The sequence below is a fragment of the Canis lupus genome, chromosome 2 (assembly GCF_048164855.1).
Source record: "Canis lupus baileyi chromosome 2, mCanLup2.hap1, whole genome shotgun sequence".
NCBI classification, from domain to species: Eukaryota; Metazoa; Chordata; class Mammalia; order Carnivora; family Canidae; genus Canis; species Canis lupus.
In genome coordinates, this window is record NC_132839.1 from 77028770 (window position 1) to 77156403 (window position 127634).

Sequence of the window (127634 nt, forward strand, 5' to 3'; positions counted from 1 at the left end):
TGGAGTAATGTCAGTTTGAGTGTTTTGTAATAGGAGAGTTATTATAGGAAGTAGACCTTAGACAATTGTTGGAAAATACAGGTCCTGAAGAGGGGTTGGATCAGAGATTGAGTCACCAACCAGTCAATCAGAGAAGCCATGTACTACCAGCTATAGATTAGAACCATGAAAGGTGGGCTTGTGGAGAAGCTTATGAGAAGCCATTGCTTCTAAGTACCTATTGAATCAATGATTCCCCAGCCAAGTGTCTGGGGAGAGCCTGAGGTGACTGTTGATCCTGGCCTGAGGAGTCCAGAGTCATAAATGGATAAAGAACAAGGACCTAGGTGAATGCCTGTCACCATATATGATTGGGAAAAGGCCTTCAGAGAATAATGGATGCTGCTTTACTTCTGGATTCCAGGTATACACAAGTCCTTTTGACCATGCTAATTTGGAAGAATACGGGGAAATATAGCTCCTAGCTAATCAACGTGACTACAGTAAATGTCATATGCATTCTCTGTCCTTATAAAAATCAGATAAAAAATCAGATAAAGCTATTAAATGTGTCTGTGCTTAAAATCTTGGTCTACTTATATGCAGGATATTAGAAAACATCTTTGGCCTTTTTATAAGTTTTTATTTTAGTTCCACTTAGTTAACATACAGTGTTCTATTAGTTTCAGGTATACAATATAGTAAATCAACAATTGCATATATCACCATGCTCACCATGACAAGTGCCCTCCTCAATCTCTATCACCTGTTTAACCTATTCCCCTCCCCCTTCCCTCTGGTAAACCATCAGTTTGTTCTCTATAATTAAGAGTTTGTTTCTTGATTTGTCTCTCTTTCTCTCTGCCTCTTATTTTTTTCCCTTTACTTGCTTGTTTTGTTTCTTAAATTTCAGTTATGAATGGAATCACGTGGTATTTATATTTTTTGACCGAGTTATTTCACTTAGTATTATACTCTCCATCTCCATCCATATCATTGCAAATGGCAAAGTTTTATTCTTTTTTATGGTTGAGTAATATTCCATTGTGTGTGTGTGTGTGTGTGTGTGTGTGTGTGTGTGTGTATGTCCTCTGTCCTACCACCATTTATCTATCAATGGACACTTGAGCTGCTTCCTTACCTTGGCTATTATAAATAATGCTGTGATAAACATAGGGGTGTATGCATCCCTTTGAATTAGTGTTCTTGTATTCTTTCAGTAAATGCCCAGTAATGTGATCGCTGGATCATAATGTAGTTCTATTTCTCATGTTCTGAGCAACCTCCTTACTGTTTTTCAGAGTGGCTGCACTAGTTCGCATTCCCACCAACAGTGCAAGAGGGTTCCCCTTTCACCACATCCTCACTAACTCCTGTTGTTTCTTGTGTTGTTGATTTTAGTCATTCTGACAGGTCTGGTGAAGTGATATTGTGGTTTTGATTTGCATTTCCTTGATGATAAGTGATGATGAGCATCTTTTCATCTATCTGTTGGCCATCTGGATGTCTTCTTTGGATAAGGATGACACAAAGAACTGGAAAGACATTCATGCTTATGGATTAGAAGAAGAAATATTGTTAAAACGTCTATACCACCCAAAGCAGTCTACACATTCAGTGCAGTTCCTATCAAAATACCAATATCATTTTTCATAGAACTACAACAAACAACCCTAAAATTTGTATGGAACTACAAAAGACACCAAATAGCCGCAGCAATCTTGAAAACTAAAAGCAAAGCTGGAGACATCACAATTAGAAACTTAAAATTATATTACTAAGCTGTAGTAATCAAAACAGAATGGTACTGGCACAAAAATAGATCAATGGAACAGAACAGAAAATGCAGAAATAAACCCACAATTATGTGGTCAATTAATTTTTGACAAAGTAGGAAGGAGTATCCAAGGACAAAAAGTCTCTTCAACAAATGGTGTTGGGAAAACTGGACAGCAACACACAAAAGAATGAAATTGGGCTACTTTCTTACACCATCCACAAAAATAAACTCAAAATGTATGAAAGACCTAACTATGAGACCTGCATAAAAATTCTAGCAGGGAATACAGGTTTTATCTTCCTTGACATTGGCGATAGGAACTATTTTCTAGATATGCTTCCTGAGACAAAGGAAACAAAGGCAAAGATAAACTACTACAGCAAAATCAAAAGCTTCTGCACAGCAAAGGAAACAATCAGCAAAACTAAAAGAAAATCAGTGGAATGTCACTTGCAAATGACATAAGGGTTAGAATCCAAAATATATAAAGAACTTATAAAACTCAACACTCAAAAACAAATAATCCAATTTAAAAATGGCCAGAAGACATGAAGAAACATTTTGGCTTTTTAAGTCCCCAGAATACATCTTTTATGAGGCAACTGAATGGACTTAGATAATGTTATGGTTAGTGAGGATCCTACAGGTTGAGATCTCACAATAATGCAGCTTCATGAATGCTCTCCTCAGGGAAGAAAGAAAATAAGAAAAATAAGCAGTGCTGCTATGATTGTATGTATGTCTGGGTGAAATCAATAAATGCATTATACCTGTAGATGAAAATCTATTATGTAGTAGAAATATCTATAGCTAGAGCAGAGGACACAAAGGCAGATTGGTAGCCTCAAGTTAGCAGTAGAAATTCCAGGGATTCACAGAACACAAAACAATAGGGGATCCCTGGGTGGGTCAGCAGTTTAGCACCTGCCTTAGGCCCAGGGCATGATCATGGAGTCCCAGGATCGAGTCCCACGTCAGGCTCCCTGCATGGAGCCTGCTTCTCCCTCTGCCTATGTCTCTACCTCTCTCTGTGTGTGTCTCATGAATAAAAAAATAAAATCTTTAAAAATAAAAAATAAAAAAAAATAAAAACTTAGCACACAACATCTAGCACACAGTAAGTACTCCATAAACATAATCTCCATGCAGGCAGGGATTTTTATCTGCTTTATTCATTACTAAACCCTCAGCTCCTGGCACTTAGTAAACTTTTATGTAATTAAATGATTAATGGCAGCTGCTTATAGTACTGTTTTTGTATTTGTTGTTAATGTAAGGTCATGAAGTGTAAAATATTCATAAGGAGAGAAAGCACCTTTTTAAAAATCTTCAACTCACCTAGGTGTGTACTGTCTCAAAAATTTTAGGGGAGATAGATTTGCTGTTAGGTTTCCAACATAACAGGGTCTCTATACTCTGAGCGTAGCCATGAAAGTTAGTCTTTTTTAACATCCCCATTGCTCAAGAGCAAGCATTATTCCCCCAAAACACACTTCACATGGATGCTCTCTTAAAGGTTTGTGATGGTTGCTTTAGATTTTTACTTCTGGCCTCCAGCACTGTAGTATCTCTTTGCAGAACAAAATGCTGTTACTTCCCAGCTCTCAGAAGCTATTTCGTAACACTTAAAATCATGTGTCAAGTTGCCTTCTTTTTGTCCTGTTAGCTCCTAGGAGTAGCAAATGCCATCGTTGTTTCTTGTTACCCTTGCAGTGTCTTGCATATAAAGTGGGGACAAAGTGTGCCATTTTAAAGGCTACAGCCATTTCTGAAGTCTGGGGTGAAAGTCAACATTTCCCTTTGCTCTTAAAGGGAGTGGAGAGCTAAAAGTGCACATGCTTCAGATCAAGCTGTTGTTATATATTTAATCATGTAAAAGGCTCTGCTTATTTTGAGTTAAGTTAATCTTTGCAGAGATTATTCTGTTTTTAAGGTATATTGATTTTCTCTAAGGACAGGTAATGAAGGTGAATAAAAAGCTGAGAAAAAAAATGAATTCATCCCAAAGAAAGAGAGTCAAGCCCGAAGTTATTCCAAATAATATGGAGATAAACCAGTAGCTGAGAAAGAAGTGCGAATCAAAGAGAATGGCCAATATATTATTAGAAGAACATTATCAGAAAGTCAGGTTTATTTGTTTATTTGAGAGAGAACAAAGGGAGAGCAAGAGGGAGAAGCAGACTCCCTGTTAAGCAGAGAGCCTGGTGCGGGGCTTGATCCCAAGACCCTGAGATCATGACCCAAGCCAAAGGCAAACACTTAAGCAACTGAGCCACCCAGGCACCCCAGGTAGCCAGTTTTTAACCTTTCCTTTTCTACCTTACAATTTCCTTCCGTTTTTTTTTTTTTCTTCCATTTAAGACAATGGGGCCCATGGTCAAACTGCCTGAGACTAGAACCTGAGTGAATCACTATTAGTTACTATCTTTGGGAAATTCATATACCCTCTCAGAGCTTTAGTGTTTTATCTCAAAAATGGGGATAATAATAGCTATGATATAGGATTCGTGGAATAATTGACTAGACCCATGCACATGCCCTCCCCACACACACATGCAAGTGTCTTGTTCTAGAAAGTGCCAGATATGAGATTGTTATTATTACCAGCATTGTGATTATCCCCAAGGATTAATAAAATCTTAAACATGAGAGAGCATTTCTTTAGCTGTGTTTAGACACCTTTGTCCATGGTTTGGGATGGAGTATGCTTGAGAATGAGAAAGTAGTGAGAGAGCTAGAGGTAATCTATAAAGGGGGTAAAAGAAGTGACAAGCAAGACAGGGTGGATTTCTAGGACAAATAAGGAGTGATCTCAGAAAAACTTGGTAAGAGAATTAGACTACCTGAAATTATATACAAAATGAGTTCAAATTATTATTATATGCATATTAAAAGTAATAAGCACCATAGAGGTCTAAAGAACTTTGGGACCCTAAGGTTTTAAGTATCATTTTAATAAAGATTTATTTAAAATGTAATGTATTGATCACTTGTGTGAGCCTGACACTTTACTAGGTGTGGGAGATATAGCTAGAATTTACATTTTTTGGTGAGGAGAAAGATAATGATACAAGATACTGATACAAAGATAATTATACAAGATAATTACAAATCTTGAAAAGGTCAAAAAAAGAGGGCATATTGATAGAGAGTAATTTCTGAGCATATATTAACATAAGGTTATCAGGAAAAGATTCTCTGAAAAAAGAAATATTTAGCTAAAATCTGAAATATGTGAAAGAGGAAATCAGTAAAAAGCTGAGAAAATTATTTACTAGGCAACAGGAATAGTGAGTGCTAAGTTCCTAAAGCACAGAAAAGCTCAATGTATACAGAAAAAAAAAAAAAAAAAAAGAGGAATCCAGTCTGGCTGGATGAGTTTTTTGCAAATAACATATCTGATAAAAGGTTAGTATCCAAAATATATTTTTAAAAAACTTACATAATGCAATACCAGAAAAACAAATAACCCCATTAAAATATGGGCAGAAAACATGAACAGGCATTTCTCTAAAGAAAACATAGAGATGGCCAACAGACACATGAAAAGATGCTCAGCATCACTCATCATCAGGGAAATGCAAATAAAAACCACAATGAGCGGGCACCTGGGTAGCTCAGTCAGTTAAGTTTTTGCCTTGGGCTCAGGTCATGATCTCAGGGTCCTGGGATCGAGCCCTGCATCTGGCTCTTGGCAAAGCGGGGAGCCTGCTTCTCCCTTTCCCCCTACCACTCCCCTGGCTTGTACTCACTCCCATTCTCTCTGTCAAATACATAAATAAAATCTTTTTTTAAAAAAAGAACCACAATGAGATATCAACTCACACCTATCAGAATGGCTAAAATCAAAAACATAAGAAACAGATGTTGGCAAGGATATGGAAAAGAAGGAACCCCCTTGTGCTTTTGGTGGGAATACAAACTGGTGCAGTCACTCTGGAAAACAGTAGGGAGTTTCTTCACAAAGTTAAAAATATAAATACCATATGATTCAATAATTCCACTACTGAGTATTTGCACAAAGAATATGAGTATTTACCCGAATATGAAGACACTGATTATCCAAAGAATATGAAAACACTGATTTGAGAATATACATGCACCCCTATGTTTATAGCAGCATTATTTACAATAGCCAAATTATGGAAGCAACTCAAGAGTCCACTGATAGATGAATAATAAGGAAGAAATGGTGTGTGTGCATGTATAATGCATTATATATATATGTATAAATATATATAATTACTCGTCATAAAAAAGAATGGAATCTTTCCATTTGCAACATCATGGATGAATCTAGAGGATATAATGCTAGACAAAATAAGTCAGTTAGAGAAGATTTATACCATGTGATTTCACTCATATGTGGAATTTAAGAAACAAAACAAATGAACAAAGAAAGAAGAGACAAACCAAAAAACAGACTCTTAACTATAGAGAACTAACTGACGGTTACCAGAAGGCAGGTGGGTGGGAGCAAAATAGGTGATAGGGATTAAGAATGCCTTTGTCGGGACGCCCGGTGGCTCAGTGGTTGAGCGTCTGCCTTCGGCTCAGGGTGTGATCCCAGGATCTGGGATCGAGTCCCACGTCGGGCTCCCTGCATGGAGCCTGCTTCTTTCTCTGCCTGTTTCTCTGCCTCTCTTTCTCTGTGTCTTTCATGAATAAATAAACAAATCTTTAAAAAAAAAATGCCTTTGTCATAATGAGCACTGAGTGATGAACAGAATTGCTGAATCACTATATTGTATACCTGGAAGTAATAGAAAAGAAAGAAAATGATTTGAAAAAGTTGTCTGTATTGTCTGATTACAGTTTATTTCCATTCTCTTTCTCTCTTTTTAAAATTGAATCATGGTTGACACACAATGTTATATTAGTTTCAGGTGTTTAATATCGTGATCTAACAATTCTATACATTACTCAGCACTCACCATGTTAAGTATAGTCACCATACATTGAGAGTATTGACTCTACATTTCTGCTGTACTTTCCATCACTGTGACTTATTTATAACTGGAAGTTTATACCTCTTAACTCCCTTTACTCATTCTCTCTTAATCTCACCCTGAATACACTCTCAACCGCACCACTCTACAGAACTTGCTTGGTATCATGGTCGTCAATGACATCACCGAAACCAGTTGGTCTGTTCTCAGTCCTCATCTCAGTGGATCTATCAGCACCCTTTGCCACTGTTTATGCCATCTCCCTCTGGAAACCTCTTCATCATTAGCTACCAGGACACCACATTCTCCTGGTACCCCTCCTCCTTTTCTGGATCTTCAGTCACTTTAGATGGTTGCTTCTCATTCTCTAAATGTTGGCATCTCCCTCTCCTCTTCTCTGTTCTATTCGTATTCTCTTATTTGATCCATTTTCATGGCTTTTAAATATCACATGTATTCTGAGGTCTCACATTTCTATCTCCATCTTAGACTTCTAACCGTGAATTTCAGAGCCACATATTCAACTGTGTACTTCATATCTCTGATGTCTATTAGGCATCTCAAAGTTAACCTGTTAAACACATAACTCCTACTGTCCATCCCCATACCTCCCACCCCCAGCTAAGAGCAATGGTTTCATTTCTATCAGTGTTAGCTTCATTATTTCAGTTGCATGGGCCAAAACCTTGAGGTAATTTTTGATGCCTTTTCTCTTTCTTCATTTTTTTTTTTTTTGAGAGAGAGCATGCATGTACACAGTTGCAGGGTTGGAGGGAAGGGTGAGTGGGCAGAGGGAGAGAGAGAGAGAGAAAACCTTAAGCAAGCTCCACATCTAGCATGTAGCCTGTCACAGGGCTTGGTCTCATATCCCTGAGATCATGACCTGAGCCAAAATCAAGAGTCAGATACTTAGCCAAGTGAGCTACCCAGGTGCCTCTCTTCATCCAATTTATCAGCAAAATATATTCACAGTCTCACTAGTTATTTTACCTCCTCTGCTACTACTCTAAAAAAACCCACCATCATCTCTTGCTTGCATGCTTATAATTGGCTCCTAGTCAATATCTCTGGTTTTGTGTCATCCAAAATATATTCCAAATACAGCAGTCACAATGGTACTTTTCATGCAATTCTTATATTTCAATCCTCAACTTGGAGAAGAGAGGCTTTAGTGCCTTTATTTTTTTTTCTTTAGTGCCTTTAGTGGCTTCCTTTAGCACTCAAAAGCTAATGCTTTTTGTTGTTTTTGTTTTGTTTTTGTTTTTCTAGAAGCTAGAATGCCATGCGTTGTCTTAGCCCTTTTAGAAATCTCTAAATACTTGTTTCTCATTCACTTTTCTCCAACCATAATGGCATAATGGATTCCTTGCTATTTTTTCAAATATTCCAGGCATGTTTCCACCTTAAGGGCTTTGTACCTGCTCTTTGCTCTGACCAGACAGTTCTCCACATAAGACATTCACATGGATAGTTCACTAGTTTGCAGCAGATAATTATCAGGCAGGAAGCATTAAGAGTATTAAATGAAATGTCTTGATGAAAAACATTAAGTCTTTCCACAGAAGAGATTTGACGTGGAATTGTGAAGCAGGTGTTGAAGGACAGGAACAGACAAAGGCAACAAACTCAAAGGTTAAGACTAGATATAAAGGCAAGAGGCATCTAATATCTCTAAACTAGGAAAAACGAGTGGAAGGGTTCAGAGGTATCAGACTAACAGCTTAGTGGAGTGGCCATGGAGTCCAAGCTCAAATATCTAAACACAGTGCACTGATCATCTGGTGTTGGGACCTTAGCTCAGATGTGGAGTCCTGCAAGATTTGGTCTTATATCTCAGAGGAAGGATCATTGCCCAACTGCACTGATGCCTCAGAGGATCAATCCAATGAGGTACCTGGAGAACTACAACCTGGATCTCTGAGATGGGAGCTTTCAGGGGCCAGAATGAGATTGATTCTGAAAGTACCAACAGAAATTGAAGACTGGAATCAATTCTTTCTTTCAGGTGGAAGGGTCATTTCTAGAGTGATGATAACAAGAACGGAAAGCAGATAGTGGAAAAAAACCCCTCCCTTCCTCTTGCCACATTCCAGTCTCCTTCTAGTAAACTCTAGTGGAAGAAATGGTAAGAAGCCAGCTGACAATGGAGAAATGTAGCTTGCTGAGTCCCAAACATCAAAAGGCAGAATATAGAATCAGAATCACTTCATATCTGCACTCTGTTTATAGAATGTCTGACTCAGTGAATCTCAAGTTAAGCATCAAAAGTCTGTATTTCTAAAATATTCAATAAATTCTGAAGTTGAGCTACATTTGAAGACCACTGATGGAGAACAGACTCTTCATCCTGTAGTGAGAAAACTGAGCAAGAGAAGTGAAAGCTCTTATGGTCTATGATCGTTCTTTTTATGTGTCAACCTGACTGGACTGTTGGGTTCCCAGATCTTTCTGGGTGTTTCTGTGAGGATATTTTGGCATGAGTTTAATATTGAAATGGCAGACTGAGTAAAGCAGATTGCCCTCAATGATATGAGTGTGCCACTCTAATCAATTGTTCTATACGGGCCTAAATACAACAGAAAGGCTTACCTCCCCTCAAATAAGAGGAAACTCTGCATTCCTGACTGCTGTTTGAGCTGGGACATTGCATTTTTGTACCTTTAACTGGAGCTGAAACATCAGCTGTTCCTGAGTCTCAAACCTGAAGCATTTGGGACTAAATCTACACCATTGACACTCCTGGATGTCAGTTTTCTATACTTGGCCTGGAACTATATACCATCAGCTTTCCTGTATCTTCAACTTTGCTACATGCAGATATTGGGACATGTCAGCCTCCATAAATGCATGATCTAATTCTTATAGTAAATCTCTATATTGGTTCTGTTTCCCTGGAGAATCTTGACTAACACATGGTCTGTAAATCTGAAGTTCTGGCTAGATATAAATAAATAAATAGGTAAATAAATAAATAAATAAATAAATAAATAAATAACTGACTTAATAAGGATAATATCCTCAAAATTTGCCATCAACAATCACTATCTGCTTTGCATGGAGCATTTATTCTATAATTGGTTTATTGACTCACTGAGTATAAACTCTCTGTTTCACATTAGCTTGAATTAAAACATAATCACATGTATTAGATTACAGTGATGCATTGTATTTTTTCCAAATAATTAGGAGATGGCCAATAAGGTACCACAAAAGCTAGTACTTAACCCAGTGATGTCTTTTGAATTGCTAGAGTTCTGAAGGAGAAAGATAATAATGAATTGAGAAACTATGGGAACAATATAAGGCTCATAAATAATGCAGCTGATGGCAAAGTGGAAAATGGGCTAAATATATATGCGGGGTGTTTATTTATTCCAGAATCAACAAAGTAGGATTCAGTTTGAAAAATCTCCACATCTATGTAGTATGAAATGAAAAAATATATATATCCAGCAAGATATGAGCAGCCTTACACCAGGATGTGACCATCTTTTTCTATGTGACTATGGAAAAGCTACTCTTCCTATGGTTAATAAGCAGATTTGGTGGGGAATAATAGCATTCCATCAGTATAAAGCACTGTCATAAATCTATATGGTTTGGTTTTTTAAAAATAACTCAGACCATTGATCAAATGAATAAAATCAATGCCAATGAAAGGCACTCTAAATTTACCCTATCCTCCATACATAGAACCATTACTAAATTATGAGGGCTAGAATACCAATGGAGAATAATTAGAATAATTGTATTTTAAGATTAAGTTATAAATCTGGGAATATATGATTCCTTCTCTTCCTGATTGCTTCTCTTCTTGCAAATGTATCAAATATCTGGTTCCTTCTCTTTTCCTCAAATATATTAAATATAAACTATTTTTATTAAACTTGCTATTTTTTCCCATAGGTAGTTCTTGGTGTTACAAGCCTTTGAGAATTTTTCCTTCAAATTCATACACTATTGTTATTCTACTGACAACAGTAAGCAGAAAAACACATGCATAGGACTTTGCATGACATCTGCTGGTTAAGGGTGTGCATGATGCAAAAGCTCATTTTTCTTTTTTCCAAATACATCAGTGGATAACTTCCTCAAGGCTACCTATGTAAGGAAAATGCCCACAGGGCTGGTAGGCTCCCTTTCACCGAAAGTGTCCCATAGATCCATTCTTTAAATCCCAGGGTTTTATTTTACACAAACATTAATAAATTAGAAGAGAAAAGCAGTCTGATTGGGACTTCCTAATCTCACCTCTTATTATTTCATTATTTTTGTGAGTAACACAGGAGGTCAGGGAAGGTTGACAACTTGTAAGAGATCAATAGTGATCTAAAGGTTGAAGGGTAACCTTCATTGACCCAAAATATTTAACATTACCTTAAATTTTACTATTAGAAGATTGTATCTTCCCTCTATTGGAATGTAAATAATATAATTTATACATTAGCAACATAATTTTAATTACTTCTGTGCTAATAACTTTCCATTTGCCTCAGATCCAGTCTATGAAGTCTGCAACCCCAGGTAATAACTACAACAGGCTGCATCTTTCAAGTTCCCTTGCTGGCTGGCTTCTTAATTGGTTTGGCCAATGAAAGGCACCAGCATAAGAACAAGTATCAAAAAGAAGTACATACTCATGATATTTTTCCTTACTTCCTTCCTGCTCTGATGCTGTGCCTTTTGGCAGGAGCTGTGTTTCTCCATGAGCATAGCTCCTATCCCAAGTTTAGACCTTCAAGGTTTAGAAATTTGTCATTATTAGTTCTGAGTCCCCCCACCATCCTTTGGTATTCCCATACCTTTAGTCATGCCTCTTGAAATAGTGGCTTTAATAAAGGCTTTTATTTAAACTCTATCTTTAATGATATCTTTCTCTTTTTTAAAAGATTTTATTTATTTATTTGTGAGAGAAAGCATGAGTGGAGGGAGGAGCAGAGAAAGAGAGAGGGAGAGAGAGAGAGAGAGAAGCAGGCTCCCTGATCGGCAGGGCCTCCATTCTAGGACCCTGAGATCATGACCTGAGCTGAAGGCAGATGCTTAACCAACTGAGCCAGGTGCCCCAATGATCTCTTCCTAAATGAGACCCCCCTTATATAAAAGGGAAGAAGCAAAAGAAGGGGAGGAGGAGCAAAAGAAGGAAGAAGGGCAATGAAAGGTCAAGAGGCTACAAGGGTGGACACCATACTGGTTTATTTGGCCCTGGGCTTTCTCAAAATGACAACTTCTGGTTATGTGAAAGTTTCCTACCCTTGAAGTCAATATTCTATGCCTGGGGTAATTTTTGTGTATTGCTCCATTAGAACTTAAGCTTTATGAGAGCCTGGTAGTTATGGAGTTTTTTGTTGTTGTTGCTTTTTGACTGTTTCATCCACTAATAACCAAATATCTAGAACTGACCACATTGTAACTGAGTTATTATTTAAATGCATCAATTAATAGATGGATGGATGGATGGGTGGATGAATACTTATTGAGTGATTCTCTATTTTCTTCAAATGGCCTGTACATCCTTAGATCCTATCCTGCCTCTTGAGGACACAGTGGTATGCACTAAGGTTGTACTCTGAAGAAATGTGCTGTACTAGGGAAGGATTCTACTTAAATGCATTTAACCTAAATACATTGTACAGCAATAAAGAAAGGAATTAAGCTCCCTGGTAATTGCAAAGATTAAAAACATGTTTATATATTCATTACAACAAACATTTTTATGAAGACAATTGAATCTCTATTCTTTTGAATAAGTTACTTCTCTGTTTCTATTTCTTCATGTATTTAATAGGACACAGCAGAATATGATGGTTATAAGCAGTGATGTGCTAATAAGTATTTAAAACTATCCTTCCAGAAACAAAACACAAAAGCCAAGTTAAACCATTTGCTGATTTCTGTGTTGTACTCCCACTAAACCCACAGTTTTTTTATATTGCTGCCATAGCAATTTCCTTTTCATGTTGCATCTCATTGACCTTACTTCTGTTTTTTTTTTTAAGATTTTATTTATTTATTCATGATAGACACAGAGAGAGAGAGAGGCAGAGACACAGGCAGAGGGAGAAGCAGGCTCCATGCAGGGAGCCTGATGCAGGACTCAATCCGGGGACTCCAGGATCACACCCTGGGCCAAAGGCAGGCGCTGGACTGCTGAACCACCCAGGGATCCCCCTTCCTTCTGTTTTTATGTCTCTCTCTGACTACAGTGGAAAAGATTATTTACTTTTTAGGATTCATGTGAGTAGCTTGATCCACCTGTATAAAGTATTTTTTGACATGTAATGTATTTACAAGTTTCAGGGATTAGAATATAAACAAATTTGGGAGACCATTATTCTGTCTACAACACCCACCACAGTCAGTTTCAAGGTGCCAATATGACATCAATTGGTGCACAAAATCCTGAAATTTTAACAAATCAGCTTATGAGCCAGAAGGAACTGGTTTTTGCTAGCAGAGCATGAGTCCACAGTCAAATGCAGGATTCAAATATTGACCCTGCAGTAGACCAACTATGTAACTGAGCAAGTTACTTCTACATATCTCAATCCTTATCTGTATAATCACAGTGAAAAAAAATACTATTTCATTGCATACTTGTGAGAATTTACAGCAATAGAGACAATATGTTATTAGTAAATACAAATACTTGATATATGTAAACAATTATTTTTATATTTGTATCATTTTTCATTTCATCATTGAGATTAGGAGAATAAATGTTCCTTATCACAGTAAACTAAAATATTATAGCCCTTTGTATATAGTGATCAAGTAAATAGAAGGCTCAATGCACTTCTTTTCTTCCCAAGGCACGTGTAATTTATGTTCCTAATCATTATTCTAAAATGCATCAAGAGGCTCATGGGCCTTCTGAAATTTTGAAGAAAGATGCAATCAAGTTGGCAGTGTTTGAGTTACTTCTATTTTGTAATAGCCAAGTTCTGGGATACACTGCTATTAGAATTTTCTAATAACTACCATATCAAAATGTAAAAACAAAGGACCCTAAAGTAGACAGTAAAGTTGGAATAAAATGGTAGTGCAGTATAACCTTGGAAGAGAGAAAAAACTAGCGCATTTGAAGGCTGCTCCTCTCAGTTTAGACATTGTGAAACAGCAGGAAGGGGCTGAAGGTGTCAGGAGAGAAATCTCTTCAAGATTCTACAAAGCATTATCCTGAGCAAAGGCTAAGTTACATTTTGCATATTTGACAAGAGGTCAGGGAAATCACCCTACGTTTTTCTCAAGCCTTCTGACCAAATAGAGTTCTTAACGATTTCTCTCAAATATCCAAATTATTCCATATCTTTTGGAGTCATCACGGGACGGCCAGATGAAACAAAATTCACTCATTCATTTATTTAATTGTTCAACAAATATTTATTATGAAGATGCAGAAATTATTCATAAAAGAAGCCAGAATAGGACAAAGCATGTACGAGGCCCAGATGGGATAAGCAAGTTTGCTTGCTACTCCAGCTGGCTCCTAAACCCATTTGATCCAATTGCAGAGAGTAGATCCAAATGCTGTGTGTGATGTGTTTGTAGGACAGCAAGGAGAACAATTGGATGACCTCTCCTTTTATTAAGAATTTTCCACTTCTAACCCAAGATAATAGACTTTCATTTCAAATGTCTCAACCACACTTTCCAGCTTTGCTGATGAAAAAAAAAAATCAGAAATTTAAAAAAAAAAATCAGAAATAGTCATAAAAACAGCCACAGTTTTTTTATTTTTCTCATGTCAATTTCTCATGTCACAAAATCTATTATTATTATTATTATTTTAATTTCTATTCTCTACTAATCTATTATTATTACTATTATTATTATTTTAATTTCTATTCTCTACTAATCTATTATTATTATTATTTTAATTTCTTTTCTCTACTAATCTATTATTATTACTATTATTATAATTTTAATTTCTATTCTCTACTAATCTATTATTATTATTACTATTATTATTAGTTTAATTTCTATTCTCTCCTAATCTATTATTATTACTATTATTATTATTTTAATTTCTATTCTCTACTAACAGTATAAGAATAAGGAACCCTGGATTCTAACTTCTTGCCCAGATTTTTAGGAATGCCAGATGTCAGAGAACAAGACGGTCAGCTGGCAGGAGGTTTCCATATCAAAAAACCTAGCTGTGTCATTATTTTATTTCCTTTTAGCCTCTTTGTACTGTTTCGTGTCATTTCAGTGTAGAAAACAAAGTATCTTAAAAACAATATACAGATAAAGAGGATTTAAAATATTTTTACCATTTTTTTCCTGTTTTATATCTATAATTATACTTCCCAGAATTCATTCTGCATTGAACCTAATATATGTTTCAGCATAACATAGAGATAACGATACACATCTCCCAGATTAATCAGTGTACCTAACAACCTTCATTTCCAAGGCAAAGTGTGATTCTTCTCCCATGTAGTAAGAGTCTTCTTTCTTCTCTCCCTGATTCTTTGTTGTTGTTATTTGAGTATGGTTGATACACAATATAGCATTAATTTTAAGTGTACAGTATTAGACAAGTCCATACATTATGTTCTGCTCCCACAAGTGGAGCTCCCCTCTGTCGCCAGACTATGCTAGCACAATACCATTGACGATATTCCTCATATGGTGCCCTTTATTCTTATGACGTTCATTCCATAATCGGAAGCTTAGACCTCTCACTCCCTTTCATCCATTTGTTTCCCATCCTCTTACTTTCCTCTGGCAACTCTCGGTTTGTTCTCTGTATTTGTAGGTCTGATTCTGCTTTTTATTTGCTTGTTTATTGATTCTTTTTAGATTTCACCAATTAGTGAAATCATATGGTATTTGTCTTTCTCAGTCTGACTTATTTCACTGACCATAATACCCTTTAGGTCCATCCATAATGTTGCAAATGGCAAGATCTCATCCTTTTTTGTGTGTGACTGCATAATATTCGTGTGTGTGTGTGTGTGTATAATAGCTTCCTTTTCCATTTTTCTATCAGTGCACACGCATTGCTTCCATATCTCAGCTATTGTAAATAATATTATAATAAACAAGAGATGCATCTATCTTTTCGAATTAGTGTTTTTGTTTTTTTTTGGATAACTACCATAATTAGTGAAATAACTGGATCACATGGTGTGTATATTATTAATTTTTTGAGGAAACTCCATACTCTTTTCCACAGTGGCTCTGCCAATTTACATTATAATAGTGTACAAGGGTTTCTTTTTCTCCATATTCTCACTAACACTTGTTATTTCTTGTCTTTTTTATTTTAGCCATTGTGACAGGTGTGAGATGGTATCTCATTGTGGTTTTGATTTGCATTTCCCTGATGATGAATGGTATGGAACATCTTTTCATGTGTCTGTTGGCAATCTGTATGTATTATTTGGAGAAATGTCTGTTCAGATTCTTTGCCCATTTTTTAATCAGATTGTTTGGGAGGTGCCTGAGTGCCTCAGTGATTGAGCATCTGCCTTTGGCTCAGATCGTGATCCCGGAGTCCTGGGATCAAGTCCCACATCAGGCTCCCTACATGGAGCCTGCTTCTCTCTCTGCCTACATCTCTGCCTCTCTCTGTCTTTCATGAATAAATAAAATACTTTTGAAAATTGTTTGAGGATTTTTAGGTGTTAAGTTGTATAAGTTCTTAGTATTTTTTGATTATTGACCCCTTATCAGATATATCATTTCCAAATATCTTCTACCATTCAGTCGATTGCCTTTTTTTTCCTGTGGTTGATGGTTTCCTTTGCTGTGCAAAAATTTATTTTGATGTAGTCCTAGTAGTTTATTTCTACTTTTGTTTCCCTTGCCTTAGGAGACACATTTGAAAAAGGTTACTCTAGCCAAATTCAGAGAAATTACTACCTGTTCTCTCTTCTAGGATTTTTATGGTTTCAGGTTTCACATTTGGGTAATCCATTTTGAGTTTATTATTGTGTACTGTAAGAAAATGGTCAAGCTTCAGTCTTTTCCATGTAGCTGTGCAGTTTTCCCAATATCATTTACTGAAAGGACTATCTTTCCCTGATTCTTTAGTTCTTCTAAAAATGAAAGCTACTTTGCTGGGAACAACTAGCCTGCTCCCCAACCCAGAAGCCATAGGCAGAGAATCTGATAGATTTTATTAGTATTCTCAGTGAAATATTAAAAGAAAACTCCAAAAAATAAAATTAAATTAAAATTAAAATTAAAATTAAAAAACAAAAAATATAGAAGAAAACTCCAAAATAATGAGGGCAAAGGTCTGGTCATGTCTGTTTTTGTTTTTTTTTTGTTTGTTTGTTTTTTAATATTCTATTCTTGGGACCTAGCATAGTATATGCCTTATAGTAGACATTGAAATCATATGTACTAAATGAAAGAATTAATGAATGAAACTTCTTGAGAAAAGAACCTTTTTCAAATTGTTGAAGTCACAGCATCTACCACTATATCTGACTCTGAGCTCATTGTTTTTTGTTGTTTTGTTTTGTTTGTTTGTTTGTTTTAAATCCACCTTTTACTTATATGATTCTGTGAGTCTTGACAGATCCATAGAGCTTTGTAGCTAGCATCACAATCAGGATACAGAACAAATTATCATAACCTTAAAAATTTTCCTCATATTGTCCCTTTGTAGCCAAATCCTCCCCAAACCTGAATCCTTGGCAACCACTGATCTGCTCATCTCTGTAGTTTTGCCTTTCCAGGAAGTCATTGGAATGGAATGATATAATAACCTTTTTTTTTTTTTAATTTTTATTTATTTATGATAGTCACACAGAGACAGAGAGAGAGAGGCAGAGACACAGGCAGAGGTGAGAAGCAGGCTCCATGCACCAGGAGCCCGATGTGGGATTCGATCCCAGGTCTCTAGGATCGCGCCCTGGGCCAAAGGCAGGCGCTAAACCGCTGCGCCACCCAGGGATCCCTAATAACCTTTTTGACTCTAACTTCTTTCACTCCTCATAATGCATATAAGATTCATTCATATTGCTGAGTGTAACATTCTTTTTCAGTGCTGAGAGTATTTCTTTTTTTTTTAATATTCATTTTTATTTAAGTTATATTTGCCAACATATAGTATAACAACACCTGGTGCTCATCCCATCAAGTGCCCTCCTCTGTGCTCATGGTTATTCAATGATGAATTTAATGAAAAAACAATTATGATTGGCTGACTAAATGAATGAATAAAATTATGTCCACTGAAAAAATGCACAGCTGTTCAAAAAGGATGGATACTACCTCTATTTTTTACTGATATTTTGTCTAAGAAAAAAAGATATCCCCCAATTTTAATCTATCTGTGGACTATATATATATCCAAATGACTACGTTCTCATTTTGCCTGGTGATCAGAGTACTATGGAAGTCCCAGGCTGCAAACTGATGAATGACAGGTACTTCCCATTGACACTTGAAACCTGTGCAGGGCAAGATGGGCTTTACATCTGTCACTGTTGCTCATGGTGCCAGTGTCACCCCAGGTACACTTACTGACTTCCCAGCTGTCAGGGAAAGTATGTTTGCAGATCCCAGGGAGAGATGGATGAGTTTTCAAACATGTCTTTGGTATTCAATTGTTAGATTAATGAATAGAGCAGAAAAGTCTCCTAAGAAAGAAAAAAAATACAGAGTGGGTGTCCTTCTCCGAAGCAAGGACCACATGCATCAATCTCATGCTTCTGCCAGAGCCCAGGGCAAGGAGAACTCCTGTTCCTACCTGCTGGGCCTCAACATTGGTCCAAGTGCTTCCTATTGGATTGAAATCATCATTCAATTGTAGTGCCCTTCATAGTTAGTCATAAGTTTTCCATATTTTGGCTCGAAATTTCTAGGAAGTTCTTGTCCAGAACTGATGTCTTTTATAAAAAGCTTTGACATTTAGATTTTATACTACTTAAAAACATTTTTCCTTGACCCCTGGGCAGATACTAATTGCACTCTTCTATTTGCAGAAAACTGAAGTAGAGTGGCTGCACCAGTTGCATTCCCACCAACAGTGTATGAGGGTTCCCCTCTCTCCCATACTAGAATGTCTTCTTCTTGAGGACGAAAACTGATGTATTCATCTCTTTGTGCCTGAAAATAGTAGATGCTCAGTAAATATTTGTTAGTGTGATGGATAGAGAGACAGATGGACAGATGAGAGGGACCTGCAAATACCAGAGCTAAGTAGCCCTCCATATGAAGAGTGTAGGGATATATCTCATTTATTTGCCCTAGGTCCCAGAGTTGTTGTAAATAAAACATCTCTCCAATTCTCAAAGAGCTTACAATCTAGCTGATAGCCGATGCAATGGGGATTTTGCTCACTTATTAACTTTCCACAAATACTTCCTATAAATGGAAATTCTAAAAATCTTTTGGAGAAGTTGTACCTGGTTGATGATCACAGGACCATCTTTCTCAGCCAGGAATAAGCAAGGTGGCAGGTGAGGTGAGATAGAGAGGTTATTGATTGCCTTTGGCCTCAGTTAGGATGGACTATACTTACATTGGCATATATGGTGAGTCAGAGGTGATTCAAAGCTTTCCCAGAAATCAGGTCTGGGATCATTGCCAGGCTAACTGGAAAATGTTTTGTAAATTTGAAAGATTGACATTTGGTCTCTCTTTTTCCAATAAAAAGTATCCTATACTGTACAATGGAAATTTTTATCATTTTTATCTAATTTTTTGTCTTTTTCTATCAGCAAAGATAATGGTAATATGTTTTCACTCAAAATTTTATATCTAGAAATCGAGTTTTGTGTATGTTTCATAAAAGATCTTGGTGAACTATGGTCAACTAATATTTGGTAAAGCAGGAAAGAATATCCAATGGGAAAAGAGTCTCTTCAACAAATGGTGCTGAGAAAATTAGACAGCCACATGCAGAAGAATGAAACTAGACTACTTTCTTACACCATACACAAAAATAAACTCAAAATGAATGAAAGACCTAAATTGAGAAAGGAATCCATCAAAATCATAGAGGAGAACACATACAGCAACTTGTTTGACCTCAGCCACAGCAACTTCTTGCTAGACACATCTCCAAAGGCCAGGAAAACAAAAGCAAAAATGAACTCTTGGGACTTCATCAGGATAAAAAGCTTTTGCGCAGCAAAGAAAGCAATAAACAAAATTAAAAGGCAACCTATGGAATGGGAGAAAAATACTCAAAATAACGTATCAGATAAAGGGCTAGTATACAAAAATCTATAAAGAACTTATCAGACTCAACACCCAAAAAAACCAGTTAAGGAATAAGAAGATGCAAACAGACATTTCTCCAAAGAAGCCATCCAAAGCCTAACAGATACATGAGAAGATGCTCAGCATCACTCATCTTCAGGGAAATGCAAATCAAACCCATGATGAGTGAGATACCTCCTCACACTGGTCAGAATGGGTAAAATTAAGGACTCAGAAAATGACAGATGTGGGCCAGGATGTGGAGAGAGGGGAACCCTCATACACTGTTGGTGGGAATGCAAACTGGTGCAGCCACTCTGGAAAAGAGTACGAAGTTTCCTCAATATTTAAAAATAGAGCTACCCTATGACCCTGCCATGTGGCCCCTTCTGATGAGAGATGAAATGATTACTCAGAGTCCAATATCTTGGAAGAAAGAGAGGCCTGAAGGGGCTACACCGTCAGGTACCGCCAAGAAGTGCAGGTGCCGAGGTGAAGCCCTGCATTTGAGTTGGCTCTCGGTTTTATTATTGTAGAATGTAAAGTATGTGAAAACAAGGAAGGAAAAACAACTCAGGAAACCAATCATGTGAGGGGCAGCAGAGAACTGTGTACGTGACTATCTTCCCAGGGCTCAGAGGAGTATTAACTAGAGGGCTGAAGGGACAGAAGAATTGACCTCAGCAGACCTGGCTATCTTCTCCACCATCATTGCTGCTTTCAGAACATACTGTTTTCAGGATGGACCCGTGGTAGGGATATTTGGCTTTTGCTACAGGCATAAAGCTGTTGCCATTTATGCATGTCCCTGTTATGGTTTCTTTTACCTGCTGAGGTCTTCTCTCTCACATGACCCAGCAATTGCACACTAGACATTTATCCAAAGGATACAAAAATAGTTTTCTAAAGGGGCACCCCAATGTTTATAGCAGCAATGTCCACAATAGCCAAAATATGGAAAGAGCCCAGATATCCACAGGCAGGTGAATGAATAAGGAAGCTGTGGTATATATATGTGCAATGGAATATTACCCAGCCATCAAAAAGAATGAAATCTTGCCATTTGCAACAACGTAGATGGAACTAGGGGGTATTATGCTAAGCAAAATAAGTCAGTCAGAGACAAACACCAAATGATTTCACTCATATGCAGAATTTAAGAAACAAAGCATGCACATAGGGAAAGGGAAGGAAACATAAAATAAGATAAACAGAGAGAGGTAAATCATAAGAGATTCTTAGCTGTAGGAAACAAACTGAGGGTTGCTGGAGGAGAGATGAAGGTGGCGTAATTGGGTGATGGGCATTAAGGAGGACACTTAGTATAACGAGCACTGCGTGTTATATGCAACTGATAAATCACCAAATTTTATCCCTGAAATTAGTAATATGCCATATGCTAACTAAAATGAATTTAAATTAATTTTTTTTAAGATTTTGGTGGAAATATGTGAAAACCATCAAAAGGGGCAGCCCTACCACCTGCCCCCTGCCAACATGTCTGAATTTGACCATAGAAAACTACATATGTTAATATTTAAGTTTTTCTTTTTCCTTTTTTTTTTTTAATATTTAAGTTTTTCATGCTTTCAGAGGCACCTTGTGAAAGTGGTAACATTTATTAGTGTCAAATACTCTTCCAATTGAATTTGCCAGGTATGTGACACATGAGCCATCATGGCATTATCGTTCTCTGCCCTTTACCCTTAAACCTATCACAGCTCGAATGGCCTCAGATTCCTCAGGACATATTTCTAGGCAACCATCACAAAGAGATTGGAATTGGCCTGCAAAATGATACCTATTCGCTCTCTGCTCTAAGCAGATTTAGTAAGAGCTTGCAATGTTCAAGATATTTACCTGCTTTGGGGACCCCTGGGTGGCTCAGTGGTTGAGGGTCTGCCTTTGGCTCAGGGCATGTTCCCGGAATTCCGAGATCGAGTCCCACATCAGGCTTCCTGCATGGAGCCTGCTTATCCCTCTCCCTATGTCTCTGCCTCTCTCTCTCTCTCTCTGTATCTCTCATGAATAATTAAATAAAATCTTAAAAAAAAGATATTCACCTGCTTTGACCTCCATATAAGCCAATGCAAGTAATCATAGGAAAAAAATCCCTATGACAATTTTAGCATTTTTAATGCTCAAACTCCTAAAGTCACTCTAAAGAAAAATATAGCCCTAATATGGGCTTCTTGCCATTTGAGAGAAACTAGTGGTATAAAATTAAAGAAAAACACAAAGAAGCATTCTTCTTCATATGAATTGATTTTGTGAATAAATGCTTCATGTCCATTTTAAACATTGTCCTACAGGATCCCAAGGGAATTAAGAAAGACATATGCTCTTTCCGAATGAAGCTTCCAATGATAAAGTTCTGCTGTTGAGCTGTGGAACCAGAAAACGCCATTAAGGAACTCCTAGGACAGAGAAATTCAGAATTTTTTCAAGTAAATTGGCAAATAGCAAGGCATAGTATAGACACTTAACTGTTTTAATGAAGTGTTTCCCACACTTCATTTATTCCCATACTGCCTTCACAATGCTTTTATCACTTATGCATACTACGAATATAATTAGTTGAGGTTTAAAATAAAATTGTTTGTTTTAAAATATTTTGTTTTAGAATAGTTTTAGATCTATAAGAGAATTGTAAAGGCGGTAAGAGTTCCCATATACCTCATACCCAATGTCCCCTATTATTGACATCTTTTATTAGTACGATGCATTGTCACAACTCACGAATTATTACTCATATATTACTACTAACTAAAGGCTTTAGTTTATTTGGAAATAGTTTTTATTTAATGTTCTTTTTTATGTTACAGTATCCCATCTACAATCCCACAGTATGTTTAGTCATCATATTCCCCTAAGCTGCTCCTCTTGGTTACTGCAGTTTCTCAGACTTTCTTTGTTTTCAAGAACATTGACATTTGGGGAAAGTATGCGTCAGGCATTTGGTAGAGTGTCTCTCAAATGGAATTTGTGTGGTGTTTTTCTCACGATTAGACTGCGGTTATAGGGTTTTGTGAGTAAAACCACAGAGGTAAAGTGCCCATTCTCATCACATTGTATTATTATACACTATCACTATGAATTCTATGTTGATATTATCTTCTATATTTTTCACAAAACTTTATGTAACTTTAACTAGTAGAATTCAGATCACACATTTGGTTGGATGTTTATGTTTTTCTAATTCACTTTTTACTCTATTTCGGTGTTTCAATTTGGGCAATTTCTGTTGACCTATTTTCCGGTTCACTGATTTTTTTTTTCTCATTTGTGTCAGGTCTACTGATGAGCCCATGGAAGGTATTCTTGTCTTTGCTACTGTAATTTATTTCTAGCATTTCCATTTGACTTTTTCCTCCACTTTTCATCTCTCTGCTGAAATTCTCCATTCATTCATCCTTATTGACGGGCCTTTCCACCAGAGCCTTTCACATATTAATCATGGTAATTTAAAATTGCTGTCTTTATAGGGGGCACCTGGGTGGCTCAGTCTGTTAAGCATCCAACTCTTGATGTCAGCTCAGGTCATGATCTCAGGGTCTTGAGATCAAGCCTCATGCTGGGCATGGATCCTGCTTAAGATTCTCTCTCTCTCTCTCTCTCTCTCCTGCTGCCCCCTCCCCAAAAAACAAAAAAAATGCTGTCTGGTAGTTCCAACATCGAGTTTATATGTGAATATGATTTTATATATTGCTTTATCCATAAACAGTGTGCTGCTTGTTGTTTACTTCTTTGTGTGTCTTGTAGATTTTGTTGAAAATTTACCAGTTGTAGAACAGGAGAGGCTGAAGTAAATAGTTTTTATTTCTATAAGTGGAGCGCACCTCTTCTTCTGCCAGTCTTCTAGTGAGTAGAGGCAGGGTAAGGATTTTATTATTGCAGTGGTGCACTTGCAGGACATTGCTGGCTTCAGTTTCCTGTCCTGTTACCTTGTGTTTGTGGTGTGGGCTGGCTTGCTAAAGGGGCTTTCACAATGTTCCTGTTCTACCTGCAGCTACAGCCCTTCCCTGTAAACCTATATTTCAGAGGGGCTCTCTCTTCAAACTTTTGTCCTTCCCCCAGCAGAAGATTGCTAGTGCTGATTACTAAATGCTTGCCAGTCCAATGGGCGAGGGAAGCTGAGTTCACCCTTCCCTTGATTCAGCCTCAGTCTTAGGCAGGCTACGTATCACTGCATCTCAGTGATCTTATCCACCCCTCATGGAGAAGAGATTTCTTACGATCTAGGGCCAGGAGATTTTTTGCCCCTACCAAGATGTAGAGAGTGTTTTTCTTTTTCTGTTTTCTAAGCCATGAGGAATCTTGACCCATGTGATAGGATTCACGGCCCTTCCCTCAATAATATAGGGAATTTTGTTCACAAGAAGTAACATCTAGGTGGATTTTCTGCCTTTCCTGTAGTAGTAACTCCTCCCCTTATCCAGACTGGACCATGAGGAATGCTTGCTCTCTTTTTCCCACTTGCCCCTAATCTAATCTTTCTTCTGAGCACCCAGTGCAGAGCTATGGAGAAGAACCTCTGAGTGGGGGCAAATGCCCCCAGCATCTTTAGTTTCTGGGAGTACTATACTCCCACACTTGCCTACACTAAAGATATTTAGCAACTTTTAATTAAAATTTATTTTATTTATGGCTTAATTCTTCCTGCCAACTGGCATGGAAGCCCCATCTGCCACCTGTAATGTTTCACCTAGGTCAGTGCATAGAACCTATATCTCCTTGAAGGTACCAGTTATTCCTTTAACTTCAAAGTAGTTTGCAGACCTGCAACCTCATTTCTCTGATGGATTCAAGAAAGTTTATGATTTAGTAGACTCTCATGCTTCTTCTTATTCTTGGGTTATAAGCAATTCCTTTCCCAGATTTTTATATCCTAAGCAGAAGCCAGATATCGCCAATACATTTGAAAGTGAACGCACAACAATTTTGAAATTTCCATCCATATCCACCTGCAATCATCTACTTTGCCACCAGCATTAAAAGAATCAGACTTTGGGGCAGCCCGCGTGGCTCAGCGGTTTAGCGCCACTTTCAGCCTAGGGCATGATCCTGGAGACCAGTGACCGAGTCCCATGTCGGGCTCCCTGCATGAAGCCTGCTTCTCCCTCTGCCTGTGTCTCTGCCTCTCTCTGTGTTTCTTATGAATTAAAAAAATTTTTTAAAATTAAAAAAAAAAAAGAATCAGACTTTGAAAAACGCTACTGTACTGAAAGATAAATGAACTGATATCAAGAAACCTGGGTTTTACCCCTGCCTTGTCAATAATTAGATGCACAGGCTATGGAGAGTTATTTAAATATTTTGAACTATAGTCTTCTAGTTTTCTCGTATGGAAAATAAAAGTATCATATCACATTGATCTCTAAAAGTCTTTCCAGCTCCAACTTCCATTATATTTCATATTTTTGGTAGGGAAATATATTTTTTCACTTGCTTAATTTGCATTGTTTACTGAATAGGGAGTTAAAGTCAGAAAGTCAGAACTCAGAAAAGACACATTTTCCCTATACGAATCTTCTCCTGGAAGCAAGTTAGGTACTTGATAAATTGCACTGAATGCTAAGTATTACTTTACAAAGTGAAGATATTAAGCAGACCACAAAAAGTGCCTGTGCTTTATTGGCTGAGGAGTCCATTAATTTCAGCAACTGATTATATTATTGGCAAAATGTAGACAACAGTAACTCCACAAATTATAAAAAAGTAAGTTTTCCCTGAATGCTACCCATAGAATTGTACCTCAGATTTTCAACAGGAAGGTGAGTTTATAATTCACGTGAAAGATCAAATTATCCAGAATCTGAATATTTTCATAAAATACATGTATTTATGTGCTCCCTTCATTATTCATTTTTATACCAAAAGGAATATCCGAATAAAACTACACTTATTTAGGTGGTACTAATAACCTTTCAAGATTTCAATTTGTCTTGAGCTAAAGCATAAATAAAAACTATTTGTTCATGTTTTACTAAAATAAGAAAACACATGATTTAATACAATTTATAGCAGAAAGTATGTGCTAGAGTATTTATTCCTTGGCTTGCTATCTCACTGGCTGTCTCCAGAAGGAATATCTAATTTTAAATCTATATTGAATATCTTCTTATTCTCTAATTTTATTAGATAAATGCTGATATAGAATTTATGTGAGTATCAAATATTATATATTAGAAATATTTTCATTTATGCAGGTAAAATACAAGTTTTTAACCTGCCATACCATTGACCCATCATGCTAAACATTCCTTAATTATTTTAAAGAGTAGTGCTCCTGATTGATCTACAGGGTGGTTTCTAAATGAAATGTGAGGCAGGATTCCTCAGTTTCCAAAAGCCAGACTTGGGCCTTCCAGATGTGCTGGTCTTAAACCCCCACCCCTCTCCTTTATGATGTTGTGTCAAACTCAATCAAATTTGTCCAGTGCACACTATTCACAAAATATCAAGTATGAGGATACAAGGAGATGTATACAAATAGGTGAAACAGTTTTTGCTTTTAATATGCTAACAATTTCAGGGAAAGCAAAGATAAGCTGGTACCCGGTGTTACAAGGATGACTGCCAAACAGAATACAAACAAGCTCTGTAGTTTCAAATATTTTACCATACGTTTTTGCAGTGCATTTTAGCAATGATTCTGAAACCTGACTGATTATCAGTTACATGAGGAGCTAACGAAATCATAATCACCAGCTCTGGGCCTAGGAATCTGAATTTTTAGAAAACTCAACAATGATTCTGATGATCACAGCCAAAAGTCTAACAAGGTGGAAAATGAGCCTGCATGGCTCAGCAGTTTAGCGCCTGCCTTTAGCCCAGGGTGTGATCCTGGAGTCCCGGGATCAAGTCCCACATCAGGCTCCCTGCATGCAGCCTGCTTCTTCTCCCTCTGCCTGTGTCTCTGCCTCTCTCTCGCTCTCACTCGCTCTCTCTCTCTCTGTGTCTCTCATGAGTAAATAAATAAAATCTTTTTTAAAAAAGTGGAAAATGTTTTGTTTAAGCTGTTCTTTACTTCTGTTAAATAACCATAACAGTGTGGAGGGAAATCATTAATGCTAAAGTGTAGAAGAAAGGTGACTGTCTCTCCCAAGGCTGGGGCTTGATGTTACTAGAACTCTAAAGGAAAAGAGATGATGTTCATCATTAGTGTGGATGCATATGTTGATTGCTTTGTTCCTTGTTCTCATGAGTGTCCCAGCACCTGGCACTCTCCTGGTCATGAAGATATGTTCAAGATCCAAACACTGCGAGATGAAGGCTCTTGATCACTACTTTTGCATGAGATTCCTTCCTTTCAGACACATGTGAAAGAAGCTAGTATGCTACAATCATGGGTAAAGAGAGCGTGTGGACAAAGACAACTCATTAATAAAAGTAGTTTTGAAAGAATCATTGAGAATTAGTATAAGAACTCTAAAGCTCCCCTTTATAGGAGAGGCTGCTCTAAATCTCTCCCAATCTATGCACTTATCAGTGTGAGAACTACTAAATTCACTGTTATCTAATCTAGTTTGAGTTAAATTTTGTCTTACTTGCAACTAAGCTGAATTAATAGATTTATTCATTAAATATTTATTGAACACCAATTATCAGTTATGTGCTGCTTTCAGCATTTGGGAAATATAAATAAACAAAAGAGAGAATCTCTATGTGTTTTGATAACCAATTGCCCACAGCTGGACCACAAGTTACTAATAACTGGAAATAATTATCTAGTTGCTTCTTTGAGGATGGGACTGCTATAGTGTTTGCACCTGGCCAATAAGTCTTGTCATTGGATTAATGTGATCCTCCATTCAATAATGATTTATGGGGGCCTAATGAACCAATCATATTAATCAGTCCATATTAATGTAATTTTCAAGTAATGTGCTCCTTTTTCCAGATAATAGATTATTGTAACACAATTCAAATACCTCTGCCTCTGGGGCACCTGGGTGGCTCAGTGGTTGAGCATCTGCCTTTGGCTCAAGTTGTGATCCCAGGGTCTTAGGATCGAGTCCCACATCAGGCTTCCCTCAGGGAGCCTGCTTCTCCTTCTGCCTATGTCTCTCTCTCTCTCTCTCTCTCTCTCTCTGTGCGTCAATCATGAATAAATAAGTAAAATCTTTTAAAAACAAACAAACAAATACCTCTGCTTCCAGGAGGAATTTCAAATGAGAATGAAAAGCATTTCAACTTCCTACAGAAGATGTCCTGCTATGTATATATATAACAGGGCTGATATTACTTTCACTCTTAGTCATGACTTTAGATTTGCCAGTGTTTACAGAATATATTATTTTGAAGTAGATAAAGGTTGTATTAGATTCTGCTCTTTCCCATTGGTTGGCATGTCCTTCAAGCTCCCATGTAGGTCATCTTCCACTCAATTCTATCAAAACTTCCTCTCAGGGAAGGATTGTAAAGCTGTATTACCCCGTGGGAAGACTGTACCCAGGGCCCTTTTGGTTTGAGCAGCATCTGAATAAAGTCCAATCCAGCTCAAATTCCTGTATTGTCCAACACCACAGGGGTTTGCACTTCTGTATTCCCTGCCAGGCTCCTCCAGTGTGTGGCTTTCTGCTGCCCAAGACAATGATTTAATGACAATGATTCATACGTTAGTGAGAATTTTGTTCAATGTGTTACCTGTCTGGAATATTTGTGCTTTGTCTTATTTCATCTTGCAACAATAATAGCAAGCGGTTAAAAGAGACTCACAGGACAGGAAAGCATCCTGGCATGCTAGCACATGCCACAGGTGTGGCCACCAACTCAACCTGAATGTTCCACCCAGCTTCCATTTAACCCTGTTGCCTGCTAAAGATACTGGATCTTTTTAAAAACTTCTTTTAAATCATTTATGTTCACTGTTTGGTGTTTTTCCTTTGTTTTTTTCTATTAGTTCCTGTCAATGCAGATGCTCTTAAGAAATTCCAAAGGCAATGACAACATAGTTGCTAATAGGCTTTTTGGTATTTTTTTTTACTTTTATTTTTTTGGTATTTTAATAATTATGTTCTTTGGGCTATACATTTTCTACAGAAAAATATTTTGGTTTAAGACCAGTTTCCACTCTTAAAAATGAAAGATCTCAAGGTGTTTTTTTCAATTTTGGTTTTATCTAGCTATATTTACCATATTATAAATTAAAACAAATTTCTGATAAATATATTAATTCATTTAAAGCACAGTTATAAATCCATATTTTATAAACTCTCTGAATCCTATGTATTGATGCCATTGAGATCTATGAACTCTAAGTTAAGGAATGTTCTAAGAACAGTGTTTTTCAAGTATGATCCTAAGACCAGGAACATCACAATCACCTGGAAACATGTTAGAAATGCAAATTCTTGGGTTGTACCCAGACCTGCTGAATCAGTACTGGGGAAGGGCTCCAGTAATCTGTGTTTTGACAGATACTGCTACACACCAATGTTCTGGAAAACCATCTACCTTGGAGCAACGCTTAATGTGCATTAAGGAAAGCAGGGGCAAGTAAAGTACATAGTCAATGCCTGGAACAAAATGGATCCTTGTTTTAAGAGTGACCGATTGATTGATTTGAGAGAAACAGAGAGAGCCCTCTGGAAGGGAAGAGGAGAGAGAAGGAGAAGCAGACTCTCCATTAAATAAGGGGTCCAATGTGGGGCTCGATCTCAGGACCCTGGGATCCTGACCTGAGCAAAAGACAAACACCTCACCAACGAAGCTACCCAGGCACCCAAAAATGGAACCTTTCTTATGATCATGCAAAATTCCTTGCTCAGAAAGATCCATGCAGGACTCGTGGAATGCTAATAAAATAGAAGAGGACTTGGAGACGCTCTGTTCCAGCAGTGGTATCATTTCATGTGAAGTGGTAATTTCACTGTGTTAATAAGTATGTTGAAAACTGCTGAGTTTAAGCATGAGGATTTTGTTTGAATGTGAATAAATGAATGAATGGACAGTGACACAATCAACTACCTGTTATGGATATAGGGAAGGGAGGAAAATAGCAACCCTCAAGCAGTATATATCCCAAATACATCCAATCTTTTCAGTCATAAAGTGAAAAAAAAATTATGAGAGAAATATTAATGAACTTGCCAAAAGTCAACAGTGAATTAGTTTCCGAGTCTGAACGAGGAGCTCAGGATATCTGATCTATTGTCTAATATGATGGTCTCATATGTCTTACGGCAGTAGCTTCACAGCCTCTACTATACCATTTTTATATAGTCTAATCAAGACTTTTCTCCCAAAGGCAGAGTTGTTCCTCAGCAAATGTTAGTTTGCTACCTCTGGATCTTCCCAGGTGAAATCTGAAACCAGAATCCTCTTCCATATCAAGAGCAGGGAGACTGCAAAAAGAAGTAGGCCATACCAGATGGTGGCAGTCTTAAAAAGCATGGCAACTTACTTAGGCTTGTCTTGGGAGGCGAGGTGAGTAGACCTCTGCACATGCCCACCAAATCTGAAAAGTTGACAGGGGCTTTAATTGGGCTCAGTCATGTAGACCATCCAGATGGTCTCAACCATACATCTCTAACTTAAGGCTCATCCTTGGGCAGCTTCTAGCGAGGACAAGATAAACAGAGCCTAAGTTCTAAACACAGGGGAAGGGGCGAGGAACCTCCAGTTGCTGGGTCCACGTCACAAGTCTACTGGCAGTCACACCCACTCAGTGACCTCCTCTAGCAGCAAAATTTTATAAACTAGGTAAATAACTTCTTTGGAGCAGTATTCTACTCACTAACTTAGGACTGGTGATTTTAATTCTGTATATGTTAGTCTAAAGAGTGCAAACCCCAAACAGACAAGGCATGAGCAATTCTCTTCTAGAAAGACAAGTTGGGACATTAATTGAAACAATGTTACTGAATCCAAAGATAATTACATTCCCAAATCTATAGGAAGAAAGGAGATTGTTTTCTTGAACAGAGATATATAATGCAATGCAACAAGTTATAATGAAAGAAAAAGGAAGTGAACCTGGGTGGAGGGCCTCCTGGCAGTAAATACTAATGAATAATGGAGCACTCTTCAAGGAAGACACTAGAAGATCCATTACCTAGGAAGCTGAGAATAATTTCTCATGGCAAGATTTCATTTCACAAAGCTGTAGGTTGGATGACCTGTTTGCAGCTTTTGTGCCTTACTTGTGAACTTAGTATATTTTTAAGATCGTGTTGCTTAAACCCTTTTATATAATATATTGTTCAAACCCCTCAAATAATACCAAGTAACTTTTAGCATAGATCTTGAAATAGGGAAAGAATTCTCTTAGAGGTCATTTATTTTCCATGTACTTTATTTAAATGATATTTTCTTACAGATACATGAGTAGGGAAAATTAAAATTATTCATGAAGCCTTTGCTACAGAATACTAAGGTTAAATTAAAAAAAAGGATCTTGCACAGAAATTATGGGGATTGTCAAAAATATCTCAAATGGTCAAAGAATATTTAACCTATGCTATATAAATAAGAATAGAGGAAAAGCATAGTGAGGAGAGGTCAAGGTTAGCGTAGGAAATACGTGCATTGAAATAAAAGACTATAACAATGAAAGTGCCCTTATATTTGTTCATATTATTCTCATAAGAAAAGCTTTTGAATAGACTTTTGAATCTCACATAAAGGAAAGAATGAAGAGGTCTCATCCAGCCACTACAGAACTTGGGCAGTCATAACAAATTTTTTAAAAATGGAAAAATCTACATTCAATGACTCATGACCCTGAAAAATATCTCATGTTCAAAGTCATTATATTTTGGGTGGACCACAACTGCCACGTTCACTCAGACAACAAATAACTCAATTAGCGTATCTGGCAAAATTAATAAAACCCGTAATATAATTTTGAAAAAAAAAGGACTTGAGAGGTCACAAAGTCATAGGAAATACAGTCATAAGCTCTGGATTTAGAAAGGAGTTTAGTGATCCTGTATTACAATCATTTCTTATCTTTTTTTTCTTTTTTTTTTTTCTTTTTTTGTCTTACCCTCTACTGACTGAGTGTATTTCTAAACTCTACCATCATGCTTGCCTACCTTCCCAGGCAGATCATTCTGAACATAAATTCTACTTTTATTAATGACTCTAAGTTATCAATCTATAGAAGAGTGCATTGGTTTTCTTTTGTTCTGTAACAAATGATCACACACTTGATGACTTGAAAAACATCTATTTAGGGATGCCTGGGTGGCTCAGCGGTTGAACGCCTGCCTTCAGCCCAGGGCCTGATCCTGGAGTCCCGGGATCAAGTCCCACATCAGGCTCCCTGCATGGAGCTTGCTTCTCCCTCTGCCTGTGTCTCTGCCTCTCTCCCTTTCTCTCTCTCTCTCTCTCTCTCTGTGTGTGTGTCTCTCGTGAATAAATAAATAAAATCTTAAAAAAAAAAAGAAAAACATCTATTTATATCCTTAGTTTCCATGGGTCAGGAGTCTATCACATTTTATCTAAGTCCTTTGTACAACCTTGGTTTCAGAACCCCAAATTCGAAGGGTTGGCTGACTATATTCTCATCTGGAGGTGTGAGTAGGGACACTCTTCCAAGCTCCAACAGGCTATAGGCAGAATTCATTTCCTTGTGGTATAGGAGTGATGTCCCTAATGTCTTGCTGGCTGTCATCACAGACTGCTTCCTTCTCCAGAGACTACACTTAGATCCTTGCCGTGTGGTCCCCTCTATTTCAGGAATTGAGAAGCTTTGTCATCTCAACTCTCTCATGCTTTGTTTCTCTCTAACTTCTCCCTGCAAGACCAGTTCATGAGATTAGGTCAGGCCCACTTGAATGATTTTATTTTAAAGTCAACTGTGCCATGAGGCATAACCTCTCCTGGGAGTTAAATCCATTGTATTCATTATTTTCATAGAGTGTTTTTGACAGGAGAGTGGGAAATCTTGGGGGTCATCTTAAAATTCTGCCTGCCACTGAGTTCTATGGAATGGTGAGAACACAGACTTTGAAATCAGACAGGAAGGGGTTTAAAAACCTAACTTCACGACCTGGTATATAATATGTGCTTCGCAAATACTTGTTGATTGAATTATGATTGAGTGAATAAATGAACAAATAAACGAGGAAACGCGTAAATGAATGAACCTAACTTTCCAGACTTGTTTTGTCACCCAGGAAAGAAAAATTATGGCATCTAATTGAAGAATACTTATAAAAATGAAGTTATACATAAAAAGTTCTTGGTGGGCGCCCAGGTGGCTCATTTAGTAAGCATCCAATTCTCAATTTTGTCTTAGGTCATGATCTCATGATCTTGGGGTAGTGGGATCAAGGCCTGCATCAGGCTCCATACTCAGTGGGGAGTCTGCTTGGGATTCTCTCTCCCCCTCTCTCCACCCTTCCTGCTTTCATACTTTCTCTCTCTCTAATAAATAAATAAAATCTTATAAAAGTTCTTAGTACTTAGTTGGCACTCAATAAATCGGTATCTATTTTTAATCTTTCTACAGTGGCATAATATCTAGGTTTATCATTTCTGTAATGACTTCTAATTTTCCCCATTTGCTAGGGCAGTCTGTTGTTAGTACCCACAGGGATTCCAATATTTGAAGTTTTGCTGATCTTCTAATCACTTTTTCTTCTTTTGCTTTGTGTATAGAGCCTATGGCTCAACTCCTTTTATTAAAGCCTCATAGCATGGATAGCCAATCATATTGTTTTCTTCCTTATGTGGTAAATTAATTACATCAAGCAGATAATAGGGAGTCACACCAACAAAAATATATGTTTCACGCTATGTGTTGCAAGTAGGCTCTGGATCTCTTCCATGTACCAAGATCCAGGCTGATGGAAGAGCTTTCACTGGTACAATGCTGATCTCAACGCAGAGAGAGAAGAAACATGATGGAACCATTTAATGGCTTTTAAAAGTTTCTGCTCAAACATGGTACTCATTTCCTTGGGCACAGCTAAAGCATATCATCAAGAGTAACATTAATGGGTTGAGAATGTATCATTCTCCCACAAAAAGCAGCAGCAAATATTTTAGTATACCCAATCCCATTTCAGTGGTCATTTTTGTATATTTGACTATGTCACTTGTGTTGCTTATTTTTGCTTTATATTCAGGGACTGTTCTATTGCCATGATAACATTTGGTTTGTGTGTTTATAACGCTTTGTAGAAGAAGTAAATTTGGTTTATTTTAGAATTTATCTAAGGAAATATTTTAATAAAATCACAACTAAAACTAATATTCTGAAAAATAACACTTATTTTTAAATCTTAATTTAGAGATTTATTTTTAATGCATGTTAACCACTTTTATTCATGACAAATCAAAGCAACACTCCATTGAAAACCTTTCAAAAATTAGAAGACAATTCTTCAGAAATCACATCCATCAATAGTATTTACTGGAAAATGAAGTGAATCAAAAGAACATTTATTCCATGGTACTACCAATTGTTTGTACTTTCAATTTCTATTCCCAGACAATTTCAACAAAATTACACACCTCAGTTCCAATGGCCAATAATAGATTGCATTGTTATTTATATTGTATTGATTGAAGAAACAGAATGTATAATGAAACATAAAGACCAGGACAAATGCAGAAATTACTATATACTTCATTTCTTTTTTTTTTTTTTTTTTTTTTAGACTTTATTTATTCATGAGAGACACAGAGAGAGAGAGAGGCACAGACACAGACAGAGGGAAAAAACAGGCTCCATGAAGCAAGCCCGACATGTGACTTGATCCCGGGAATCAATCCCAGGACTCCAGGATCACACCCTAGGCCAAAGGGGGCACTAAACCGCTGAGCCACCCGGCTACCCTCTATACTTCATTTCTTCACATCAAAAGGGAATTGGGTATTTCTGAATATTAGATCAGAAATTAGCCACAAAATGATGTACTATTAGGTTGATGATACATTGACTATACATCAAATTATGCCCTCTACCCCAAAACAACTTTATTTCTTTAAATCATGCAAAACACTTATTTGACAATATAAAGGAATTTTCTCTGTAGTCTTAAATGATTCCTTAATTTTATCTGAGACACAGAGGCCCTCTTGTGGCAGCCTCTAGGCATTTGCACTGACTATTTCTAAAGACCAGTTTCAACTTGTAGGACACAGGGCCATTCAGGTGGAGCTAGGCCTGGGCCACTTTGTGACACACTAGGCCCTCAGTGTCTGTGAAAATGACCCAAAAAAAGTCTTAATATAATCTAACAGTGTATTTTAAATTCTTTAGCACACAAGAAAATGTAACAGAATATAGTTTTACTCTTTAAAATGAGAGATTAAGAAATATCAATTCACAGTGTGAGATTTACGTGCAGTCTATTAATGGGATCAGATTTAAAAGTGTACAAGAATCAGCTTCCAGGGAAGTAAGTCCATCTTTGTGACTGTGTCATAGCTATTTTCATTAGAGAGACTTTTAGAATTCTGTATTTAAATTCCTCTGTTACTGTGAGGTCTGAGTCCAGGGCTCCTCCTTCCCAACTATCCCATCTCCCTGCCTCAACTCCCAGCCCCACCCTGCTTAGTCTTGTGAACAGATAAATTGTCTCAAAATACGACCATAAACTGAGAGAAAAGTTCTTGTATATTCAGCACAGAACAGAGCCCTCTCTGTTTCTTTCTCTTTCCCTCCTATGCTACTCTCTGTTCTGTGCTAATCATGAAAAATAAAAATAAAACTGAGAGTGCTTTGGACAGGAAGTAAATAGTAGGCAATGTCCTTAAACTTCCATGTGCATAAACATCCTTGAGGTATTCACTAAGAATACAGATTCCTCAGTTCTATAGCCAAAGACACTGATTTAGGGGGCTGACTCGTGCTTCGTGAAACTGGATTTTAATGCCCCTTCCAAATGTTTCTGGGGCCATTTGGCAAGGAAAAATGATTCTTTTTCTGGCAACAGGATCAACTGGAGAGCTTTGAAATTCTGATTCCCAGGGCCTACCCCAGACTTTAATCAGAATTTCTCAGGGGGCCCAGGCACTCCCTACTGATTCTAATGTGCAGCCAGTTAGAAAACTACTGGGCATGAGCACAGAAGCATAGATGTCAGAGCCCAATCATCCAAACGCTACCAGAGACACACCTTAAGTTCAACAGTCAGGGTTTAACTGACTCATTGCACTAAAGAAGATTGCATGCCTAAGGAACAGTGGTGTCTCACTAAACAAAAGCAAAGATAGAGTCATTTTAAGATATAGAAATAGGGTGGAGTTGAGTATTGTAATGGGCTCACAGCAAAGCAAAGCTTGTGTAAATGGACCAACATCGGGTCTGCACTGCAAGGTGGATCCGGGTCCTGCTCCCTTGAAAACACGAATGCCGAGATACATATGCAGTGTATATCCAGAAACCCTCTCTCTGAAACCCTGCACCTAGATTGTCTGTGAAAACTGCATTTTTGTGTCAAAGTTCTTAGATCCTCTAGACAAGAGAGGGATATTCCTTTCTTACTGATAATGATTCCAAACAGCAAAGTTTGTAATAGTCTGTGATTTTGAAAAACAAAGTGTTTCAGTGTATAAAAAGAAGCGGCAGTTAACTCAAAGAAAGGGACACTTTACAGCTGCAGTATGTTCTTGGGAGAAATATTGAATCCTGTTAATTTTGTAGATGGCTTCATCTCTGTTTGCTAGTCTCGCCTGATCAATGGCAGGGCAGATGTTTACAGTTCAAGCTCACTTTTATCTTTCTAAACATGACATCTGCCCCAGAGGGCTGCTTCCAGAAGGAAAAGGGAACAAGAGAAGAGTCATAGCATGTCAGCATGTAGATGTCACCCATGCATTAATTCAACAAGACTTATTGAATGCCTACTGTGTGCTGGGACCTCTGCAGGGTATCAGAAATTCAGTGATGAACAAAACTCAGTCCCTGCTTTCAAGATTCTTACAAACTGGTTGGAGAAAAACACAGATAATTAGGCAATTACAACAAGTATGGAAGAGCTGTAACAAGACTTCAAAATAGCCATGACCAATTAACCCAGGCTAGGGTATTTAGGGAACTGGAAAAATGTTACTTGAAGTTATAGAAAATAGAGGACTATAGGGGTGGGGATGGAGGGTGGAACCAGGGGCAGAAAGTGGTATAGAGGAAAAAAAAGACTTTGAATACAGAATAGTCTGGGCTCTAATCCAGGCTCTACCACTGACTGGGTATCACTGTAACTCTGAGTTACGATTTCTCATCTGGAAAGTAAGGATAACAAAACAAACATTCATGGAGTGCCAGACAGTTCTAAGTAATAGGATTACATAGATGAACAACAGACAAGCTCTTTGACCCTTACAAAGCATGCACAAAGGTGGGAGTTTACCAGAAGTAAATAATAACCATAATTGAAGTGTAAATCATTTAGCATGTTAGGTCATAAAAGCAGAGTGAAGGAAATTGGACATACCAGCTGAGAAAGGCTGGGAGAAGGGGCAAGTTGACATGTCTGTCACAATGCCTCGGCGTAGCACAGAGGCATTCTCATGACGTTGAGTCACAGAAGCCATGCTTGGCTCAGCTAAAGGGGAAACCAGCACCTGCATGGCAACCACTACTTTGACCTCACTCAGCGTTTCCCTTTTCTTCTGAACTACCACTATTCTAACTTTGGGGAGCCTAAATTTGTACCTTGGGCAAACTTCTCATTCTATAGCACAACTCTGGATTAGAACTCAGGAGAGATTCCTCACTGAGAATATTTCTGGACAAGTCATCAGACAGCAGTTGACATTTCTCAAAAACACTGATACCAGCTGGAGAATTTGAAGGTGGACCCTCTTTTGCTTATAGTGCTCTAAATTTCCCTTGGCTTATTCTGCTCCTTTTCTTTTATGCCCTGCTCCAAGCCAAAAGCTGATTGAATCATGGTTCTTTACACTCTCCCTTAAGGTCTATGGCACCCTATTCGTAAGTCCAGTTATAGCATTTCTGTACTCTCCCAACACCTGCCTCCTGACTGGAACTGTATGGAAGGAATTTTGCTTCTCATATTTACCGGGCTAAGGGTTGCTTTGTGCATTTGGTGGGCAGAGATCAGGGGTGCCAAGTGGTCTTTAGTGCATGATCCGATTCAGGTTACTTAAAAAATATATTCCATTCAAAATGCCAGTAACATCTCCCTTGACAAACACTGAGTAGGAAAACAGAGCTTTCCCCACAAAATTTAGATATTTTGAAAATTGGATAATGAAGCCCTCAAAGTCTACTTAACTTAACCTATTATGATGTTTCTGTTTTACTCTAAAATACTTCAGAATACACAACGTATTATTGTGTATGTGTTTATTTAAGCTACATTTTTTAGTAATAATCAGTTGCTGTAATCATGAATTTATGGTACAGATATAGTATGTATATGATTAATATAACTGGTTTAACGTCATAAGTTTTGTTAATTAGAATGATGAAAGTTAGAAGTTTTTATTTGAAATATTTAGTGCTTAATAATTAGCAAAATGATGGTTGTAATGGATTTTCATTAGTGAAATAGATGTTATTCAAGATATATCATTTGGTCTGAATAGTAGAGACATTCATACTACTCTGTAGTATAATATTATTATTATATTATTAAATATTATCAAATTATTAATTAATTAATTATTAAATTATTGTTGCTAAATAAATGTCCTGTTTTGCAGCCACTACTTTGAAGGGTTCTTGATGTGCCTGAGGAGACAAATTGTAGCAAAGTAGCTCAAATCATTGGTGACTACTCATATCAGCCGCAAATCACCCAATATTTATGCATCACCAATTTGTGTTTGGCCAATTTGCAATATTATCCTAAACTGTCAGTCTCTTAAACAAGCCTAAGAGAACATTTAACTAATTGAACTGGGACAAATATCAATGATGTCAACATCACACTTCGCTCTCACCTCCTGCTCTTTTCCCTATCCTCAAAATGGTATTTGTACCACTGACATGAATTTAAAATGTTGTTTGGCAAAATAAGAAGTAGAATAATGAAGAAACAGATATGTTCATTCCCTTTCTTTCTTCTCCTTAGCGTGGTGGCAGCATGGTATGGTGGGAACCAAGCCAACATTCTACATTTGAATCCTGGTTATGTCACTCACTTATGACCTTAGGCAAGGCGCTCAATCTTTTGAAACTCCTGCTTCCTCTCATAAACTGAAGGCTATGTGCCTGCCCCACAGGGTAGTGGGAGTATTAAATCAGCCAGTGCTTGTAAAGGGCTAAGCATGAAGAGTCTGGTTCACTACAGGAGATAAATGAGGTGTTGATCTCATTCATTTACTCTTTATGCAGAAAACAACCTGAGGGAACTCTTACTCATTTTTGTGCTTGTAGCATTGGACAGATTGCCAGGCCCAGAGTTTTTGTTCAATATATATCTATTGAATAAATGAATGTAACATTTCTTTCATAGAATTTGGCTATACTTTGACACTATAGGCTCTCTGACATCCTAGAATCTGTCCACATGTCTGATGTATTATTTCTCGTTCCTATGCTTTTTAAAATAACAATTTCAATGGAATATACTGTATTAGTAGAGGAACCACTGTAAAAAATTTAAGCCATTTTTTTTTTCAGTAGAGAAACTGAAGACAATCCAGGCTTACCCAGTTCGTAGAATTTCATGTTATGTGCCTCAAGTTAATTCTTTTTATGAATTCTTAAAAATACTATTTTCCCAAGAATCTTCATGACCTGGTGATTAGAATATAAAATGTAATGTATATAATGAATATAAAATAGCAATGTTTATCAAGGGCCTTTAAAATGCTTTTAGCAAAAAAAAAAAAAAAGTAAATAAATAAATAAAATGCTTTTAGCAAGTAATCCCCTTTCTAAAAATTTATCCTGTTGAAGTAATAATCCACATACATGTGTAGAAAAATGGCCATTGCAGTATTATTTGTATGAAAAGAAGGAAGTAACCTGAATTACAACAAAAGGGGAAAGTTTAAATTAATTATGGTAAACAATCATTGTACTCTCAGGTTTATACCAGGAAGAAATAAATATATACGTTCACTAAAAGGCATGCACAGAATGTTCATAAAACACTGTCCATGATAGCTCCAAATTAGAATCTACTAAAATGTTCATCTGTTGTGGAACAGATATGTAATTTTTAGTATGTGTGTATAATGGACTAGTATACATGAAGGAAGCACTTAGAAGGAACAAAGTATTCCACATGAACAACATGGATGGATTTTAACAACATAAAACTAAATACAGGAAAGCCAGACATAAAAGGATGTATGCTGCATCATTTTTTTTAATTTTCAAAAATTGCTAATGCTAAAATGGCATGACTCTGAAATTGGTTATTATGCAGCTATTAAAACATTTAAATATATTAGAAAATGTTCATAATTTAATAAAGGACAGTATTATTTAAAGCTGTATGTATAATACATGACCCTCATTCTGAAAAAAATAAACCTTATTTATGCATAAGCTGCTATGAGAAGTATCAGAGTCTTGATACAAAGCATATGATAATACTCAAAATAATTAAAAGAGGCTTTATCCTAAAAGGATGGGTAGGGTGTGGTGGAGCTACACCGATAGGACTGTTTCTTCCCCTAGACCTGAAGGGATAAGAGGAGGATCAGATCCCCAAATCCAGGAGATGGTTGCCCAGAGAGGAAAGGAGTGGCGGCCTTTGGGTAAAGGAAACAACCTGGTCTTGGTGAATTTGATGGGAGGAAGACAGGATAGTCTAACTCACTGTCTTCTCTTCTCCCAATCTCCTGCTGGGGCTTCCATTACCCAAACCCAACAAGAAGCCAGAGACACCGCTGATGTGGACCACACAGGTCAGCTGACAGAGAGCAGGGTGCCTAGGGGTGGGGTGCGGATGAGTCACACTGACCACACGAGGCACATGCTACATATGGGACTGATTCCTTTGACAACCTAGGTGAGAGGCAATCCCCAAGAGCTGAGCCATTTTTTTCTATATATACCTTTATATCATTTTACTATTGCAATAATATATGCCTTTTTTTTAATTCTGAAAAGATGTGTGTGTGTGTGTGTGTGTGTGTGTGTGTGTGTGTGTGTGAAGAGATGGGCGCCTGTGAGGGTATATATATGAAGTATGTGAGTGAAAGTGTGTGAGAAGAACAGGTGTTTGTGAGTGTATACATGTGTATGAGTGAAAGTATACAGGTAATAGGAGATGCGTGTGCATGTCTGTGGAGTATGTATGTTAGTGAGCATAAGTAGGAGGAGTTGTATGGGAATAAGTGTGTGAGAGGTGGGAAGGGGCTGTGTGCTGAGATGTGTGTTTGTGAACCATGTATGCAATCATGTGAGGAGGTACAGATGGATGTAAGGCTGTGAACATGGTAGGGATAAGTAGATGTGTTCAACGGCATTTGTGAGAGGTGTGTGGGAGGGTGTGTGTATGTACAGGTGGTAGTACCCGGGTGTGGGGGAGATGAGGACATGGAAGGGGATGTGAGAAGATGTGAGTAAGGAGGTGGATGAGTGTGGCAGTATGTGTGTGGGGAGATGGTATGTGTGTCCATGCGGGCACATAGGCGATTGTATTTCTATACATCTATATACACAGGAATAGAAATATTTCCTTCTAGGAAAAAAAGAAAAACTGGAAGAAAATACTCCAAAATGTTCAGGATAGTAATCTCTAGTGTTGGGACAAGAATCCTGACTATGTCACTCCCTTAAGACCTTAGGCAAGGCACTCAATATTTTGAATCTTGTTTCCTCTCTTGTAAATTGGGGCAGGGTACCTACTTCATAGAGCAGTTGGGAGGATTAAATAAGTCAGTGCTTGTAAAGGGTAAGCATAAAGAGCCCGGCTCACCACAGGCAATAAACAACTCTATTTCTGCTACTTTATAGTCAGAAAAACCATGAACCTTTCAGTCTGTTTTCTTCATTCCTAGAACACGTGGAAAATGGTGTACCTTTCTGGAAACATGTGAAATTAATCCAAATCTTGACTAACAAAATGTGTCTTAATAGGAATGTATTGGAAAATTGGAATCCTCTTTTTCAATATGTAGCCAAATAGATATCTAAGTCCTTGGTTAATTTGTAGAAGGAAATCTTGCCTTAAAAATTCAGAGCCATACGAGTGTTTAATTTTTCATGCGATTTCATTAATTTTCTGGTATTCAATAATCAAAACTAATCACTAGTGATGCTGACAAGCCAAGGCCGTGATGGTTTTGCATTGATGAAATGGTAATATAAACGTAATGCCCCGCATATCATATTGCTTTAGCTAAAACTAAAGTCTCAAAGCTCACGCACTAGATGTTAGCAGGGATTGTCAATGATGGAGCAGCTTTGGTCATTATTAGTTTAGTTTAGTTTAGTTTTCTGGGTTTTTTTATAGTCTTTTTAATGATGAGCACCTAGGGCTTATCTAATAAGGTTTCTGTGAAAAGTGATTTAAGAGTAGATTGTTTTCCTAGGTTAAAAAGGCCCTGAAGGGGATTCCCTGGGTGGCTCAGTGGTTTAGTGCCTGCCTTTGGCCCAGAGTGTGATCTTGGAGTCTCAGGATCGAGTCCCACATTGGGCTCCCTGCATGGAGCCTGCTTCTCCTTCTGCCTGTGTCTCTGCCTCTCTCTTGCTCTCTCTGTGTCTCTCATGAATAAATAAATAAAATCTTTAAAAAAAAAATTAAAAGGCCCTGAATTCTTTCACTGATACTTCACTTTCTCTGCACTGCCTCATTTCACTAATAATACAATGTGAGAGTTTTCTCTGTTCCCAGATACTTTTATAATAGAAGAAAAGTTTGCAGCAGTAAATGGCCAGTGCTTTCCTGTTTTAAATTTATTTCAAGCTTGTCTAGCTTTCTTACTGATTTACTATCATCAGCATCAGGTCTCTGCAACCCAATTTATTCTGTATTGTTAGCTGCAGGCTCCACGGTGGGTGCAGTAGGTGAATCAGTTGCTTGGAGTCCTGCACAACTAGTTTACTTTTATGTAGATAACAATAAAAAAAGGGGATTCTGTATATCTTATCTTTCCTTTCCACTTAGAAAACCACCTCAGTTATTAAAATGTAAACACAGCAAACTCTATTACAAATGCTATTAGATTTGGCTGAACCCAAGACCATAATTCTTGAAGAACGTGTATCCCTGAGCTGTGAAGAAGCCCTCAAACCCAGGAAGGCTTTTTATAATCTGATTAGAGCTTCTCCCCCTGTCTCAGCACATCTATCAAGAAGACTCGGTCCACCCCTAGTTCGTTTCCCAGAGTTAGGAGTCTTCCATGTTCTGTCTCCCTTTCTGATATTTCCTACCCTGGACTGGGTGGCAGGCACTGAAGGGGGCACTTGACGGGATGAGCACTGGGGGTTATTCTGTGTGTTGGCAAATTGAACACCAATAAAAAATAAATTTATTATTAAAAAATAAAAATAAAAATTATCCGACTAAAGTGTTTTTGGAGATTGCAGTAACTGGATTACAATTTATGAGCTACATTTCTCATAAATACGTGAGAGCACCTTGTAAGGTATGCCCGTGTCTTTTTTGTTTTTTTTCCTGTGTAGCAAGCCCAAAACGTTCAACCCAGTTCTAGATTAGGTTAGTGGGTACATGCTTATCCACCTGGTTGTATCTTAGGAGAAACCAGATTGCTGTGGAACCATCAGATAACACACACTTCTAAAAAGAAATGGAATGTATTTTTATTGGCACAGCCAAGATGAAGCATGTCTAGAAATCTGTTTTACAAATAAACTTGCACATAAATTGTCAAAAAAAAAAGGGGGGGGGGGGAGGCTTGGCCCAAACAGCCTTACTTGGAAACTTCTAGTGGCATGTTGAGGGAAGCAACCTGAGCACCTGCTGTGACCCTTCTGGGGGCAACAGAAAGAGCAGCCTGGCTTTACCCTGCTGAGTGGAACCGGTGCGGTGGCTCAGTGGACACCTTCCCCTCCCACTTGAGCTTGAGCTCCTCGGAGAGATCGCTCCTGCCGATCCTGCGCAGGTGACGGGCCAGAAGGCGCACTTTATCGGTGGAACTGGGGAGTGAGTTTTTCCAGAAGCACAGAAGCTCGTGGATCTGTTCCGTGGGCTCCGCAGGGTTCTTCAGCCTGATGAGCTCGATGGTGCTGCGGCGCAGGGGGAGGGATGAGGACAGGCGCCTGGCACTTTCCTGGGAGAGCTCCTGGGCCAGCCAGCGCAGCAGCTGGTCCTGCAGGGCTTCTGTGGGGCACACGGGGACGGACAGGGTTAGGACTTTGGGGGGAGAGGGGGGCCTGTGCTGATCTGACCCTCTGCACCTGCTCGCAGGAAATCCAAGGCCTCTCTGGCTTGGCCTCTGAACCTTGGGAAGATTTGGACACCCACCCCCACCCAGGGGACAGTGGGAAACCTTGGGATCCCTGCCATGTCTGGGGGCTTCCCCCTGAGGGATCCCTTATTGCCAAGGACTAGAAATGCCCCTCGGGTTTTAACTCCCCTGAGATCCAGGAGGGCTTGTTAAAAAGGATTTTAGGCCCTGCCCCAGATAGTCTAATTAAGTAAAAAGAGGGTAGGGACCAAACTGGGCATTTTTAACAAGCTGATGCTGACACTGGAGTCCCCAGCCATACGTTGAGCAGCATTATGTTCAAGGATACTTCTAGATTCAAGACTATTTCTCGTAATCAGTACTAACCTGATACAGAGTATGCCAGCAGCTATGCAATCCTCCCCCAGCCAGCCCCAACTATACACACACAAGCTCACCAAGATCCAATCCAAAGAGCAGTTCTGTGGAAGGTCCTTTACACCATTTCCCCTGGTTTAGAACCACAGACATCTTCTTTAAATATATTCTGTATTTCGTCATACCCCTTCCCTTATCCTGTGACTCATGTCAACCACCTAAACCCATGATTCTATTTTTCTGTTGTTTGGTTGCTTTTTTTTTTTTTTTTCATTGTGTCACTCCGGGCCATGACTCCTATTAAAGCCCCTGAGCCCTCTGTGCCCCTGCTTCTGTGCCCCCAGCCTGCACCACTCTCCGGCTAACTCTTGCCTTGGTCTGATGTGAGGCAAGAATCCTGCATCTGCCACCTTGAACTCCACGATTCCTTCCACCTACCTATTCACAGAAATTGCACATAAATTTAAATTATGAATCATGCCCCTCTTCTGAGAAGGCTACTCAGAAAATGGGAGTCAGCACATCCTCGCTCTCCATTCTTACTTTCAAATCAACATTCTGCTTCCATGGTGCAATACGCTCATGTAGTACGGGTGGGCCTTCCTCTCTCCATCCCCATCATCTACCTCCAGCCATTGGCTGCCAGCATCGTCAGTAACCCTGCTGATAATCAGTCACACCTCTGACCACATGGTTCCTTAATCTTGTCAACATCAGTGACCTGTACTGTGATTCTACCTAAGAAACTGACTTTCATGGCCAGTCCTCATGTTTCATCCCCCTCCAAGGCATCAGCTCTTCAATATCACTGGTGACCACTACTTCCTAAACTTCCACAGCTCTGTTCCGTTGCTCCTGCTTAATACACTTCTTGCCTCTGTCACTGATACAATGAGTCCTTTGATGCCCGACACTGGTCTCTACCGGTCTCACATACCTCCATACTATTAGAAGCACATGCTGCTCCTCATGATCAGCTATGTACGTCAGCAATGGCCTTGCATCCACCTTAGAATCTGTGATCCTTTGTAGCCTTCATCATTCACAATTTATCAATTGCCAATCCTGCTGTACTCGCCCTACACCCAACCGCTGAGATGTCCAGGGTTATAAAACTATGCTGCATGTCATCCACTAACTCTGGGCTCTGAACACCATTCAAGCCTTTATACCAGTTAATAAACCAGTAAAAATATTTTTTCCTGAATGCAATTTAAACTATTCCCAGCAATGACCTAAAACTTTTCTAGCCTCCTTAAGCCCCAATCTCACTCACCTTCTGTTTCACTCAGCCGATGTGTTTCTCCTAATTTTCCCAAAGCCATTTGACCTGAATTCCCATAAACCTCCTTTTCAAAAAAAAAAAAAAAAAAAAAAAACCTCCTTTTCATTAAAAATCACTTTCTTGGGCACCTGAGTGGCTCAGTGGTTAACCATCTGCCTTCGGCTCAGGGTGTGATCCCAGGGTCCTGGGATCGACTCCTGCATCAGGATCCCCACAGGGAGCCTGCTTCTTCCTCTGCCTCTCTCTGTGTGTTTCTCATGAATAAATAAAATCTTTAAAAAAATAAAAATCAGGGATCCCTGGGTGGCGCAGCGGCTTGGCGCCTGCCTTTGGCCCAGGGCGCGATCCTGGAGACCCGGAATCAAATCCCACGTCGGGCTCCCGGTGCATGGGGCCTGCTTCTCCCTCTGCCTATGTCTCTGCCTCTCTCTCTCTCTCTGTGTGACTATCATAAATAAATAAAAATTAAAAAAAAAACTATTCATAAAAATAAAAATCACCTTCTTACACAATCTCATTCTTCCATGTTTGCCAGATTCCATTCCCCACAGTGTTTCCCATCAAGTCATTTCCCTTCACACTTGTTCCTTTCATCTCCTCCTCACCACACATGCTTCCCATGCTTCACGTCTCCTCTTTAACTTGCTTCTGCTACTGTTTCAAGCAACCAGGCTTTCTCTTCTTCCTTTTAACCATAAAATACTTTTATGCCTAATGTAAACATGATGTCACAAGTTCATCACTCTGGTTCATTCCTCAAGCCCTTGTTTTAGGGCTTATATGCTGTCTGTTAACATTCTGTGCAATCCTCTTTCTGATCTTCCTAGCATCCTCTTAATTATGACTCAGAGCAAACAATTCTCAGTCTGCATCTTCTCTGATTTCCAGAGAAAAAAAGCATTTTACTCCTTCCACCCTGGTTCTTCTCTTCCCTCTCTCTCCCCTTCGTTAGCTTTCTTCCTCTTGATTCTGCTGAATTACTTCTTCCTTTTTCAGGCCCCTTCTTTTCCTGCCCTCTCCTCCAATGAACTCATCAACTTTTACTCTCCTAACCATCTCTTTTATTCAAAACATTCCAGCTCTGCTTAATCTTCATCTTTGGCTTTGTCTCCCTAATTCCTGGTACAGCGTTTGCAATATTCACCTCCTGATTATCTTTTCTAGTATACATCACAGCCAACAGGAGCTACCTCATACTAAAGTCAAAATCAACTTTGGCCTTTTTCCACCTACTCCTAATCCTTCCTTCACTCTGTGGGCTTCCTAGAGAATGTGACCACTCGGTGGAGTAAGCTGAAACATGTAACATTATTCAAATTTCTCATTGCTTATTTCCTATCCTCTGCACCCATGTCTCAACTCTAAACATACCTCAGATACTTCCTCTACTTGCCAGCCTTACTGACAATCTCAGTCATGCTCCCCCTCTCTTCTCTGGAGTATTGCAGGAACCAGGAGTCTAACTTATATCCCCGCTACCAGTTTTTATCCACTTTAGTCCTCCACACAACTAATAGTTTTCGTAGTCTTATCCGTTTTACCCATTCCATGCTAATAAGTGTCATGTAGGCTCCTCCTATTGTTTGAACTTTCTACCTTGGCATTTAAAACTTCTCATAGTTTTATCCTGTTCTAACCTCATCTACCACCATCCTTCCTGCAGCAGCTTGGTTTTGAGAGACCACACGCCGTCACAACCCAGGACTTCCTAGTACACACAGGAAAGATCATTATACTCTTGTGCTCTCTGGTGGTTGTTAACAATGGCAGAGAGAATACTTTTCTTTAGACATCAAATTCTTCAAAAGTTAACACCACTATTAAACTCACCAGGCTTTCATCTACTACTACTGTTTTTTTTTTTTTTTTCTTTTTTAATTTGTTTTGTTGGGTTTTCTTGGTTTCGGCTTTCGTATTTTTAATTTGGTTTTTCTACATCAACTGCTCTTTCTTTGAAAATGGTTTTTATTGCCTCTGAGATAGTGTATAACACTAAGGTGTACGCCTATCCTCACTTTTAATGTAATTCAGTAAAGCCTGCACATTTTCTGAACAATCTGTAAAGGTAATCCCTGAATGAAATGCTATGCCATCAGTGGTGGGTCTGACACATTAATCAAAATAGACTCATTGATATACTTTGAAGACCAAGATCAAATTGAAGACCCGTAAATTATTTAGTGACCTATAACATTATAAAGTGGATTGTTTCAAAGGCTAAAACAGAATAAAAATGTCAAATTCTACCCTGAAGTCTTCATCACTGTTATGTAATTGAATTATGTATAACCACAATCAACTATTAGATATTTCTTTTTTCTAGTTTCATACTAACATATCTCTATTTAAAATCCATTGGCCTCAAATGTAGAGTTAAAGTGGCCACACTTTGATTCACAATTTAATTGTCAACATTTCAGAACAAACTGTAGTTTTTTATTTACCAAACTAAGCAGTTACTAGTTATCTTAGTAAAATAATACGTAGCAGGGTTCATATTTCTTGTAGATTTTAGCAATTTTAATTCCACCCATATTTAAGAATGTTTTGGTTTATACGTGCATGACTTTCAAAGGAAAGTTGATTTATTAAGCTGATAAATATAATGACTATCTAATTGCAAAGTCACTTTCTCTATCCTTTTTTATACAATGATTCACATACATATAAAATACAAGAGGAAAAATAGTGCCGCTGTAAGGCAGACAGAGCAAATATTTCTTACCTACAGGATCGGTAGAAATTCTTTTGGTACTCTGTGGACGGTTGATTAATTTTTTATGCTATTGGAGCAAAAGGACACAGAATAAGCAGAAGAAATCATTAATTTGTGAGCAATCTACAAATAAAAATCCATTTGAACCTCACCCCTATTTAAAAGAAGTACTGAATTGCACACCTTGCAAAAGTAGATTGTGTATTTGTGCATGCATGCTCAGCAATTTCTTTGATAAGGTAAAATATATTAACCCAAATCTTTCAGCAAATTTAGATTTAAGACTACACATTGAAATATTAGTATGGCAGTCATGTTAACTTTGAATATGTTCCAACAAAATTTAAAACTGTTAAAACCAACAAACATAGGTCAAGCTAACCTCTATGCAACAAATGCAACATTTTGTAAAAGCCCTGTTGGGGAAGGCACCTCTCTGCCCCAGCACTCAGCATGAGGCCTGAGTTCTCTAACAATAATTTTTGTGAATGAGTGAATGAATCAATGTGCATACATGATGCCAAAAATAATCATATTTTTGAGCAGATAAAACCAATATTTTATCATTAATCTTCAAATATATAATCATTACTTTTCTCCACTATCTGCAGAACAATTTGTCCTCAGTTAATATGGGATCATGGAAACAGCAAGGAGATAAAGTAGCAACATCTGGGTTTGGAAAACTGTTAAGTGCTCTAGACAATGTATTTACCTTGCTGGTCTCAGCTCTGAAATGTGATTTATTTAAAAAAAAAATCTCAAAATCCTGCATACAGATGTTCACAGAAGCTTTGTTTGTAACAGCCCCAAACTGGAAACAATTAAAATTTCCTGCAGTAGTAAATGGTTAAACAAATTATGGGACATCCACACTATAGGGTGCTATTCAGTTAAAAAAAGGACAGATCCTTGATACGAGCAACAATTTTGGACCTCAGCCTGATGGCTGAGTGAAAAACTCCAGTCTTAAAAGGTCGCATATTCTATGATTCCATCTATATTACATTCTTGAAATTACAAAATTATAAAGATACAGAATAGATTAGAAATTGCCAGGAGTTACAGATGGTGGGAGATGACCATAAAGGAGTAACACAAGGGAGATCTTTGTGATGTTAAAATTGTTCTGTAACTTGAATGCAGTGGTTGCACAATCTACAGGTATGAATAAATGGCCTAGAACTGTATACACACGTTGTATCAATGTCAACTTCTTGGTTTTGATATTGCCCGTGTAGTTATTATGTAAAATGTAACCACTGAGAAGAATGGGGTAAAGAATACTCCAGACCTCTCTGTAGTCTATTTTCCAACTTCCTATGAATTCATAATCATTTCAATAAAACCCCCTTTTTTTTTTCAGAGAGCAAGTTTAAATACCTTTTAATTATCTGGAAAATTTTGGGAAATACAGATAATACTGAAGGAAAAAATACCTTCTACAAATAATTCCCCAAGTTTCATGTAAGGTTTTAGAAGGTTGTCTATAAAACCTGATATAGATTTATGTATATATACACATGCACTCATGACAGAAAATACTACAGTAGTAATTTATGATGGAAACACATTTTGCATACATTCACCCTAAAGAATATTTCAGTGATCCTACATAAGGTACTGATATGAATAATAAAGTTGTTGAAAATCTAGTATTTCTCATTAATACTGTCCAAATGGTCAAAATAATATACATATAAAGACATATGAACCAATATATTGACAGCCATACAAGATTTCAGAAAATGAAGACTGGTAGTCAATGGTAATTTTTTAAAGATTTTATTTATTTATTTGAGAGAGAGAGAGAGAGAGAGAGAAGCAGACTGCCCACAGAGCAAGGAGCCTGACATGGGGCTCAATCCAGGACCCCGAGATGATGACCTGAGCCAAAGGCAGCAGCTTAACCAACTGAGACACCCAGGTGTCCCTCAAAGTTAATTTTTAATGACCATGTATTCGTATAACATTTAGTGGCACCAATATTAATTGTGAAAATGTCACTAGCTATAAACACCTCACCCCTGTAAGAATGCTCTCAAAGACTCTACCACCATTTAAGATAAAAGGTGAAAATTTTCTTAAATTTGAATATTGTCTGCTCTAAACTACTGAATGGCCAAGTGCCTGATGAAAGGCAATTCTTACATATGTTTCAACACTTTTCAAAATAATTTTTAAAAAATGCTTACTTTGAAGCAATAATACAAGGATAATCCAAGTGTGAACTGCTGGTTCAAAGGGTGATTTCAATATAAGTGGCTGAATCTGAAAGTCATACTTTGTAGGTATTCGTGTCACAGACATCACATAAACATGTATATAAAATTTCCATTAAGAAGTTTTAATGGAAGCGGGACACTTGGGTAGCTCAGTGGTTGAGCATCTGTCTTCGGCTCAGGGGTGATTCCTGGGTCTTGGGATCGAGTCCCACATTGGGCTTCCTGCAGGGAGCCTGCTTCTCCCTCTGCCTGTGTCTCTGCCTCTCTCAGAGGCACACTCTCTGTGTGTCTCTCATGAATAAATAAATAAAATATTTTTTAAAAAAAGTTTTGATGGAAGAAAATTAGGAAATAACATAGAACAACAAAAGTTCAAGCATATTAATACTGTGAAACTGCAAACTGCACATAATCTTTGAAACATCAACTACTTGCTTAAACCTTCCAAAAGAGAGAGAGAGAGATCAATTTAAGCAGTAAAGCAGATTCTATATTTCCCATCAAAGGGCATATGGCCTGAATTTCATCTGAGACAAGAGACACTGTGTTTTTTCTTTGTATAAATAATTGTCCCCCTTGGTCATTCTTTCTTCAGAAAAAGTCTCATAGCATCTTGGTGTACCAAGAATGATTCTAGTGTTTAAATTATGTATTTTTTCACATCCATGAAAATTCCAGCCTATCCTTCTTCCGGCATCCAACCGTAGAAGCAGTAGGTCGTAGCAGCACAAAACTCTCGGACTCTTTAGACTTGAATGCACTATGCTGGTCTCCTACTCTGCCTCTTTGTCAGGGACTTTCAGTGCCCCTTCCCTTCCTTTTTCTTCCCTTTCCCTTGTTTTTTTTTTTTTTTTTTTTTTTTTTTTGTTGTTGTTTTTGTTTTTGTTTCTTTCTTGTTTGTTTTTTGTTTTTTGCATGACTTTTGTCTGTGCACTATTTTTGCCTTGCACCCCACCTTTCAAATCTCACTAGTGCTCAGGCTCAGCTCCAGGCAGAACAGGGAAGCCTCTGCACGTCCTGTGTCATGTGCCCTCTCACAGACTCCCAGGATCGACATGTGGCTCCCTGGATGCCTTCCTGATTGGTACAGACTCTATTTTTTTTTCCCTAATTTCCTTTCCTCCTTGTTGTAAGCCAAAGGTATCATTCTGTTACATCTTCTCAGCTTCTACCGTTTGGCAAAGGAGGATGGACTATTCTTCTAATGCTACCTGCTTTTATCTTAATACTATGTATTTTATTCTGCTAAATATAACTTCTTAAATGCCATGTTGTTCAGCATGCCGTATCCAGGGAGATTGTTGGCAAAAATCTAACCCGGGCTACCAAGCTCTCCATAATACACACCTACCTTGTAAAAGAGTATAGTGGGGTGTAAATAGCAGTTTTCCCTTCACTATTAGCCTCTCAAAGGCATCCGTATAAAATTGTAAGTAATTCTGATATAGACAGATGTGTCTTATTTATACTGCTAAGTGCAGTGCAGGCTTCATTAATTTAAAAACAGCTAAAAAGCAATGGAACCGAAGAAAGTCATTCGCACCTGAAATGGGTATTTTTGTCTTCAACTTTACAGGCCATTGTTAAGACTCCATTAATTACTGACTACTCGTTCCATGTTGCCTAAATACAACCCTTTTACTGAATTCTTAAAAGCAAGCAAACCATTTTTTAGTCGAGTTCATATATGTGCCATTCTTGATCTTTTTTGTGGATCAAACTTGTTGAGCACATTTATTATTTTACCTAATATTATTTCCTGTGGCAACTTCACAAGTTTCCCTTCGTTGTGCTTTTCACCACTCCAAGAACCTTCTATGATCAGCCTTGGTTCTATTTGTTAGACTGGAATGTCTTTGAGAACCAATAAGGTATCTTGTCCCCATATGAATTCCTCATAGCATTGGAAATGGTATTGTATGCTTGAGTAGTATAAACCATTTATGGGATGATATCTTCTCTCGATTTGAACGATCTGCTCCTACAAAACCTACCATATTTTTAAGGCACCAAATTCCACCTCCTTCATCAACTACTCTAGTCCCTGGTTTCGTATTTGGTATTTTTTGTACTATCACTCAATTTATCATAATAAATTTATCATAATAAAATTTAACATAATATTATCTTGTGTTGTTAATGCCATTCATATATGCCTGTTTTCTCTTGCCAATTAGGCTTTCAGTACTTTATTGTATCCTTTTATTTTTTCAAGCAAATGAATAGTTTTATTAACATGGCAACTTTTTCCACCCTCATCATACCATTTTGACTCCAAATCTTATCAGTTCTGCAACATAAATGAACTTAAGGCTGGACTGCTTATGGAACCTTGAAGAAACCTGTTCTCTGTCCAGTGTAGGATCCAATGTAAAGAGTCCTCACTTTTCTTCCTCAGACCCTTGAGAGCCTTTGTAAATATCTCTTTCATTTTTTGAAGAAATGAAATGCATCAGAGTATTCCGTCAACTTGTATAGAATACTAAGATCTTGTTTTCTGTTCTAGGTTCCATGTCTATTAGAGCTGAGGTAAGCTGTGCGAACAAGCTGACCTAACAGTTATGTCAGTGTGTCACATGAAATTTAAATGTTGAACAAAACACACCTCACCTTCTTTGGTCTCACATAAAAATTAAAGTTTCAAAATACAGGCAATACCATCCTCTGCCTCTTCTTCTGATTCATCAGTCCTAGCCATAGCAACCCCATCCACATCCCCAACTGAAGTCTGGTCTCCTGTGCAGCTTCTTTAGCACTTGCTGAATGAAGTTGTCTTCTGCAGTAATGTAGCTCCTGCAGCACCTCCAGAGCTGGAGAAATTCAATTCTAAGCCTCATGTGTCGCATGAAGACCCAAAGTTCCAGGCAGCTGTCTAGTGATATAAGAAAGAGCAAAGCACCTCAACATTTAGGAAAACCAAAGCCCAGGAACAAATACAACTCTCGTAAGAGTTTACAACATAGGCCTTAATTCTCTTATATGAGAGCATTTAAAAAAAAAAGTTACTTCCCCACACAAAACATTTAACAATCCAAATTCATATTGAAGTCATCAACCACAGACCAACCATAACAGACACATGGTATAAGTGACGACAGCATGTAAAGAGAGAGGGAAAAAGAGAGAGAGAGAGAGAGGAAAAAAAAAAAAAAAAAAGAATCACGCGTTTCAACTTCTCCATGGTGTCAATCTCCATCAGTTGACCAGAAGCCACTGGCCATAAACTGCTGATCCTCCGAGATGATTTATTTGCTTTTCTGTATCTCCCAGACTAGTTCATCAATACCTCACTGCCGTCTTTGGAATCTCTTTGGCCTTCTCTTTGGCCTTCTTTGCCTTGTTTGGTCACTCCTCAACTCTATCATTTGGATTCTAAAGATGATCCAGAGTGCTCTCCTCTGAGGCCTTCACATGGGTTTTTATTTGGATGAGCAGACTGTCCACTTTCCACAGCTTGCTTCTATTCTGCATATAAATTCTCCTCTGCACTTGAGTGCAAGATGTAACGTCCTCCTGCATCTTCCTGATAACTGGAAGCAGGAATTGCTTGAAATCTTCCTTAGACGCCAGTGCTTCCACTTTCTCCAATTCTGACTGTTTGGTGATGACCAGGGGCTGCATTTTTCCTGCTACTCTAGAATTGCAGTATCAATGTGAGCAGAGAAGCAGCAACAAAATGGAGACCCAGCTGTCAACCAAAGCTCTGCATGTGGAGGCCCCTTTCATAACATGACTGTGCCTCTGTTTAAATAAATTTTTAGGTCCATGATGGAGGTCTTATCCCCAGGGTACAATATCAGAAAACCAAAACTTAGATAATTCTTGTGTTCATGTAAATGCTCTGCTTGGCCAGAAATGGTAATATATCTAGCTAGTCAATCCCCAAAGCCCAAGCTAACTCTGGGCCTCTCCCCTCAAACAGGATTTACTCTGTGGCCCCAGCCAATAAGAGATTTTCCATTTGTCTCTTCCTTGTTCTTTAGTTGTCCTACAAAAGCTTCTTGCCTTCCACCTCATTTTATTGTTCTCTGACACTGTCTACTTCATGGAGTATTAAATAAAGTTTGTATCAACTCAACTGTCTTCTTTAATCATCTTTAACACCTCTTTGTGGACACACTGATCATAGAAACTATTATATCCTTTTCTATATCTTCTTCTATTTCAGTACTTCTATTTACTATGTGGTTGCCACACAATACCCTCAATAAATACATCATAGCCACGAGGACCCTCCATGGACAGTCATGAGGATTATTATCATCATAAATTTTAAGCCTGCTATTTTAGCAGGGACCAGGGCTGCTTAGCAATATTTTTATGTATCCCTGAAGAGTCTCCCACCATTCCCTACAGAGGATATTTCAGACTTTTACTACTCTTAGTGAGACCTCTACTCTGTCCCAAACTGCTACTCTCACAGCAGTTTTATCTTCTATTCACTGAGAAAATAAAGCAGCAGTTCTCAAACCTTAATGTTCATGAAAGTTAATCTAAAGAAAAAGGCAAAATAAGCTCACAGCTCAACTCAATTAATGTCAGATAAAGCATATTTATAGCAAGCCTACTGGATGACTCTGATACTGAAGCATGGTGGCTGCGCTTAGAAAAACACTACCAAGTAGAACCTGTATCAGTTCTCTACTTGTACCCCAAATGTATCCTACAGAATACACAGAAGAATGGAAGAAGTATCTTTTTCCAAAAAAATGCTGAAGATCTCTAATACAAGGACCAAAGTGAAATTCTGCTTGTTTCTTCCATACCTAATACTATGGGGATATAGTATTAATAATTTCTAATTCCTAAATTATCTGACAGGTGTCACACAGATGACTGAGGTCTGGTGCCCACCTCCTCCTCCAGAAACTCTAGCTTCTGGCACAGTCCTCTCCCAGTGTTTCAGGCGATCTCATAGGCTTTATTCTCTTGGCAGCCACACTGTTCCACTAGATACCCCTCAATGTTCAGCCAGGTAACGCAACCACCCATGCTTCTTTTGTGGGCACAACAGTTTCCCTTGCTGGCTCTACCTTGTGCACTACCGTATAGTGTGCCATGATGGTGTCTACCCAAACTACACTTTTGCTCCAGAGGTGTCACATAGGCACAATTGTTGCACACCAGTGGTTAGCATAGGTTTGTTCTCCTGCTGCCCTGCCATTGTTCTCCCAGAACCTGACTTGCTCCATATGGAGCTCATAGTTTATCGTAGGTTTTTCCTACACAAAGCAATTCTCCACTAGTGGCCACCCTAAACCCTCTTGGTGTGTATGCCATGTAGTAAAACATGATAGAATGAAGAAAGTAGCTCCCTACCCATCGTGTGACATAACAGTAGCGTAATGTTGATAGTGCCCTGTTGTGTCACAAAGTTTAATGAAAGAGGTCTTCTGTGTTTTTAATTAAAAGCTTTCTATTTAGGACACAATCATGTACCCAAGGGCCTGAGAAATAGATATCACTAATAACTATAGCACTCTATTCTGACAGCTTCAGATGCTTTAAATATATATTAAGACGTATTAATATGCTATGTATTTAGCATAGAATATTTAACATACATATGTATTTAATAAAGTATATTTATATACTTAATATACAGCTGATCCTTGAACAATACAGGTTTGAACTGTATGGATCCATTTATACATGGATTTTTTCCGATAAATACAATAGAGCATAGTAAATTTATTTTATTTTCCTACTGATTTTCTTAATAACATTTGCCTTTCTCTAGCTCCCTTTATTGTGAGAGTACAATATATGATTCACATACAAATTATGTGTTAACCAACTGTTTATGTTATGAGTAAGGCATCTGGTCAATAGTACGGTGTTAGTAGTTAAGTTTTGAGGGAGTCAAAAGTTACATGTGGATTCTCATCTGTGCAGGGGCCGGCACCCCTAATCCCCATGTCGTTCAAGAGTTGTATGTAGATATGTATGTGTGCTTTTAGGCAAATCTACCTGAACCCTGCAAATGGAACTCTATCAGGTCATATCACATTTACTCAGTTATTTCAGATCCAGGGAACACAGGTTAATTTCTTACCTAGAAAGTACCTCAACTTTCATATAAATAATCTCCTAGGCTGGTAAACTCTTAAGCCCTATTTATCAGGCAACTCTGAAACTCTCAGAACTGAGCCTACTTCAGAGTTATTTGCAAATTCTTTTTCTTCTTGGTTATCTAATCTATCTTTGCCAAAAATACTGTGAGGAAAATGAAGGCGCTCTTACTGTTTTCCTCTCAGATCAGTGAGGATAGAAAGGCTCACGAGTGGTTGAGGTGTCATGACTGGGACCTCAGAGAGAGTGAGTGAACTCTACTGTGATTAACCTTAAAGCTAATGCTTTCTTTCCCAAATACAAGGCTGCTTGAGCATTCAGGCTCTGGGGTAAGTCTGAACTTACAGCCCACTCTGTCAATTGTTGGTTCCTGGGAATCAATACATGCCTCAGTTTCCTAAACCTTTAATTCACTATCACTATCTTATCTACTTCTTAGGTTTGTAGTGAGCTTTAAGTGAAATAAAATAATGTACTTTGGTTGAAGTAAAATGGAAGAGCTCAGTTGAGTGCTTGCATATCGTGGGTACTCAACAAAAGTCACTTGTTTTTGTCACACCTGTCTTAGAGAGCTAGAGTCTCATTTTGTATGCAGAGAGGCTTTATACACTTGCCATATTCTAATACATGGGCGATTGTCCAAAGATCCATTTGTAACTAAAGCTAATCCTGTAAGTATAGCTGTATGTAGTATAGCAAGATGTAACCTGAGTGTTACCATTATATAAAAATGCTGGAGGGCAGCCCGGGTGGCTCAGTGGTTTAGCTCCACCTTTGGCCCAGGTTGTGATCTGGAGACCTGGGATCAAGTCGCACGTCGGGCTCCCTGCATGGAGCCTGCTTCTCTCTCTGCCTGTGTCTCTGCTTCTCTCTCTCTCTCTCTCTCTCTCTCTCTCTCTCTCTCTCTCTCCCTGTGTCTCTCATGAATAAATAAAATATTTTTAAAAATTAAAAAAAAAAAAAACTCTGGAGACCCTCCCTTTCCCTGTGGTCTCACAGCCAACCTGGGCTCAGCCACTGCTGACCATCTGGTCTCTGATAGGGCTTAGAAAGAAACATAATGTTTCCACCTTGGCCAGGATTCACCCTCATTATATTGTGCTTTCAGGATGCTTAGGACAGTGCTGGTGTTGACCAAGTTAACCTCACCCTGGAAACACGCACATGAGAACAAGAATGAGGAATAACATGATGCAAACAACTGCCATGATGGTTGCCTTTAGGGCTGATTTGTTTGATAACATAAGTCATCACTGTTCACCCGTCTTCCAGCTTAGGACAAACTTGCATTGAATGACGGAGTTCAGCAAGAATGATGGGATGAAATTCCTACAGAGATCACCAAAATAATACACAAAATTTAGTATAAAAGTAAGAATTTTTTTAAAGAAGGAAGGGAAAATCAGACCAACTACAAATCCTTGTCACTATTTCACATATATTTTGAAGTGATGAGTGGAAACAATAACATAATAGGATGGTATCTTTGAATCCTATAGGAATTTTCTATTTGGGGGTGCCTGGGTGGCTCAGTTGGCTGAGTGTCTGACTCTTGGTTTCAGCTCAGGTCATGATCTCAGGTTCGTGAGATAGAGCCCTGCAACAGGCTCTGTGCTCAGCACAGTCTGCTTGTGTCTCTCCCCCTGCTCCTCCCCATTTCCTCTCCCTCTCTCTCTTTCTCAAATAAATAAATAAAATCTTTTTTTTTTAAAGAAGGAATTTTTCTATTTTAAATTGTAACAGGTGCTAATTCTAAGAGCACCAACAATAATACTATTACTATGAGCAGATATAGAAATAACAAGTAGTAGATGTTTCCTCTTTAATTTCTACCTGACTGCTAGTTAAGGGGGTCTCTACTAAAGAACCAGTTTTTATGTAAAGTAACATGAAAACTTTCTGACACTTGAAGCACCATCTAACATGGATACCACCCGGCATTGCAGATCAATATCAGTAAAATATAACAAGCAAAAATGCCATGCTGATGTTACTTTCTTTATCTACCCTGTGGCACTTTTGCATGAAGAGGTTTTCACTGGTTAATTATTATAATATTTTGTGGCAACAACTCCTCCATCCAGTTTTAATTCTCACACTCTTCCTATCTCCACACACCTACTGCAAATGTCTCTGGTCAATAGACCATTTATTTTGTAGTTAGAAGATACCAAGTGAAAGTGTATGAATAATAATAGATCAAAGAAGTGTATATAATTAGAATGTTTCTGTGTATCTTTAGCATGGATTTTACCAGAAGCCTTTAAGATACCATAATTAAATACTGGTTTTCACTCCTTATTCTTATTGTTTTTAGCCTACATAGAGGTCTCTGCAACTAAGTAATTACTGCCATTTGCTTAACTTGAGTTCATTTATTGCATCATAATAGTAGATTGTATATTCTCCATCTTTCTAATATACAACTTTTATAGAATTCTTAATGGCTTTGCATTGTAAATAAGTTAGATAAAATATTGATCAAAGGAGTAATCTGGTACCAAGGATTAATGTTAGCAGAAAACTTTGTGCTGCAGTTACGAGTACAGCATGACTACAAATCAAATTTGAGCTAGTATCAACGTTGAGCAAGGAGGTACTGGTGTAAAGAATTGGACTAGACTTCTAGTATCCAATCAGGCATGTAAGAAGCTGGAAGCTGCCACTGTGTCTTAACAATTAAAAAAGCTGAACAACCTGAAAAATCAACAACTCTTTTTAGATCCATCAGACAAGTGAGGTCACAGGGCGAATCTCTGTTCCCAAATTGAAGAGACTGACAGACAAATACAGAGAATCACAATTTACCAGAGCAGAAACTCATGAGCAGAAGCTGCCTCCAGATCCAGTGCCAGGTAAATAAACTTGAACTGTAAATGATGAATTTGTGGAGGCTTAATGTGAACAAATCTAGGTTAAAAACTTCAGAGAGATCCAGCCAAGGGGGACTCACACACTTCTGTGAATTTTATCTCCATTAACCTCAACCGGGTTCTCATAGTGAAAGCTAAGAAAAATCCCCCCTACTTCCATCAGGAAAAGGGGGAAGAGAACCATTTTTAAGTATTTAAACAGAGAGTTCTGTTCCTCTTAACAAGGTCTGTCCTTAGTAGAAACTATATAACCAGAACCTAATCTGCTGGGATTTATTAAAGTCTAACTGATGAGAGTAGGGAGGGAATGCCCAGCTCCAGATCTCTCTAACTTTCTACACAGGGGAAGGGAAATACCCAACTCCAGCCCACTCTAACCATCTTGTTCCCCAGAATGGGGAGGCTAGGAGGGAGACCAAGGGACACATGTGAAGTCCCTGGTCCAGAGGGACAGGCTCACTTAACACTGAGACCTCATCATAGGACTACAGAACACCTCCCCTCACCCAAACCTCTCTACCATGTTACTTAAGGCCTATGTGCAGTAGTTCCTTTTACCCAATACATCGTGTTCAGTTATCAAGAAAAAAAATGACAAGATATAGTAAAAGGAAAAAAAAAACAATTTGAGGAAACAGAGCAAGCATCAGAACAAGACTCAGATATGGCAAGGATGTTAGAACTATTAGGCCAAAAATTTTTAGAAAACTGGGATTACTATGCTAAGGGCTCTAATGGAAAAAGTGGACAGCATGTAAGAGCAGATGGGCAAAGTAAGCAGAGAGGTGGAAATTTTGAGGAAGAACTAAAAAGGATTGCTAAAGATCAAAAACACTATGACCAAGAAGAATGCCTTTGATAGGCATAAGAGTAAATGGTCATGTCTGAGGAAGGAATTCCTGAGCTGAGAATCTCTTAATAGAAATCACAAAGTTAGGGCACAGTCGTTGGGTGGCTCAATGGTTGAGTGTTTGCCTTTGGCTTAGGTCCTGATCCCAGGGTCCTAGGATCAAGTTCTGCATCAAAAAGAGAATAACTCCCTCACCATGTGAATCCATTTTATTTAAAGCTAGTGTGTCCTGCTTTTCCCTCTGCCTGTGTCTCTGCCTCTGTGTGTGTGTCTTTCATGGATAAATAAATAAAATATTTTTTAAAAAATCACAAAGTTAAAAATGAAAGTGAAAAAAAGAGATAAAGAGAACATCCAAGAACTGTGGAAAAACACACAAACACAGACAAAAAAAAAAAAAAAAAGTATGTGTAATAGAACTTCCAGAAGGAGAAGAAATATATAAAGGAACTGAAGAAATATTTGAAATAATAATCAGCGAGAATTTCCACAAATGAATGTCAGGCATGAAACCACAGAATTAAAAAGAAGCTTAGAGAATACCAGACAGGACAAATGCCAAGAAGTGGGCTAAACACGGAATTATTATTTCATTCCAAACCCACCACAATAGTTGAAATAACTGTCATCCCCATTTTACAGCTGTAAATTCTCCAACATAACATGGTCTTGAAACCTAGGTTTGTCTAAAGCCCTAACTTAAACAGTGAATAGTATTGCCTCCAGATAATATCAGCTACTATTTTTTGTTATTTACCATGTACAGATAATTACTCTAACTCTTCAAAGTATATCATATAATGTCAGTATAGTCTACTGTATCTACAACCTTGTGAGATAGTTGTTATTATGTCTACTTTACAAATAAGGAAACTGAGGTTTAGAGGGGTAAAATAATTTGACCCAAAATACTTAAACTAACATTTGTAAGAATACAGATCCTTTATTTTTAACCTGTAAGTTAAGACTTGTATTTAAACTGAAGGTTGTAAGGCAAGATGTTCACTCAACCGTTCTAGTATTTCTTGAGTTCTGCTTACCATTTACATAGATCAGCTTTACTGCTCGGGATTGGGAGCCAGTATTAGGAGAAGGGAAAGAGCTCAGCTCCTATATTAATCTTGTGATCTTAAAGTATTCTCTTTGTGCCTTGTTTTCCTCGTTTACAGAATGGGCATGATACTAGTAACCTGTTTCGAAGTGCCATTGAAGGGAACATTGAGTTCTTTGTTAGAAAAATGTACTTATTTAAGTCATCTCTACACCCAAGGTGGGGCTCAAAATCACAATTCCGAGATCAAGAGGCATATGCTCTACCCACTGAGGCTGCCAGGCATCCCAGAAACACTGAGTTCTATCATGTAACTTGAAGCAGGGCATTACATGTATTAAGTGCTCAAAATAATAGCTGTCATGACTCAATATTTTTCTCCTTAAAATTATTTTTTTAACCCACACAAACACATTTTAGAAAGTAATTGATATTTCAGTCATAAGTGGGAAAACAATTTCACTTATATAACCACATGGAAACCTGAAAAATAAATACAAGTAAAACAATATTACTGAATTCTGTTGCCACCCAAGATTTCTGAGCCTAAGAATTGTTCTGTGCTTGTTAACAGGGGAGCTTTTGTGTTAGAGAGGTGAAAATATGCTAACACTAACCTGAGACCTGCTCAGAGGTACTCAGAAGGTCAGGGAAAGGATTAGAAAGAGAGTAACTCTCTCACCATGTGAATCTATTTTATTTAAAGCTGGCATGTTACCATCCTTTAAAAACAAAACAAAACAAAAGTTCTTGCAATTCCAAAATTTGGAAAAAGAGCAGTATAACTGAACATCCCCTTTTTTTGCTGGAAATCATACCTTTTACTATAAACATATATGGAAAGTATTTTTGTTCTTTTAAAACCATAGCGAATATTTTGAGGGAATCTGAATTATAAATCATCAACAAAAAGTAAGGAATGTGAACTCATAACCTAAGCCAGACAAAGCTGGAGCCTTCATCATGTGAAAGGAATAGCAATGATCTCTGCTCTGAAAATGAGGTGTTATGAACTGATGTCACCACGTGAATTAAAGAGAGGACCTTGTCAAGCTGTTCAGAAGTGACTGTGCATTTAACACCAAGATGATAAAGTCTGCTTCTGCCTCAGAAGCAGAAAAATTCCAAATAACAGAGGAAACCACCATCAGAGGTTATTCCAAAGCTTAGTTTCAACAAAAGGTCCAACCAGTCTGGCTTTGAAAGGCCTAGAATTGCCAAACACCCTGATGGGGCAAAGTATATTAGGAGCAACATGAATATGTAATAAAAGTGGCAGATGTGAAATAAGCAATGATCTGGCTTGCTCAAGGAATAAGGGGACATGGAACAGCAAAACAGGAATGACTTTGAGGTCTGATCCTTGTGCAGCCTCTGGCCCTGGGAGGGAGTACAAGTCCGGACAAGTCAGTGTACTCTCTTACTAAACTCCCTGAGACAGAGACTACAGATCCTACCTCCAAAGTCTGCTGTGAGGGTAGATGGAAATAAAGTCTGTAAAGGACATGACCTACACTGACAATTCAAGTAGTTGTGGAAGAGACACAAATGCAATGTGTGGACATTTTTTGAATCTTGTTTTTGAACAAATTGACTACAGAAATAGAAAATTGAGTTAGTAGATAAGTATAAAACATGGACTGGGTAGTAGATGCTATTAGGTAATAATTGCTAATATCATTAGCAATGGTATTGATTTTTTAAAGTCCTTACCCTCTTTGAAAACAGAGTTATTTACAAGTAAAGTGATAGGGTCACTGTGATTTGCTTTAGAAGACTCAAACAAAAAACCCAGTGGTATTAGATGAAACAAGAATGGCAGGGGCACTTGGGTGGCTCAGTAGGCTAAGTATTTGCCTCCACCTCAGGTTATGATCCCAGGGTCCTGGGATGGAGCCCTGCTCATTGGGGAGCCTGCTTCTCCTTCTCCCTCCACCCCCACCCCTATTCATGTTCACATTCTCTCTTCCTCTCAAATAAATAAATAAAATATATTTTTTTAAATGGCAGAAGAGGATGGGTCCATGTAAATTCATTACGTATTTTCTCTATCTTTGTGTGCCTTTGAAAATCCCCATCCCCTACAGAAAATTTTAAAATAAATAAGAGACACCAACATCAGTCAATACATATCCTTTTGTTTTCACTGTGAATATTATTGTCATCGCACAGTCAGTGGAGAACTTCCTGAAGGCTTAGGCAGAAATGCTTGGCCTACACAATAAAAGGAAGTGCTTCTACACAGAGAAATCTGAAGACCATCAGAAACCCACAGAGAAGGAAGATTAACGTAAGAGAGATGGGGGAGAAACAACAATAAAAACGAGGTTTAGAGCAAGAAGAGCTGACTGAGAGTGGTCTAGCTTGGAGATAAAGGTAGAAATTAATTTTTTTGGAAATGGAATCAGACTGCTGCCAATCCCAGAAGAAATCCCAAACCATATCTTGGTTTAAACTCGGGTCTTTCTTAGTCCTAAACCTGTGCACATTTTACTGCAGCCGAGCTTATGTTTTGTTTTTTTCATTATTCTTTTCAATTGCTTCTTAGAGAATAGCTCTTTTTAGGGCTTTATCTGATTATGGCTTTGTCAAGAGGAAGGGATCAAATATTTCCTAACCTTTGAAGAAGTCAATCACTAAGAAGACAGCTTTAGGACCCTGGTAACCAGATAGATGGATTCAAGAAATCCCCAACTGATCTAAGGAGCGAGGACAGATAAGAAGGAAAGGGTTTTCAGGGATGGCTGCAGATAGAAAGCGAGCAAGGTTCTGGATTACTCAGGAAATATATATAGGATAAACATGGAGTCACAAAGAAAAGCTGTCAAAGTCAGTCTGGAATAGATAAATATAAATTTGAAATTAATGTCTCCATTTTTTTTTAATCAAAGGGCAAAGCAGTACATATACCACAGTTGCAGTCAGGCTCAAATGATATAAAATATGCACAGCACTTCCAACAGGCCCAGCACACCAGCAAACACTGGGTAAGTTTAACAATTGCTAATATGCTTAAAGCTTGGTTCACTATTCCAAGCAATTCGGGCAAAAACAGATGCCTTTGATCCATAAATGCAGCTATGGGGGAGACACTATCGATTTTAAAAGCAGCTCAACAAATCAAAGGTACATCGTTCAAATTTATATAAAACGACCTCCTCTTTATTGTCAACTGTTAAATTATAATCTCAATGACTTTTTGTCAATCCTGAAGACCTGTCAAAGGACCCGTTCAACTCAGCATTATTTTTTCTAGCGTATTCTAATTTCTAGGGTCTAGAATTCGATTCGAAAATGTAATTTCACTATTCTTTTGTAGAATTTTTTTCTAGTTTCCTGATTTTTTTGCTTTGTTTTGTTTAGTGCTTTTGGCTTATAGATAGGAGTAGCCTTTCCAACAGAAAGAGTGATATGAATGTTACCGGGAAAGGTCTGGATAGCCACAAACATCTTCTTTCCAGGTCTGGCCACAACCATAAAATCCCCACATTAGTCATCCCTTTGAAGGCATGACAGGCTTCTGCTAAATGTAACTATTAGCTGGGAAAGCAAACACGTAAAGGCTCCTCCTTCAATTGCTTTACCAATTTCCCCAGCATGCATTCACTGATTCATTAGAGAGTTCAACAAAAATATTACTGAATGGCTGCCGGGAGATGGGATTACAAAATTGAATGAGCTACGCATCCAGCCCTGAGGAGCTCATTTACCAAAGGACTCGCTAGGTATCAGGGTTAGGAGCGCCACCCCCGGAATCAGACAAACTGGATTCCAGCAGCAGCTATGTCATTCTCCAGCTATTTTCCCTTGAGTGAACTCCTCTGTGCCTCAGTTTCTTCAATGGCCTATGCTTTCAGTAAATGAGTTAGTATGCGTAAATGCTTTATCAAGTTACTCATAGTGAATGAGTAATGAATATTAGTTATTATCAGTACTGTTATGATTATACAAAGATGATGAGAGACCATTCCTTACTACATATGCCAAGTACTAGGGTTACGGATCCGGGCAGTGCCTAATTGTGCCGGGGAAATGTAAAGACGTCTTCCAAAGAGATGAAAATAAATAAAAAAATAAAATAAAAAAAAAAAAACAAAAAAAAACAAAGAGATGAAAATAGAGCTAAGTGTGGAGTCAGGGCTTCCTCAAGGGCAGTGGGGGGAAGAGCCTCTGAGGTAGTTTAAGACCATAATGTGTAAAAGAAATAGGATCTTCAGTGCCACTGGAGAAAAAAAAGATATTAGGTAAATATGAAAGGGCTGAAGGGAAAATTGTAGGGGTTTGTGAAGGGCTTTATGCACCAGGGTAAGTGGCTTGGACCTGGATCCACAGATACAGAGTGTCATTTGATAAGTTTTAGAAGACTGATAAAATCATATTTCATTTTTGAGAAAAATCACCCTGTCAGTTGTATGGTGTAGAGTAGTGAAAGGAGTAAGTCATGACCATCTATCATTTCGAGCCATGTGCAGGGCAGTAGAGATAAAATGCAAGTTTGAACACAATTCCAAACTCAAGTCGGTAAAACACTATGTTGTATCACAGGGCCGTCACTCATACCAGTGTCCTGGGAGCCACGGTAGGAAGTGCCCCTCCATGACTGCCTCCCTCTCGGTGTCCTGCCAACCCCCACACAAATTCACTCTGTCACTAAGTCCAATTGGTTTCCAATCCTAAGTCTCCCTCTGACTTTGCTCTCTGCTTGCCATCTGAAGCCATGGGCTTCACAACATCAGGCCATCACCCTCTCTCCCATGGACTACTGCATTAGTCCTTTCTTGTACTCTTGCTAAGCTCACCTAAATTATCCTTACAGACTGCCACAATGATATGCTAACAAAATTTGATCATGTCACCCTCCCGGTTAGCATTTTCCAGTGGCTTGCCATTACTTATAGGATAAAGGATAAGCTTAATTATAAACCAATTAGATACCTCCTTCTCCGTCCTCATTACAGCCACACATCTCAAGAATACCAGTGGCTGAGAGATTTTGTTTGTTTGTTTTGCTCATATGCTAAGGATCTCTGGTTTACTCTCTGCTTCACATATGTTCTCTGCATCATGAAATCAATCATATCCTTTTGACAGAAGGCCCTAAGCTATAACAACTACACAGAGATATTTGGTTGATGTAACAAGGCTTTCAAAGCCCTCTATAATCTTTCCCCAATTTATTTCCACTCAATTTATTTCTTCCACTCAAATCACACAGATCTACACATTGTCCTTTTGTGAAACATATCTTACGCTTTGCCAGTTCAAAGCTTCCGCTCATGCCATCCCTCTTGTGTGGAACCCACTGCCTCTTCCTCTATTCCTTTCCAGAACATAAACATTCTCTACATGTGTCCTGCTCTGTGAAGTGTCTGGGTCACCTCAGCCACAGGAATCACTCCCTTCTCTGAAATGACCTAGCACTTACTATCTTGGTCATTCATTTGTAGCAAATCATCAGTTCCTGTCCTGTGATATTCCTAGGTTATTGTACTCAACTATTATTTATCTCCAGCATTGTTTTGTAACTTTTAGAGTATTTATGCTTTCTTCCCTGAACTGGATTGTAATTTCCTAAAGCTAGGACTTTGAGTCCAATATCACTATCATCTTTTAGGCCCTACATAATACCTCACATATAGTTAGCATTTAGTTAGTATTTGTTCATTGACAGGTTGGCTGATATTTCTACAGGAAAACATTACAGTTGGAGTTCACCAAATAGAAATTGATTGAATTAGCAAACGTAATTTTTTATGTACTAAATGTTTGGATTTTAGGAGAACTGAACATATCAATTAGTTCTTTTATTAAAATTTTCTGAGAGAGCGAAGAATTTATCTGCTTTCTTTGTAAAAGAATTCCTGAAAGCCATAGGAGATAGTATGGGACACAATTCCTGGTTGTTATACCACCTGCTGAGCAGAGAAAACTTTCCCTTGGATGAAGAGAGAAGGAGGGGGAGTGAAGAGGAGAGGTGAGAAGGAAGAAGAGATGGGGAAGAGTCAGGGAGAAGGAAAAGGGTGAGGAGAAAAAAGGGTGGGGTAGTTAAAGAGGAAGGAGAGCAGCCAGAGAAGGGAAAGTTTCTCTTCTGATTTAATTAGTGGGCAAAGCTCCTTCCAAAAAAGGATCTCTTTTCTAACTAAATCAGTTTTGATCGCTTTCTTCCTTAAATGTCTCACGTGAAATATAAAGTAGATTTTTCAGTGGCCTGGTCAAGGCTATCTTTGAAGGTCATTCTGATGGCTTAGAAGAAGGTAAGATTGCAGGCATGGAAGGCATGTCAAGGAAGAGCCAAGGGGAGCCAGAACTGCTGCATTGGAAAGAGGGAGAAGGCTTTGTAAAAATTTCACAGGTTAAAAAAAAAAAATTGACACAATATCTCTACTTATCAAGATTTTAGTGACTTTCTTCCATAATTGATAGAGGTGGAGCATAAGGCTACATGCATGTTATTATAATTAATTCTAGTGTACGGCTAGAATTAATTCTAAGCTACGGAAAATTCCAAAATCACCATGAGGTTCATGATGCCTCCCCTTCCCCTCCCCACCCCCTGCCAAACACACACACACAAGCCAACAAAATTGATTTCTCATGTCCAGTTTTATTTAAGAAGCATACACCTGGTAAAATGCTTTCTTCATAGCTAGCAATGGTATATGAAGTTCCATGTCATTCTTGAACCTTAAAATAACTTTGCAAATTATTACAACTAAAAAACCTAAGTAGAATTAAAGAGCCCGTGAACACAAACATTTCCCATCACTTCTGATCTTCTCATGTATGTAGTTGAGATTATTATTTAGTATTTCATACACTTAGGGGAAAAATCATATTAAAAAAAGAAAACATTCCTGACAGGGCAGGGGGATGGTCGTGGAAGTCCAAAGGGTTGAGAAGGTGGGGATTGGGGAGTAAATGGCCCCGCCACCCTGGGCCCGCTTCCTCCCTTTGACAAAGCAAGTTATTTAATGTGGTAAGAGAGTAAGTGTTGAAGCAGTATCATTATTTACTAGAAATCACATGTCATGAGTTCAGTTTAAAAAAAAGAGGAAGTTCAGGCTAAAGCAAAACTTGGGTCAACAGATGGCTTACATAAATATGTAGGGTAGATATGACTGGGAAAAGAGGGCCCCTGACCGACTTCCACAGAAGCAGCCGCCAGACCCAGGGCCTTTCTCTCCTTCAAAGCAAAACCTCTACGCAGACAGGAAGAATAAAAGGCAGTCACAACTCAACCTAGCGCAAATAACCAAATGGCACAATCACCTATGTGACGCAATTTCAGAAGCACACTAAGACGCACACACCACTTCCTTCCACCTAAAAAAAAAAATCTTTGAGAGTTTTATGAAACTTGCCTTGCTGCTGCCAAAGTACAAATAGATATGGTGTGAGCTGAATTCACTTGAATATTTTGTAAAAGCAGGAAATTTGAAGCACAACTTAGGAAAGACTTAGAGATAAATCAAGGTTCTTTTCCACCATACATATTCACATGTACTGATTTTGTGACCATTTTCACAAGATCACCTGTGAAATGTGAATTATCACAAGGACCTTTTTTTTTTTCCATTCAAAACTAAACTAATCGCCTATCTCTGCCCCTCCCCTAAGCATTTGCCAAGGAGTCCCTTTTCTAAAAATTTTTAAAAATTTATTCATGAGAAACGCAGAGGCAGAGACACAGGCAGATAGAGAATGCAGGACTTGATCCCAGGACTCCGGGATCATGCTAAACAGAAGGCAGATGTGCAACCACTGAGTTACCCAAGTGCCCCCAGGGAGTCTTTGATTAAACTTCATGCCCATGGCAGTCTGGGTACTTGCTTTTTGCCTCATCAGTGCTCTCTTGGCCACACTGGCAGGGTGAATTTCCTGTCAGTTACCCTTCAGCCCGGAAGGCACTCCACAGTGAATCCTGTGCTGGCTATCACATCCGTAAGCATACACTGCAAATTTGTCAGTCCTCTGATGCTAATTTATTTTCCTTCTTGACACTTCTCATTTTGCACTTCACACTTTGAGTATTTAAACTACAAGCTCTAAGTGTGGCTCAGTCAGTTAAGCATCTACCTTCGGTTCACTTGAAGGTAGGACATCTACCCAGTGTCCTGGGATCGAGCCCATCAGGCTCCCTGAGCAGCAGGGAGTCTGCTTCTCCCTCTCCCTCTGTCCTCTGCCTCCCCTCCTTGTACTCTCTCTCTCTGACAAATAAATAAATCTTTTTAAAAATGAAATAAGATAAAAGTTCTATTTATGAATTCATTCGTTCAACAAACACTATTTGACCACCAAACCCATGGCAGGCACTCTTCTAGGGCCTTGTAATTCAGCAATGAACAACAGATAAAGGTTCTTGCCATCAAGGAGCTTGTGTTGTAGTTGTGAAGTAGTAGTGTTCCTATGATAAACGTAATAAACAAAGAAATAAATGTTAGATGGTACCGATGCTTCAGAGGAAAGGAAAAAAGCAGAGGAAGTTAAGGAGGATTAGGAGTGTCCGGTAGTATGTGTAGGAGTAGATTGCAACACGAAATAGAATCAGAGTAGGTCTCAAAGAGAAGGTGAAATTTCATCAAAGAATTGAAGGAAATGAGGGTGTTGGTCTTGTTGGCATCTGATGGATGGAAGAACATGCCAGGCAAGAGGAACCACTAACCTAAGGACCTGAAGCAGAAGCACGTGTGGCAAGTCCCTAGAACAGCAAGAGGGTCATTGTGGCTAGAGTTGAGTAAGTGAAACGTATAGGAGAGAAGGTCCTAGAGTCAATGAGAATCGAGTTCATACACAGTCTTTAACTCTGAGTGAAATGAGGAGCTGTGGCAGGTTTGGAGCAGAGTCAGGAAATGATCTGACTGATGGTTTAGAGGCTCATTCTGCCCTCTGAGTTGACAATAGTCTGTGGAGAGGTATGGGGAAAATAAACCGAACATAAAGGAACGCCACAGTATGTCTGGCCCATGGGATGCAAAAAGCGTTTGTTGAATGGATTAACACATGAATGAATGGAATATGTAGGCTGAGGAATGAGACACACAAGCATGAAGTAATGGATGATATGTTCTCACATCTCTGGAAATCAGACAGGACATTAAGGTCAAACATTATCATTACGTGTATGTGAATGCATATGTTTCTGTCTATATACATGTATATAAATATTTACTGCTTGTCTTCGGTGTGAAAAGCACTTTTAATTTTGACAAATGCCTTCACCTAATTTATGTTACATGGACAAATGTGTGCATACCATAGTGTTCATTAATGCTAAGCTCCATATTACAGGGCTACTTTCATTTCCTGAAAAATAACATACTCTAATACTATGAAGCTGAGGTCAAATATTTTTTTTTTAATTCTTAACTTTATGAAAGGAATCTGTTTTTACAGACTAAAGGTTATGGTTTCAATTCCCATTTAGATATATTAGTTTGAAAAGAGGGAAAATTTTCTATAGCCACAGATTTTTTTCTCAACCCAAAAAACTAATAAACGCTTAGGCATGATAAAGCACCAAAAGGGTGAATCTGGAAAGCCCTAAACAAATGTATCTGGAAGAAAAAAAAGAAAGGCCCAATGGCTGTGAACAATAGATTGATAAAGCCAACAGATGTGTAAAATGTACTATGTTTAAACATGCCAATATAATTTCAAGATTATCAGTATCAAGACTAAACAATCTTAAGATTTGAAGAAATTGTCTCATTCATCTAATTATTCACAAATGATTATCGAGCATGTGCTATATGCCTGGCACTAGCAATGTAAGTTGAATAGGACAATATATGTGCCTGGATAAACAATTGCATGGATTTCCAACCAGGGTAACATCACCCTCACAGAGTGAAAATTCACTCTTGGGCAAGTTGAAAAGACTTTACACTTTTAAAATATAAAATACAAATATACCTATTGTATATCTGTGATATTAAAATTTAATGGGGAGGGTTGACTAGAGGGAAAATGTCTAAAAAGACTTGTTAGGAGGGCAAAAACAAATGAAAAGATTGAGAAATATTTGACTACTGGGAAACATGTAATTATAATAAATAATTATAATAAAATCCGGTAACAGCAGTGATAGGGAGAGTACAGGGTGTTGTGGGAACACACGCCAAACACACTGAAATTGATATGAAAGAGGAAGTCAAGGAAGGCTTCCTGGGAGAAGTCCACCTCAGCAGAGCTGTAAGGGATGACCAGTAAGATTTGTTCAGGCAAGCAGAAGAGGAATGGTTTGCTAGAATCAAGTCCGAGGAAGAGCTTATGCAAAAGCCCTGGACAATCATGCATACAGACTTTTATTGAGCAAAACCTATATAAAATCCTAAACCGTCTAGTTTGGCTAATTTGGCTCATTGATTCATGAAGTCAAATTGGCCAAAGAGAAAACACTGAAAGCTGAATGCTAAATTTGTGTCACATTTTGGACCTCAAGTCTATCCTCTCTTACATAAGGGGCTTTCTTTCCATTGTTTGCCATCATCACAGTGCAGCCCTGACTACCTCCTGCTGGAGAATTCCAACAGCCCACTTACTTCTCTCCCACCAGTGTCTCTAGAGCAACAGAACAACAGGATGAGCTTAGGAAGTAATGTGATAAATTGAGCTACCTGAAGAACGCTCCCAATGTTCCCTTCCTCTGCTCTCAAATTTTCATGTAGATCCAAATCAACTCCTCCAGCTAAGTGTTTGTAAATTGTAAATAAGGCTGCAAACCACTGGCCCAAAAGAATTTGAGTATTCCATTAGGCCTATAGTTCTTAAACTTAAGTTTTTAGATTCTTTTTTTTTTAAGATTTTATTTATTTATTCATGAGAGAGAGAGAGAGAGAGAGAGAGAGAGAGAGATGCAGAGACATAGGCAGAGGGAGAAGGAATTTCCATGTAGGGAGCTTGATGTGGGACTCAATCCTGGGATTCCAGGATCCTACCCTGAGCCAAAGGCAGACGATTAACCACTGAGCCACCCAGGTGTCCCTAAATCTTTAGATTCTAATGAATGCTACAGACCTTCCCTCAGTCATCTAGTCACAAATATTTAAAGAACCTATGATGTGCCAGGCACTGTTCTAATCACTGACAGTACAGCCCTAACAAAGTGACAAAGTCCTTGGAGCTTGTTTTGTCAAGAGGCAAAGAAAGGCAAATGGAAAATATATGAACAAATAAATAAATCTAATATTTTAAATTAACGGTGAGAGTTACAAGGTAAATTTTAAAAGGCTAATGGGTTAAAGAGATGGGGGAATAACAACAGGAGGTGATACGTGAGCTGAAACTAGAATGACAAAGACCAGCTACATGATGATCTGAGGGAAGAGAGCCTCAAGTGTAGTGAGCAACAGGTGCAAAGGCCCTAAGATGGAAACGAAAATGCACAGAGGAAAAACTGATAGTGGGTATACACTTCTACAGCTAGCTATACTGTTCTCAAATATAATTTTAAGTATAAGTGGTTTAATAGACTCTGCTACCCTACATATGCCTTCCAGGAACCCTAGAATCTCCACCAAACCAGCAAGTAAAAAATTAGTGTCTCTACAGCCCAGCACCTCAACTGTCATGGCTACTTTCAGTTTGACCAGAACCTATGTCATATCATTTGTTATATAATTTTCCCATCACCTTTACAGTCACAAATAATACTCATGAAATTATTACACAGCTTCGGGGTGAACACGGAAGTCCTAAAATCCATCTTATATCCTTGAGTTTACCTAAATCGTGGTTTTATCTGCTACAGAGACAACAGCAGACATGTGGGAAGCTGATCCTCTGTGTTTGCATCCTAGCTCAGAGACTTATTTAGCTACGGGACAGGGAGCAAGCTGAGTAAAATTTCTACACCTCAGTTTCCTATAAAATAAGAACAGTAATAATGTCTCATGTGAGGATTTAATAATATAAGGCATGTAAAACACTTGAGAGACATTAGAAATTAGAAATTACTATAATGGTCACTATAAGAATTATGAATCCTTGCTAATCTATGCTTACTACTTCCAGTCCAATTTATTCCAATTTGTCATAACATATTTTTTCTTCATTTCCATTGACCAAATTCCTACCAACTACAAAGCTCAGATAAAATGCTCTACCTACCATGAAATCTCTACCAGCACCAGCTTCCAGAAGAGCTATTTTCCTCCTCTGAACAACTGTTAGTACAGTTTATCCCATTTGTCTAATCATTTGTTGTCTTACAAGGTGATTTTTGTATACAGTCAACTCTTGAAGAACACAGGTTTGAAATGCATGGGTCAACCTGTACACTAATTTTTTAAAAATAAATACAGTACATTAGTATACATTTATTTTCTTACGATGTTCTTAATAATGTACTTTTCTCATTTGTGATAAGAATACAATATATTAAACACGTAGCATACAATATGGGTCAATCATCTGTTTATGTCATCAGTAAAGATTCTGGTCAAGAGCTGGCTATTAAGAGTCAGTTTTGTGGGAGTCCAATGTTATACTCAGACTTTTGACTATGCAGCGGTTGGTGCCCCTAACTCTTGAGTTGTTCAAGGATTCACTGTACATGTTTTACATACTCTGCTACATTATAAATCACTTAGAGAAACATTGGCCTATAAAAATATACTTTGAGACTGATAGGTAATCTGAAATTTTCTAGTTAGACAAATAAAACAAATTTTTTAAATAGGTGAAATTAATTTTATGGGGTTAAGTAATAATGTATTCTATTATTTCTATATATTATTATTATATATTTTCTTTAACCTCATAACCAAGATAATATAATTTACCATAAAATCAATATAAACAAATGATCAACAACTTATTTTATGCTTTTCCTACTGACTCTTTCAAATCTAGTGTGTACTTTACACTTACAGCACATCTCAGTTGGGACTAGCCATGTTTCAAGTGCTCCATAGACACATAATGGGTAGTGGCTATCATTTGGGACAACACAGTTTTAGGGCATGTATTATCCTCTGTGTCTCTGTATTTTTCATAATGCTCTGAAAAGCAGATACTCTTCTTCAGAATTTCATTAACTAATTAACTTAAAATCAGTATAAAATTGGGATCCCTGGGTGGTTCAGTGGTTTGGCACCTGCCTTCGGCTCAGGGCGTGATCCTGGAATCCCGGGATCAAGTCCCACATTGGGCTCCCTGCATGGAGCCTGCTCCTCCTTTGCCTGTGTCTCTTCCTCTCTCTGTCTCTCTCTCATAAATAAATAAAATCTTTAAAAAATCAGTACAAAATCTAACAATATGGAAAAGATATTTCTGGTATTCATAACACAAAAAGCAAAGACACAAAAAATAATTCTAGCATCTTTAAAGAATAAGTTCACTCATGGGATGCCTGGGTGGCTCAGCAGTTGAGGGTCTGCCTTTGGCTCAGGGCGTGATCCCAGGATCTGGGATAAAGTACCACATCGGGCTTCCTGTGTGGAGTTTGCTTCTCCCTCTGCCTGTGTCTCTACCTCTCTCTCTGTGTGTCTCTCATGAGTAAATAAATAAAATATTTTTTAAAAAGAATAAATTCACTCTTTGGAGTGATAAAATGAATTTTTCAATTATATTTCTCATTAAGACTATAGTTTAGAAAGTACTATGTCCTGGATCATTAAAGAAAAGAGTATGTACAGTAATAAGATTATTTGGCCTATTTGGAGAGACAATTCAATCCTACCTTCTTTATAATAATAATAATAATTATTAATTTTAATTGGAGTTCAATTTGCCAACATATAGCATATTACCCAGTGCTCATCCCGTCAGGTGCCCCCTCAGTGCCCGTCACCCAGTCACCCCAACCCCCGCCCACCTCCCTTTCCCCTACCCCTTGTTGGTTTCCCAGAGGTAGGAGTCTCTTATGTTCCCTCATCCTCACTGATTCAATCCTACCTTCTGATAAGAATAGGAATTTTAGGCAAGAGTAATTTACTTTTTAAAAAAAGTGTGCAGCACGGCTGGGTGGCTCAGTGGTTGAGCATTTGCCTTTAGCTCAGGGCATGATCCCGGGGTTCTGGGATTGAGTCCCACATTGGGCTCCCTGCGGGGAGCCTACTTCTCCCTCTGCCTGTGTCTCTACCTCTCTCCCTCTCTGTGTCTCTCCTGAATAAATAAACAAAATCTTAAAAAATAAATAAATAAAAACAAATGTGCAGGATTTGATAAGTCTGGATGAAAATGTTAAGTTGTTTTCCTGATCACCACGTGACTTTTACTAAACACTTCAGTGTGGTGCACTGAAGCGTATTCAGTATTTTCATAAATGATTTTCCATTCATTCCGATGCAGTTAGAGAAAATAAAAGACATCATTTCCATAATTATTAAGAACACACTATCAGGACCAGATCAACTTGAATTGTTCCTGTTAGAAAGTCTATATGAAAGTAAGTGAAAATCCTGATATGTATTTTATCACTCTGAAATTGCAGCCACCCACTCTTTCCTTCTCGATTTTAGACCTGCCTTTCTTTTTAACCTTAAGTATCCCTGTGCCTGAAGTGTAGATTGTGGTAGAGAATTATGAAGAATTAACAAAGTACGGTAATTAGGGAAGTAAAATTACCTACCTTTGGCAATTTCAGTGGTAATTTGCAAATTGGCATCTGATCATGGTTTTCATCAGGTAAAAGAGATTGATCCAAGTTGTGGACTACCTTTTCTTTAGGTATTTTATAAACTACTATGGCGCCCTTATAATGAGGGGAGCTATAGTTTCCAAATTCATCCACCTCTTTGATTTGGAGTTCCAGCCTGGGTTTTCTTTGTAAATGAAAAATAAGCTTGTAATCCTTTCCATAATCCTTCCCATTGCCTAAAAAGAAGTAAAATACATTTGTTACTATGAAAATATGCCACTTGGACTTATTTACTTCTTTAAAATCCAAATAATAATTTCACTTTTTAATACAATTTAAGCTTTTTTGGTAGCATTGCCTTTTGCCAAAAGATAAGAGAATGAGAATGCAGACAGATTACTAAAAAGATCTCTTACCTGTAATGGGCCTGTTGCTCTCTGGTTGCTCCTAGAACTAATACTTTTTGATTTTCATTTTCCCTTACAGTTTGCTATAACAAAAAACTATTGGAAATATTCAGTTCTTCCTGTATTTGGAAAATTATCTTTACCTTTCGATAATTGTCTTTTTCCTCTCCCCTAACTACTCATAGCATATGGTACACTATCATGACCTCACAACAGGCATTCTAGGTGTATGGTAGCTACCAGCAACATGTGGCTTTTAAAATTAAAGGTGAAATTAATTAAAATCAAATAAAAATAAAAATAAATTCCTCAGTCACTCAGTTACATTTCAAATATTCAATAGCAACGTTTGTCCAGTAGCTACCTTATTTGGCAGTGCAGATGCAAAACATTTCCGCTATCACAGAAATAGAAATGTTTTAGCAAAATTTCAAAATGAAACAGCAACTAGATTCCTATTAATGACATTTCTACTGAAATCTGATTAATTCCCCCAAATAAGGGTATATCTTCTCAACTGCTCATTGAAAATCTAGAGCTTTAATGAAGATAACTTTTTACTCATGGGGGTTTTACCGTGACAATTTACCCTGTCATTGCAATGGCAAACAGACACTGCCCCTTTATGTCTGCATTACCCTTAGCAAAATTTAAAGGTAAACTATTCTAGCAGTTAAGATAGTATGTTTCAAATTTAAAGAGCCAGATCCAAGGCCTGCCCAACTATTTTATCTACACTGTAATATTTATCCAGTCCTTTCACATCTCTGACCTTCTTCAAGGCCTCACTTTCTTATCTTTAAAACAAGAGAGATAAAACTTACCTCCTAGGATTGTTCTGGGAATGAAAAGAAATAATATGGATAAATTGATCAGCACAAGGGCCTAGTACATAATCAGTGCTTGATAGAGGATAGTAGTAACAGCAAATGATAAGAAAGAAGCAGAATTTTTCAACTGGTTTAAATTTGTATGATAAAAAACAACCCACTTATTTTTTTTTTAAATATCAACCAAAAGCCTTTATATCAAAACTGCAACTACCTCCTATTCCTAGACACCTGAAGATTGGCTACTCAGAGCTCTCTCTCATGGAAAACCTTCCCATGAATAAGGATTCAGTGAAAGATGTAGATGACACCAATATTTTTCCTCCTGTTGGACTGCTAGAGGTCATTTTGGTGAATCTCTAAAGAACAGTTAAATCTAGGATTTAAGTGACTCCAAGTTATGAAAGGTGTTGGAGTATGTCTCTTCACATAAGTTAATATTTTAGAGGCATCTTGGCTCCCTGAACAGAATTATTCCTAGGACATCATAGGAAAGGAATGACAAGCCAGGGCTTGTTTTCTTAAAAGAATTTCACTCTGGTAAAAAAAAAACAAAAAAACAAAAACAGAGAGAGAGAGAAAGAGAGAGAGAAAGAAAAAGAAAGAGAAGAAAAGTGTTTGGAATCACTGAAATGTCATAGTAAATTAGGTAAATTAGAGTCTCTAGATCACTGGAATCGTATCTGGCAGTTCCACTCCATGCTAAAAGAGTTGCTACTTTGGTCCCAATAGAATACAACCTAATAAATTTCTCCTTCTATCCTCTGAAAATACTCCTTGCTAAATACACAATTACTCATAAGGAATAATTTAGATGCAGGATATAAAGACTGAGGGTGAGGCATAGCTACATTGGTTCAAATTAGATCTTAAATTTATCTGCCTCTTATTGCCAGTTAATTTTTTAAAATAGAGATCTATAACGTAAATCTCCAACAGTCATGTTTATATATGAATAAAGATGAAATTGTTGAGGATTCACTAGTAATAAATAGCATGATCTTAGTCTTATAAATAGCATAATTCTTTTTAAGTTGGAAGTTCATTGTTGCCAAGATATAGCACTATAATTGGAATATCCCTTGCCACAGAAAAAAATTTTTTAAAAAGAACAGAGAGCACAAAGAAATTTCACTACTCTACTTTTTCCTCTCTCACGTTGGCATTAGAGAAATAAAAGTAAAATTCATTTATTGCATACCAAATTATGAAATCTACCATCAGTTGACCTTTTGAGAACCTCTTTGTCCTCAACATATTATGTAATATAGTTCCTAGAAGACCTTGAAATAGTAGCTGTTCCATAAGTATTTCTCATATGAAGAAATACAGAGTTTACTTTCATAAGTTACTGGATGCACCTTCTGACAGTGTATTTCCTTCTCAATGAGGAGAATTGGAATATTTTTCAAAGATGACATAGAAAGTACAAATGTGGAAATATTTACTTTTGCTTAGAAAAGTCAGATGAGTAAGTGAAAGGCTAGCAAAATGGGGAACCAGAAGAATTTTATAAGAACCACTGGCTCAGGGTATTTCTGTAGTCTAACACATCTCCACCACCTCTACCTGTAAGCCAGCATCATCCCTTGCTTGGTTTATTACAATGGCTCCTTAACTCATCTCCCCAATTATTCTTTTGCCTCTGAGATTATAACTGTGCTGAGAATCTATTCTATACTCTAACCCAGATCATGTGACTCTTCTGTTAACAATCTGGCTCCCCATTTTCCTTGGAATAAAAAGCAAACTCCTTGCTATGACCATCAAGGAACGGTCAGTACTCACCTCCTCCCCCCCAACAGTCCTCTCACTCCCGTGCTTCCACCCATTTCAGCCCTCTTGCAGTTCCTCAGACAGGTCAGTCACACATCTGCCTCTGTTCGGTGGCATTTGTAATCCGTCATCCTGGGACAAACTCCCCTGAGATAGGATTTTGGCTTCCTTTCTCACCTTCTTTGAGTCTCTGTTTAAATGTCACTTTCACAAAAAGGTCCTCCTTCATGGGTCTATTTAAAATTGCAACTCTGTGGGGCACCTGGCAATCTTTAAAAAAAAATTTCAACCTTGCCACTCCCTCTAAGACTCTTGATATCCTGCCCTTTCTTTATTCATCCATGAGGCACTTTTCCCCCATCACACTGTACATCTTATGTACGTATTTGCTTCTCTGTCTCCCTCCAATAGAAAAGTACACACAAGGGCACAGAATTTCTGTTGAATGACTAAAAGGGTGGTCTTTTATATATATATAGATAGGTTTTATTTATTTATTCATAAGAGACGAGAGAGAGAGACAGAGACACAGGCAGAAGGAGAAGCAGGTTCCCTGTAGGGAGCCCAATGTAGGACTTGATCCCAGATCCTGATATCACACCCTGGGCCAAAGGCAGACGCTCAACCGCTGAGCCATCCAGGCATCCCAAGGGTGGTCATTCTAACATCCTACACATGTTTCTGGGAAAGTCACTTCCCTGGGTCAAAGGGCACTCAAGGCAACTTTGACTAGATGTTATGTGTCTTGCTAAAGTCTCATTATATCAAATTTTTTCTGCCTATTTCCTGGCACTTTCTGGATTTTGTGAGCACTGAGGGTTTAGATGACATGCACTAGGAAATTTAAGTGCTAAATTAACTAACAGCTCTACCCTGGAGAATGAAAGCATACTCTAGCTTATGTTGAGAAGGATACCAAAGGTTAAAATAAAAAACCCAGGGGAGCAGCTATCTTATTTTCTCTTAGAAGGAGAAATAAAGTACATGGCCCATGACCTCACTCAAAAGAATCATCCCTATTCTATACAAATAGATACTAAAATGTTGACATTGCTCAAAGGGCAGTCATTAAATCCATTAATGGAAGTTTTAAATACTTTTAATTGCATCATTCTATACTGTTAAGTTCTTTCCCAAGTTTTTGTCTTCCATTCTTCCAACAAATATTTTACCTTCTAAGTGTCAGGCACTGTACTAGATGCTGGGGGTTGAATGGTGCCCACCAACAGGACAGGACCTGCTCTCAAGGGATGGTAGTCAGAGAAATGGACGCTGATCAAATAATTAAGTGAATAAATAAAATTGTATCTATGGTCATGTACACAAAAGAGAACTACCTTAAGATCTGAAAAAGTAAGATAAGAACTGACATAATCAGGAAAGATGGGAACACTATTCTAAACATGATCATCAAGGTGAGATATGAAAATACAGGAGGAGGTAACTGGAGGTGGGTGGGGTAGATGGGAGGGGAGGAGAACCCTCAGGGCAGACATTATCTGGTTGTATGACTTTGAGACTCACAGAGACTATCACAGGCTCTAAAGAAAGGATGAGGTATCAGTGCTTTCCTGACAATCTTGCTCTTTAAATGGAGAAAAATCCAGGGAGGCCACAGATCTGAGCAGAAAGGCAAAGCAGAAACAAGCCTGGCACCCCGCCTGATTCGTTTCCCTCTGGTGGAGACGAGCTCTTCTCCATTCCTTACGTGGAGGAACTGCACAGAGGCTCGCTAGCCTCAGGCACTCTTCTTTCAGCCTATGCTCCCCCTTCCCCATTACAGGCAATAATGACTTGGTACCATTGCTTCCGGGAAGCACAGTAACTCACTCCCATTTAGGGCACTTGGTAAACACAGCTGCTGTCCCAAGTATTACAGGAAAATCACTGGCATCATTAGTTCGGGTGGGACACTTCCAGTTTTGGAGTCTCTTCTTAGAGAGATTGTCCCGGGTTGGACACTGTGGTTTCCGCTTTGGAAGCCAAGTAGAAAGGGGTCTCGTCTACCTTCCTTCCCCTCCCCCACCCTTCCCTTTCCCTTTTTCTGATACCCTTGTCACTGACTAAGTCCTGCCAGCTGACTCAGATGGCTGGGATGCTGAATGGGGAAGTGGAAAAGACAGTTCACGTTGGGACACTTTGGGTCTCATTTCTGAGATGCCAGAAAATGATGGCAGCCTCAGCTTCAAGCTGCATCATTTTTGTGACAACAAAGAGCCAGTGGAGCTTGGCTTAATTTCCAGAATCAGAGAGAAAATAGGCATCATTCAAAATCAATGAGATCTGTATCAATTTATAAGTGAACAGAAAATATTTCTTCTAGGCAAGTCTGTCACAAGATTCCTGGGCCAGAAATCCCCACAAAACCCATGCCTGAATTCTCCCCTCCACCTCACTTTTACATGCATACCTGTCAGAGTCTATTCCACCTCAAGGAAAGAAGTTACAGAGGCGAGTGGTTGAATTCATAAAATAGAAATTGCTGGGATGGCAACTTCTCCAAAAATCTTTTTTAATCTCTTCTCTCACACAGCTGCTTTCTCTCTGTGTTCTGCTTTTTCTTCCTTTTCTCTTTCTCTTCATCTCCTTTGACCTCTTTGACTTATCTATTCTCTCACTTTTCCTCCCTTATCCTACAACCTTTCATATGCATTCATGCTGTTTGTTTTTCTTAGTATTGCCATATACTTGCCCATTCACTGTGTACCTACTGAAAGCTCTTGATGTACCGGGCACTATTCTAGGCTCAGGGGTACACAGCAAGAGGGACATAGTCATCCTCCTTGTGAAATTTGCATTCCAGGGAAGAACATAAGTATATGATTGAAAAGTAAGCTAATGAATATATAAAATAATTCCAGTTTGTTGTAAGATTTAGAGGGGAAGCAAAAAAAAAAAAAAAAAAAAAAAACACCAGATAAATATGAAGATGAGAGGCAAGCAGGATATGTCATCTAGGTCAGAAGTTCTTAATCATTTTTGTGCTATGGACTCTTTGGGAGTTTGGTGAAATCTGTCCCTTGCTTCTCAGAGTAGTCTTTTAAATACACAAAATAAAGTAAGTGGAAGTATAGGTAAAATAATCTTACTGGAATGTTCTATGCACACATCTCTTGGGAGTCCACTGATCCCAGGTTAGATTCTTCGTAGGACATCAGAAAGAGTTTGGATATGATTTTAGTAGAATAAGAGAAAATTGCAAGATTTTAATGACAGGGTAATAAAGTATGATCTATAATTTTAAAAAATCACTATTGTTGCTGTGTGGAATTAGATTTCACATGGCTAATAGTGGAAGCAGGGGACTCTTTAGGAGACAACAGCACTGGTATGTGAGAGAGATGATTCTAGCTTGGACTCAGTAATCATGGAGAAGACTATTTCTAGCAGAATGTCACTTAGAGTTTGCCTGTAAGGGACCATGCATCCCCTAATAAGAGAAGAAAGATACTGGAAAGGAAGAAGAAAATAAGTGTTTTCCTCTTCCTACGTTTTAAATGCCTCCGCTCAGTTTTCTGGAAGTTTCCTTGTAAAAAAAAGTTTAACAAATTCTTTCTGAAGTTTGTGGCTGTTAGCCCATAGAGTATACAACAAGGTGTCTTCCTACTTACTTGAAGCAAAGATATTTCCAGTAAATCTTAAAAGAAGTTGCTCTCCTTCTTTTACTTGGAAGCGGCGTGATGGCTCTGGAGAACCACTGAAGGCTTCTAAGCGCAAGTTCCGAAGCACCTGGTTTAAATCTTTAGAAGGCACCACTAGAATAACTACTCTATGTGGATTGTCTTTCTGGTGACACAGCACAACACAGGCAGTGGTGCTGAGCATGGCCTCCTCTAGAGCTTTCACAAAAGAAACTAAATGACTATTTTCCACATTGGAAGAAAGATGAAGCACAATAAACCTGCATGGGAGCAAAGAGGCGCAACGTAAGTGAAACATACCATCTCAAAAATATCACTGGTAACAAATAACACCCAAGAAAAGAGCCATTATCATCCAAGCTTTCTTCAAAATCAAGCATTCTGATAATCAGTTAGATTCATGAATGACTTTAATGAAACTTTTGGCAGTCAGGAAACCAAGTTCTAAATAGATGTTCATAGACAAAAAAATTCAGCCAGGCTCAGATCAGCTCTAAATATAGCAACATATTTTAAATTATATTTTAACTAGCATTACCAAAGAGTATTACTTCAGACTATAGGAGAGAAATATAATCAGGATAATCCATTTACTATCAAGAGGACAAAGAATATATGTCATAATTAAGTGGGGATTAAAATTATTTGTCTTTGTCACGAGGGGGTAAGGATTGTTATGAGTTGAATTTTGTCCCCTCTACCCAAATTCATATGTTGGAGGCCTAACCCCCAATACCTCAGAGTGGGACCTTACTTGGCAATAGGGTCTTGACAATGGTAATCTAGTTAATATGAAGTCATTAGATATATCCTAATCCAATATGACTGGTGTCATAAAAAGGGAAAATCTGGGCATAGAAATATGCAGACACAGGGAAATATATTAAAAGCAGAGGTTTTCCAATCTTTATTCCCTTGTTCTATTTGTTTCTTTCATTCCCTTATAGGATTCAGCTAAGAGTTCTCCCTCAATAAATCAATAAATCCTCATCTTACTCTTAGATGTAAGATCTTCCACTTAAAAATAAAAACTATCTTTAAACATATGATTGCCTTCTCTTTATGAGTGTCTGCTCCTCATGAGCCTTAAAACTGTCTAAAACTCTCTCCATAATGAACAGTCTAGGAAACATGGAAATGAGAAAGCAAATGAGGACACAGAAATAACAAATTCAGTTTACATATACATAGTTATGAGATGAGCATGGTATGGGCAGTAAATTACTGTCTTTATGGAATTTCATAACTAAAGGTGATATTTTAAAACTATTTAGAAGTTAAAAGAAATCTTAAACAATACATCTAAGTTATGAGTGGTTTCCAAAAGCACTTTTTAAACTCTCATGAGTTTAAATATCAGTTCTGGTTTACATTTTAAGCACACCCTAAAGAACTATTGATACTCTTATTTGAGGAATAAAATTTAATCCTGTAATTCCATTTCTGTAAACACCAATTATAAATCATCAGAATATAATATCATCAACTTTTATTGTTTGCTATTGCATTACCTCTCTAAATGTTCACATAATTCAAATGATATCAAGCCACTCTGCATGTTTCTCACCACAACATCATCAAGCCCAAACCAACCACTCTCTTGGCTTCTGAATCCCAGTAATTTCAAAGATTCACTGGCATTGTTCCCAGGGTTTCTTATGGTCGTGCTTTTTGTCCTATATAATGGTAGCAAAAGAGAAAATGGTAAAATTTGTGTGGCATAAATCTTATTTAATGCATTTATTCTTTCATTAAGTAAATAATCCAATAACAATACATTAAGTGTATTCTATGTGCTTACGCCATGCACCAGGAATACAAAGATAAGAAATACATAGCCCTTGCTCTGCAGAAGCTCACAGTATTACTGTGTATCCAAATACAGGACAAGGTGATTGGTGTGGCAGGTAATTCAGGAAATGTGCAGGATGGTTTAGTGGCAGAAAGAAAGTGCTCAGGGAAGCTTGCAAAGTGAAAAGTGTTAATATGTGATATGAGCTTTGGAGAATGAGAAGCATTTTATTACTGGAAAAAAGAGTTAAGGGGAAACCCCAAAACATTAATAAACTCCCTGGTGTAAATCAAGATGCTTCAGGAGAGCTACGAGTAGTGGAGGAACCTAATGGGTAAAACCACAGACTCTGGAGGAAGACTGCCAACTTTCAAGTCCTGGGTGGGTCTGCATCTTATTAACTATACAACTATGGGCAAGTTATTTGATCTCTCTGTATCACCATTTCCTTGTTTATAGTATGAGAGTCATAACAATATCTATATCATAGAGCTAAATTAGTATTTGTAAAGCACTTATAATTGTAGTAAGCATTAATGGCATTAATATTCTCATCCTACTTCCTACTGTAGACATCACCGATTAGCTTTCTTGCCCAGTTCTTCCTTTTTAACCTGCTCCACTCAAATCCCCTGACAGGGGCGGTTGTATGTACCACATGCTACCTTCCACCAGCCAGAGCTGAACTGACTCACCACAGACCAGTTTTCAACACCCAGAAAATTTTATCCATTTTGTTTAGAATTTGACTAAGAGGCTCAGAAATTATAACTTGTCACTGTTGTCCTTTAGCCCCGGATTAGGAAAACAATATGCAGAGAGATTATTAAGAAAGGGAAGATAGAAGAGATGCTAAAAGAGAAAAGGGAAAACATCAAGATGAAAGAATATCAGAAAGGGAGACAGAACATGAAAGACTCCTAACTCTGGGAAACGAACTAGGGGTGGTGGAAGGGAGGTGGGCAGGGGATGGGGGTGACTGGGTGATGGGCACTGAGGGGGGCACTTGATGGGATGAGCACTGGGTGTTATTCTATATGTCGGCAAACTGAACATCAATAATAAAAATAAATTTATATATAAAAAAGAAAGAATCCATGTAGTCCCAGAGTTGGAACAGCCTTACAATAAGCTCCTCTTTTCTTGAATTCATTTAAATGGATATCTGTTCCTCACAAAGGAAGAAAAGTCCTGATACTGAACATCTTAGAGGAAAAAAAAATGCTCTCAAGAAGCTACTACCCACAAGGGTTTCAGAACCATTTTAGCTAGCTACTCAGAGTAAAACGTACGTGTGAATCCCACATCTTTATTTGTGAATAGAATTAGTTATGGTTTCAAAACCACCTTAGTTTTTACAGATTGAGCTGTCCTATGACTCATAAATTAGGAGCTAAACTAGATTTAAAATGTCCACTGAAAACATTTAGTTTTTGGCTTTTGTTTTAAAACCACAAATACTGTAAATTTTGTAACCTTTGGAATTGAATTTATTAACACAGGAAGATATGCTCAACTAAATTCAAACTTTGATCATTTACTAGAAACTTACTTAATCACATGTATTATTGATTTTTTTTCTGATGACAATTCTTATTTTTTTTTTCTACCGATTGCTTAAAGTTTTGTGGGGAACTATCAGTTCTCAGCTGTAGTGGAACTGACCGTACTCCCAGGTCCAAGTGGCTGTAAAACTTGAAGCAGATAGTGCATTCGGCATTCATTAATACAGACAGCCAAAAAAAAAATCCAATTTTCCTCCAGTCTGAGCACATGTTAGGATTGCACTTCCTGTCCCTAAGGTTGAGTGGGGCCATAACTAGTTCTGGTTAATGAATGATGAATGTCACTTGGAGCTCAAACATTTAATTGCGTATGTGGATCTACCCAAAGGTTTTTCTTCTGCTGCCATGATAGTAGCCAGAAAGTGATTGCCTTTCAGCCTGAGTCCTGGGATGAGGACAAGCAAGAAGCAGCCTGCCTCTGATGGCAACAAAGCATGTGTGACATGTAAAGATTGTTGTCAACAGGCTTTAGGAATTCAAGTTTGTTGCTATCCCATAACTTAGCCTAGCCTGCCCCGTATAGGGCATCTTCCTTCTGGTCCCAGTGATCTGTTCAATGATGGGTTTGATCTAGAGTGAGAATAACTTTCACTACCCTTATGCATATCCATGGGGAATCTTCTACTTTTCCACTGAACTTGGAGTTCTCAAGATGTAGTTATCTCACCAGCATGAGGGACAAGACAGTGAGAGAATGAAATTGGCACAGAGGAAGGCAGAAGAAAAAGAGAGAGACTAGGTTCTTTCTGGTTTAAGAGGAAGGTAAAGATAAATACATCCCCAGACTTTATTTACCTGACCAAAGAATTCCTTTTTCCTTAAAGTTTCGAGTTTGCTTTTCTGAAACTTGAACTCAGAAGAATCCTTATTGATATATGGACCAAAATTAGATTTCATTTTTTCCAACTTTATTGAGATGTAATTGACATATAGCATTGTATAAGTTTAAGGTGTACAACACGATGGTTTAATAGATATATATATAGTAAAACGATTATTATAGTAAAGCTAGTTAACACATTCATTAGCTCAAATTTGGACTTTGTTGTGATAATAGTTCTACTTCATCCTGAAATTAAATGATTTGGCAGTAACTTTATTTATCCTAGCTGTTCTTAACAACTTTGCAAATAAACTCTTCCTTCTCCATATGCTATTAGCAGGCTTTCACTAGTATTATAGTATTATCTAAAGTGAATAGCCCTTGATCACACTCCACAGGACATCCTGATGTACTAAGAGTTCCATAACACATAATCAACATTTATTAAATCAATTTGTTTATTCAAGAATAATTGACCATGCTATTTCTTGAGTTCAAGACTTTTTCCATATCAAGATTCCAGGCATTAAGGGAATTATAATTGCCCCATTTGTGTCAAGTGTTCAGTTATAATTAACAGGGACATTGAAAAACATGAGAACTCCCATTATATCCACATAGATGGAAAGAACAATTTCCAGAATTTGTGATACAGTTCCCAAAAAATAAAGTGGCTGGTGCGACAACACAACAGATGTCCACTCCAGACTGCCTTTCTCAGGTCCAGTAGTGCCCCGACACGTTATTCTGAGATAAATGCCTTAATGCCACACAGCTAAAGGTACTCAGGTTTTTCTGAAGATAATAAAATATCTGTTCCAAGGTTCCACAAGTAGAAATAGACATCGCTGGGAACTTTTTGAAGATAGTTCCTTTTTAAATTTTTTTTTTCTATAGAAGTTTTTAGGCTTACAGCAAAATTGAGAGGGAGATATAGAGATTTCCTATTTATCTCCTACCCACACATATGTATAGACTCTGCATTATCAATATCCCCCATCAAAGTGGTACTTTTCTTAAAATTGGTGGACTTATATTGACACATCATAATCACCCAAAGTCCATAGTTTACATTAGGAATCACTCTTCATGTTGTACATTCTATAGGTTAGAACAAATACAGAACAACCTGTACCCATCATAATATCATGTAGAGTGTTTTCACCACCCTAAGAATCTTCTCTATTTTTTTTTAAAGATTTTATATATTCATGAGAGACACAGGGAGAGAGAGGCAGACACACAGGCAGAGGGAGAAGCAGGCTCCATGCAGGGAGCCCGACGCAGGACTCAATCCCGGGTCTCCAGGATCACACCCTGAGCCAAAGGCAGACGCTAAACCGCTGTGCCACCAGGGATCCCAGAATCTTCTGTACTCTGCCCATTTGTTCCTCCTGCATTCCAACCTCTGGCAACCACTTATCTTTTTACTTTCTCCATAGTTTAGCCGTTTCCAAAATGTCATACAGTATGTACCATATGGTGTGTAGCCTTCTCAGATTGGCCTGTTCACTCAGCAATGCACATTTAAGATCCCTCCTTGTTTTTTTTGGCTTGAGACTTCATTTATTTTTGGTACTGAGTGATTTCCTATTGTATGGATGTTATTTATCCATTCACCCACTGAAGGACATCTTGTTTGCTTCCAAGTTTTGACAACTATAAATAAATCTACTATAATATCTATATGCAGGTGTTAGTGTCGACATGGTTTGAACTCCTTTGGATAAATACCAAGAAGTGCTTATGAAAAGAGTGTGTTTAGTTTTGTAAGAAACCAACGGTTTTCCCAAGTATACGTACCATTTTGCATTCCCACCAGCAATGAATAAGAATTCTCACTGCTGCACATCCTCACCAGCATTTTAGGTTGTCAGTATTCTGGATTCGGGCCATCCTAATAGATGTGTATCGACGTGTCATTTTGTTTTAATTTGCATCTCAGTGATGACATACGTGGAGCATCTTGTCAGATCCTTATTTGCCAACCATAGATCTTCTTTGGTGTCTGGTAAGGTCTTTGGACCATTTTTAAATCAGGTTTTTTGTTTCTTATTGTTAAGTGTTCTTTGTATATTTTGGAAAGCAGTCCTTTATCAGATGTGTCTTTTGAAAATATTTTTCTCCCAGTCTGTGGTTCATCCTATTTTCTCGATATTGTCTTTCTCAGAGCAGAATTTTTTTTTTTTATTTTATGAAGTCCAGCATATCAATTATTTCTTTCATGTGTTATGCCTTTGGTGTTGTATCTAAAAGTCATTGCCATACCCAAGGTCATCTAGATTTTCACTTATATTATCTTCTAGGAGTTTTATAATTTTGCATTTTACATTTATGTCTATAATCCATTTTGAGTTAATTTATGTGAAGATTATAAGGTCTGTGTCTAGACTTTTTCGGAGGGGAGGAAGGGGGCATATGGACATCCACTTGTTCCAGTACCATTTGTTCAAAAGACTGTCTTTATTCCATTGCACTGCCTTATCTCCTTTGTCAAAAATCAGTTGACTATGTATATGCAGATCTATTTCTGGGATCTCTATTCTGCTCTATTGATCTATTTGCCTAGTCTTTCACCAATACCACACTGCGTTGATTACTTTAGCTTTATAGTGAGTCCTGAAGTCAGGTAGTGCCCCCTTTCCAACTCTGTTCTTCTGTGTTGGCTATTCTGGGGAATAGTTTCTTTTCAATTTCTTAAGTTACATAGTAGTTTTACCAACTTGTCTATTTTATTCTTATGTGATATGACACATCAACTTTACAAATATTCTTTTTTTAAAGATTTTATTTATTCATTCATGACACAGAAAAAGGCAGAGACATCGGCTGGGGGACAAGCAGACTCCCTACACTGAGCCCAATGTGGGACTCAATCCGAAGACCCTGGGATCATGACCTTAGCCAAAGGCAGACGTTCAACCACTGAGCCACCCAGGTGCCTCTACAAATATTCTTGTGTATGACTCACATATTATATTTGAACAAGATAATCTTAAAACCAATAGCATTATGCAGACATGGCATTTTGCAAAAGCAAAATGTTTTCCCATCTAACTCTCTAAAATATTTCTTACATAATACAGAATAAGTTTTTATTTAATAAATTAATTTCACCTTTCATTAGTGTCAAGAAATCTTTCCTGGCTTATAATGAAACGACTCTCGTCTTTTTCCAGGAATCATTCAGACATAAAGGAATGTGATGGACTAAAGACCTCTAATTCTTAATATTTAGACTATGTTTTGGATCAGCTAGTTTTTGTCTTTTTTATTTTATGAGGCATAGAATGCTTCAGTATGTTCCATTTCCATAGAAAATGTTCAACTTTTTTCACCCTATGGTAAAAGTATGTTAAATAAACAGCTAATAGAGGGTCTCATTTTACTGGCTTATGTTCCACTGGATAGAGAAAATGCATCTACCATATCTAGCACTAATAACAACAGAGCGTATTATAAAATACTAACTTAACGTTGTTAAAAAGTACAGAAGGATTACTAATACTATTTACATTTCCAAAAATTTATTCATTAATTTATTTAATTCATGCAACGTTTTTTGAGCACCTACTATGTTGTACTTGTGCTGAGTGATGCTAAATGGAAAAGAGAATTTAATAATACTATAGTATGATATGGGATGTACACAAAGAATAGGACTGATGCAAAGAGAGAAAAAATCAATCCCTCCTGGAGATCTTAGAATGTCTTGATAGATAAGGAACGGGTTGAGCTACCACTTACAGAATAAACCAGAGTTCTTCACCTAATCATGATAGAAAAAGGATTTTCTAACAGAGAGAGCATATATAGCAAAGAAACGGAGAAGAAAAAAGAAATTGGTACTTTGGCCAATTGAACTGATGACAAATGGCCATCTTCCCACTACATAGGAATGCTGGACAAAAGTCTCTCTCACACACATAGACACACAGGGAGTAAGGTAGAGGAACTCAAAAGCTAAAAGAAACAAACAAAACAATCTCAAAAAGTTGGAAACAAACAAAAATCTCAAAAAGCTAAGAGTGCCTGTGGTGCTCAGACGGTTAAGTGTCTGCGTTGAGTACAGGTCATGATCTCCAGGTTCTGGGATGCAGCCCCAGAGGGCGCTCTGCTCAGTGGGGTGTCGGCTTCTCCCTCTTCCTCTGCCCCTCCCCCCAATTCGTGTTCATGCTCTCTCTCAAATAAATAAATCAAATCTTAAAAAAAAATAATCTCAGAAAGCTAGAATTCTCTTCTCTCCCTAAGGAACATGAGCAACTGATTCTATGGATACTCCTATCCTCATCAGCCTCCTCCACACACATACCCTGCCCCACCAACCATGCATACACACCAGGTGTGTGGGAGCTACAGCTTAACATATTATCAGGTACATTAGATACAGCCTCTAGCTTATAGCTGGAACTTAGTCATAAAACTGGAATCCCAGAAGGGCAGCACTGGCCATGAAATGAGTAAAAACAAAACCAACCAAACTTTCTTCAAACATTGGCTCAAGAAATCGACATAAACACATAGCAGCTCTTGGCAGGAGGGAAGAGAAGAAAAGTTGATCTCACTAAAAATCATTATCAATATCTGGAAATGAATTTCTAAGGATAGAACCAGCATTATAGACAATGTACTAGATTACACCATGCTAATAGATAATAGTAAACATCATGTCAATAGGTAGGTGATAGAATAATCTTAATGAAACCATAAAATGAGTATGTTTACAATGATTAAAGGGATAAAGAAAGAAATAGCATAATGAAAAACAGATCACCTTGGGGAAAATAAGATTTCTAAAATATGCCAATAGCTTTTTATTTATTTTTTTAAAGATTTTATTTATTCATAAGTGACACACAGAGAGAGACAAGAGACATAGGCAGAGAGAAGCAGGCTCCCTCCTGGGAGCCTGATGGGGGACTAGATCCTAACGCAGGATCATGCTCTGAGCCCAAGGCAGATGCTCAACCACTGAGCTGCCCAGGCATCCCCCAATAGTCTTTTAGAAATGAGGATTACAACGAGTGAACTGAACAGTTGAAACAACTGATAATATATATATATATATATATATATATATATATATATATATGACAAATCTAAGAAAATCACCTCGAATATAACATAGGAGGTGTTAAAAATATTAAAGACTTATGTAAGATGAACAAAGGAGATGTTAAAATATTAAAGATTTACGCAAGATGAACAACAGTGTAGATTATGTTTAAGCCATTTAAACTTCTTTGAAGATACCTGAAGATTTTACTTCTATCACCTTTTCTTTTTAACACCACCATGCTGTTTTCTTGTTTTTTTTTCTGTTATCCTTTGACATATAAACTTTTCCTTTCTGCTCTTATGCTTTTATGAATGAGACTGAGGCAAGATTGATTTTATTCCTTTTCACTTAACCTGTTTCTGCCGAATGGATTGTTATAGAATTATGTTTTATTTAAATGAACATTTCAATTTTCTGTGTTATGCTTATGTATGTGTTGGGTTTTTTTTCATAATTGTATCTAGTAATCAATCAGCACTTTCTAAGTCAAGGCTTTAATCAACATCAGGAAATTAAATTCAACTATGCCTTTGATTATTGCTTCTTTTATGGTTGTTTTTGTTGCTCCTTTGATGGCACCCATAATTATTAGGTGACATCACTTCAAATGATTTCTTATCATACCTTGGTCCCTTTTCATCTCTGCTTGTTATCTTTGTATCTCATCCTGTTGTCCTCTTGTGTTTTTCTGATCTATCCTGATGGCTTTCTGCTTCTCAGAAATTTTGCTTACTGGATACTACTAAATTTCCAAAATAGATTTCCACAATACTCTCCAGGTAACTGTGATTCTCATTATTCAAGTTACTGTGAAACATCAGGATGATGTCCTTTATCCTTATTTCTATAGTTTGTTTTTTGATGTTTTTGTTTTGCTTTTGAAATCTTTCTTTTTGATTAGCATTAATTTTTTTTTCCCTTGAGAAACCATGTAGGATTGGAGTTGGGTTTTTTTTCCCCTTACTCTTGAATGAAAATTTATCGATGTATTTCCAGTTTGATAGCCACCTGAATCTCTTTTAGATCTGGAGAGCAGATCCATGTGCATAATTTATAAATCAATTTTCAGTGTCTAATTATTTTTACTGAGTATAATTTATCTGGATTGTCATGTGTAATCTTCTACTACCTGGGATAGCTAGGATTGAAATGTTTTGAATCGATTAAATGTATTAAAATATGCCTCCCTCAGCATGATTTCTACTAGGGCTCTTATTGTCTTTACACTTATCCCTATACTTGTAGGAATTTCATTTTTGACAATGAAAAATCATGCCTCCAATTTCTTTCTGCATTCTACTCTGTCACTTCTGAGGGATATGGAAATATAGCAAAAGAGGGGCAAAGGAACACTGATCTAATCAGTTTCAAAAAATGATATCCGTGCATTGCAGAGATAAATTTATATTTTTCAGACTATGGGAAGAGACAATAAGGGATGGACAAATTATTTTTCTATCATCTTTCTTGCAAATGGAGCTGCTTTGTTTTATGATGTTGAGTACATATCAGTCACAAATTATTTTTATTTATCCTTTGCCATCCATCCTCTATATACAGTAGAAATACCAGTTTCTAGCAACAGGTTACTGGTAAAAATCCATTTTAAAGATTAAGTTCTTGTCTTAAAAAATATATGTATATTATATATATATGTATATATATTATATATATATAAATATATGTAGTATGTATTTCAGGGAATATTTTAAAAAGAATGTCTTACTCTATTAGACTGGGTACATTTTAAATTGGAAGCTCCAGAATATCTCTGGTTTTAAATCTTACTTTACCATGATACACAGGGATGTGGATTAACTAAATTGCCACTGATAGATGATAGATAGATAGATGATAGATAGATAGATAGATAGATAGATAGATAGATAGATAGCTCAATCTCCAAGTAGTAGAAGTATATATAACTGGATCACATATATATTTGTATGTTTTTTCTCACTTTTCTAACGCAAGGGAAAACTTAATTTCTTCTCCCAGCCACAGCCTAATATTCTACTATTGCTCTAAATTGCAAACATAATGGGAAAGAACAAATAATCTACTTCTCAATTTCTAGCCTTGCAACTTCAAACTAAATAATTGATGGCTACACAGAGTCACGAGTAGATCTAGAGACATGTGGGTGCATCCAAGATTGTACCACTTGGTAGATATAAGTGTTTGTACAAATTCTTAATCTCATTGGGTTTCAGTCTTCTTACTAATAAAATGCAGATAAGGTGGTGGGGAGATTAGATAAGACAATATACACAGGAAGCTTGGCATACAGTAGCTTCTCAATTAACAGTAGTTTTTCACTTCAATGTCTGAAGTTGTTTCTCTCCCAGTTTTTCAGAGGGGAAAAAAAAATCCTTTGAAGAATAACAAAGTTCCTTTCTACCTTTTTCATTAGGAAAAGAAAACAAATATTAAATGAAACAACAGTAATTAAGATCAAGATTGTTTTGTGTATCCTTTTTGTTACTATGTCCTTTAGAATTTCATTTCTGGCTAGTAATTTAATATGTATATTTATCTTATTGGTGGGAATTTTATTTAATCATAAAAATTAGGAAAGAATCCACCTATATGGCAAATCCAGGCTAAAATTTAATTTGTTTCAGAAAAGTTAGATTAATCCTTTTCCTACATTAACAGAACACTCTTAAATATGAAATTAAAATCACCACACCACATCTTTATAATCAACCATATCATAATTTCTTTGAAACCAAGGATTACTTTTTACCTCTTCTGTATCAACCTCATCATAAAGTATATATTTGGGACCATTGCAGCTAAAATCATTACCTTTTGTGGATCTACAATATTTTATTTCTAAATTAAAACGTTTCATAGCGTTTTAATACTGATATTTAAGTATGTGACATCGAATTACATTTTTCAATTATTTACATTTCTTTCTTTATCATCAAGTCAGTCAGAAATATTAGGATTTAACTCACCGGTTGAGGTATAAAGGTATGATCCTGTTTGTTGTGGCACTGGCCGTTCTTTTAGGGTCTATCTCAGAACCAAGAGTCTTTTTATCAGGGTGTGGAGAACAAGGTAGGAATACAGTGACTGGCTTCTGGAAAGGATGTATTGATGGGTGTTTAACATGGATCACAGGGCTTGTGGATACTATCGGGTAGGAAGTATCTTGCTGTGTTTTTAAATATGTCACCAAAGATGGATCAACTGGTTGGACCTAAATAAAGAGAAAATACATATATTCATATACTTTAATAGCAAAGATGCAAAGTATCAGCATATATCTAAGCGAATTTTCTGAAAATTTGATAGAACTTAATTTTAAATATTTCTCTATGCATTGTTGACTAGAATCAATACTGCATTAATTTATTTTAAAAGCACAGCATTTGGTCCCCCTTATACAAAGTCTTCCTGAAATCTAGGTTTCCTATCCTGTGTTATAAATAACTGAGAAGCACTCTTAATTGTAGGCAACAAAATGACCTAGAAAACAAATTAGACATTTTACATAATTTCTAATTAGAACTGTTGTTAGACCAAGTGATCTTTAAAAACTAGAAAAACAAGACTGTATTTATTTGTTTCCTCTCACATAAGAATGTCTAATAAAAATAGCATGATTCTAAAATTTCAAAGTTTATGGAAAATACTTATGAATACATTGCCCATAATATGTTTCTTCCCTAATTTTTCTTCTTTGCTAACAACTTACAATAACAGAAAAACAAGAGAACATGGGGAAGAATCAAAGCTGCAAAGACAGAAAACATTGAGAATGTGTATCTTCTAAAATGTACAATTATGTTCCAGTATATTTTGTGTATACCTTGCAAATAGTGTTTGTATATATTAAGTCCTCATTCCAGAAAAGGGCTGTTTTATCATTAAATATAACCAAATATTCATAGTCATAAATATTTTAATTGTTAGCTTCCTGTTTGCCTCCTCTCAGATGTAAATCGTGACTCCTATGAATGTCCCAACGTCTGGCATCAGTTCTATCATAGATATTCAAAATATGTTTTTGTCAATAAATATCATTAAGAAACACACACACATACACAAACGTGGCTGAGAAAGCTTTCAAATAAAGCAGGGATTTATTTTGGAATGAGATTCACTATGCTCCAAATCATCACTTTATCACTGATGACACTGGATATTAGGTCACTTAAAGTATAAGAGAATTTACTTACGAGTATACTAAATAGTTGTACCTTCTTTATCCCTTTTGGACCATGTTTGATGACTCACAAAATCTATGAGAAGAAACTCACCGGTTTTTAATATTTACCTTTAATTGTACCAGCACTGGCAAGCCAAAAACTCCTGGAGGGTAATTTAAGGACACTCGGGAATCCATGCTTGGCTTAAGAGTAAGGCCCTTCTTTGTTACTGTGAAGGACTCTTTCTTTAAACAAGACACAACAGAAAAGATACCCAACGTGTACACTTTCACTTCAGCACAGGCCCCCTGTATGGATTGAGAACATGAAAGGACATTAACCCAGCACTGTTCTAGGAGTATCTGCTGTACGTACACTACCTGCTGTTCCTGTAATCTCCCACAGTTGAAAGGTTTCATTAACCCCAAAGGGATGGTCATTTCATGAAATGAAATGAAGTAGAAGTAAATATGAATTTCTCAAATTGGAACTACACAACAGAAAAGAGAGAAATAAATATATTTGTAAATTTAAATTAAATTCCCCCAAAAATGTATAGTGAATGGACACTCACATTTCATGTTTTCACAAATATTAACTGTTTTTGGAATCCTATCTTCCTTTACCAGGATAAACTTTAAATATTGGCCTTTAGCCAGAAAATTCAATACTGTTTTAGGGAATTCCAAATTTCATTATTTGGGTAGTTTATCCAAAGCTAGAACACCTGTTCTGTCAGCAATTTCTTCCTTCTGAAACAACTCACAATCTCTTAGTAAAGTCATTTTCTCTATTTGTCTCCTTCGTGCAGTGGGAGCAAATGACTCCCAAATGAAAAGAGACATTTGTGTTTCATTTTTATGTAGTGACATTTAAATTTGTAATGCATATTTGCAGGCATGTATTCAAGCTTTGTTATCACACAAAAAGGAACTAGGTACATAAAGGAAAACAAAATTATCTACTGGTGTAATCACCAAAGCTTAAAATGAAGAGGAAGACTTAAAAGTCATTTGATCTATTCATGTTTCCCCAAACACCAGCCGGGCTCCACCCCAGCATGAGTGGATAATCATGTAGACACACACATAAACATTTCAGGGACAATCACAATGGAAAATAATCTATCATTTGAAAACTGACTAAGGAAGACATTTCACAATATCACTTCGTGAATCTGCTGTTGGGAAAATTCAGGGTGTGATGAATGTTATTCATTGGCTGAAGGGAAAATGTTGAGAGGTAAGAAAGAAATGTCCTCCCGGAACTGAGAGTGGATTGTGCATTTAGAGCACATTTGGCAGATGCTGGGAACCGGAAGTGTTTTTAAGCAGGGGAGTGTCATGAACAGAACTCTGATGATGGTTTGTTTATCTGACTCCAGAATTAGAATGCTTAAATGTCGTATGAACTGCATAAAATTTTGGAAGGAATCCAGAGTTTAAAATTTTTTGAGCTAAAAATAGAGATAACTACCATTAGAAAACTATAAAAAGTATATGCTCTTATATTTTCCAGTAGACAATGGTCCTCTTATTTTGTTTTCCATTTTGCTCTGATGATCCATTTACAAAATATCTTGCCTGCTCACTTTGTGAAAGTCACATGCACTATCAACAGTGACAATCACACAGACTGATCAAGATTTAAAAAACCACAGTCAAGGGCAATGCTGACCAGACATACAGGCTTTCTAGACTAAATATAAAATATGTTAGTGACATGAATTGGAATAAGTAATTAGAATAGGCTTAGCTTTCATAGTCTACCGTATAACCTTGTCTCCTTGTCTGTAACTCAAAAAAAGAAAAAGAAGAGATATAGAGAATTTCTTCTTTAGTGGAATTTTAAAATATTTATTCCTTGCCTTTGACTTCAAATAATGACGACTTACATAAAACTAAAAAGACAAATATTTTGTTTATAAATAAATTCAGTGTCCCACGGAAGAACCTTAGTTCCCATCAACTGTATGCTAAGTTTAATAACTGTTATAACTGTCATCAAAACATGAATTTGTGACCATAGAGAAACCCTGAGTTATTATGATAGTTTACCATGAAAAATGGTAATGTATTAACTGCTAACACATGTTTATAGGTTTCATTTTATTTTTGTAAGTGAATTTACTCATTTAATCCCTATGACCCTATCAGGTAGACACTAATATTGTGTTCATTTTTCAAGATAACGACATTGAGTCATGGAAAGGTTACATAATTTACCCACACTAACAGCAGGGAAGTGCAGGAACCAGATTTCAAGCCCAGCTAATCTTCCTCCACAACCCACATCCTAACTACCACATATACTGTCTTCTGTGTATGAATCAGGCACAATCTATAGACTTAAAAACTATAAGGAGGCAAGGCACACACATACAATTGTTCATATTTTTTTGCATATTTTTCCAACTGATGAATGATAAAAATATAGCTAGTATCACCCGAGGATTCTAATGTTCTTAAACTTAGGCAGAGTCTATCACATTACAAATGTTAGTCTAATGCTAGTTTAAGGCATGACATTCATTAAGCCATGATTTAAATTTTGTTTCCCGGGAGAAAATACAACATTTACTGGGTCCTGGACCCACATTCTTCATTCCTAAGTTTGGCCAATAATTTCTATTCTTTGATCATAAAGATCAAAAGATAGCAAAAACTCTGTGAGTTCACTAGCATTAATCTAATCAACCCTTCCATTTGCTACTGATGAGCAATTACATCTATCCACAATCTGGTAGTCTAAGTAATATTTAGTAGAGGAGTCAAATAGCAAATGTAGATGTAGCCAAGGATTTACCAACCTTATAACTTCCTCTCATTCCTTCCAGTGAATTTGGGGTTAGGTAACTTGATTGAAGGTTTATGTCAGACATTTTTACCATGATGTCTCTGTAATTTCCCCTGTAACGTGCAGTAAATGGAATTGCAATGCATATTGGAAATGGAATTTTCTTTTCCGTATCTGAGCACTCAACAGTGATGACATTACTGACCAACTCTTCATTATCACTCACTATTAAAGAACTCATGCTGTTAATTATCCGGCATTCTAGATATTGTAGAATATATGATGGTGCTGTAATATAACAAGACACTTGGGGGCTGCTATCACTCAGCATATCAAAATACCTGCAGGGAAAAAAAGACATAATTTTTCCAATTATTTGGTTTATGTACTAAATGGCTAAATGCAAAAGAAAGGGAAGCAAACCATAAAATACTCTTAACTATAGAGAACAAACAGGGTTGATGGAGGGAGGCGAGCAGGGGATGGGCTAAATGGGTGATGGGTGTTAAAGAGGGCACTTGTTATGAGCTCTGGGTGCTGTACCTAAGTGATGAATTATTAAATTCTACTCCTGAAACCAGTATTACGCTATATGTTAACTAACTAGAATTCAAATAAAAATTTGAAAAAATATAAAATAATTGAAAAAAATATAATATAAAACAAATATAAATAAATAAATAAGCACAAACTCTAGAGCCACATTGTCTTGGTGTGAATCGCAATTCTTCCACTTATTAACCCTGTATCCTTTGGCAGGATACTCAGCCTCTCTGTGCCTCAGTTTGTTCACTGTGAAATTATAATAAAATGATATCTGTCTCATAAGAAGGTTGTGAGAATTAAATGAACTAGTATATGCTAACTCTGGGAAACGAACTAGGGGTGGTAGAAGGGGAGGAGGGCGGGGGGTGGGAGTGAATGGGTGACGGGCACTGGGGGTTATTCTGTATGTTAGTAAATAGAACACCAATAAAAAATAAATTAAAAAATAATTAATTAATTAATTAATTAATTAAAAAGCTGTGCTTGAAAAAAAAACAAAACAAAAAGCTGTGCTTGGCATATAGTAGGTATTCTATACATGAGTTATTATTACTATTGTTACTATTGAAGTTGCTATTATTATTTATGTGGTTGATGTCTGTTTTGTTCACTTTACAATATGAATCTAAATATTACTAATGCTTCTTGATAAACCACATACTAATTCCTGAATCATTTACTAAATTTTGAGGAAAGGGGATAAATATATATCTGGTATTGGAATTATCCAAACACATTATATCAAATGATGATACTTACCATGTTTTTTAGAAAACCTGAGAAAGGTACAAAAGTACTATGAACCTATGCTTAATAAGGATAATTAGAAGCAAAATATTCACAATCTTTGAAGAATCAATACAAAAGCCTCTTTTGACCATTTGTCATACTCTTGCTTTTTATAACTATCACCTTTGCCAAAGCTTTTAGAATCTTAAACATTTGAATTCAAATTTGAGATCAATCATTATTTGTTTGACCTTAAACATCAATAATAATTATTAAAATAGCCAATATTTTAGCTCTCTCTATGGGCTAGATTTTAGGTTATACATTGTTTCATTTAAAAAAAATACTATTTTCAGTTATCTCTCTATCTGACATGGGGGGCTGGAATTTGCAACCCCTAGATCAAGGGTCACATGTTTTACTGACTGAGCCAGCCAGGTGCTCAGGTTTTAGGTTACAAGTTGTTTCATTTAATCCTCTTTAGGGAGTTAGGCAGGTATTATTGTCATCACCTTTTAAAATAGAGAAACTGAGGCTTAGAAAATTTTACTTGTTGAAACTCATACCAATGGTAAGTCACAGAATCAATAATCAAATCCATCTGTATTTAGTACAAAAGCCCAAACTCTGACATAATATACTCAAATCATTCCAGGGGATCCCTGGGTGGCGCAGTGGTTTGGCGCCTGCCTTTGGCCCAGGGCGTGATCCTGGAGACCCGGGATCGAATCCCACATCGGGCTCCCGGTGCATGGAGCCTGCTTCTCCCTCTGCCTGTGTCTCTGCCTCTCTCTCTCTCTCTCTGTGACTATCATAAATAAATAAAAATTTTAAAAAATATTAAAAAAAATCATTCCAAAGCACTGGCTTCTTCATCTATTACAAACTAAAACTAATACCTAATCCATAATACTATGAAGATGGAATGAGATGAAATATTTAAACTTCTTATAATAGGGGGTTAGCATAAAATGCATGCTCCATAAGGTAGGTCTTTACATTAAAATTATCAGCTTGAGTTTCTCCTCTTCTCAATATTTCTCATTTCTTATTAGTGAAATGATTGAAGTATTGGGAATGTCAAAGATAAATGAGAGCATCAATAAAAATTTAGCATGAATACCCCGTTCGAGAATAATCAGGTTTTAACTATTTTTCAACTCTTAGTAAATTGAATTTTACAATGCCCTTTAACATAGATATCTTTTAAAAATGTTGAAATTATAGAGGAGTTTATTTATTTATATTTATAATTTTGAACCTGTCAAGTTAGAAGGAAAGCTACCCAGTACATTGATCTGTTTGTATATTCTCTGATGATGGTGATAATGGTACTACAGAAAGTGTGAAACAATTTCTGAATTGTTTAATAGAGAATACAGTGGCCCAGCCTTGTATTAACTTCAAAAATTATTTTCTTCTGTGCCCTGGAAACTATCTGCATACACTCTTCTAAAAGACAGATAGATGGACTGAGTAAAGAGACCTGTAAATGCTTCCACTTCTCTAGCCTTAGTCAAATAGATCTAGTCCAGCAGCTAAAGTAATCAGATTGGTTTATGTTACTCTTGTTTCCCTTTGAGTCTATACACACTGGGACAAGGACACTAGGAGAGATAGGTTTCTCACAGAAAGCTCTCCAGGGAAGAATCACAACAGATTGCTAGTGAGGTCTTGTTGATGACACACATATTTTAAGTAGCCTGATGGCTTTCTGGCTCAAAGGACTGAAAGGAGTAGTCATCTGTATACTTATGCAAGCCAAGCACAATTGGTTTGGATGCTAAGAAGAGGAAATCACAAACTGGGGAACACCTAAGGGAGGTAGTAGAGGGAGTGGTTCAGCAGTGACTCATTAGCTGATGCTTTGAGTCATTTCTGAATGTGCGAATATGAAATGTTAATGTTTTTCTCAAATAAAATGGACAACTTCACATTAACTAACTTAATGCTTATTTCGCAGAGGCAGTAATTCTTTGGAACTATGGGGTCTTTCATGCACTGAATGTACGTCGATGACATCCATAAAAGTCATTAGATTCTCAGCCCTGTAGGGACCTCACAGCTAACCCCACTCAACCTCTTCATTTTATTGATGAGATAACTAAGGTCAAAATAGCAAAACGAGCTGCTTGAGATTGAAGACTCAGTTGTGGTGTGCAAATGGTATTTTACACCTGAAAAGAACATCACGGCAGAAAGGGGTTACATGAAGGCTGGAAGCATGTGGGAGGTAGAGAAAGTGAGGGTTGTTGAGAGTGAAATCAAATACAAACATTCAGCGCAGCTCGAACATCTGAACATCTGCAGAGTGGTGTGGTACAAGGCCCTTTACGTGATTTTCTCATTTGATCTTACCAAATAATCCCAGGAAGTATATATTATTTCTACAAAGAAGAAAATAGGCTAAGAAATGAAGCAAGCTGCCCAAGGGTTACAACACTAGTATGTAAAAAAAAAACAGGAGATAAAATTTAAGGTAGTCTGATTCCCAAAGCAATGATTTTTATCATTATTCCTCATTGCCTTCTAAGGGCGTGATCTTTGTAGGAAAACTATGGCTGTGAATATTTTATTTTATTTTATGTTTTATTTGGACAAATAGAGATTATTATCCCCTTGTATAAGGGAGATAATTCATGAAGTGTATCTGTCAATTTCAACATTTTCTTTTTTTGAAGTCATGGGCTCTTTGAGAATCTGGTAAAAGCGCTGGACCATCCCCAAGGAAATAAAATAGGTGTGAAAATATACACTCAGTTTTAAAAACTGCTTAAAGCTTACCCTGCCCCCCAGAGTCTACAGACACAGGTTAAGAATTTATGATCATTTATAAATAAATAAATGTGAGAATTCATTTGAGGATATAGCTAAAATAAATCTAAGGCTAGAAAATGCTTTTCTAGTATTCGAACTCTCCATAGCCTCCCATTTTTTTCTTATTATAATTGAAAACGTTGTGATTTAGAGGAGTGTTCACGTTCTGGACAATTGTTCACTTAAACCACTTTCTCCTATAGTCAATTCCTCTTTCTTTAAAGAAACAAAGTTTGTTTCCTAAAATTATAAAAAAAAATATTAGTAATAGCAGTCATTTAAATTTTACTGGGACTAATTTAAGCTAAATTATTGATTCACAATTTCTTTTGGAGATCTGAAGTGAAATATAAAATTCTAGTCATATATAAATACTATGTATAATAACTACAGAAATACACCTATCAGTAGACATATACAAGCACCTGTCACATTGCATTTACTTACTCTTTTTCCATTATGTTATTCTTTTGCTTTAGACTCTCTGAATCATTGGAAAGAAGACTATTCAGATATTTGCCGGAGATATCACATGTTATTGAGGATGTGGTAATCTCTTCTCTTGGGCCTTCTGAGGTCTCTTGAATTTCTCTTTCTGTTGTCTGGATTATGTCATGCATCTCTTCCCTGTTGCCATTTATGTTCTCAACAGTCATGTGTTCTGTTTGTTTATCATCTTCATTTTCTGCATTATCTGGGAACATTTTGTTCTGTGACTCCCCTTGCTCTGTTACATCTCTATTCAATGATGTATTGTTTTTTTCCCCCACTGATTCTGAACTCATATGTGCTTTATTTTTTTTTAATTGGACCTGGTTTGTATAAGGACTTTGCTCTCCATTTGTGGGAGAAACAGTAGCTGTTTCTATGACATTTTGTTCTCCTCTTGCAGCAATGTCTGCTGCTTTGATATTGTGAATGGTGGACATTGTCTGCAGTGGAGTACATTCATCATGCATGCCGCATAAATTACACATCTCTTTTTCTTCTTTCTTTAGAAGTGTAGCAGTGCTCCCCAAATATCCATTTATTTTCATGAGGCAGTCTATGAAAGTAGAGATTTCTGCACATAGATACATAAAAAAATAAAATACGAAACTGAATCAAATTATATTTCTCCACTGACATCAAAGGAGGTACAGCAAGATAGAAACCTACCAAGACCCTTACCAGGCATTTAAGCCTATCTTCCTCCTGAAGGAGAAGTCCTTGGTACAACTGTTACTCTTTAAATACATTCAGGAATTGGGGACAAATTGCTCTTTACTGCAGTGTCAGGATAAGTCTAGTTTCTCCTGCTCATGAAAATGCTTTGATTATTTGAAGGCAGATACCATGGTCCCCTCACATTCATAAAATTCTTCAATTGAAGTCAACATCTCCTTCAATCATTCCTTGATGATTTTGAGAATTGTTCCTTCTCTTTTGTACTATATTGTTTATCAGTGATCCACTTATACTTATTTGTCTGAAATTCAGCAAAAACCCTTCAGATGAGACTTGGGGAGCTGGCATACCATAGCTACATTATTTCTACTGTTGCAGATGCTATATTTTATTAGGTACTTGGTTGGCTGCTATGAGAATTAAGTTAAGTTTACACTATTCCTCCTGCTGAGCTTATTCATTTACAATTTTCAAATTAGTCTTCCAAAAAATAACTCTAATTGTAACACGTCTTGATTCTCTGATTAGAATGTGCACTGACTACTCAAAGGCTGCTATACCAAGTCAAACCTCTTCACTCTGGTGTAAACCTTTCCATGATCTGATCTGATATAATCTCTTACTCCATCCTCATGTTCTATCATTCTCTTCTTTGCCCATCCTTCCTCTGAGTTACAGCTCACAGCTGAGGTCATCTGATCACTTCTTGAAGGTTTAGCAACTCTCCAATGTTTAGAATTTAATTCTGAACTAAGGAATATGTAATTTATAGCCCTATAGGTCAGGATTTTCAGAATCATCATTAAACCACCCGTTTATGAGCTGAGTTTATCTTTGGGCTACGATTCTGACTTGCGTTTTTGTCTTGTACCTAAGAGCATCTTTATTTTGATCTCCTGCTCTGGTAGTTGTGTCCTTATCACTTTCCATGAATAAATATTTATCTCAATATGTTGCCTAGGACTATATTCAATTCTTTCCAGAGACTAGAGATCTGCCTATAAGCTCCAGCTGATATGGTCTGGGTCATGCTGTCTTTGGGCAGATTTCCCTGATGTCTACCAACTGTCCTCTAGATAATTTCTTAACATTATCCCCTGGATCCCTGATCAATGAGACCTGCCCACTTGCCTTGGCATTCTATTTTTTAGAGTTGGATTTCATGACACCCCCATTTTTTCATCTAGAGTAACTCTTGTCTGAGATCATATTCATCAGATACAATGTTCTTCCTGCCATACTTCTCAGCATCCATAAGTGGGATTGTTCCCAAGAATCTGCTCCCCTCTTAGTGTGTGTGGGAGGGGGGTCCAATTCAATAGCCCAGCCCACCCCAGTTTTTCTAATGTTTTTGCAATAATGAGTTTAAGCTCAAATAATTCTACAAATAGAATACCTTATTGCAATATAGAAAAACTGCTTGTTCTAGCTCAAACTAGGGATAATTTCCTACCTTTAATCTTGGGTCCTGCTGATAATACCCTTGCCTGGAATGCTCCTTCAAGATTCCTAATTTCCAGGGACGCCTGGGTGGCTCAGGGGTTGACTGTCTGCCTTTGGCTCAGGGCAGTAACCCCGGGGTCCTGAGATCAAGTTCCACATCAGGCTCCCTGCAGGGAGCTTGATTCTTCCTCTGCCTTTGTCTCTGCCTCTGTCTTTGTGTCTCTCATGAATAAATAAATTTTAAAAATATAAAAAATAAAATACTAATTTCCAGCTGTATAAATCCAATTCTTTCCTCAACCTTCAGTTTAAATACAGCATTTGATCTAGCATAATTCCCTATTTCCCACTCTAAAAATGGAATCTTGCCTGCTTGTGAAGTCTTAATGAACTTTCTAAGTTTTTAGTGGAATTGGCCTTAATGTCCCTGGCATTATTTTGCATTTGTCTTACCTTATTTCCTGTACTCTGATGTTAGTCCTTTGTGGTTAAGACTCTATCTTAGCCTTCCTTGTACACTCCTTCATACATCTCAAAATGACTACTCAATCAACATTTCTCAGAGAGAGAATAAATAAAAGAAATACTTGCCTTGTCTCCAGATACACTGATTCTCCTTGTCAAGCAGTACATACAGCTGCTGGCAGGTAGAGTGCAGAGTCCCTGCAGTGTGCTCCAAGAGTTGGTGAAGGGCCCCACTGAGCTCTTGACCCAGAAAGACCACTGTGGCTATCCAAGTGGCCCCACCAGACCCTTCCCAAGGGTTATCACCCAGGAGGGCCTGCTTTAGCATCAGATTTTGTCTCCAAATCTGCTTCAGTATTTGGCCTAGTCTACCTGAGCCCATGTCCTCTGAATCCATTTGTGCTCCAAGAGTGGAATGCTTCTTTTCTGCCAGCAAAGCCTAAAGGTTCAGTAAATTCAAACTTGGCGATGATACTTCTCTTAAAATCTAGGAGATGATCCAAGTGAGCCAGCCAAGCACTTTCTCACATTATAATGGTTTATTCAGCTTCTTGTTGACCAGTGAAAAGTTACTAGGTGACCAAAGGAGGGGCGTTCCAGCACCCTGGCTGCCATTGTGTACAGAATAGATTAATCACAGAGATAGAACTAGCTCACACAATCCCACTCGCCATGTAAGTTTTACATATTCAATATGCATATGGGAAGCCCTGTATGCTTTTCAAGTTTTGAGGCAACAAAATATAGATTCAATAGTTGGATGAGAACTTTACTAATCAGAGGTAAACTATTTAACAATATTGCCAATGAGATTCCCATGTGATACTTAAAAATACTTATGAATGAAATAATATAATGTTTGAATTGCTGCAGAAAAATCTTGGAGTGTGGGAGTGGTGTACAGATGAATGAAGATGGGCTGTTACTTAATTGTTGAAGCTGGGTATGGTTACATGCTGGTCTTTACAATTTTCTCTATTTAGCATATATTTATACATACGTCAAGTCTGTAGTGAGATTGAGATATGTGCTTGGCTTCTTTATTCTGTGATAATTTTTCTCTAATTAGATAAATTAGATTTTCTCCCTTCACTAAATAAAGCAAACCTGAAGAGCGACTTTCTCTTCACCATGTATAATTAAAGTTCAAATGCAACAAGTTCTCGTCAATACTGGCCCTTCAGTTGGCATATTGTGTACGAGGCCACTGCAACACAGAGCTTGATCCACGAGAACATGGGGATGTGTGGAAAAACCCAAGACAACTTGCTTCCTCCCCTCCAAACCCTCTCCTGATACCCTGATATGTCACCAAGGGAGAGGGCAATGTCTTCTAGACCAACTCATGTTCTCTCAGAGGTACCAGATGAGGTGAAAGCTTCACATTATCTCATCTAACACTGGGATTCTTAGAGTCACATTCAAGATGCCTGGAAGACAAGATAAGGAAATAAAATCCAGTGAATAAAGAATAATGGATGAATACCACAAGCCTAAATACCACTCTAGCTGCATATGGTTTGAAGAGTCTACAGGAAAAAGAAAGAAACTGTGGAAGGAAGCAAGGTGCCCGGTAGTTGGCAGAAGTAGGGGCTCAGTAAACCTCTGTTCACCAAAAAGGCAATTTTTTTTTAGATATGAGTTTATACCACATCATGGACCATATGTTTAAATATTTTTCACCTTCTCAATACTAAACATTTTTTGACTCAATTTTCTTTTCTTTTTTTTTTCTTTAACTCCTGAAATATGTATTTAATTTTTGTTAATAGTGTATATAATGGCTTTAATTCAGTATCATTTCTAAAGACTCTCTATAGTATTTACTGTGGGTTCGGCAGTAAGTGCTGGGACTAGAACCTTTTAGGACTTGGAAGAGAGGCAGGCACATAACAGAATATGAAAATGCAGCTCAGCCGGTGATGAGAGATAAAGCAAAAGTAGAAAAAAAAGATCATGCAAGGTTTGAAGAGTAGAAAAATCATTCCAATTAGAGGCCAAGGAAGTGTTTGGATTAGGGGCTAAAGGAGGTTCTGGATTTGAGCAGGCTAGACAATAGAGAAAAGGCACATTCCAGCATAGGAAGTAATTCCAGCATAGGAAGTAATCACATGATCCAGCATAGGAAATAATCACAAAAGCATGAAGCTATGAAACAGCCCCAGTGTGATAAAAAATAGGAAAGCATGGCTTTTTAGAGGAGGATTCAGTAAGGAGTCAGAGGAGCACCAAAGCTTTGATGCAGTAAGCACAGACTGAATTTGCCCCCACTTGAAAAGAGGAAGTGACAAGAGAAGAGTCTAATAATTGAGGAGAGTCAGGAAGAGAAGTTGGAATTCTGTTTGGCATGCAAAAGAGAGAAATTAAATATTTTTAAACCAAGTTAAAAGATGACCAAAGCTGTGCTGCAGATGATTTAGATGGTAGAAATCTGAGAGGGAGGAGGCTTGAGGGCCCATATTAGAGTGTTAACACTACAGGAAATGGAAGGGGATGCCTTGAGAGGCAGTTTGCTGTCAAGTGACTGGAATTTATTAAATCATTAATTAGAGGGAAGAGAATCAAAAAAATTGAAAATCCACTCATTCATTTGTTTGAGAAACATTTATTGGCCATTAATGAAAGAACTGTGGTTGGTAGCAGAATGTGACAAAGATTTTTAGTTTGGATGACTGAATAGATAGTAAAAAAAAAGTCTTTGGATTAAGGAATTTAGGGAAAAAATTAGACTTGATGGATGGATATTTGGATTAATTTAGGAGTTTCAGAGTTTAAGATAGCTGAGGACAATTCTTTGAATTGAACTAGAAATTAAGAAGAAAAGTCAGAATAATATTGGCATATTTTAATGTCATCAGCAAACAGCTGATGGATGAAGTAGAAGAGATCGATGGAGATTTACACCATGCACATTTTAAGTGTTGAATATCACTGATAGTGAAATGCTGAACATTGGACCAATATACATTTTTTCCCTTCTAGATACATGGGAAAATTCTTTCTCAGGGTAGGGGGGAAAAACCCAAAACATACTCCAGCCTCGTTGACATTTGCTACCCTCAAGTTCAAACTTGTTCTCTGTCTGGCTTCCCAAGAACATGTAATATTTGCAAAGTCAGACCTACCACAGGCCATGCTACACTTACTTGTTAAAACAAGCATCTGCATGTTCCTGCCTCTTGCTTTAAATGAATTGATATCTCTAACCATGGAAAGAACTGACATTTGCGATCAAGATTTGTAACACCCACAGACGTTAACTGCAAAAATTCATCTTAATGGGTTTGACATCTGATTATCATCTTCATTGTGGCTACTAGTTATTATCACTACAAAGACTTTCTTTTACTTTCTTTACTGAGAACTCTGGGCTTCCACTGACATGAAAGAAACTAGCATGCAGTCGAGAATTCATACGAAACATTATGTGGTTGAAAATCAACAGTTCTTCACATTAAAAGCAGCACAGTGAGTAGAGATGCAATTTAAGTTAAGTAGGATCGTCACTTGTTTACTACCTGAGAAAGAAAACTCTCAAGAGATTGAATAACCTGTTGATGCTAGTCAGGAGATGAGGACAACACAGTTTGAAGCATGGCAAGGTATGCCACTTTCCATGGAATTTATAGTGAGTAATGGTTGATAAATCAGATATAAGCAAAAGAGTTACATATGCTTGAGATACTATGAGTCAATGTGATGAGTCCTGTTATCTGATTTTGTTATTTTCTTTGAGTGCCTGCAGTTGCCTACATCAGAGCTTTTGGTACAGTAAGCACAGACTGAATTTGCCCCACTTGAAAACTCTTGTTGAATTTCTGTTGATCTTTTAACTGTTTTGGACAAATTCGTACAACTCTATGACGTGTGGAAGAAGTAGGAAAAGTAGTTGTTTTGTTTTTGCCCCCCCCCCCCAATAATTTGTTACAGGATTCTCAGTGTGCTCATCAATTTTTAAAAGTTTTTTAAGAAGAAGTGGTAAAAATTGAAGCTAAGACTTCTGGTTAAACAATACAGGTTAGATCTATATTCTATCTATGCTTCTTCCCAAAATGCCACTGAAGAGGATAAATAATATATAAATACCAAAGACAAAGAAGACAGGTGATACTACAATACACAAAAGATGTCTACAACAAATCTGTATTTGTTGATCTTTTGGAAGATCAAAAGCAGATGGACAAGTTATATGACTTAACCAAACTAAGAGAGCACCCATAGAGTAGAAAACAGGCCAGTTCTTGCCATGGAATCTCAGAAGGTAGCAGGAATTAGAGACGACCAGCACCACTGACAGTGAGAATAAAGTGAGGAATAGAAGCAAGTTATTGAAACTGAGTTTTGGGTGTAGGCAGATTCCTAAATCTGTTCCTCTGCCCCAAATAGCCAGACAACTCTCTCTGCCATGCAGGGGAAGCTAGAGCTTTTCTCTATGAAGAAGCTGCAGCAGGAAGGTAGGAGGCCTAGGCTGAGCCAAGAAATGGAAGGAAGTGCTATAATGATGAGAAAGGTTAAGTAAAATGTGACAATGTTAATTACTGAGGTCCCACTCTACAGTTCTGCTCAGTTCTAAGAACAGGTGCCAGTAAGCATAACCTCTCAGGCAGAAGATGAGATGTTTCCTCTCTAGAGTAACTGAACACCTCAAGAGAAAAATCTATCAATAGTGGAACTTTTAGCACATCCCCCCACCTCCTCAACCTCCCCAACCCCCCCCCTTACTCCCTGTTCCCAGAAGTTTGCCCTGCCCCCACCAGGTCATCAACAATGAAGTATCTGGTTGGTCAGTCATAAGCCCCATCTATGCATATAAAGTTTTCTAACAATGCTCCTAATGCCTCACCTTTAAGAAAAGAATAACAGACAAGGAAGTCAAGCATTGGAAAAAGCCTCTAATATAATGTTAGACACTTAAGCAAACATGAAACTTGAAAAAAATAGAACAAACACAGGCAAGAGGAGAAAATATCAAACAAAGCTATAATTAACATCTTTAGAGCCTGAGATACGAGAAAATAATGCATCCACAAAACAAAGCAAAAAAAAAAAAAAAAAAAAAAGATTTTCCAAAAAAGGGAACATTTGGACAATGAGAAAGAACACACAGAAATGAAAATAGTATAACAGAAAATTTTCAAGCTGGTATATGGGTAGGCGTAAATAGTTGAGGAAATCTCCCAGAAGGTCAAACAAAAAGACAAAGAAACAATAGGGAAAAAAGGAAGTTAAGAGAAATTAACTGTTCAATGCTGGTAGCCCAACCAATATGAGCCCCAGAGAGAAAAAATTAAAGGAAATAACTTATCAAAGGAGTAATATAAGAACATTTCCCAGAACTGATAGATAGAAAGGTCTGAGAACAATACATGCAAAAAGAAAAAAATCATAACTGGTTATGTCATAGCGAATAGTCAAAACACCAAGGACAAAGATCTTAATAGCCTCTGAAGAGGGAAAGCACTGAACTTCTCGGCGGCAACACCGACACATAGAAAATAACAGAGTTGTGACTTTAATATTCAGAGGGAAACCTCTTTCTAACTTAGAATTCTGTTTCCCCCAAACTGCCTTGCAAGTGTGCAGGGACACAAAAGAGAAAAAGTGATGTGATGCAGTAAAAGGATCGGCTAACACTACGGTGATAATCTCCTTGCAATATTGTGACAATGTGATTTACTTTTTTTAAATTTTTTTGACAATGTGATTTATAATAAAAAATAAGATATTTGGTTTTATTTTTATTTATTTATTTTTTTAAGATATTTGGTTTTAGAGCCCATTTCTGGAACAGGCCTTCTAAAACTCTTAGAACTTCATTAGCAGTGAGAGCCATAAAGGTGTTCTTTGTTATATTAATTAAGTGGCTTTTGGAAAACCCCCTGGATGCCCGCTGCTTGTCAAACTCTTCTCTAGGGAGGTGGGGAGACCAGAGGGGCTGGAGGCTGAATCAATTGCTAATGGCCAATGATTTCACCAATTATGCCTACACAATGAAGCCTTTTGTCGATTCTATTTCAATAGAAGTGGAAAAAACTAAGAAAATATTTTGTAAACTGTGCGGAGTAGGGAGGGAGGGCATTTTCAGGTATGCACATATCAAAAAATTTGCCTCCTATGTAAACTTTCTTGGAAGCTACTAGGGGGTGTACCCATCAAAAGCAACAGAGTTAACAGAAGAAAAAAAAAAAGCTTGGCAATCAGGAAGAAATAGAAAAGCCAGCAAAGAGAGGGATGGATGAGTTAAATGCTTAAAATGAAGTCCAGGGTGGCCAGGGCCTCAAGAGCTCCTAGTCCTGGGTACAGCAGTCATCTGAGGGTCCAGGAGGGCTGTCTACAAGGGGGAAATGGAACTATGGAACTATCTGATGTTTTAGCCATTCAAAAAGAAGTTTTGCAATTCTACTCGAGAATTTTGGGGAAGAATTATTGGTAACTGGGCAAATGAAATAAAATGAGACAATTAATAAAATAAAATTCTAAAAGAAAGGATATATAATAACAGTATATTATATAGCCCTGCTATGCATAGTATTTACATAGCCATAATAACAAAAATAACTGTAATTACTTTTAAGTGATACCGGTGATAATTAGTACATTACCAGAATGAGTTTAGTAGGCGTGCATGTGGAGAATGAGTATAATGTGATGGCTATGAGAGCAAAAGCCTTATTTCGATAGCAGGAAGTCAAATATTTAAAAACAAATCAAATATTTAAGAATAAGCAGAAACTAATATTTAGGAATCTGGAGGTAAGTGCCAGAAGAAACTGCTAAAAAAAAATTGAATGCCATTGCCCCTGGTGAAAGATGTGGGAAGGAGGAAAGCAACTCCTGACCTCTGAGGGCAAGTCCACTGCTACCTGCTAGGCCCTGGTGGTGTTAGGGACTGACCTGACATTCACAGCTAGTCTCTAATATTCTGTTGAACGCAAAAAATATCACAGAACATCAATATCATATAAGGACACTCTGTGACTATAATGGATCAAGGCGAAATGAAGACCCCTCTATAATCATGTCTAAACACAAACAATATACGAGCATTATTCTAGCCACAAAAGACCAATTATCTCCCTATTTCAGCTTTTATGACAGAGGGCTACTTCTTACCAACTTTAGTATCAGTACATGTACTCTTAGTATACATAGTTCTAGTATTTCTTTAGTCTTCCCTCCCTATAGATAAGATTTACAGAAATATCCAATCATAGAATTGTTCCCATTTCTAAACAGCTTCTTATCCAGAGCAAGAAACTTCCCCCAAATCACACAACCAAAGTCCAATTCTTTATTAAATCTCTTTAACTGAGACACCCCATGGCTCCCCTCAACGGTAGGAGTTCTCCTGTACTGAAATGAGTCATAAGCTCCGTCTATTCAGTGACAGATGTGTTCCTGGTGGCCTTTGAAAGATAATTGGGCATTTCAGTTAGGATGAGGGAAAGGGGCAAGTACTGCAGCTTTTCTTTACAGTTGCCATGCTAGGGATTCTTTAAGAACTATGTACACATATTACTTTTTGTTTTTTTTACTTTTTTTTCACGTATTACTTTGGTATATATGAAGTTTATATATTAAAAAAGAATTAAGGCCAAATGTTGCATTCACTACAGGTCCTTTGGTGATGATATTAAAGTTGCATAACATATTCACATCAAGTGGGTTACTTCAGAACAATGAACCCATATTCTTGTTGACTTTATAAAGAGTATTTTGTCATTCAAAAATGCTTGGAATTCAGTGGCAGGTGTTCAAGAACGAACTTAAATTAAAAGTAGTCAGTTGCACTTGGCATGATCCTCAAACAGAGGTGGAATAATTACCACCTGGTAATGGCCCATTATCAAATACTTCATCAGGGGCACAGCACTCTTGATGCAAGCAGAAGGTAAACAAATGTTTGATGATTAAGACAATGATGAAATGTAATAAACAATCTACACATCCTTTAAAAAATCATCATACCATTCTCCTTAAAAAGTAATTTTAAAAATCCCTTAATATTATCAAATACTTCCTCGGGGTTCAAGCTTCCAATTGTCTCATAAAAGTCAAAACCAATTTATTTTTCACACAAGTTTTAAGACTGGACTCCACATGAGGTCCAAATAGACAATTAACTCCTTGTTAATGATTTTCATATGAATTTTTAAAACTGGGAAACTCATTAAAAATATGCCAATAAAATAGTGATCGAGCAATTTAATTATAAGTTTGAAGCTTATCTTTCATTTTTGACATTTTTATGTGTGATGTGAAGTAGGAGTTGATTTAAATGAAATCACCATATTTGCTAAACTACAGCAGACATATTTGTAGAGATAGTTGCATTCCTTTATATGTAAATACTCAATCTTTACCTTTCAATTACAGTAATTATTGAATTTGAGATGTCTTGTCATACCTGGAAGTTTAATACTGACAAGTTGGCAAGTTCTATAATCATTATGTAAAGAAAATGGTCTGTTCAGGCTGTAAGGGACTATATTTGAATTGAAAAGTAATTAAGGGTATTCCATTATTTGGTTAGCAAAATCTCCTTTTTTTTAACAGCATTAATGGCCTCCAAAATTAATACCAAGGTTTGGATTACAGTTTTGCAACACTTCTCTGTTGAGTCATTGATGTGTTTGTAAGGATTCTGACTGTACGTATTCACGGGCCGATGACATGAGACCAATGAAATAAATTTTTATGTGAAATAAAAACTGTATAGTTTCTTCTCTGCCAGAGTTTCCCGAGACAGATTTTCAAATAAGAGTCTGCCAGATGCGTTGCCACTGTGTAGTTTGTGGCATCCCAGTATTTAGAATGTATTTCTGTATCTTCCTCATGGCTTGACTCCTTCCAAGGTGTGATTAGAGTTTTGAAGGTAGTTTTAGCAAAGAGAAAGAAAAAAATAAATAATTGAAAGAAGGAGAAGTCTAGAAAGGAGAAAAAATAAGGGCGTAATATAAACTATGTATTCCTCCAAGTTCACCTCCAGGTCCCCTCCTTTCCTCTGGACAGTCATAATATAATCTACCAATGGAATATGACTGTAGTATTCTAGATCTCAACTCCACAAAGTGACCCTTCACCTATACTCTATGGCATCTCTTACAGACCTTATTCCTAAGTGGGATTGCCATCTTATTCCTCACACCGTAAAAATACATTTGCAAAAAACAAATTCTTCAGCATGAACTATGCTCTGAACATGATGGAAACTCGTTTTTGAAGCAAGGATAGGATGCTGAGGGATGTGTAATTTGCTGTTTTCAGAAATAATAGGACTCTTCCAGTGAAATATGGTTAGGCTAACACTGCCTCAGTACCCCACGGTATCATCATTACCAGGAGAACCATATGATACACATTGAATCCTCAAGTATCTTTGTTGCTCAGAAACAAAATTCATTATACAGAGAAAGTATTAAATTCCTCATAACTACAACTTTCTCCCTTCTTAGACCACTGTTATCTTGACATGTTGATCCAATGCATCCAATTGCTGTCTTAAATTATGTACATTCATTACAGATATTAACCACATCCAATATCAGAAAAAAACACAGTATCGTTTTTTTTTTTCCTATCACTTCCCTTCTCATTGCTCTGATCTTCAGGTTCTGGGCCATGCTAGGATCCCAGTGAGTGGCAACACAGGTGAAGAAGACAGCCATGACTGGCCCTAGGCAAGCATTTATATTATGAATTATCACCGGCATCTCCTTCGTGGAACTATTCCCTCTTGCCCCGCCCTTTCAGCATATCTTCCTTCTTTCTATCTTGCTGCCTTGAATCAAATGCCAAGAACCAGTTGGTTAAACCAATTCGGACTAGAGTCTTGGCAGGTCTGTGAGTTTCCTTACCTGCTTGCTTGCTTGCTTGCTTGCTTGCTTGCTTTATTTATTTATTTATTTATTTATTTATTTATTTATTTATTTATTTATTGAGTGAATCTGCAGTAGTACCTCTCAGCCCATGTGTTCTGCATCATGAAGTGATATCATCAGGAACATTTTTTTTCTGTCATTTTGAGCACTGTTAGCAATGTATGATTTTTTTTTTTTATTGTTTCAGGTCTTAATTCAGAATTAAGCTATATAATAAGGGAACTTTATTTGTTTTTAAAAACTAAGAACAAGAGTAAATTAGTTCCTGTTCTCATGAAGGATTCATCTTTGTTAGGACACAGACGATCCAAGATTGTGCTATGGTTCCTGATAGACCCAGATAACGGCTCCACTGTAATCCCAGGTTCCCATAGTGAATTAAATCTGCTTTGGGTTATTTAGGTCACATACTGTATAAGTGCCCTCTCTGTGTCATTTCTCTGTAAATAGTGAGTATGCTTCAGTTTTCTCTATAATATACATTTATTTTTGGACCTCATTAAACAGGTTAGGGAAATTTAAATAGGTCTAGCCAGTAGACAGCAGCTAAAGCTGAAGTTAGAAGTACTCTCTGTGGTATTATCTAACACAAGATGAGGGGCGTTTTTAACTCTTGGCTGTTACCTACAAAGGAACAGAAACCGCTTTTTGAAAATCAGGTCTGAAAATCAGGTCTATGCTTTTCTAAATATGCTTATTGCTTAAGAATATTAATTTTGTTTTAAAAGCAATAGATGGTGATTGCTATAAGCCATCCTTGTTCAGGTGGGGGTGGGAGTAAGAAAATTCTAGTTTAAATAGTATAGTCCAATTTGTCTTCTCCACCATCCCTTTGCTGCAAATGCATGGTTTTAATCCCTCCTTAACCTTAAACTGGTTTGTATTTTTCCAAAGTCTAAGATCATTCTTGGAAAAGAATAAACTAGGTGCTTAGGGATTAATTAGTTAACTGCATTTAAGTAAAGGTACCATATGAATTCATTTGATTACACAGGACAGTATAGTAAGTGAACGCCTCTATAAGGGAAGCTTCCTTATGTTCTGAAAGAGTTAGCCCCTCTGTGCCTCACTTATATCCTAGATGGGACTGATGATAAGAGGAGAAATATGCCAGTATGTTCAACACTATCAGACTTTTCTTATTTCAAATGTACAAGAGAAATAATGTGTTTGTCTGTGGGAAGAGCAGACTCCTCTGTTTGGGTACTTGTGAAAACCACAGGTTCGTTAATTAATCTTCACAATTCTAATGATAGCTTAGAAGAGTAAAAGGGAACAATTTCTAAAGAATTGATCATTATTAATTCAATAATTGGAAGTAAAAGGAGTTTTCAGCTTTACCTTGTAGGATAAGCAATATGATTTTTTAAAAGATTTATTTATTTATTCATTCTTTCATTCATTCATTCATTCATTCATTCATGAGAGACAGACAGAGAGAGGAAGAGACATAGGCAGAGGAAGAAGCAGGTTCCCCGCAAAGAGCCCGATGCAGGACTCAATCCCAGGACCCCGGGATCAGGACCTGAGCCAAAGGCAGACGTTCAACCACTGAGCCACACAGGCACCCCTATAAGATTTTAAATATGCATCTTAACACATTCAAAATATTCTCATTAAGAAAGTCTACATTTTTTAAAAGTACCAGACTCCCAAATATTTTATTGTACTTCATACGTTCTCACTTCAGTAACAAGCTCTAAGCTTAATAACTGCGAAACAATCTCAACATTCTTAAGAACCCAAAAATGAGAGCACTTCAAGGGCAGATAGCAGGGAACATGTTAGGAATTAAACACACGAACACACACACACGCGCGTGCAAAAATACTTTCAGTATGCTTTTTAAGAAGAGGTGATCCTTGGGAGGGCTATTCATGTGAGTGTATACGTGTGTTTTGAGGATTTTTGTAGCAGTTGACATCCTTATCCTTGTTCAAAGGAAGAAACAGCAGTGTGTTTGCATGACCTTGTAGACTGATATTTTGAGCCATTACTTAATCCAGCAGCTGTGGCTAATGCCCTTTTGTGTGTTACAAAATAAACAAAGAAGCAGAATATAATAAGGCAAATGAATCCTTGAGCAAGTCAGCTTTGTGCATACAGCTTCGGCTTCCATAGAATGTTAACTGTTCCAATGTGATAGTGGTGACATCCTCTCCACAGTTTAGCTGTGAGATTTGGGCCAATAATAGACATTGCAACCTATTTGGGGACAATTTTAATCATTACCCATGAGCCATGACTAGCACAAACAGCAAGACGAGATCATGAGCAATAATCCACTTGAGAGAAGCTAGGTGTTTATCACCAAATCTCTGCTGGATAAAAGTGAGGACAAGTGACCTGTACATTATTACAGACATATTATAGACAACAGGAGTCCTGAAGTGAGATATTTGCCTGCCAGTCGATACTTATTGTGTGCAGAGCATTCTCCTGATTCTATACATGGCTGAAAAGAAATAGTTCTTGTCCTTGTGGATCTTAAAAATCTAGTAGAAATGGCTAAACATTGTGTTTAATAAGAATCAAAGGAAACCAAAAATTTATATCAAAAGGGCAAATCAGCTGTGTGTTACACGGGGTTTTAGAAGAATGAATGCTACAGACTAGACAAGGAAAGTAAAGGGGAAGAAACAGCAAAGAGCACAGGCAGGCAAGTGAGGTGGGAGTTGCTGAATATAAATCAATTTAGACAACCTCAGATGCAGCTACAAACCTGTGGTGATGTCCGTGACTTTGAGAATGAGCAGTGGAACCACTAGTGAAGCAAGAGTGCAGCAAGCAGGAGAACCTCATGGTGAAACCATCCCCAGGGATGTAGCCGAGCAACCACGATGTTGTTCCACTCATCATCTAGGTAGACCAAGTACATCCTGTTTCTGTGGGAACAAGAACTGCGCCACAGCTGACATCTTGAACTTAAAAAAAAAAAAAAAATCCTCTAGGCTATATACTACTTTTTTTTTTTTTTTTTTTTACGAAGAGTTTCTTCGGCTCAGTCCTCAAATCTTTTCTTTGGTTGGGCCAAAGAAAACTCCGTGGGTTTGAGTTTGAATAAAAATGTAAGCATGATAGGTTTTTGGTTTTGGGGGGCAGGGTTGGTTTTTGTGTTTGTTTTTTTTTTTTTTTTCTGACCTACAATGTGGAAAGCACTGGGAGAAACAGTTTTACACCTGCTACATCTCTAGAGGATTCCTGGGATTTCTACTATTCCTCTATGTTAATTGCCAACATGACTTTTTTTCCCCTATGTTTACTCTCAAATGGTTTTCTACGATACAAAAATGGTAAACCAATGGAAGTAAACCATATAATTCCTTCGGGCCTCTTTCAGTTGAATCTTGAGATTCAAAGCCATTGGATCTCTCAGAAGCCTTCAGAAAAGTGCTGTTTTTGTCCTGTGGCTGATTGCATGTGCTACATAAAATATAGCTTCCTCTGAGGTTTTGAATGATATATTCTTTAGAGAGCCTCAAAACCAAGATAAAATAGAGTTTTATAACACTTTGCAAGTTTAGACTCAAGGGATTTGCCACAAATAGGGAGTTCCTTTTCAATATTTATAAGAAAACAAGAGCAACCACTTTCAAACAACTGTATACTATATCAGAAATACAACTGGAATCTAAATATACATGCATATTTACACACACATTCTAAAATGTGTTCCATGTGTTGTAGAGAAAATCCATCCATTTTGTTGAGTACCAATAACTTTCCGTTTTAAATCCTAAATTGAGCATGGTAACCTGCAAATATGTTCAGGCATTACAAATGTTTACTAAGCATCTACTATGTGTCAAATACTCTTAGGCACTGGAGCTGATGCTAAAGTGGAAGACTTGCATCCTGTTTGTGTAGTTCAGCCTACAGGAGAGGCTAACTCACTATTTAAGAAAGATTTAAATAAACAATTTCTAATGCTGTGTATCTGCCTGTATTATGTATTTTTGTTTAGAGTTTATCTTAGTGCTACAGGGAAAAACACAGTTCTGAACCTGCTGCAGCACGTAAAAGATTATCTGATATTTCACAACAAAGTTAATACCAAATTCTTTCAGAGCTGATTGTTTTGTTTATTTTGAGTGCTAGAATAAAGTAATTGTTAAGTTATACTTGAAACAAATCACGCCATTTCAAAATAATTATGAAGTCTAGTCTCCCTTGTCAAGCATAGTATCTATTTTACATGATATATACCAAAACGTGTGTTTTTAAACTGGCTATAGTTTTACAAAACACTATGATGACTAAGAAATTGCAGATATATTTAGTCTCATTGTTTTCCCTATAATGAATTTGTCCTTTTGACTGGTTAAAGGTCCATTTTCATGATGTCAGATCACTGAATGGAATTTTGAGTTCTTGGAACTTCAAAAGGCTCATTATGTAATATAACATCCAAATCTAATTTGAAAGGAAATGCTTCACTAGAGTCCATTTCCTGAGCGTGCCTTGTAAACAGATGCAAGTTTGGACACTTCCTCTTTCTAATGTCACCTCTTTTTGACATTCCTATATATGTTCTCTTATAATTAGATATTCAAACATTGAAATCCAATAAGCTTAAACATAAAAAGAATCATATGATTCCAGTGCTGGAAATATCTCTGAGGTCCCCCTGGTCCCACCTTCTTACTGTATGATGAGGACGAGGGAAGAACCAGCTACAGTGTATGAGGTTTTACTATAGAGCTCATCTACTATCTGTTAGTGGCATTTTCTTGCTATCTGGCTCAGGTAAAAAGGAAAGATTTGTTCTTTTAAATAATAAAAATAATAAAAAAAAAAAAAACAGGAATTGAAAACGTCATGTACTTCCTTGAATTAGAACTGTTCATAACTCTTTTAAGTATTTTAGTATTTCTAAAATTTGGCCAGTAATTTGTAATTGTGGTTTGAGTGAACATTTAGATATACATAATCATATATATATTGTAATATATGTTATTTCTATATTATAATCATATATATAATTTATTTAAAATTTTATAGATTTCTTATTCCTCTCCCTTCCAAAACAAATCCAAATATTTCAGAGTTCTTAAAATAAATTCATAAGCAATATGATTGTTAAAAATAAAACCAGAAGGGTCAAAAATCACACAAGGAAAAGGGGGGAAAATTACCAGAAAAGAGGTAAGTTCATTATTTTTTTTTTGTTTAACTCCAGTATATTTAACATACAGTGTTATATTAGTTTCAGGTATATAATACAGTGATTCAACAATTCCATACATCAGCTGGTGCTCAACACAAGTGCCCTTCTGAATCCCCATCATCTATTTCACCCATCCCCCCACCAACCTCCCCTCTGGTAACCAGCAGTTTGTTCTCTATGATTAGGAGTCTGTTTCTTGGTTTCTCTCTCTCTCTCTATTGCTCTCTTTTTTTTCCTTTGTTAATTTGTTTTGTTTCTTAAATCCCACATATAAGTGAAATCACAAACATTGAAATTTACATTGAGCTTCCCTTACCAGCCATCAAGGCAACGACAGGGTGAAGTCTTTTTGGTCTTAGTTTTAGATGCAAAGAGGTAGGAAGCATTTCTTGTACTGAATTCTAAATAATTTCAGCATAAAATCTTTATGTAAAGAGTACTAAAATAATGAACAAGGTCTCCACAAGAAGCTTTTAAAAAAGCATCAAAATTTCTTCATGGTTCTTATATTGAGTCCAATGAAGGCCATTTGAACATGAAATTGAATTACTGGGAAATAATTTTTCTTTAGGGCAAAAGAGTATTAACTTAGATATGTGTTTTACTAATAACCTCAATTGAAGTAGGAATAAATAGAATTTGAAGCAATTGAAAAACATGAAGATTAGCTTACCCTATTAAATTAATTAAACAAGTAGGCCATTAGATTGATGTGGCTCTAGTGCTGTGGTGGCCTATGTAAACAAACCAAAATCTAAGCTTCTACATGCCTTAAGATGATGCAATCAAAATGTCAAGGACAACCAATCACAAATAGACAACCAGGCTTTAAGCTCTAGCCAGTCAAATAATTTCCTTTCTTTGCTTCTGTACTTCATATAAGATTTTTCCCTGGCTCCTGCTCAGGGAGTGACACCCACCTCTGTGGGTTAGGTGCTGCCTGATTTGAATATATTTTTGCTCAAATAAATCCTTAAAAACTTTTAATTTGCTTCAGTTTATCTTTTAACACCCCTTACAGTCTTATTCAAATATTGTATCAACCATGCTTTGGGCTAGAATGGATGCCAGCTCATTCAGTATTACATTGTAAACAGCAGAATGAAGTATATCTCCACCTACTTGGATTACCTGGGACTGTGTGGGAAAAATTGATACTCTTCCCAGGATATTCTTCTAGTGATGCTATCATTCCAGCCAAAGTCCCTGTAAGGAGACATGAAATGGGAACGACTTTCAAGGCTTCTCATCGATATGGTCTGAGAAAACAGGATTTTCTCCTTCTAACTATAGGACTCTCTAGTAATAGCTTGGCTTCTGTGAGGGAGAGCAGGTTATGTAAACCACATAAACTCTACATAAAATTACGCATATATATATATATGTATGTATGTAATTATATACACATATATTACATACACACACACACACACACACACACACACACACATACCCCTTGGATGGAAGGAATGAAGGAAGAAAGGAAGGAAAAAAGGAAGTAAGGAAATATAGAATCAATACCCAGGCATTTTTTGTTGTGATATAATCAAATTATGAAGGTCAGTTTTTCTAAATTAATCATCAGTTTATTAATTTTACCTTTTTTCACTTTTTGGTGCTAGACCTTACTTTCTTAGGATACTGACATTTTTCTTTTGCACTCATGTTAGTCCATGTCCTCCAAGAAGCAAATACTAGTATCAGATTAAACATTAAAATACTAGTATCTGGGATCCCTGGGTGGTGCAGCGGTTTGGCGCCTGCCTTTGGCCCAGGGCACGATCCCGGAGACCCGGGATCGAATCCCACATCGGGTTCCCAGTGCATGGAGCCTGCTTCTCCTTCTGCCTGTGTCTCTGCCTCTCTCTCTCTGTGACTATCATAAATAAATAAAAATTAAAAAAAAAAAAGAAAAAAAATACTAGTATCAGATTAAACATTTAAAAATTAGAAATTTATTAGGGGAACTCCCAGTGAGAGACAAGGGTAAGGAGCTTAGAGACTACTTGCTCTGATCTTGGGTAAAGGAGAGAGAAGGAAGGAGGGAGAGGAGGAAGGAAGGAAGGAAGGAAGGAAGGAAGGAAGGAAGGAAGGAAGGAAGGAAGGATTGATTCTAGATGGGCCTTGCAATTCTTTTTTTTTTTTCTAAGATTTTATTTATTTATTCATGAGACACACAAAGAGGCAGAGACACAGGCAGAGGGAGAGGCAGGCTCCCTTCAGGGAGCCCGATGAGGGACTTGATCCTAGGACCCCGGGATCAGGACCTGAGCCAAAGGTAGATGCTCAACCACTGAGCCACCCAGGTGGCAGGGCCTTGCACTTTTAAGGAGAGTTCAGCACTGCAATAGCAATCTGGGAGGTTATGAGCCGAAGGCTCTGCTGCCAGAGGAATCCGAGTCTCCCAGGAACAGACCTGCCTTAGGATCACTGCCACACCCAGTCCTTGGCTGGAGGCCAGTGGTAAGGCATGGCCAGTACGTAGCAGCCAGGGCCAGCATTACTTTTACTCTCAGCAGTCAGAGATCCAGGAGACACATTCTGAGGGCCACCACAGTGGTATATATCTAATAGCCTTAATTTACCTTGAGCAGAGTTATTTATACTACTTTCCATTTTTGTTTATTTTAATATACAATAATAATCACTTTTTGAGTGTTCACCAAATGATAGACAAATACATTAAAGCCTTTACATGCATTATGTCATTTTCATCTTCACACACACCCTGTTATTAGTCCCATTTTACAGAAGATTACTTAATAAGTCTCTTGCACGGACAGGCTGTGATGGACTATTATGTCATCTTCATTAATTGGAGAACTATGTTTCCCAGAATCCCCTCATCTATATGGCCCCCCTACCTATAGTTAGCCAAAAGAAGAACTCGAAAGCGATTTGAAAATTGGAAGTGACGCAGCAAACATTATTCCCTGAAAGTTGTTTGGCAGCCAGATGAGGTGATGGACAGATGAAGCTCTGATTGGTGGGTTCCAAGCATGTTTTTTAGTTCTCCTTTGCTCTGATTACATCTTTCTGCAGCCTACTGGCTCTCATGATCATAGTGACCTCACGTATACCTCCAAACACTTGACGTAGACCCAGAGAGTTGGTCTTCACAGAAAGAACAACTCCTTAAGTTCCTCTTGGGATTCCCCTTTTATGGTTCTATTTTAGCAATTGGCTGTACTTGGCTTCTCAGATTGGCTACGTGATAACTACTCTGATCGTCTAAACTCTGCCTTCTAGACTTTCACTTATCCAGCTCCTCCAACAATTGTAAAGTCTAATTCCTATAATAAATCTTTTTTCCCAGAACAGAATGGCTATCCTCCCCTGCCTGAACCCTGATTGATAGAATAACAGTGCAAACATCTGTTGAATGAATGGGCAATTTAGGCCTAGCCTATGGATTAAGTTGTATACAGTCAGTCTTCAGAATCCAATATCTTTTGTTGTGCATTAAAATGAGCACAATTCATTTGTTTCAAACACCAAACCCTCAAGAAGAAAATGTGGCCATAAATTATTGAGGTTAAAGTCCCTTACTGGCAGTTTCCCATATAGGCATTCATCCAACTACCTCACAATGTATGAGGCTCAGGGCCAAATTTTTGCCTCCCAGAATTAGGTGGGTATGAAAACCTACAAATGTACCTGGTTGAGACTCCAAATTTTGGTGTCCTAAGAAGCAGCGGATAACTTTTTAGTCAAGAAAATTTTAAGAGCCGGCATTACCAGTCAATCCTCTAATGTTAAAAATGCCTAATGTGTCTACAATCGCCTGCAAAATGTATCTCCAAGATACTGAATGGAGTTAATTTAATATTACTATGTCAATATATCAAATTAAGTGTTGAAAAATATCTTTCAGAAATAAGGGCTTTGCCATAATTCATATTTTTTTTCCCCTGGGAGTAGTTTTACAGTACTCGTCTCTGTCTTATGCTTTCAAACTCAATTTTTGAACAATACAGAATCAAAATAAAAAATATATATATCACGAATGGTACTATCACACCACCTTGGGAGAAAAAAATAAGATATAGGGCTGTGATGATAGCTGCACACAGCTCTTTTCTGTGCTTGCTCTATTTATCTATCAGGTCAGCCCGAAATGTATCTTTGTGCCAACCTGAGCATGATTGGTACAGCTTTCCTAGCTGATGTCCTATTACGTTCTGCCAACAGGAGGTGCTAGGGGGAGTTTGGAAGTGAAGGAAGGGGGAGGGGCAGAAAGTACCACCCTCCTCCTTATTTTTTTCTCTCAGCAGGGCCTGTGTCTGGCAGGGGCTGTCTACTCCAAAAGTGACTGTTTATTCTCACTCGTTTTGGCACTTCCAGAGCAAAACTCCTCGTTTGCCCTAAAGAAACCAGCGCCAGCCAGATGCGCCCCCCCCCCCCACCCCCCGCCCCCCAACCACCAGAGGTCTAAACCTGAGCTCTAGGAGGCCCTTCCCTCCTCTAAGCTGCTACTCTGGTAATCTCCATCTTTTGCCTTTTGTTCCCAGATCCCTTGGGACAGAAGTTGCTTCTTATTAGTTCTGATCCCCCCTCCGTGCTTCCCTCTTGCTTTGCAGGCCTTCAACACCTGCGATCATTCATTATGTTCAATCTGTCTTGTCGAAGCACTGAATGTGAATTCTGTTCTCCTGATTGGACCCTGTCTGATAACATTCCTTATTGCATGGCTTCTAGCCAATAAAAGGGATTTAGGTCTCCTTCCCTGCCTCCTTCTTCTTCTCCACTATTTAAGGGTTATTTTTCAAGTTTGCCTTCGGTATCTTCAAGAAATATCCTGTCAACTACTAGGGAGCACCTGCAGTTTTCCTTTACTTCTCATTTTTTTTTTTTTTTTTTATGATGTCTATTGCCAAAGCCTTGAAAGCTATGAAACTTTGATCCTACAGATAGGCATCCAAGATGAGCTCTTCCTTAATGATCTAAATGGTGATCCATTCTACTTACTCTGCTGCTCACTCAATGGAGGGCCCACACCTTGCTCTAAAAATTTCCAGCATAATATAACCTCTATTCTCCAGAGCTGGTTTCTTTGACGTCCTTTACATATTTTTGTGTGGGTTCTCACAAACTAAAAGTCTCTTTTAGACTTGAAGGGCACAGCTTTCACTTTTACAGCTATTTTGTTACAAGTGCTACCTTATGGCAGAGGTCTGAGTCATTGGGCTGAGCTGAAAGGCAATCAGTTTCACTGATAGAATGGACTACTTAGAATTACCTACAGTTTTACAGAAGGAAAGAGGTCCCACCCCCATGCCTTCCTTCCTTCAACAAGATTATCATCAATTTTATTTGTTCATTCTCATTTCCTCTGAGGATTTCATTTGAACAAGGGGGTCCTCTGCTACAAAAAGATTTTGAGAACTATGAGCAGGGAACCTCCAGATGTACCCACACTTATCCAAATACAAAGATAAAAATACCTAGATTTCAAGCTGAGGCCACCACGATAAATGTAAAAATAATATTTACAAGGTCCAGGATTCTTAGGATTTAATAGAAAAATTTCTCCCAAGCTTTATAATATTGAAAAAAGAATAAGTGTGCTCTTTATTTGTCGAAGAATATTGCTGTGTGCACACGGTTTCCTAGGAAACACAAGGCCTACATTCCTTGAAATGGTAGTTGTGGGTCCAAAGAACTTGAAAAAGGTGTGGAGTGACATTAAAATTTTGAAGGCTCCAGAGTACAAGGAAAACCTCCATCAATTAAAATGATCGTTAATCAGAACCCTAGGTTTCACTAGTTAAACAAGAGAAAATTAAGAAATGTATTGAGCTTCAGATATCTCTAATAAGACATTGTACTCTGCATTAATATGCATTAGTTCCAAGAAGTAAATGAAAATTGCATATAAAAGGAATTTGAAAGCTGTGAATTTCTGATAAAAATGACATGTAGATATTTGCGGTGCTCTTCTCAGTAAAATTGAATACCTGAGAAAACATTTGAAAAGATAGAAAAGAAAGGTAAATGAAAATACAGAAATTTAAGATAAATCAGAACTCTGTGTAGGTGGGAGCTATATAAAGACAGGATTTTTAAAATTGACTTATTTGGGGGCATCTGGGTGGCTCAGTCAGGGAAGCATCTGATACTTGATCTCAGCTCAGGTCTTGATCTCAGCTCAGGTCTTTGAGCTCAGGGTCATGAGTTTGGGCCCCATGTTGTGCTCCACGCTGGATGTGGAGCCTACTTAAAAAAAAAATGACGTATTTCTTTCAAAGTCAAAAACATAAGTTTACTGTACATTAATGTCTATTAATTAAAATATGCAAAACGTGGGAAAATTTTAGTCTTTAAACATTGAGCCATTTATTTGTGATTATTGGAATAATTTCTATGTGGTTCCAAAGATTTTTTAATTTTTTTTCAAAGGAAAATGGTTCTCTCTCTCTTT

At 37.5% G+C, this 127634-nt stretch overlaps 1 protein-coding gene across 4 annotated transcripts; it reads right to left on the bottom strand.

The window, feature by feature from the left end:
• Positions 1–43503: 43503 nt before the first annotated feature.
• On the bottom strand, positions 43504–118957 carry DTHD1 (death domain containing 1). 4 transcript variants are annotated; one of them, XM_072807913.1, is made up of 11 exons: positions 118769–118957; positions 106292–107595; positions 103538–104153; positions 99012–99339; positions 96331–96510; positions 95006–95250; positions 84312–84476; positions 82771–83060; positions 76138–76382; positions 48504–48561; positions 43504–44048 (listed from the first exon to the last, which is right to left on the bottom strand). In XM_072807913.1, exons 2-11 carry the CDS (start codon positions 106560–106562, stop codon positions 43729–43731), a joined length of 2718 nt encoding a protein of 905 aa, XP_072664014.1. In that variant the 5' UTR covers positions 106563–107595; positions 118769–118957; the 3' UTR covers positions 43504–43728. The 4 variants fall into 4 exon arrangements, 2 of the variants coding, with proteins under 2 accessions (XP_072664014.1, XP_072663999.1); XR_012021981.1 differs by lacking the exons at positions 106292–107595; positions 118769–118957 and adding an exon at positions 53330–53591 and having other exon boundaries at positions 103538–104129; XM_072807898.1 differs by lacking the exons at positions 106292–107595; positions 118769–118957 and having other exon boundaries at positions 103538–104128.
• Between the last annotated feature and the right edge of the window lie 8677 nt (positions 118958–127634).

Excerpts from the sequence above, each read along its gene's own strand:
- DTHD1 (XM_072807913.1), bottom strand. The coding sequence starts at position 106,562 with ATGGATTCAGAGGACATGGGCTCAGGTAGACTAGGCCAAATACTGAAG. Across the intron at positions 84,477-95,005 it reads ATACCTTTATACCTCAACCG|GACAAAAAGCACGACCATAA; the intron begins GTGAGTTAAATC and ends ACCATTATATAG. Across the intron at positions 44,049-48,503 it reads AATTTCTACCGATCCTGTAG|AAGCCCTGCAGGACCAGCTG; the intron begins GTAAGAAATATT and ends TGTGCCCCACAG.